At 44.0% G+C, this 129,374-nt stretch overlaps 1 pseudogene; it reads left to right on the top strand.

The window, feature by feature from the left end:
- The first annotated feature begins 8,714 nt into the window (after positions 1 to 8,714).
- LOC117528768 lies at positions 8,715 to 72,755 on the top strand (annotated as a pseudogene).
- The last annotated feature ends 56,619 nt before the right edge of the window (positions 72,756 to 129,374 follow it).

Here is a 129,374-nt window from a genome sequence, read left to right as displayed (position 1 = left end):
TCATAAACAAAAATAGCTCAGTGTGCCATACTGTATTTCCATTAAAGTCAGACAAGCTGATTTGGATGAGGCACTGGTGGACTATGTTGTGGAAGATGCACAACCGTTCAAAATAGTGGAAAGCAAAGCCTTCAGGGCTTTACTACAAAGGTTTGACCCAACATATGCCTCCCTCCAGAGGAGAAGACCGGCTCAAATACTGGGCGACACCACATTTTATCCAAATATAGTTTGAGGAATGATAACACAAATCTACATATAGTCTATAATAAAGGCTTTCAGAACCATTATGTGTGCATCTGTAGGGACTATTGATTACATTAACAAAGACACAATAACACATGACTTTTTTATTATTATTTTTCAAGAACAAACCACATCAGTCATGAATTAATGCAAACATTTGTCAGGGCACTCGCTCAAGGTAATTCTCAAAGCAATCCAGCAGATGTCACCCTTCAAACTGTATCAAATTCGTCGAAGCAGTGTGTCGATTTTCAGCCAGTTGTGTTGCAGTGGCTCATTGGTTCACGAGACTTCGAAATTGCCATCACTATGTGTGTGTGTGTGTGTGTGTGTGTGTGTGTGTGTGTGTGTGTGTGTTGGTACCATATCATGAACAAAAGTGGATGGATAACAAAAGTCATGATGGATGATACAGAAATAGTGGATTTTTTAAATAGTTGCACTAAAAGAATAAAACGCCACTTAACTAACTACAGGAGATTTAGTTTTCCATACAATGACAACATTTATTACACAGCTCTATGAGCTTCAGCCTAATATAAGTAATAAAGCTCATGGCAACAACGCCTGGCCCAGTCACACGGCACACGATTCCTGAACGAAGGGAAAAAGTAAAAAACGTTACAATTCGTTGAGAAAAGGTGGAAGAAAGAGCTTTTATCACCGAACAGTCTGCGAAGCAAGAGCGCAAAAGGGACGAAAGAGGAACTTAACAAAACTGAAGCTCATGATCTCGATGAAACGCGCCTGGAGCCACTGCTGGAGCAGTGTGTGTCTGTCTAAGCCACGCCCCCTAGCGCTGGCGTTAACAACGGCGTGTGATCCTTAAGACGGCCAAAAACTCTTCCAGGACGCTTCCGGGAGCTCTTACCGTCTATGTGTAAACAGGGCTGGGACTACCAGCATTTTCTCACTACTCCTTTTTCTACCAGAGGCTGCCAAATGGCAAACTCATTAGGCCACCTTTTCTTATGTACATGCAGCCATTAGAACGGAATGTGCCAGAGTGACAGACAATGCAAGTGTTATAGGCCATGGTGTGGAGGCTGTATTGTGAAACTTTGTTCCACTAATTCAAGAACTATATGCATGCAATCAAATAATCAACAATACGACAAAGATAAATAGTCTCAATAAAACAGTAGTGAGTTTTAAAAAAATGACCAAAAAAATTGACCAAATTTAAGACTTAAAACACAAAACTAAGCTTCAGGAGTTAAATGTATAGGCAGTTTTCTTTTAAAAGGTTGCAGTGATGATGAGCTCTCCGTTACATTTCTTTTATCATTCCATATTTGTACGACACAATATCTGATGGAAAACAGACCATGGTTAGTTTTATAGAAAGGACAGTGAAGATGACTATTCTGTTTCGTGTTTTATGAATAAATCTGTAACTTTAATATGAACAACTTTCTAAATGCTAATGGTAAACAGGGATGGGTGTGAACGATGATGATCCAGGGCCTCCAGGTGGATAAATAGCCAGGTCACAACACATATTTCACTTACTCTGTTGACTGAGAAGCAAAGATTCCAAAGGTTTACAGCGCTCAGCAGGCTTTGGACATGATCCTCAACCATGTCAACCCCTGTGACTCCGATGGAGAAGAAATAACCCTTGTGCTGAGTTCCGACTCTTAAATTTCTTCTGGTAAGATTTCCTATTGTCGTTTGATGATTATGGCTGTTGTGTTTTAGGAAGAGACGCACTGCAAAAAGTACCATCTTAATAAGTTAAAATTGCTCAAAAAATACTATTTTATCTTAATTTGAGTAATTTTGACTTGTCAAGAAAAAAATGTTTGCCAATGGGGTAAGATATTTTGACTTAAAACAAGACAAAATGTCTTGATAAGATGTTTTTACTTAGTTTTTTATGAAAGTTTAAATAAAAAATGTCTTTTTTCAAGTAGCTGAGGGTTGTTTTTTTGTCTAAATTTATGTAAAAATATCTTTACCTATTGGCAGTTTTTCAAAAGTCAAAATTACTTAAAATAAGGTTAAAAAATCTGAACTTGAGCTATTTTGACTAATCAATATGCCACTTTTTGCAGTGTGAAAACAATCCTAAATTAGTACAAAGGAGGCATACGAGGTCTATTAGAAAAGTATCCGACCTTATTATTTTTTTCAAGAACCATATGGATTTGAATCACGTGTGATTACATCAGACATGCTTGAACCCTCGTGGGTATGTGAGAGTTTTTTTTCACGCCTGTCGGTTACGTCATTCGCCTGTGGGCAGTCTTTGAGTGAGGAGTGGCCCACCCTCTCGTCGATTTTTTCATTGTTTAGGAATGGCTCAGAGACTGCTGCTTTGTTTGATCAAAATTTTTTCAAAACTGTAAGGCACAACTGAGTGGACACCATTTGATAAATTCAGCTGGTTTTTGGTGAAAATTTTAACGGCTGATGAGAGATTTTTGTTATGTGTCGACGCGGGTTGAGGAGCGGACCAGCGTCAGACGGAACCCAGCGCTACAAATAACCAGAAAAGCGGTTCCAAAAACAATATATTTATTTCACCCGCTGCATAAAAAGTGTAAAAACAAAAATAGCGTCCTTCTGGTGGAGTGACTGTTGGCACGCTCTCCAGCGCCCGCAAGGATCAAAGCCCGGCGCTCCTGGACCCACTACCACCGCCAAACACCCCCCAGGTGGACACGACAAACTGACTCTCTGTGAAGCAAAGAAGAGGTGAGGTAAGTCAGCAGTTACAACAATATCTTTCAAAAGACACACGCTATCAGCAACACATTCAGGTCTGTATCTTTTTTAACTTTATGCAAATGAGCAGCTTCTCACAACAGGTGGAGGATCACTTATCCGCACACCACAGCAGTGAGAAGCAAGCTGCACAATTCTCATCACAATTCAAGTATACTGTGTAACAAAACACCAAGTTACTATCAACAATTAGTCAAACACTTAATCACCTTTGATGTGTGCTGACAGCATGTGTCCTCACCCTTCCTTGCTTCATGGGCTCGATGTGTCAAACCCAGGCGCGGTCCTCAGCGTCTCACAAACGAACATCACAAGGTCGAGTTCCCGGCAGTTCTGCTTGAATCACACATGACTTAAATGCAGAACGCCATCCAATTATCTGCTTCAGCTGAAAGTCTTTAAGGTTGCATGTGAACACCAGTCACAGGTGCTACACATGATGTTGATGAGGGTGAGGACTCTTCAGCCAGCACCTTCTCCACAAACAAATCAGTTTCCATGCCACCTGAAGAGCAAAGAAAAGAAAAGAACACCAAAATATCCAGCCACACCCCCCAACACACAACAATTTTGGTCTGGTAGTGTCGCCGTAAGGAAGGCCTACGGCGCCTGATGGTGATCTGCGCTTCGAGGCGGCAGTGTCTCGCCGTTTCAAGTTGAAAACTTCCACATTTCAGGCTCTGTTGACCCAGGAAGTCGTCAGAGAACAGAGAACTTTCAGAAGAAGTTGGCATGAGGAGTTTATTCGGACATTCCATTGTTAACGGACATTTTGTAATGAAAGAACGTGCGGGCAAGAGTCGCATGTCGGGCCAGACCCGACCGCGGGGGGTCGCAACAGGAAAAACACCTCCGTTGGAAACCTTAACGGACAAGTTGGAACATGCCCAAGCTGGTTAAACAATTTCTCAGTTACTCACTTGTTGAAAGCCATCAAAGCCGCCCTGAATTTTACAAATGGTTTTCAACACGGAGGTATTTTTCCTGTCGCGCGCACACAGATTCGCAGAGTCGCTCACGGAAACGACTTGGCGAATTTTGCGCGCACGTCTTCATTAAAAAATGTCCCTTAAACAGTGGAATGTCGCATAAAGTCCTCATGCCGGCCTCTTCTGAATTCTCTCTGTTCTCTCACGACCGTCCTGGGTGAATTAAGCCTTAAATTAGATTGTTTTCAGCTCGAAACAGGCCGACGACGGCGCCTGGAAGCGCTGCGCGACATCCCGCTCCGTGGGAAGTCCTTACCAGTGACAGAAACACCCCATAACCTCTCATCAGCCGTTAAACTTTTCACCGAAAACCAGCTTAATTTCTCGAATAGTGTCCACTCGGATATTCCTCAGAGGTCCAGAAAAACTTTTGATAAAACAACACGCCGTCTCGAGCGGCGTGTGAAACAAAGGATTCAGCCGAGAGTGCTGGACCACATCTCACGCAAGGCCTGCACACAGGGAAATGACGGGACCGACACGCGTGAAAAAAAGTCACGCAGGCGCACGAGGGTTCAAGCATGATTGGTGTAATCGTCACATCATTCAAATCCATATAGTTAAAAAAAAATAAAGGTGTCGTTTCTTATCTAATAGACCTCGTACTAGATATGTTTTTGGAATTATAATCAAATAATAATCTTTGTGTCAATTTCACATTATTTCACACATTTATCTAATCAAATTTCAAACATATGATCACCCTGTAGAATGGGAGAGCTTCGCCACCTCCAGAAAAGAGAGGTCGCATGGAGATACACAAGTGGCTGAAGAGATGGCAAAAGATGGCACAGTATGGCATGAAGAACAGATCGGAAGGCCTCTGCATCACAGCCCAGTTGAATGTCAGCCACAGATGGAGAGCCAACTGCTTTGGCCAGAAGAAGGTGTTGAGCCGCTTACAGAGTTTTCTCTGTTTCATAACTCTGGAAATGCTTCGGACATTCAGGAGTGGATGTCCAGCATGCACACCAGACACAGCATGGAAGCTGGATCATGGCCCTCCCTGCAACCTTAATGGGTACCTTGCAATCCTCATGACTGCGAGGGACTGTCCGCCTTCCGCGGTGCATGACAGGACTGGTCAGCAAACACGGGGAGTGCCCTGATCAGCAAGATTATGGCTCAAAACCGCTTCCAGGACATCATGCGGCCACCTACGCTTCGATGACAAGGACACACGCAAGGTGAACGAGTTGCAGTGAACGTCTCTGACGTTTGGTGGTCTTTTGTTGCCAACTGCATCACTTTCTTACAACCCAGGAAGGCACATCACCATAGAGAGCAACTTTTTCCAACTAAGACTCGTTGCTGTTTCCGCAGTACATAGCAACAAAAACCTGACAAGTTTGGCATAAAGATCTGGGTGGCAGTGACCTGAAATCCAAGTATGTAAGCAACACATCCCATATCTTGGCAAAGACCCCAGTCATACCATGGGGGAAAAACTATCGGAAAATGTGGTAGGAAGCTTATGGAACCATTTATAGATATTCATAGATAATTCAATCAATCACTCAATTTTTTTATATAGCGCCAAAATCACAACAAACAGTTGCCCCAAGGTGCTTTATATTGTTAATTATGTAAAACCCCAACGGTCAAAACGACCCCCTGTGAGCAAGCACTTGGCTACAGTGGGAAGGAAAAACTCTCTTTTAACAGGAAGAAACCTCCAGCAGAACCAGGCTCAGGGAGGGGCAGTCTTCTGCTGGGACTGGTGGGGCTGAGAGAGAGAACCAGGAAAAAGACGTGCTGTGGGAAGAGAGCAGAGATCATCATAATGATTAAATGCAGAGTGGTGCATACAGAAGCAAAAAGAGAAAGAAACACTCAGTGCATCATGGGAACCTCTCAGCAGTCTAAGTCTATAGCAACATAACTAAGGGATGGTTCAGGGTCACCTGATCCAGCCCTAACTATAAGCTTTAGCAAAAAGGAAAGTTTTAAGCCTAATCTTAAAAGTAGAGAGGGTGGTGTGTCTCCCTGATCTGAATGGAGCTGGTTCCACAGGAGAGGAGCCTGAAAGCTGAAGGCTCTGCCTCCCATTCTACTCTTAAAAACCCTAGGAACTACAAGTAAGCCTGCAGTCTGAGAGCGAAGCGCTCTATGGGGTGATATGGTACTACGAGGTCCCCTAAGATAAAATGGGACCTGATTATTCAAAACCTTATAAGTAAGAAGAAGAATTTTAAATTCTATTCTAGAATTAACAGGAAGGCAATGAAGAGAGGCCAATATGGGTGAGGTATGCTCTCTCCTTCTAGTCCCCATCAGTACTCTAGCTGCAGCATTTTGAATTAACTGAAGGCTTTTCAGGGAACTTTTAGGACAACCTGATAATAATGAATTACAATAGTCCAGCCTAGAGGAAAAAATGCATTAATTCGTTTTTCAGCATCACTCTGAGACAAGACCTTTCTAATTTTAGAGATAGTGCGCAAATGCAAAAAAGCAGTCTTACATATTTGCTTAATATGCGCTTTGAATGACATATCCTGATCAAAAATGACTCCAAGATTTCTCACAGTATTACTAGAGGTCAGGGTAATGCCATCCAGATAGGATCTGGTTAGACACCATGTTTCTAAGATTTGTGGGGCCAAGTACAATAACTTTAGTATTATCTGAATTTAAAGCAGGAAATTAGAGGTCATCCATGTCTTATGTCTGTAAGACATTCTACAGTTTAACTAATTGGTGTGTGTCCTCTGGCTTCATGGATAGATAAAGCTGGGTATCATCTGCGTAACAATGAAAATTTAAGCAATGCTTTCTAATAATACTGCCTAAGGGAAGCATGTATAAAGTGAATAAAATTGGTCCTAGCACAGAACCTTGTGGAACTCCATAATTAACCTTAGTCTGTGAAGAAGACTCCCCATTTACATGAACAATTGTAATCTATTAGATAAATATGATTCAAACCACTGCAGCGCAGTGCCTTTAATACCTATGGCATGCTCTAATCTCTGTAATAAAATTTTATGGTCAACAGTATCAAAAGCAGCACTGAGGTCTAACAGGACAAGCACAGAGATGAGTCCACTGTCTGAGGCCCTAAGAAGATCATTTGTAACCTTCACTAATGCTGTTTCTGTACTATGATGAATTCTAAAACCTGACTGAAACTCTTCAAATAGACCATTCCTCTGCAGATGATCAGTTAGCTGTTTTACAATTACCCTTTCAAGAATTTTTGAGAGAAAGGAAGGTTGGAGATTGGCCTATAATTAGCTAAGATAGCTGGGTCCAGTGATGGCTTTTTAAGTAATGGTTTAATTACTGCCACCTTAAAAGCCTATGGTACATAGCCAACTAATAAAGATAGATTGATCATTAATTAATGGTAGGGCTTCCTTGAGCAGCCTGGTAGGAATGGGGTCAAATAGACATCTTGATGGTTTGGAGGAAGTAACTAATGAAAATAACTCAGACAGAACAATCGGAGAGAAAGAGTCTAACCAAATACCAGCATTACTGAAAGCAGCCAAAGATAACGATATGTCTTTGGGATGGTTATGAGTAATTTTTTCTCTAATAGTTAAAATTTATTTGCAAAGAAAGTCATTAAGTCATTACTAGTTAAAGTTAAAGGAATACTCGGCTCAATAGAGCTCTGACTCTGTCAGCCTGGCTACAGTGCTGAAAAGAAACCTGGGGTTGTTCTTATTTTCTTCAATTAGTGATGAGTAGTAAGATGTCCTAGCTTTACGGAGGGCTTTTTTAATAGAGCAACAGACTCTTTTCCAGGCTAAGTGAAGATCTTCACCGTGAACTTCCCAGATTCTGCCAAAAAGACTTTGGACTGCGAGGAATTCAGCACACAGGTGTTTTCAACCTCTGGTGCCACACTGACCACCAGAGCAACAGACTCTTTTTCCAGGCTAAGTGAAGATCTTCTATATTAGTGAGATGCCATTTCCTCTCCAACTTACGGGTTATCTGCTTTAAGCTACGACTTTGTGAGTTATACCACAGAGTCAGGCACTTTTGATTTAAGGCTCTATTTTTCAGAGGAGCTACAGCATCCAAAGTTGTGATCAATGAGGATGTAAAACTATTGACGAGATACTCTATCTCACTCACAGAGTTTAGGTAGCTACTCTGCACTGTGTTGGTGCAGAGTAGAAGTCAGAAGTGCCTGACTCCGTGGTATAACTCACAAACTCACAGCTTAAAGCAGATAACCCGTAAGTTGGAGAGGAATGGCGTCTCACTAGCCTGGAAAAAGTCTCTTGCTCTGGTGGTCATTGTGGCACCAGAGGTTGAAAACACCTGTGTGCTGAATTCCTCGCGGTCCAAAGTCTTTTTGGCAGAATCTGGAAGTTCACGGCGAATCTTGTTTACTGTGCCAAGGAGGGTGGTCTTCCGGCTGAGCAGTCGTTGTGCTAATGACAATGAGGTAAAAAATATTGTCTGTGGTAATGGTTCTTCCTTTGTCCATAAATCAAATCAAATCAATTTTATTTATATAGCGTCAAATCACAACAAACAGTTGCCCCAAGGTGCTTCATATTGTAAGGCAAAAGCCATACAATAATTACAGAAAAACCCCAACGGTCAAAACGACCTCCTGTGAGCAAGCACTTGGCGACAGTGGGAAAGAAAAACTCCCTCGCCCAAACGAAGAAAGACTGTCTGCATCCTCAGTAGCATGCACAGTGTGGTGGAGACGGGGGATACCCCCAAAAAAAAAAACCTAACACAGTCACCGACTACAACAGCCTGAAATGCGGTGTGGATGTCATGGACCAGAGGGTGCGAAAGTACACTGTACGTTCAGGAACACGGCGTTGGCCAGTCGCTGTGTTTTACAACCTGATTGACATTGCACCACTGAATGCACATGTGCTTTATCAGGCATGTACTGGGATCAAAGAGAGACGGGTGGACTTCTTGGTGAAGCTTGCAAGAGAGCTTGCACAGTCTCACATGGCAGCCAAGGAGGTGGATAAGGAAAACCTTCAGCAGCAACCACCCACACCTGACACAGGGAAAAGGGCATTGTGCCAGGTTAAGTGTTGCTGCAAGAATAACCATGCCACTAAATGTTGTGTTTATTGTAACAAGTTCACGTGTGGCAAATGCAGAAAGGAGATGTTGTGGCAGTGCCAGGTGTGTTCAGACAATCTGTAAGCAATACATTTCAGCAAGAATGCAAACATAAACAGTGTCTACCTTTTACTATTACTGTTCCGTATCTTTACCCGTTTGTGCCCAGATTGTTGCCAGTAGTTGTTGCCTACCATTATTTAATGCTTCAATCTTAAATATGATCAATCTATCTTTGTTAGTTGGTTATGTACCACAGGCCTTTAAGGTGGCAGTAATTAAACCATTACTTAAAAAGCCATCACTTGACCCAGCTATCTTAGCTAATTATAGGCCAATCTCCAACCTTCCTTTTCTCTCAAGATTCTTGAGAGGGTAGTTGTAAAACAGCTAACTGATCACCTGCAGAGGAATGGTCTATTTGAAGAGTTTCAGTCAGGTTTTAGAATTCATCATAGTACAGAAACAGCATTAGTGAAGGTTACAAATGATCTTCTTATGGCTTCGGACAGTGGACTTATCTCTGTGCTTGTTCTGTTGGACCTCAGTGCTGCTTTTGATACTGTTGACCATAAAATTTTATTACAGAGATTAGAGCATGTCATAGGTATTAAAGGCACTGCGCTGCGGTGGTTTGAATCATATTTGGTCTAATAGATTACAGTTTGTTCATGTAAATGGGGAATCTTCTTCACAGACTAAAGTTAATTATGGAGTTCCACAAGGTTCTGTGCTAGGACCAATTTTTATTCACTTTATACATGCTTCCCTTAGGCAGTGTTATTAGACGGTATTGCTTAAATTTTCATTGTTACGCAGATGATACCCAGCTTTATCTATCCATGAAGCCAGAGGATTCGCACCAATTAGCTAAACTGCAGGATTGTCTTACAGACATAAAGACATGATGACCTCTAATTTCAGAATGCTGCAGCTAGAGTACTGAACTGACGGGGACTAGCAGGAGAGAGCATATCTCACCCGTGTTGGCCTCTCTTCATTGGCTTCCTGTTAATTCTAGAACAGAATTAAAATTCTTCTTCGTACTTATAAGGGTTTGAATAATCAGGGCCCATCTTATCTTAGGGACCTCGTAGTACCATATTACCCATTAGAGCGCTTCGCTCTCAGACTGCGGGCTTACTTGTAGTTCCTAGGGTTTGTAAGAGTAGAATGGGAGGCAGAGCCTTCAGCTTTCAGGCTCCTCTCCTGTGGAACCAGCTCCCAATTCAGATCAGGGAGACAGATACCCTCTCTACTTTTAAGATTAGGCTTAAAACTTTCCTTTTCGCTAAGGCTTATAGTTAGGGCTGGATCGGGTGACCCTGGACCATCCCTTGGTTATGCTGCTTTAGACGTAGATTGTGGGGGGGTTCCCATGATGCACTGTTTCTTTCTCTTTTTGCTCCATATGCATCACTCTGCATTTAATCATTAGTGATCGATCTCTGCCCCCCTTCACGGCATGTCTTTTTCCTGGTTTTTTCCCTCAGCCCCAACCAGTCTCAGCAGAAGACTGCCCCTCCCTGAGCCTGGTTCTGCTGGAGGTTTCTTCCTGTTAAAAGGGAGTTTTTCCTTCCCACTGTGGCCAAGTGCTTGCTCATAGGGGGTCGTTTTGACCATTGGGGTTTTTTATAATTATTGTATGGCCTTGCCTTACAATATGGAGCGCCTTGGGGCAACTGTTTGTTGTGATTTGGCGCTATATAAGAAAAAAGTTGATTGATTGATTGATAGTCACACAGCTTGTCACTAGGTCAAATGCCACCTAGTAATGATAGAAATAATAATAATATAGAAATAACAAAATAATATTAGCCATAATAACTATTGACGTAATAGTGGTACAAATATAATTCCAAATGCTATGGATATGTCTTCATGGTCAAAGAATCTGATAATGTTGACAAAATTAATGTAGAAATTTTAGTTTGAGGTGTAAATCACAATATGGGGGGAAACCTCATATTGTAAGGCAAGGTAAGGCCTTGCCTTACAATATAAGGCGCCTTGGGGCAACTGTTTGTTGTGATTTGGCGCTATATAAATAAAATTGATTTGATTTGAAACAAGCTGCTTAGCAGAAGTCTACGCTCTCCGAGTGCTTTTCTGGTTCCAATTTTTTTATACTCAAAACCTCAACAAACAGAACCTCTAAACATATATGGTCCAGATCTACCACACCAGACACGACCCAAGGTGTAGACATTGGACAGTTGGTCGGAGCTATCTCTCCCCTGTGCAAATCTTTGAAGATTTGCATCCACCATGTCTTCAGCCAGAAGGGGCAGGAAGCACATGATGTCATCATGCAATAGGAAGCACTTGGAAACATAAAAAAAAAAAAAAAAAAAAAAAATCAAAACCTTTCTTTTAGTTGTCTACTAGCATATAAGTTGCATTAGTACCATTGAGATGGTACTCTGGCATTCCTGTCCATCTCCCTAGCCCCCGCTGAGTAGTGTCTTTAGAGTTACTTGTTACAAATGTAACGGTCTCATTTACATAACACTGGTGACAAGCTGGGCTATTCACAGCTGCCATTTGGCAGGACTCTGGTACGTACATATCAATGCAAGGAAATGAACAAGCTTGATTTCCATTGATGCTAAAATTTAAAATTACTAGGTAAATTAGCCGTGTAGAGTAAATAGCAGTAAAAGAGGTGGCAATTAGGGTCAGTGTGAGGGACCATATGTTAATGTAAGATATATTTATTATTTCAATGATTAAATCTTTAGAGTAAAATCCTACTAAGAAGGGAAAACCCATGAGGGCAAGGCTTCCAATGGTAAGGCAGGAAGATGTTGTGGGCAGAAGGTTGTGTAGTCCTCCTATTTTGCAGATGTTCGCCCAAAAGGAGAACCGGAGAGAGGTCACAGGACCCCCCCAAACTGACAACAGAAAAGCCTGCGCGGTTGTGCCACCATCAAAGGGCAAAAACACGGTCAAGAGACAAATCCCGCGATCCCTCTGGATCCCAGATGGAGTAAAAACAGGGGCCGAGCAACCCATAAGGGTCCAAGGCAGAGTCAGGACAGAGGCCGGGTGACCCACCAGGGTCCCCAGGGGAGAGGTTGTGTGGTAGCTGTATGGCCGGCAAAAACTGGACAGGAACCTAACGGGCTGGGCTTCAGGCTTATAACGGGTCAAGGGTGAGCCATGAGGGTGGCAATGAGGAAGACCGGACCAAGCTGCAGTCACTCGGTCTGCCGTATAACCCATCGGGGTCCGTGGCAGGAGCCAGGAGACAGCCGTGTAGTCAGAAAGGTCTAATGCCATGTCAGGAGGGCGGCCATGAGGCCTATGAAGGTGCACAGAAACATTAGGGAGCCAGCTGTGAGGCAGAGGAAGGAGCCCCGAAGAGTCAGGGGGACATCCCGGGGGTGGCCGAGAGCTGTGGTCGGGTCAGAGGGAGGACATGGGACAGATGCTTGGCGGGAACTCCCAAAACAACAAACCCTCCCCTGTGACTGTTTACAATGGTGGAGTGCATCAGGATAAGTTATCTGAACTAAAGGGTGGAGGGAAGTGTGAAGTCGCTGAAGGACATGGCTTACCACTAGGGGAACCAAATGAAACAGGAAATTAACCAGCAAAAACAGTCATCCCAATAACGTCACCGAGAGGAAGACAACCTGATGTAGGACATTGAGAACAACCCTTGAATAATACCAGAACATAAAATGCAGGATAACCAACAAAATAAACTTGGAGGGCAAATAGATAAACCTACAATAGGGCTACATAAAGTGCTAGCAAAGGTAGAAAGAAGTCGCTTAAGCAAAGAACATAAAAAATAAAGAAACCACTGAAATGAACCACAGAAACCAAATAAACTAACAAAAGAGCCATTTGAAAAAGCCAACTGCTTGAAAGCATACACAAAACAAAAGAAACCACTGAAATGAACCATAGAAACCAAATAAACTAACAAAAGAGCCATTTGGGAAAGCCAGCTGCTTGAAAGAATACACAAAACAAAAGAACCAACAAAACAAACTCAGTGACCAATCAAAACAGATGACTTAATACAGGAGCGGGGAGAGATATTAACCAAACAGCAGAGTTCTGGATAGGCAGCTACCATATCAGATTTGTCTTGCAGGAGCTGGTCCAGTGCAGACAGAACTCGCTGTTGGTGCTGCCGTCCTGGACTGTCTTGAATTTTAAAAAAGAAAGAGGCAGTGACCTGGAGTGCCGTCTCCTCCGTATCATCATCATCATCAATGTCAGTCCAGTCGGACTCATGGTCAGAGTTTGGTGGACTGAAAGGCAGGTACAGCTCAGGTTGTCACACCCAGACAGGAAGGCTCCCAGAGCAAATAAATTGTCTAAATCTTCCAGGTCAGGGAAGAAGTCATAAAGCCAGCAACTGGCTTCTACTAAGTTCCAGGCTTGGTCCAAAAAAATCAAATTTCTTTCTTGGGGTGTGGCATGAATGGAAACAATTGAAGAAAAAATTTTCAGAAAAAATGTCTTTGATGAGGACAAGATCTGAGTTCGGGGCAGCCAGCTTTGAGTCTGCTGTGTCCATATTGGCCAGTTTGTTCTGTCAGGCTTCGTTAAGCTTACAGGCACTGAGTGACTGGATACAATTGCAGGACTCACAGACACAAGCACTGGAGTAAGAAAAGGCTTTATCTTGTAAACAGGCTTAGGTTTGATACACTGGTGGACAGTCAGTGAAGCAGAGGTACAGGCAGGTCAAGACAATGGCGTAGTCCAAGGCAGGCAGGGTTCGGTGGCACAGAGAGACAAAGCAATCAGAGCAGAGGCAAAAACTAGGTCACAAAAATGAGGCAAGGTCATACACAGCTGGTCAGAACAAAAAACAAAACTAGAGCAAGGTTACTGAGGCTGGAACAAGGGCTGAAACACAGGGTGACAAGCACAATGAACTGGCAGAGAACAGAGAAAAATGCAAGGCTTAAATAACAGGGTGTGATTAGGAACAGGAAAACAGGTGTGTGAGAAAGTTCAGGAAGGCGACAAAGCTGAGACAAGCAGGATCAACAGAGTGCAATAAAATAAAGACTAAGCGGCATGGAAGAAAGAGACAAAGATGAAGCAAACAGGTGCAAGAGAGTGCAGAAAAGTAAACACTAAGCAGACAGAAAGAAAGTGGAAGGTGAGTCCAAAACATAATGCAAGAAAATCAACACCTGAAAGGAGCAAAGAAACAAAATCAAGACAACAAAGGTGAGAACTGAAGGTTCAACAAGAGAAATAAAGGCTGGGGCTGAAACTAAAACAACTAACATGTGGCAAAAGCATAACAGAAACTAAGCTAAGTAAGGACTAAGCTGTAGAGAATGGCTACTGCAACTAGTGCAAAGCTATACTGAGCTTATGTGATCATGTATCGTCTGTCGTGCGGCGTCATACGTCGTCGTACATCCTTATACATTAGCAGGGTGGTATGTTTCAAAATGGAAAGAGGTACAGGACTCATTTCAGGCCTGTAGGGATCTTTAACAGGCCTCTACCTCTGAGACATAAATTTTGGTCACTGTGATCTTCCTAGCATGAAAGCTGTAGAGAGTAGTTCATTAAAAATATTCATGAAACATTTGTGCATATCTAGGAAGTTTGCCAACCAGGTATTTACAATGTTTTCAGTTAAAAAATATGGTGATAATCATCTTAATACCAATAACATAGAATAATAATGATAACAATAACAGCAATAATAATAATAATAATGGTTATGGCCATAAAAACAAAATTGATTTCTTGTAATTAATAAAAAATCATTTCTTTCCGTTCAAACACTGTTGTTATTTTAGAGTGTAAATATGTTAGAGTGCATGAGTAGCATCTTTCCTTTGCCCTATGCTTGCAAACAGCTATATTGCATAGGTATATTGATATTCACAATGAGTTAGACAATATTTTGTCACTTTCCCTATATTAATGCTTTTTCTAAGAGTGTAAGCACACTGAAGCATCCCTACTTAGCCTTAATGTTGTGTGGGCCACCCGAAGAGGAGGTACTGCTGGCCTACGCCAGAGGGCGCCCTGCCTGTAGTCGGGTTTCAGGCACCAGAGGGCGCAGTTACTACCCAGGAGCCAGGACTGACAGCTGTCAGTAATCATCACCACTACACCATAAAAGCCTGGAGGAGACACCACATCTCTGCCAAGATATCAGTTTACCACACAGGTAATAATCTCAGCCATGTTTGTGCCGAACGCACGTACCTTGTCTGTTCTGACCCTTTTGCAGGAGTACCTGGAACTCTACTCGCAGCTGGAGCTGGGTTTGTGGACGGTGGAGGAGTGACGACCTTCACTCCTTGCTCCACTTACGATAAGTAGTAGTTCAGGCTCTGCCATTGAATTGTTCCTGAGTTGGAGGTGGAGGTGTCCCCTCCAAGTGGATAAGAACTGTGAGTTTGCTGACTGCTTACTGGGTGTCCACACACCCACCATTAACCTGTTTTTGTTCCTGCCAGCAGTACCGGATCTGACAGCTGAAGCAGAGGCCACCTGGGGACTCGGGACTTGGTGGCTTCAGTGTACTGCAGGTCTTCATTGGCGGCGGAACCTTGTGGGCCCCGGCTCTTCTCTGGCTAGGCGTCTCCTACCCTCGGGCCTGCCCACACGTCACCAATTGTATTTTGTGATTGACTGTCTAAAAGCAGTATTCGACCTGTTGTGCACATTTGCCACAATAAATTGTATTTATTGGATTATCTATTGACCGTTCATTTGCGCCCCCTGTTGTGGGTCAGTGCATTACACTTTCCCCAACAGGATATCTCGGCCAACGTCATGGATCCTGAGGGGCACAACCCACCCGTTGAATGGTCAATGGAGACGCAAGGTGCACAGGCTTCTGCAGGAGGAATTATGGGTGAGTTGCAGCAATTTTTGGCCACCTTCACTGCTCGGTTGGATTTGGTAACCGAGTAGAATGTACTACTCAATCGTAGGATGGAGGCTCTTACCGCACAGGTGGAAGCGCGTGCACAGGGTGCGGCTGCCGCTCCTCCTCCTGCTGACCTGTTGCAGAACAGGGACCCTCCAGTGGTCATTCAACGGACTCCCCTCCCCCCATCCCCTGAAGCATACATAAGTCCCCCGGAGCCGTACGGAGGCTGTGTTGAGACGTGCGCGGACTTCTTAATGCAGTGCTCACTTGTCTTCACTCAGCGTCCAGTAATGTACGCGTCAGACTCCAGCAAGGTGGCTTATGTTGTCAATTTGCTTCGAGGTGAGGCACGCGCCTGGGCTATGGCGCTTTGGGAGCAGAATTCGCGGCTCCTAACGACTTACACTGGGTTCGTACGGGAATTCAGACAAGTGTTTGATCACCCTAATCGAGGCGAATCTGCTTCCACGCTGCTGCTGTCCATTCGGCAGGGGCGACGGAGCGCCGCGGAGTATGCAGTCGACTTCCGTGTCGCGGCCACGAGGGCCAGCTGGAATACGGTAGCGCTCCGCGCCGCCTTCGTAAATGGACTGTCTTCGGTCCTGAAGGAGCACCTGGTGGGTAGAGATGAGCCGCGGGATTTAGACGGGCTTATTGATTTAGTTATACGTTTAGACAACCGATTGGAAGAACGTCGACGGGAGCGAGACGAAGGACGTGGCCGGGCATGCGCCGTCCCTCTCCCTTCCCAGTCCGAAGCAGCCCCGCCTTCCCCACGCTCCAGAGCCAGAGTGCGCCGTGTGACGACAGCTCCCCCTGCTGACAAAGCTATGGACACGAGCAGGGCCAAAATAAAATTAGAAAACAGACAGAGGAGGCTGGCCCGCGGAGAGTGCTTTTTCTGCGGCTCCAACGAGCATTTGCAGAAACAATGCCCCAAGCGGTTAAACACCAACGCTCGCCCTTAGGGACTGGGCTTAGGGTGGGCCATAACACACACACGCCGGGTAATGCACGTAAATCCGCATGAATCCCAGTTGTGATCCTCTGTGGGGATTTAACCCTTCAAGCCCCAGCACTAATCGACACGGGATCAGAAGGGAATCTGCTAGATAGCAGATGGGCTAAAGAAGTAGGGCTCCCTCTAGTGGCTCTTCCTTCACCAGTGAGGGTACGGGCAATAGATGGCACTCTTCTTCCACTAATCACACACCAGACACAGCCCGTAACACTGGTTGTGTCTGGGAATCACAGGGAGCAGAATGTGTTTTTTGTAACACCTTCTACCCCCAGAGTTATTTTGGGCTATCCATGGATTAGTAAGCACAATCCCCGGATCGATTGGCCATCTGGGGTTGTGGCTCAATGGAGCGAAACCTGCCACAGGGAGTGTTTACGGTCCTTGGTTCCACCCGGTGTGACTGCTAAAGAGGAGGTTCGAGTCCCTCCCAATCTCACGGCGGTGCCAGTTGAGTACCACGATCTTGCTGACGTTTTCAGCAAAGATCTGGCACTCACGCTTCCCCCGCATAGACCGTACGATTGTGCCATTGATTTAATCCTGGGCACTGAGTATCCCTCCAGCAAACTGTACAACCTCTCACGCCCCAAGCAAGAATCGATGGAGACCTACATCCGGGACTCTTTAGCTGCCGGGTTGATCTGGAACTCGTCCTCCCCGTTAGGTGCTGGTTTCTTTTTTGTGGGCAAGAAGGACGGTGGACTCTGTCCATGCATTGATTTTAGAGGGCTGAACAAGATCACGGTTCGCAACCGATACCCGTTGCCCCTGTTGGATTCAGTGTTCACGCCCCTGTATGGAGCCAAAATATTTACTAAATTGGATCTTGGGAATGCGTATCACCTGGTTCGGATCCGGAAGGGAGACGAATGGAAGACGGCATTTAACACCCCGTTAGGTCACTTTGAGTACCTGGTCATGCCGTTCGGCCTCACTAACACCCCCGCAACGTTCCAAGCATTAGTAAATGACGTCTTGCGGGACTTCCTGCATCGGTTCGTCTTCGTATACCTAGACGATATCCTCATCTTCTCCCCGGATCCTGAGACCCATGTTAAGCATGTACGTCAGGTCCTGCAGCAGTTGTTGGAGAACCGGCTGTTTGTGAAGGGCGAGAAGTGCGAGTTCCACCATACTTCTTTGTCCTTCCTGGGGTTCATAATCTCCTCCAACTCCGTCGCCCCGATCCGGCCAAGGTAGTGGCGGTGAGAGATTGGCCCCAACCGGCAAGACATAGGAAGCTGCAACAGTTCCTCGGCTTCGCTAATTTCTGTCGGAGGTTTATAAAGGGCTATAGTCAGGTTGTTGGTCCCCTTACAGCCCTGACCTCCCCAAAAGTTCCCTTCACCAGGTCGGATCAGTGCGAAGCCGCGTTTAGGGAGTTGAAACGCCGGTTCTCTACTGCGCCAGTTCTGGTGCAGCCTGATCCTAGCCACCAGTTTGTTGTGGAAGTAGATGCCTCTGACTCAGGGATAGGAGCCGTGCTGTCCCAGAGTGGGGAGTCCGATAAGGTTCTCCACCCCTGTGCCTTTTTCTCCCGCAGGTTGACCCCAGCAGAGCGGAATTATGACGTCGGCAATCGGGAGCTCCTGGCGGTGAAGGAGGCCCTGGAGGAGTGGAGACACTTGTTGGAGTGAGCTGTGGTTCCATTTACGGTTTTCACCGACCATCGGAACCTGGAGTATATCCGGACCGCTAAGCGTCTGAACCCCAGGCAAGCCCATTGGTCTCTTTTTTTTGGACGTTTTGACTTCAGGATCACCTATCGCCCCGGGACTAAGAACCAGCGGTCAGACGCACTGTCCCGGGTGCATGAAGAAGAAGTCAAAGTGGAGCTGTCGGATCCACCAGAAAACATCATCCCGGAGTCCACTATCGTCGCCACACTGACGTGGGACGTGGAGAACATCATCAGGGAGGCCCTGACACGTCACCCGGACCCCGGCGGTGGACCACCTAACCATTTGTACGTCCCACCAGATGCTAGGACTGCAGTTTTGGACTTCTGTCATGGTTCTAAGCTCACCTGCCATCCAGGGGTGCGAAGGACCGTGGCAGTTGTTCGGCAGCGGTTCTGGTGGGAGTCTTTGGAAGCCGATGTCCGGGAGTATGTCCGGGCCTGTACCATCTGTGCCAGGGGCAAGGCAGTCCAACAACTGGAGAAGGGACTCCTCCAGCCGCTGCCAGTGCCTCATCGCCCCTGGTCCCACATCGGCCTGGACTTCGTCATGGGTCTCCCTGCGTCCCAGGGAATGACAACCATCCTGACGATAGTGGACCGGTTCTCCAAGGCAGCCCACTTCGTGGCCCTCCCGAAGCTCCCGACGGCCCAGGAGACTGCAGATCTCCTGGTCCACCACGTCATACGTCTGCATGGTATCCCTGCAAACATCGTCTCGAATCGTGGTCCCCAGTTCTCCTCGCAAGTCTGGAGGAGTTTCTGTAGGGAACTGGGGACCACCGTGAGCCTTTCGTCCAGGTACCACCCAGACCAACGCACAAGCAGAGCAGGCTAATCAAGAGCTGGAACAGGCCCTACGGTGTTTGACCTCCACGCACCCGACGGCCTGGAGTCAACATCTGGCCTGGATCGAGTACACGCATAACAGTCAGGTTTCATCAGCAACCGGCCTCTCCCCATTTGAAGCATGTTTGGGGTACCAGCCCCCATTGTTTCCGGCTGTGGAGGGAGAGGTCGGGGTTCCCTCGGTCCAGGCCCACCTCAGGAGGTGCCGTCAGGTGTGGCGTACAGCCCGCTCTGCCCTGCTGAAAGCCCAGACGAGGGCGAAGAGCCATGCAGACCGCCGACGCGCCCCGGCCCCAGACTATCAGCCCGGGCAGGAGGTCTGGCTTTCAACCAAGAACATTCCTCTCAACACGGAGTCACCAAAACTCATGGACATATACATCGGACCCTTCAAGATCACTAAAGTCATCAGTCCAGCTGCAGTGAAGCTGAAACTCCCAGCTTCACTGCGGATTCAACCCGTGTTTCATGTCTCCAAATTGAAGCCATACCACACCTCGGACCTCTGCACCCCCGGACCGGCACCGCCTCCTGCCTGCATCATCGACGGTGAGCCTACGTGGACAGTCCGCAGGCTCTTGGATGTTCGCCGGAGGGGTCGGGTTCTCCAGTATGTGGTGGACTGGGAAGGTTACTGACCTGAAGAATGCTCTTGGGTGAAAAGGAGCTTCATCCTGGATCCGGCCCTCCTGGCCGAGTTCTACCAGCGACACCCCGACAAGCCTGGTCGGACGCCAGGAGGTGCCCGTTGGGGGGGGGGGGTCCTGTTGTGTGGGCTGCCCGAAGAGGAGGTACTGCTGGCCTACGCCAGAGGGCGCCCTGCCTGTAGTCGGGTTTCAGGCACCAGAGGGCGCAGTCACTACCCAGGAGCCAGGACTGACAGCTGTCGGTAATCATCACCACTACACCATAAAAGCCTGGAGGAGACACCACATCTCTGCCAAGATATCAGTTTACCACACAGGTAATACTCTCAGCCGTGTTTGTGCCGAACGCACGTACCTTGTCTGTTCTGACCCTTTTGCAGGAGTACCTGGAACTCTACTCGCAGCTGGAGCTGGGTTTGTGGACGGTGGAGGAGTGACGACCTTCACTCCTCGCTCCACTTACGATAAGTAGTAGTTCAGGCTCTGCCGTTGAATTGTTCCTGAGTTGGAGGTGGAGGTGTCCCCTCCAAGTGGATAAGAACTGTGAGTTTGCTGACTGCTTACTGGGTGTCCACACACCCACCATTAACCTGTTTTTGTTCCTGCCAGCAGTACCAGATCTGACAGCTGAAGCAGAGGCCACCTGGGGACTCGGGACTTGGCGGCTTCGGTGTACTGCAGGTCTTCGTTGGCGGCGGAACCTTGTGGGCTCCGGCTCTTCTCTGGATAGGCGTCTCCTACCCTCGGGCCTGCCCACATGTCACGAATTGTATTTTGTGATTGACTGTCTAAAAGCAGTATTCGACCTGTTGTGCACATTTGCCACAATAAATTGTATTTATTGGATTATCTATTGACCGTTCATTTGCGCCCCCTGTTGTGGGTCCGTGCATTACACTTTCCCCAACATTTAATACATTTTTCATAACCTTCAAGTTCATATTATGAACTTAAAAAGACATTTGGATAAGAGTTTGTCATGAATTATATGCTGTAGAAGGCTGAAAATGGTTATTCTCTTAAACCCAAGTTTTTAGAGTTTAGGCGTTTATGGATTCAATGTCTCTCAATCTTATCTACTTCAGGACACTATAAAATACCTCTGATAAAGTTTTGGCGCTTTTGTATAAAAGTGCATGATTCCCCTAAAATTTGTCCCTTAGCCGCCGGACTATACGGAAAAATATTGTTTGTTTGAAATACTGTAAAAAAAAAAAGAAAAAAAAAGTATTATTTTAATAATTTTCTTCATAGCTTGATGATTTCATTAAAAAAATGTGATGTTTACACAGCAAAACATATTTATTCTCCTGACTGATGTGGCACTAACATGTATAACGTATTAAATTGCAGTTATAAAAACTTTATCCCCATTTTCTTGTTACACTGAGGCTTGTGAACAGTTTGTAGTTTCTAAACCGTTTTTCCAAACTACTTTGTTGATGGAAGCCGTAATGCGGTTCACTCGATGTATTCCTATGCCAGCCTTTCACTGGTGTCCGACGGGATGACCGCCGCAGCAACAGCCAGGTAATGGCATTCTCCCATCATGCACCTTGGTTTCTCCCATCATGCTTCTTGTGTACTTCCTGTCTGCGGTGATGAAAGTGTATTTCCGGTTTGCGGTCATGGCAGAAACTGAGTCAGATGAACTATGAATTCACTGATGCTTGTCTGTCAACATCCTTGCTTTGCTTGGCGGTAGGGTTGTCACGATTAGGAATTTCTGGAGATGATTAATTGTCAGACAAATAATTGTGATATGACGAATATATTGTCTATTTTTTTCCCTTTTTTTCCTTCTTTATATTCTACTATCATAGTATAATTAGCTTTAATGATACACATTCTGTGCTGTACTGCACACTTTAATGAATAAGAGCAATTTAATGATGTTTTGAACATCAAGAAATAGACAGTCAAAAAGACATTAGTATCTTCTCCATTCCTTAAGAGGATTTATTGTGATCAATCTGCTGCAACAGGGCAAGCATTGAAGCAACCTCTCATTCATCAAGAGCCAGTTGACAGGATGCACCAGCTGCTGTTGGACCGGCTGGCAATTGTGCTGGTGTGGTCTTTACAAGTTCGTCGTATTAATGTGGGTGGTGGGTAGGACAGTCACAATTATTACAATATTCACCAGTTGCTATTATTTTTCATATTCGCAAATATTTTTCATAATTGTGATTACTGTGAATTATTTATTTTATCAGCAAAGTTGCATAAAATGACTCGGAATCTGACGTCATCATGCAGCAGCAGCCGCACGCTGCCTCACTCACTCTGTTTCCTCTCGTCTTGGTCGGATGGTTAGCGAGGCTCAGATAATAACATGGAGTGTGAGGAGGTTCTGGTTCCAAAGCCACGTACCACTGTGGATGCATTTCGGTTTTGTAGGGCTGGCTCGACTAGTCATGACTACGTCGGCGATTGTAATTTAGTAGTCGACGAGTCGTTTATTTTATTTAAGTCTTTGATTTTTCTCTCAATTCATAGTTTTAGGCAGTGAGCCGTCCTGCCGTCATTTGGACGTTCAAATTTTGAATAAGATGGCAGATTAAAACAGCAGCCGTCTTGTTCAAAGCCTTTTAAAATGCGCAGTTTACCGAAGGAGCTGTGTGTGTGGGTGTGTGCACGCGCGGAGTCAACTTGCTGCAGACTGAGGGAGGGAGATTCCTGAACGGAGGCACGAGACGTTACGTTCTGCTGTGAAGCATCACGTGAGACAGCAAGCACGGAGCAGAGAGAGAAGATTTTAACCCGAGTGATCATGTATATAAAAAACCAAACCGTGGAGCTGCCTTTACTCTCTGTACTTTCGCTACACGTGCGGTTCTGACGGCACCATCCTGTTCACACCATGTGCGCGTCGTATACTGAATTTATGAGATCATGAGATGAAATACATGGTCAAATATCCTTAAAAACATCCTTAAAAAATGAGAATATATAAATGAACTGAGCAAAAATTACAGAAAAGCTGTGCAGTGATGTTCAGAGGCACAGATCACAAAAAGCTGAACTTTAACAGCTGTTATTTTCCAGTGGTATGTATTTGTTCAGTCTTGAGCTTAATGTAGTGTTTAAAGACAAAACGTGACTGATGAGAAAAAAAAAGGATGACTTAATCACACTAAAAATGAACTGGAGTCAGAATAAAAATACAAGCTGCTGATTTCTGTTACAGCATTTTTCAAAGTTATTAAGCTGTAGCTATATGTTTTTAATTATTTCACAGTGAGTTGCCTCTTATTGTATTCTGATTTATTTATACAAAAAAATATGGGGAGTCTAATCAGCCTGCATTGTTCTGTAAAGTGTTTATCAGTTTTCCTGCACATGTCCAGGTATTTTTTCCTTCTTTATAAGAGTTTGATGTTTGCGTTTCCTCCACAAAGTTTTAAAACACAATAAAATGTTCACACTTTTCTTTATAGCAGTTCTGTAATTTCAGAAATGCAACAGAAACAACCACAAATCAGAAAAAGTTGGGACTATATGTAAAATGAAGATAAAAATAAAAATGTTGCACTATTCCCGGTTTCTCCACTCATAGAAGCCAAACGTTCTCCCAGAGTTATATAATCATACTGCGATAGTAGAATATAAAGAAGGGAAAAAAGAAAAAAAAAAACAGACAATATGATTGTCAATCGCAATTATTTGCCTGACAAATCGTTTCCAGAAATTTCTAATTGTGACAGCCCTAGTGGTGGGTCTGTAGATGTTGTTTCAAGTTTGTTGTGTTAACGCTTTTGACTAGGGATGGGTATGATAAGGTTTTATCGAATCGATGCCATTATCAATTCCGCTTATCGATCCGATTCCTTATCAATTCCCTTATCAATACATCTTGTGAATTTTCTGTGTACTAAAAGTATGCTTTAGAGGTTTTCTATGTCAACATGTTAAATTGGTCACTGTATCTTTGATCTCTGGACATAAAAAAAAATAAAAAAATCTGTAGTTTTTAATCAAAAGCATTTCCTTTCAGACATTTTGGCATAAATGTCTCTCCATACCTCTGAGACGAGCTCAGCTGGCTGCTGCACGTCAGCGCAGGATGTTTCATTTTGGGAGAAAAAAATGTTTTGATCGATTGCAATTTGTTTGTATTACAACGTTTGGAAAGAGGTGTCATTTGATTTAAACGGTGTTTCACTTTGAAGTTATTAATTCCGACTGGACTCGTTTTGCCTTGAATCGGCAGAGAGCCGCACAGCGTTTGGAGCTGTGTGAACAGAACGGAGAACGAGTCTCATTCCTTTCTCACAATAAGACAGGAGTCCCAGTTAGTAACTTTAATCTGCACAAAGTGACTCATGATTGACATATTCAGGGATGAAAGTGGTAAAAAACAAAAAAAGCTGAAACCCAAAATTACCCCCAAAATCACCCGCACAAAAATGTTTGAATTCTAGAAGCTCTGAAATGCAATCTGGGACTATTCCAGACAATAAACTGCAGTGAGTGCAGCATCCATTTTGGTGAAAAAAAAAACAAAAAAACTTATTCAAATTCATTCCAGTAGTATTCTTTTCTTACTGATTCATATTGATTTATTCTGCCTAACAGAAACCTGGTTACAGCAGGATGAATATGTTAGTTTAAATGAGTCAACACCCCCGAGTCACACTAACTGTCAGAATGCTCGTAGCACGGGCCGGGGTGGAGGATTAGCAGCAATCTTCCATTCCAGCTTATTAATTAATCCAAAACCCAGACAGAGCTTTAATTCATTTGAAAGCTTGTCTCTTAGTCTTGTCCATCCAAATTGGAAGTCCCAAAAACCAGTTTTATTTGTTATTATCTATCGTCCACCTGGTCGTTACTGTGAGTTTCTCTGTGAATTTTCAGACCTTTTGTCTGACTTAGTGCTTAGCTCAGATAAGATAATTATAGTGGGCGATTTTAACATCCACACAGATGCTGAGAATGACAGCCTCAACACTGCATTTAATCTATTATTAGACTCTATTGGCTTTGCTCAAAAAGTAAATGAGTCCACCCACCACTTTAATCATATCTTAGATCTTGTTCTGACTTATGGTATGGAAATAGAAGACTTAACAGTATTCCCTGATAACTCCCTTCTGTCTGATCATTTCTTAATAACATTTACATTTACTCTGATGGACTACCCAGCAGTGGGGAATAAGTTTCATTACACTAGAAGTCTTTCAGAAAGCGCTGTAACTAGGTTTAAGGATATGATTCCTTCTTTATGTTCTCTAATGCCATATACCAACACAGTGCAGAGTAGCTACCTAAACTCTGTAAGGGAGATAGAGTATCTCGTCAATAGTTTTACATCCTCATTGAAGACAACTTTGGATGCTGTAGCTCCTCTGAAAAAGAGAGCTTTAAATCAGAAGTGTCTGACTCCGTGGTATAACTCACAAACTCGTAGCTTAAAGCAGATAACCCGTAAGTTGGAGAGGAAATGGCGTCTCACTAATTTAGAAGATCTTCACTTAGCCTGGAAAAAGAGTCTGTTGCTCTATAAAAAAGCCCTTCGTAAAGCTAGGACATCTTTCTACTCATCACTAATTGAAGAAAATAAGAACAACCCCAGGTTTCTTTTCAGCACTGTAGCCAGGCTGACAAAGAGTCAGAGCTCTATTGAGCTGAGTATTCCATTAACTTTAACTAGTAATGACTTCATGACTTTCTTTGCTAACAAAATTTTAACTATTAGAGAAAAAATTACTCATAACCATCCCAAAGACGTATCGTTATCTTTGGCTGCTTTCAGTGATGCCGGTATTTGGTTAGACTCTTTCTCTCCGATTGTTCTGTCTGAGTTATTCTCATTAGTTACTTCATCCAAACCATCAACATGTTTATTAGACCCCATTCCTACCAGGCTGCTCAAGGAAGCCCTACCATTATTTAATGCTTCGATCTTAAATATGATCAATCTATCTTTGTTAGTTGGCTATGTACCACAGGCTTTTAAGGTGGCAGTAATTAAACCATTACTTAAAAAGCCATCACTTGACCCAGCTATCTTAGCTAATTATAGGCCAATCTCCAACCTTCCTTTTCTCTCAAAAATTCTTGAAAGGGTAGTTGTAAAACAGCTAACTGATCATCTGCAGAGGAATGGTCTATTTGAAGAGTTTCAGTCAGGTTTTAGAATTCATCATAGTACAGAAACAGCATTAGTGAAGGTTACAAATGATCTTCTTATGGCCTCGGACAGTGGACTCATCTCTGTGCTTGTTCTGTTAGATCTCAGTGCTGCTTTTGATACTGTTGACCATAAAATTTTATTACAGAGATTAGAGCATGCCATAGGTATTAAAGGCACTGCGCTGCGGTGGTTTGAATCATATTTGTCTAATAGATTACAATTTGTTCATGTAAATGGGGAATCTTCTTCACAGACTAAAGTTAATTATGGAGTTCCACAAGGTTCTGTGCTAGGACCAATTTTATTCACTTTATACATGCTTCCCTTAGGCAGTATTATTAGACGGTATTGCTTAAATTTTCATTGTTACGCAGATGATACCCAGCTTTATCTATCCATGAAGCCAGAGGACACACACCAATTAGCTAAACTGCAGGATTGTCTTACAGACATAAAGACATGGATGACCTCTAATTTCCTGCTTTTAAACTCAGATAAAACTGAAGTTATTGTACTTGGCCCCACAAATCTTAGAAACATGGTGTCTAACCAGATCCTTACTCTGGATGGCATTACCCTGACCTCTAGTAATACTGTGAGAAATCTTGGAGTCATTTTTGATCAGGATATGTCATTCAAAGTGCATATTAAACAAATATGTAGGACTGCTTTTTTGCATTTACGCAATATCTCTAAAATCAGAAAGGTCTTGTCTCAGAGTGATGCTGAAAAACTAATTCATGCATTTATTTCCTCTAGGCTGGACTATTGTAATTCATTATTATCAGGTTGTCCTAAAAGTTCCCTAAAAAGCCTTCAGTTAATTCAAAATGCTGCAGCTAGAGTACTGACGGGGACTAGAAGGAGAGAGCATATCTCACCCATATTGGCCTCTCTTCATTGGCTTCCTGTTAATTCTAGAATAGAATTTAAAATTCTTCTTCTTACTTATAAGGTTTTGAATAATCAGGTCCCATCTTATCTTAGGGACCTCGTAGTACCATATTACCCCAATAGAGCGCTTCGCTCTCAGACTGCAGGCTTACTTGTAGTTCCTAGGGTTTGTAAGAGTAGAATGGGAGGCAGAGCCTTCAGCTTTCAGGCTCCTCTCCTGTGGAACCAGCTCCCAATTCAGATCAGGGAGACAGACACCCTCTCTACTTTTAAGATTAGGCTTAAAACTTTCCTTTTTGCTAAAGCTTATAGTTAGGGCTGGATCAGGTGACCCTGAACCATCCCTTAGTTATGCTGCTATAGACGTAGACTGCTGGGGGGTTCCCATGATGCACTGTTTCTTTTTCTTTTTGCTCTGTATGCACCACTCTGCATTTAATCATTAGTGATCGATCTCTGCTCCCCTCCACAGCATGTCTTTTTCCTGGTTCTCTCCCTCAGCCCCAACCAGTCCCAGCAGAAGACTGCCCCTCCCTGAGCCTGGTTCTGCTGGAGGTTTCTTCCTGTTAAAAGGGAGTTTTTCCTTCCCACTGTAGCCAAGTGCTTGCTCACAGGGGGTCGTTTTGACCGTTGGGGTTTTACATAATTATTGTATGGCCTTGCCTTACAATATAAAGCGCCTTGGGGCAACTGTTTGTTGTGATTTGGCGCTATATAAAAAAAATTGATTGATTGATTGATTGATTACTAGAATGCAGCAGTCCACAGTGGCTGCAGCCAAACTGTGCACTCTGATTTCTCTGTGTGTTGATATTATGGAGCAGAAATTACACAACTACTCTGTGCGTGCAGGAACACAGAGACGGCCCTATGGCTGTGTTTTGCAATCTGTTGGACATGGCTGCCACAAATGCACGTTTTATACACAGCATGTACAGGATCAATTAACACAGTGAACTTAAATTCACACAAATGTAAAATCAGTTTTTTGTTTTCTTTTTTTTTTACTGTGAAAACCACAAAACCACCTATATACAAAATAATCAGGTGTCAAAATAAGATTTAGAATGTAAAAATAAACTGTATGTTGTGTGGGCCGCCAGAAGAGGAGGTACTGCTGGCCCACCACCAGAGGGCGCCCTGCCTGAAGTGTGGGCTTCAGGCACGAGAGGGCACTGCCGCCTCCAGGAACAAGCCGTGGTGACAGCTGTCACCCATCAACCATGACAGCTGTCACTGATCATCTACTCCACATCTGGAATAAAGGCAGGAAGACACCTCCACCACATTGCCGAGATATCATCTTCATCAAGAGGTAATATCCTCAGCCTTTGTGGTAATTTTCTAAATCTATCTATTGTGAGTGTTTGCAGGAGTACCGGTCCTTAGTTTGTGGAGGCTGTGCAGGACGGCACTCTTTTCCTCTGAGGGATCGCTACAACACGTATTGAGTGAGAGGTGGAGGTGGAATTCCCACCATAATTGTTCTGGGTGCACACACACCCACACTTGACTGTTTTTGTTTTCTGCCAGCAGTACCAGATCCGACACGCCGAGACGGTGGCCACCTGGGGACTTCGGGACTTGGCGGCTCCAGTATCCCTCGGGTTCGGTGGCGGTGGAAATCGTGTGGTTCCGGTTCGTCTCCAGACGGGCGTCTCCTATCGTCGAGCCTGCCCACACGACACCTTTATTAATTGACTTGTGTACATTCTGTAATCTGCAGTGTTTGGTTGTGACATTCACAACAGTAAAGTGTTCTAATTTAACTCCTTCCATTGTCCGTTCACGCCCCTTGTTGTGGGTCCGTGTCACTACACTTTCCCAACAGGATATCTCGGCCAGCGTCATGGACTCCGAGGGGCGTCACCCGGCTGTTGAACGACCAATGGGAGAGCAGGGAGCGCAGGCGTCTGCAGGAGGCGTGATTGGTGAGCTACAGCACATTCTCACCGCCTTTACGGCTCGGTTGGATCAAATGACCGAGCAAAACATCCTCCTGAACCGCAGGGTGGAGGCTCTCTCCGCGCAAGTGGCGGCGAGCGCTCAGGGCGCTGCTGCAGCTCCTCCTCCTGCCAACCCTGTGCAGGATATGAACGTTCCTGTGGTGGTTCAACAACCCCTCCCACCATCCCCTGAAGCATACATAAGCCCTCCAGAGCCGTACGGAGGTTGTGTGGAGACGTGCGCGGACTTTCTCATGCAGTGTTCGCTCGTCTTCGCACAACGTCCCGTCATGTACGCATCAGACGCTAGCAAAATAGCTTATGTGATTACTCTGCTTCGGGGAGAGGCACGCGCTTGGGCTACGGCGCTTTGGGAGCAAAATTCACGGCTCCTTCACACGTACACTGGGTTTGTGAGGGAGTTCAGAACAGTGTTTGATCACCCTAACAGGGGAGAGACCGCTTCAACTGTGCTGCTGTCGATGAGACAGGGACGCCAGAGCGCAGCCGCTTATGCAGTCGACTTCCGCATCGCGGCTGCGAGGTCCGACTGGAATAACGCTGCGCTCCGCGTCGCCTTTGTAAACGGACTGTCGTCGGTCCTGAAGGAGCACCTGGTGGCCAAGGATGAACCGCGGGAATTAGATGGGCTTATCGATCTTGTTATACGGTTAGACAATCGGTTGGAGGAATGCCGTCGGGAACGAGACGAAGGGCGTGGCCGGGCGCGCGCCGTCCCTCTTTGAAAGCCTGAGGAAAATTGGCTGTTCAAGACATTGTTCAGAAGAACAGCGTAGTTTAATTAAAAAGTTGATTGGAGAGGGGAAAACTTATATGCAGGTGCAAAAATGTATAGGCTGTTCATCTACAATGACCTCCATTGCTTTGAAATGGACAAAAAAAAAGAGACGCGTGGATGAAAATGGAAAACAACCATCAAAATGGATAGAATAACCAGAATGGCAAAGGCTCACCCATTGATCAGCTCCAGGATGATCAAAGACAGTCTGGAGTTATCTGTAAGTGCTGTGACAGTTAGAAGACGCCTGTGTGAAGCTAATTTATTTGCAAGAATCCCCTGCAAAGTCCCTCTGTTAAATAAAAGACGTGCAGAAGAGGTTACAATTTGCCAAAGAACACATCAACTGGCCTAAAGAGAAATGGAGGAATATTTTGTGGACTGATGAGAGTAAAATTGTTCTTTTTGGGTCCAAGGGCCGCAGACAGTTTGTGAGACGACCCCCAAACTCTGAATTCAAGCCACAGTTCAGTGAAGACAGTGAAGCATGGTGGTGCAAGCATCATGATATGGGCATGTTTCTCCTACTATGGTGTTGGGCCTATATATTGCATACCAAGTATCATGGATCAGTTTGGATATGTCAAAATACTTGAAGAGGTCATGTTGCCTTATGGTGAAATGGGTGTTTCACCCTTGAAATGGGTGTTTCAACAAGACAATGACCCCAGTTACACTAGTAAATGAGCAAAATCTTGGTTCCAAACCAACAAAATTAATGCCTCGCAGATGTGAAGAAATCATGGAAACCTGTGGTTATACAACTAAATACTAGTGTAGAGGCAGGATTTTTGAACTATCAAGTGTCCCCCATCTGAACTGTTAAAAATGGATTTCATTTGAGCTAATAAATGCCCCATTAGTCTCTCAGACTGTCAAGTACCTTCCAACCTGGTAGCAGAGCTGGCTGGTGCCCAAGAAATATATTAATCATAACTCTCTAGTAATGACAATGAAGCAGTAATGAGCCCTCATGCAAGGTGCAGCCGGTAGAAAGTGATGTTTTTAAAAAAGACAGTTGTTAATCTATCAAAACATAATGGTGGAAGCTGTCATATAGGAATAATTAGCTCTACACCTGCTTAGGGTGAACTAAAGGTTGCTTCCATTAGAAAACCATGTTTGGAGAATGAAATAAAATATCGAAGGACGAGCGATGCCCGCGGGTTTCCTATAAAAGATGAGCGCAGTTGGAACATATTCAGTCTTTCTAGAGGACTCAGTTTATGCAAGTATTCTGCTCTGCTGAACACTTGAATAAACTTAACTGTGTGCATTTTGTCCTGTCCAAGGCTGAGTTTTTCTAAGTGTTGTGTCCCTTCTCTTGCAAACCACCTGCAGTCATTTTTGTGTTATCCAAGAAGGTATTCTGAGACGAACAGAGAGAAGGATCACGACATAAACTGGCGAGCCAGAGCCAGGAGGGACCAGAGGTGTCACGGCGACCTGGGTCGGCCTGGACCAACCTTCCAGAACATAAAATAAGAAAGTGATCACAACAAAAAGGTAAGCAGAAACCTTTTATAAAATCTGCATGCTCTGGAGGAAGGGGTCTGGATTCCGCCCAAGTCACAGGTGAAATTTTTGTAATTGTAATTGCCTCTTACCCAGAAGAACCTGGAATAGAGAATTGATAAGAAACCAAAAAAAGAAGATAAGAAGAGGAAGAGAAGAGAGAAGAGAGTGGAAGAGAGTGTCTGAGTGAGTGAAGTGTTAGGAATGTCATGAACTCTGGTGCAGATAGCGTGCGTGAGACTAACCTGGACGCTTGGGAACAATTGATGTTAAATTTGTCAATAACATGCTGGCTGATAGCATGCGCTGTGTTTTTACGGGGGTTAATTTGGTTAGCAGTACATGCTGAGAATAAGTAAAAAGAAGTAAAAGGTAACATAAGTGTATTTATAAAAAAAAGAGACTGAAGCAGAAAAAGTAGTGCGGAAGGCACGATATACGCTTGTAAAGCGCGGGAGAATTAATTAATGAGGAAAAAGAATAGTGCAGAGAGGCACAGCATACGCTCATGGAGCACGATAGACACAGAGGAAAGATAAATACTGTAAGCTTGGGAGGGAGCTTGTTAAAGGAAATAATATATCAATCAATCAATCAATCAACTTTTTTCTTATATAGCGCCAAATCACAACAAACAGTTGCCCCAAGGCGCTCCACATTGCAAGGCAAGGCCATACAATAATTATGAAAAACCCCAACGGTCAAAACGACCCCCTATGAGCAAGCACTTGGCCACAGTGGGAAGGAAAAACTCCCTTTTAACAGGAAGAAACCTCCAGCAGAACCAGGCTCAGGGAGGGGCAGTCTTCTGCTGGGACTGGTTGGGGCTGAGGGAGAGAACCAGGAAAAAGAGATCGATCACTAATGATTAAATGCAGAGTGATGCATACGGAGCAAAAAGAGAAAGAAACAGTGCATCATGGGAACCCCCCCACAGTCTACGTCTAAAGCAACATAACCAAGGGATGGTCCAGGGTCACCTGATCCAGCCCTAACTATAAGCCTTAGCGAAAAGGAAAGTTTTAAGCCTAATCTTAAAAGTAGAGAGGGTATCTGTCTCCCTGATCTGAATTGGGAGCTGGTTCCACAGGAGAGGAGCTTGAAAGCTGAAGGCTCTGCCTCCCTTTCTACTCTTACAAACCCTAGGAACTACAAGTAAGCCCGCAGTCTGAGAGCGAAGCGCTCTAATGGGGTAATATGGTACTACGAGGTCCCTAAGATAAGATGGGACCTGATTATTCAAAACCTTATAAGTAAGAAGAAGAATTTTAAATTCTATTCTAGCATTAACAGGAAGCCAATGAAGGGAGGCCAACACGGGTGAGATATGCTCTCTCCTGCTAGTCCCCGTCAGTACTCTAGCTGCAGCATTCTGAACCAACTGAAGGCTTTTTAGGGAACTTTTAGGACAACCTGATAATAATGAATTACAATAGTCCAGCCTAGAGGAAATAAATGCATGAATTAGTTTTTCAGCATCACTCTGAGACAAGACCTTTCTGATTTTAGAGATATTGCGTAAATGCAAAAAGGCAGTCCTACATATTTGTTTAATATGCGCTTTGAATGACATATCCTGATCAAAAATAACTCCAAGATTTCTCACAGTATTACTAGAGATCAGGGAAATGCCATCCAGAGTAACGATCTGGTTAGACACCATGCTTCTAAGATTTGTGGGGCCAAGTACAATAACTTCAGTTTTATCTGAGTTTAAAAGCAGGAAATTAGAGGTCATCCATGTCTTTATGTCTGTAAGACAATCCTGCAGTTTAGCTAATTGGTGTGTATCCTCTGGCTTCATGGATAGATAAAGCTGGGTATCATCTGCGTAACAATGAAAATTTAAGCAATACCGTCTAATAATACTGCCCAAGGGAAGCATGTATAAAGTGAATAAAATTGGTCCTAGCACAAACATATATCAGATGCTGGCAGCGAATGAGTGCTGTCTAAGTGAAGGAGAGATACTCAGACATAACGCATTGATGTTAGAAGCGACAAAGAAGTTGTCTGAGGCCACGGAGTAAAGGGGTGACAGAGGTCAAGACAAAGACGTATAGGGATTTGTTTTAATAATTTTTGTGTAAAAAGATTTGGAGTTGATGTGTGATAGTTCATGGGAGAGTGGCGAGAATAAGCTGGGTGTTACAAACTTGCTGGGAATGCTTAAATAAGTTGTAAACCAGCTGACATATAAGATTAATGTGAGTGTGCGAAAAGGTTGAGGCATTTAAACTCAACGTGATGGATTGGGTGTGCTTAACAGACAAAGATGAAAACGAGAAATAGGCTGCAAGGCGGGTGCAGTGGTACGGCATAAAATAGACGAGAAAAGAGAGGGATAGTAATAAAAAGATATAAAGGCAGATATTATTTCAAAGAAAGGAAGACTAAGCATTAAAAAGTAAACAAACATAGCAGGAAATAACGTGAGAGTAGACAGTTAGATATTATAAAAGAGAAGAAAGTCAGGAGTGCAAACACATTAGGAGGTGTTTGGTAATACTAATAAAATAATTAAAATAAATAAAATTGATTAAATCTAAAGAATTAAAACTGTAAAAGGATTAAAGAAATAAAATTGATGTTAAAATAAAAGAGAATATAGTAAAAGGTTGACAGACTGATCAATGCCTGGGGCAGTCATTGATGGGAGACTTAAGTGACGATGAAACAATACTCCCTGAACATTACTCAACTGACCAGGGAATTAGGACACATTTTTGGCTGGAGAGGACATATTACGATAATACAGGTGTAGAGCATTGGCAGGGCGAACAACAGATTAATCAGAAATTATGGCAAATAACTAGAATAGTCAACTTAAAACAGAAGAAAGAACAATTCCCTCTAATTAATTGGGAGCTGCTGATAAGACGACTGTGGCATCAAGGCTTAGCCCTGTGGTTGGAACTGTGTTGTGCTGATCCTAATAAAGAAATTAGTATACCATTAAATCAGTTAATAACACTGCCAAACGATCCAGGTGAAGAACTATTTCCTAGGTTGACTCTGACTGTGGTCCCAAGGAAGGTTCAGTGGGGAAACAGGTAAATTTGCATATTTGGTTAAAGAAAAAGAAGACAGAAAATATAGGTGGAAATTTAATCTATTTAAGAATTTAAAATACAAAACTGGTGTTACTGTTGGGAAAGTGTAGTTACACGGACCCACAACAGGGGGTGTAAATGAACGGACAATGGATAAGCCAAAATATAACAATTTAATGTTGCGAATTGTGCACAACGGAATACAGACAAATGCAGTTTGATAATGACAGTCAATTATACAAAAAGTGACGTGTGGGCAGGCTCGAGGATAGAAGACATCTGTCCAGAGAAGAGCCGCGTCCCCACATGGCTTCCACTGCCAACGGATCTGAAGAACACCAGAGCCGCCAAGTCCTGGGTCCCCAGGTGGCCACCGTCTCCAGCTGTCAGACCTGGTACTGCTGGCAGGAAGCAGAGACAGTTAATGGTGGGTGTGTGGATACACAGGGGGCGTAAATGAACGGACAATGGATAAGCCAAAATATAACAATTTAATGTTGTGAATTGTGCACAACGAGCATACAGACAATCTCAGAATATAATTACAGTCAAATTACAGAGGTGACGTGTGGGCAGGCTCGAGGATAGAAGACGTCTGTCCTGAGAAGAGCCGGAATACAGACAAATGCAGTTTGATAATGACAGTCAATTATACAAAAAGTGACAGTTAATGGTGGGTGTGTGGATACACACCCAGTAAATCCTCAGACACTGGTACAGTCGCTTCTCTCACTGACCGCCAACCCAGCTGAAAGTGCACCACAGGACAATGGCTGCAAACAGATCAGACATAAGTCACAGTTCAAATACAGCAGAAAATATTACCTAAGCGGTAAATGATATCTCTGCAGCAAGGTGGAGTTGCTGCCCGGCTTTTATGGTGCTGGTGATGATGAGTGACAGCTGGTGCTGTTGATGAGTGACAACTGTCACTCCCGGTTGCTCCGGCGCCCTCTTGTGCCTGAAGCCCGCACTTCAGGCAGGGTGCCCTCTGGTGGTGGGCCAGCAGTACCTCCTCTTCAGCGGCCCACACAACAGTTACAGCAGGCAAACTATTAGTCTGGATCAGGACAGCCAGAACACCATAGGAACACCTCACATAGTGTTTGCCAGGGTTATATGGGTAACGCTCAAGGCCAAGGTCGGGGAATTACCCCGCTAGACTTAGTACTAAGAAAGTATCCGGGAAAACGCATTAAGGCCAACCGATGTATGAGAAAGTGGCATAAGAGGTCACATGGGGACAGGCAATGGCCATTGGAGGGATCATTTGATCCAGTTATGTGCGAAGCAGTTGCTGTAGAAATACAGAAAAAAGAAATTAAAGATCAGCAGAAAAACATGAATAATAACAAAAAACGAGCTGAAGAAAAAGAAGTGTTGGCCCTGTTTAAACAAGAAGCACAAAAGCTACAACAGAGAAAAGAGAAGGTGGCAGAGGAAAAATCCAAAGAGACCAAAGCCAGCGCACCGAGCTGGGAAGCAGAGCCACCCCCATATAAACGTCATGAGAGGGGGAAAACAACTGGACAATTTGTACTAGGCACTCTTGAAGAGGACCAGGGCATGGATGTAGAGGGCAAGTTCACATTGACACTAAGGACCCGAGAGCCACAAGGAGACAGGTCCTCAACCTGTCAAATGGATCCCATGAGGCCTCAGAGTCCAAGGAGGAGCGGCACCCCACCCCGGCCAACAGAGGAGGCAAAATAAGACAGTGAAACTGAGCTGACGAGGAAGAAGAGAAAGAGTCGACACCTCCACCTGCGTCCAGAGGCCGACTGAAAACCATCCCCTCCCACCATAAGTCAGCTGACTGGACACTCTCAGGCCATAAGGCCTCCGAGGAGTGGTACAAGAGGTTTAGTGACACACTGGATCTGGCCAGAAAAGACAATGAAGAACTAGCTGAACAACTTCGGCTAGCGGAGGAAAGAAGACAAAAATACAGGGACGCCGAGGAAAGAAGGAAATTACAGCAGTCAACACCCAATCAAGGGAACCACACCAAAGAGTCACCCACCCAGAGGATTTCTGGAGAGGTCACCATTGAGAGTGCAAGAGAGGCCCGACTCAGGCAAAGACAACAACATACAGCCAAAGAAATAACAGCTCTGGAACAGGACATAACTGGCTTGCTGGGTCGCCTGGGGGCCGTCAGTAGCACTCGATCCAGCAGAAATTATGGAGCCCCCACAGGGGTAGAGGAGGAGGAAGACTTTATGTGCCCATTGGTAGTTAGAAATGGTCATCATGTGTACACCCCATGGAGTTGGACAGACATGGTGGGGCTGGCCAACAGACTGCCAGACGTCACCCAAGAGCCCCCAAGGAGCAACTGGACCCAATGGAAACAACGCTCCTGCGGGGGGAGCCTCAGCACCAGTGGAGCATCACCATCACTACCATAATACCGGCACACCCGGAAATGGGCCCACCTACATTCATTGGGTGGAGAGGAGAACCACGGAACTTCAGGGTCCCAGAGGAGGGTGGTGGAGAGGACCTTGCCAAAATCCATTTGGAAACAGATTCCAAAACTTGGCTCCCAGGAACAGTCAAGCAGGACCACCTACAGGACCAACACCCCCAAGAGGGAATCAACCTCCCAATGAGTGTTGGAGCTGTGGACAATCCAGACATCAAATGAGAGACTGTCCAAGCCGACCTTGGGTCGGACCCTCCGCCTATTGGCAATAGGGGGGCCTAGAGAAGCCGGAGGGGGAAACTGTGGCATTGGATATTTCTGTGATACCAAAGGAGGAGCCAACCGTCACTGTTAATATTCAAAACAGAGATTTCCCTTTTATGGTGGATACAGGGGCAACATACTCTTGCATAGGGAAAATGGGCGCTCATCTCCCCCTCTCTGGGTCTGCAATTAAGACCATCGGCTTCTCTGGGAAAACCCAAATAATACCTTTTACATGCCCACTTCCTGTAACTGTTGCAGGGAAAACAATTGAAACACCACTGTTATACTCACAAAATACACCTGTGAACTTGTTGGGAAGAGACATTCTATGCAAACTACAAACCAAGATAGTGTCTACCCATCAAGGACTGCAAATACACTTTCCTGACGAAGCACTTACCAATGTTATGGTTCTTATGGACATGGAAGATAAGGTCCGAACCTTACAACCCATGGTGTACTGGCTGAGGTTACAACCAGAAAACTCAAATCTCCAACTGGAGTGGGAAAAGTGGAAGCCCTGGGCAGAACAACACTATGCAGCAGTACATCCAACCAATTTACCTCTGCATGTCACCTTGATGTTCGATGCCAAACAAGAACACACTGACTATGCATGCTACTGGGACACATTGATGAATCAACGGCTGTTTCACATAACCACCACAGAAATCTATTTAGGCCCCCAAGGGGCCGCAGCCTCTGTCAAGCTGACTTCAGCTGAGCAGCAATGGTACCAAGTGTCAAATGCCGCACCTCATGTGACCCTTTTGGTTTCAGATAAGTACGAATCTAATGACCTAGGCCCAATGGTAAAGATAGCTTTAGAAGTCAGAGAATGGCAAAACATAGAAAATCGACAGGTACATCTCTCAAAAGACAAGCAGATTATACGAATTAACCTAAATGTAAATGATGAGGCTATAGCTCAAAAAATGGAGCTCAATCCTAGACCTGAGACACACACAGTGTTATCGGCCCAACAAGAGAAACTGTTAGAGCAAATACCACCAGTGGTGTGGTTCAAAAGCAAAACAGATGTAGGACTGGTAAAAACAGCCCTACCCATAAAAATAAAAGTAAAACCAGGAGCAAAACTGCCTCACCAAAAACAGTATCCATTAAAGCCTCAGGCTATTGAGGGCATAAAACCAGTAATCAAGGGACTAATGGCAGCAGGAGTTTTAGTAAAAACTAAGAGCCCGTGTAATACTCCCATCTATCCTATCCCTAAAAACAATACCAAAGAGTACCGGCTGGTACATGATCTGTGTCCTATCAACGCAATAGTAGAAATGGATGCACCTGTGGTTCCTGATCCACATACTATACTATCAAGCATCCCTGCTGGAGCAAAATGGTACACAGTAATCGATTTGTGTTCAGCCTATTTCAGTGTACCCGTGCACCCAGATTCACAACACTTGCTTGCATTCAATCAATCAATCAATCAATCAATTTTTTTATATAGCGCCAAATCACAACAAACAGTTGCCCCAAGGCGCTTTATATTGTAAGGCAAGGCCATACAATAATTATGTTGTTGTCCCACATTTCTGGGACAACAACTAACGTATACACGTCTGCCTCAGGGACTGAACCTGTCCCCAGCTATCTTTAACAAAGCCCTGGCTGAAGATTTACAGCACCTTGACATACCCAGCACATTGGTGCAATATATGGATGATCTCCTCATTGCATCAGAGACCCAAGAACAATGTGAAATGGATTCATTAACTGTATTGCATGCTTTGGCGGATGGAGGTCACAAAGTAAGTAAGGACAAACTGCAGTTCTGCCAACAACAAGTAGAATACTTGGGGAGACACTTGTGTGGGACCACGCGATGTATAGCCCCAAGCCAAGTGGAGGCTGTAATCAAGGCTCCCAAACCACAAACAGTGGGACAAATGCTTTCATTCCTTGGGATGGCAGGTTACAGTCGGCCGTGGATTTGTGACTATGCTATAAAAACCGCACCTTTGCGTGCTATGATCAGAGCTGTGGGTCAAACAAACAATGCAGCCCTCCTTACCTGGACAGATGAGGCAACTGGAGCTTTTGAGGCCCTAAAGACAGACATGCAAACTGCTCCAGCATTAGGCAACCCTGATTATGGAAAACCTTTCCATTTGTATGTTACTGAAAAAGCTGGTTATGCCTGCGCTGTATTAATGCAAGACACAAATGAAGGAAAACAACCATTGGCCTATTACAGTACAAAGCTTGACAACATTGAAACAGGACTTCCACCATGCTATCAGGGTCTAGCAGCAGCATGGGCTCATTTACTTTTTGAGCAAAGCCAATTGAGTCTAATAATAGATTAAATGCAGTGTTGAGGCTGTCATTCTCAGCATCTATGTGGATGTTAAAACTAGAGCACAATAGTTGCTAATTAGAGCTATTGTTTAGTCACTAGCCTATAGCAGTCTGCCTCTCAGTAGGAGGGGTCTGGTTAGGTTTAAAACTCCAGCTTTTGTTGGCTTCTGTTTTATTCTTCTCTACAAGAGTCAGACAGAAGTCAGACTTCCAGAGCAAGAATTTTAGCTGAGGAAGCTTCTGCGATTTGAAGCGAAACGTCCTCGCGTCAAGCAACCCAGTCCAGTCGATGATTCAAGCTTCTCTACTAGGGGACCAGACACAGCTTTCAGTTTCTTCTTCTTTGTTGTCTAACATGGTGAAGTTGCAGGTGCAAGTGTCCGGAGGAACTGTAATCCTGGTTCAGATAAAAATTGGAAAAGATGCTGTGTACAGTTACAATATTGTAGTACTATGAAATAAAAAAACAGCCAACTGACATCACAACACAGCAGGTCCCCATAAATGTTCCTCCACATTGCAGCTTTTGACACTCTACAGAACCTTCTTGGGTCCTTCTTAGCTTCCGGATTAGTTTGCGTTCTTGCACCTGAAATCCTTCAGTCGCTTCAGCCTCATCTCCTTGTTGCGGTGCAGTGCACGTTCCCACACCGGTGTCAGCTGTTTCACGGTCGACTTTGGTGCAGGAGCTGAGGTTCCCACATCGATCACTCGTCTTTCCCTGAGATCTGCCAGGCCGATGCTGAGGTGGACACATAGCCACGCGGGATGAAGAGTTTGCAAATGGATTTCTTTTTCTTTCAGCACTCTTCTTATTGGGGTGTAGGCTTTTCTTTTGGCCAAAGTGTCGCTCTTATATCTGTTCAAAGAAGATGAGTCCCCCGCTGTGCTGGATCTTTTTTACTTCAGGCGGACCGAAGCATGAGGTCTTGAGTTTTGAACTCAAGGAAACAGATTATTACCGATTTGGTGCTGGTGCCCTGCAGAGTTGTGGGCCTGAGCGAGTGGTGGCATCAGTGTATTCTGAGCGTTGTGTTGGGGAGAGCGAGTTCAGTTTCTGTAAATCCCTCCATGAAACTTGTGATGTTGTCTCCTTCTGCTCCTTCTAGTATTCTGTGGACGCGGATGTTATTTCTCCATGAACACGCCTCAAGATCTGTGAGTTGTCTGGAGCCGCTCCTGTAGTTAAATTCAGCACTGAACGTCTCCATGTTGGAAACTCTGTTTGGTCTCCACAAGCGTCTGATTCATCTCCTCTCTGAAGTCAGAAAGTTCTCTCTTAATTTCCCCTGTGTCTGCGTTGACATCTTTTCTCACGTCAGAGCTCTTTTATTTCAGTAGTGATGCTAATTTTCATAGCCTCTAGGCTAACATGCTGGGTTAGCATGTTAGCATCTGCGCTATCTTTGCTTTCACATGAGTATTTGTTCTCCTCATTATCTCCAGCCTCTCTATTAATTTTACAGGTTTCTCATAATTTTAAAGTAAAATTTAACGGGGGAGTCAGACCCGCTGGGAGGTGGTGATTTATGCAGCCTCTTGCCTCACCGCCATACCTAAAGTCAGTCACATTCTACCTTTAAAACTGTTTGGTGATTCAGAACTCGACTCAAAGAATCCTGTCTGGGTCGTGGATATATGATGCAATAATTCCATTGCTAGTTTCCCTGCACTGGCTTTCTGTCCTCTTGAGGGCTAATTTCCAGGTTTTATTTCTGACATGTAAAATACTGATTGCTTATTGGCTGAGTGTTCCCGGGGTGAAAAAGAAGTCAGCAGGTTGTAGAACCTTTGCCCACACTGTTTCAGTTTTATGGAGCGGTTAACATTAGACAAAAAAAAAAAAAAATAAATCAATTTTCAAATCAAGTCATAAAATGTCTTTTTTGTTGTTGTTTTTCTTTAATTTCTTTCTTTGTTTTTCATTTTATTTTGCCTCAATTTCCTGTGGTATTTTGGCTCCTGAACCACACACCAGGTTCCATTTTGAGTTTTAGTTGTCCCTGGAGTGGCCTGGAGGGGGGGTCATAAACTCTCTCTCCTGCTTCATGCTTTTCTTTTTGTTTTGAATTCTTATGTAAACTGTGTTTTATTGTGAAGCTGATTTTGGTCAGTTGAATCATTCTTCTCCATCCTTGTGCAGTTGACGGTGCGTTTGGTGCCCAGTTCCAAACGTTGGCAGGAGATCAGTGCTCGTCGGATGGAGATCATCCAGACTCTGATAGAGGTGGAGCTTCAGGATGTCATGGACTACATCTTCTGTCTGGATGTTGACTCAAAGTTCCGCGGGCGCTGGGGCACAGAGTCGCTGGGTGATCTTGTTGCCATCATTCATCCAGGTGTGTGTAAACATGCGTGATGTCACCACTGCTGTTTGTTCATACGAGTAAAGTTCTGATGATTTTATTGAGGAGGTTGTCCTTGGATCAGTTTAAAGTTTGGGCCCAGAATCTGATCCTGGTCCTCAGGTCGACGTCCTAAAGTTTGGTAATTATGTTCTGATGTTGGAGAAAAGAACTCCTGTGTTTTTCTCTGATAATCTCTTCTGTAAAGGTGAATGCAGTGAGACCACTTACTGAACTGGTCTGAGGGAATCCACAGACACCCAAGCACCTTTGAAATGGGACGATCTAATCACCATATTTATGATGTAAATTGCTGACTGTTGCAGTCTGAGAAGTGTGCAGCCTCTGAATTGCCTACATACTGAGAGTGGCGACAACTAGCAATTTGATGCCATATTGTTTCCTCTTTCAATCCATTACACAATGTATTTACTGTGTTTATGTATTGCAGGTCCACATTCACACCTGTCTTATGGAAAAAACATGTTTCAGAGGTCCATGACTCTGTTTAATTAATGATCATTTTAGGCTAAACAAGAGTTTGAGCACAAAACTCCACTACTTATTGTTGCAAATTAACACTAGTGGTTAATTTTACCTCAAATAAATCTGGGGGGGGGGGGGGGGGGGGCACCGCCTCTGACTGATTTTATAACAATATTATGTCAATATTTTTAGGATCAGTCAACAGGTAATATTAAATCAGTCTCTTATCTTCCAGTCAGAAGTTCTACAGGTCAAGATCTGACACTACCACTCTGGCTCTCACTGCGGTATTGTATCACTTCCTGTTCCGGAGCACAGCGGTGTTTTTCTGTATCTGTTAGCTGTTTAATCTGCGCAGTTAGATTGATCTAGTTATCTAGATTACGATTTGTTTCCCAGTGTAATCTTTACGTGCCTTAACTAAAGCACTCCTTCTGCTGAATCACCTCTAAATTATTTACACATTATTCACTTTGCGTGTTTTTAGGAATCCGCTAGCTTAGCGTAGCTACTAGCTCTTAGCCGATTTAGCATGGCGGCTTCTCCTGTCTCTCCCGCACTTTTCTGCTCTGGGTGTGAAATGTTTAGTTATTCCTCGGCCTCCTTTAGCAGTAACGGTACTTGTAATAAGTGTAGCTTATTCGTAGCTTTGGAGGCCAGGCTGGGCGAATTGGAGACTCGGCTCCGCACCGTGGAAAATTCTACAGCTAGCCAGGCCCCTGTAGTCGGTGCGGACCAAGGTAGCTTAGCCGCCGTTAGTTACCCCCTGGCAGATCCCGAGCAGCCGGGAAAGCAGGCCAACTGGGTGACTGTGAGGAGGAAGCGTAGCCCTAAACAGAAGCCCCGTGTACACCGCCAACCCGTTCACATCTCTAACCGTTTTTCCCCACTCGACGACACACCCGCCGAGGATCAAACTCTGGTTATTGGCGACTCTGTTTTGCGAAATGTGAAGTTAGCAACACCAGCAACCATAGTCAATTGTCTTCCGGGGGCCAGAGCAGGCGACATTGAAGGAAATTTGAAACTGCTGGCTAAGGCTAAGCGTAAATTTGGTAAGATTGTAATTCACGTCGGCAGTAATGACACCCGGTTACGCCAATCGGAGGTCACTAAAATTAACATTAAATCGGTGTGTAACTTTGCAAAAACAATGTCGGACTCTGTAGTTTTCTCTGGGCCCCTCCCCAATCAGACCGGGAGTGACATGTTTAGCCGCATGTTCTCCTTGAATTGCTGGCTGTCTGAGTGGTGTCCAAAAAATGAGGTGGGCTTCATAGATAATTGGCAAAGCTTCTGGGGAAAACCTGGTCTTGTTAGGAGAGACGGCATCCATCCCACTTTGGATGGAGCAGCTCTCATTTCTAGAAATCTGGCCAATTTTCTGAAATCCTCCAAACCGTGACTATCCAGGGTTGGGACCAGGAAGCAGAGTTGTAGTCTTACACACCTCTCTGCAGCTTCTCTCCCCCTGCCATCCCCTCATTACCCCATCCCAGTAGAGATGGTGCCTGCTCCCAGACTACCAATAACCAGCAAAAATCTATTTAAGCATAAAAATTCAAAAAGAAAAAATAATATAGCACCTTCAACTGCACCACAGACTAAAACAGTTAAATGTGGTCTATTAAACATTATGTCTCTCTCTTCTAAGTCCCTGTTGGTAAATGATATAATAATTGATCAACATATTGATTTATTCTGCCTTACAGAAACCTGGTTACAGCAGGATGAATATGTTAGTTTAAATGAGTCAACACACCCGAGTCACACTAACTGTCAGAATGCTCGTAGCACGGGCCGGGGCGGAGGATTAGCAGCAATCTTCCATTCCAGCTTATTAATTAATCAAAAACCCAGACAGAGCTTTAATTCATTTGAAAGCTTGACTCTTAGTGTTGTCCATCCAAATTGGAAGTCCCAAAAACCAGTTTTATTTGTTTTTATCTATCATCCACCTGGTCGTTACTGTGAGTTTCTCTGTGAATTTTCAGACCTTTTGTCTGACTTAGTGCTTAGCTCAGATAAGATAATTATAGTGGGCGATTTTAACATCCACACAGATGCTGAGAATGACAGCCTCAACACTGCATTTAATCTATTATTAGACTCTATTGGCTTTGCTCAAAAAGTAAATGAGTCCACCCACCACTTTAATCATATCTTAGATCTTGTTCTGACTTATGGTATGGAAATAGAAGACTTAACAGTATTCCCTGAAAACTCCCTTCTGTCTGATCATTTCTTAATAACATTTACATTTACTCTGATGGACTACCCAGCAGTGGGGAATAAGTTTCATTACACTAGAAGTCTTTCAGAAAGCCCTGTAACTAGGTTTAAGGATATGATTCCTTCTTTATGTTCTCTAATGCCATATACCAACACAGTGCAGAGTAGCTACCTAAACTCTGTAAGTGAGATAGAGTATCTCGTCAATAGTTTTACATCCTCATTGAAGACAACTTTGGATGCTGTAGCTCCTCTAAAAAAGAGAGCTTTAAATCAGAAGTGCCTGACTCCGTGGTATAACTCACAAACTCGTAGCTTAAAGCAGATAACCCGTAAGTTGGAGAGGAAATAGCGTCTCACTAATTTAGAAGATCTTCACTTAGCCTGGAAAAAGAGTCTGTTGCTCTATAAAAAAGCCCTCCGTAAAGCTAGGACATCTTTCTACTCATCACTAATTGAAGAAAATAAGAACAACCCCAGGTTTCTTTTCAGCACTGTAGCCAGGCTGACAAAGAGTCAGAGCTCTATTGAGCTGAGTATTCCATTAACTTTAACTAGTAATGACTTCATGACTTTCTTTGCTAACAAAATTTTAACTATTAGAGAAAAAATTACTCATAACCATCCCAAAGATGTATCGTTATCTTTGGCTGCTTTCACTGATGCCGGTATTTGGTTAGACTCTTTCTCTCAGATTGTTCTGAGTTATTTTCATTAGTTACTTCATCCAAACCATCAACATGTTTATTAGACCCCATTCCTACCAGGCTGCTCAAGGAAGCCCTACCATTATTTAATGCTTCGATCTTAAATATGATCAATCTATCTTTTAGTTGGCTATGTACCACAGGCTTTTAAGGTGGCAGTAATTAAACCATTACTTAAAAAGCCATCACTTGACCCAGCTATCTTAGCTAATTATAGGCCAATCTCCAACCTTCCTTTTCTCTCAAAAATTCTTGAAAGGGTAGCTGTAAAACAGCTAACTGATCATCTGCAGAGGAATGGTCTATTTGAAGAGTTTCAGTCAGGTTTTAGAATTCATCATAGTACAGAAACAGCATTAGTGAAGGTTACAAATGATCTTCTTATGGCCTCGGACAGTGGACTCATCTCTGTGCTTGTTCTGTTAGACCTCAGTGCTGCTTTTGATACTGTTGACCATAAAATTTTATTACAGAGATTAGAGCATGCCATAGGTATTAAAGGCACTGCACTGCGGTGGTTTGAATCATATTTGTCTAATAGATTACAATTTGTTCATGTAAATGGGGAATCTTCTTCACAGACTAAAGTTAATTATGGAGTTCCACAAGGTTCTGTGCTAGGACCAATTTTATTCACTTTATACATGCTTCCCTTAGGCAGTATTATTAGAAAGCATTGCTTAAATTTTCATTTTCACGCAGATGATACCCAGCTTTATCTATCCATGAAGCCAGAGGACACACACCACTTAGCTAAACTGCAGGATTGTCTTACAGACATAAAGACATGGATGACCTCTAATTTCCTGCTTTTAAACTCAGATAAAACTGAAGTTATTGTACTTGGCCCCACAAATCTTAGAAACATGGTGTCTAACCAGATCCTTACTCTGGATGGCATTACCATGACCTCTAGTAATACTGTGAGAAATCTTGGAGTCATTTTTGATTAGGATATGTCATTCAAAGCGCATATTCAATCAATCAATCAATTTTTTTTTTTATATAGCGCCAAATCACAACAAACAGTTGCCCCAAGGCGCTTTATATTGTAAGGCAAGGCCATACAATAATGATGTAAAACCCCAACGGTCAAAACGACCCCCTGTGAGCAAGCACTTGGCTACAGTGGGAAGGAAAAAACTCCCTTTTAACAGGAAGAAACCTCCAGCAGAACCAGGCTCAGGGAGGGGCAGTCTTCTGCTGGGACTGGTTGGGGCTGAGGGAGAGAACCAGGAAAAAGACATGCTGTGGAGGGGAGCAGAGATCGATCACTAATGATTAAATGCAGAGTGGTGCATACAGAGCAAAAAGAGAAAGAAACAGTGCATCATGGGAACCCCCCAGCAGTCTACGTCTATAGCAGCATAACTAAGGGATGGTTCAGGGTCACCTGATCCAGCCCTAACTATAAGCTTTAGCAAAAAGGAAAGTTTTAAGCCTAATCTTAAAAGTAGAGAGGGTGTCTGTCTCCCTGATCTGAATTGGGAGCTGGTTCCACAGGAGAGGAGCCTGAAAGCTGAAGGCTCTGCCTCCCATTCTACTCTTACAAACCCTAGGAACTACAAGTAAGCCTGCAGTCTGAGAGCGAAGCGCTCTATTGGGGTGATATGGTACTACGAGGTCCCTAAGATAAGATGGGACCTGATTATTCAAAACCTTATAAGTAAGAAGAAGAATTTTAAATTCTATTCTAGAATTAACAGGAAGCCAATGAAGAGAGGCCAATATGGGTGAGATATGCTCTCTCCTTCTAGTCCCCGTCAGCACTCTAGCTGCAGCATTTTGAATTAACTGAAGGCTTTTTAGGGAACTTTTAGGACAACCTGATAATAATGAATTACAATAGTCCAGCCTAGAGGAAATAAATGCATGAATTAGTTTTTCAGCATCACTCTGAGACAAGACCTTTCTGATTTTAGAGATATTGCGTAAATGCAAAAAAGCAGTCCTACATATTTGTTTAATATGCGCTTTGAATGACATATCCTGATCAAAAATGACTCCAAGATTTCTCACAGTATTACTAGAGGTCAGGGTAATGCCATCCAGAGTAAGGATCTGGTTAGACACCATGTTTCTAAGATTTGTGGGGCCAAGTACAATAACTTCAGTTTTATCTGAGTTTAAAAGCAGGAAATTAGAGGTCATCCATGTCTTTATGTCTGTAAGACAATCCTGCAGTTTAGCTAATTGGTGTGTGTCGTCTGGCTTCATGGATAGATAAAGCTGGGTATCATCTGCGTAACAATGAAAATTTAAGCAATACCGTCTAATAATACTGCCTAAGGGAAGCATATATAAAGTGAATAAAATTGGTCCTAGCACAGAACCTTGTGGAACTCCATAATTATCTTTAGTCTGTGAAGAAGATTCCCCATTTACATGAACAAATTGTAATCTATTAGACAAATATGATTCAAACCACCGCAGCGCAGTGCCTTTAATACCTATGGCATGCTCTAATCTCTGTAATAAAATTTTATGGTCAACAGTATCAAAAGCAGCACTGAGGTCTAACAGAACAAGCACAGAGATGAGTCCACTGTCCGAGGCCATAAGAAGATCATTTGTAACCTTCACTAATGCTGTTCTGTACTATGATGAATTCTAAAACCTGACTGAAACTCTTCAAATAGACCATTCCTCTGCAGATGATCAGTTAGCTGTTTTACAACTACCCTTTCAAGAATTTTTGAGAGAAAAGGAAGGTTGGAGATTGGCCTATAATTAGCTAAGATAGCTGGGTCAAGTGATGGCTTTTTAAGTAATGGTTTAATTACTGCCACCTTAAAAGCCTGTGGTACATAGCCAACTAACAAAGATAGATTGATCATATTTAAGATCGAAGCATTAAATAATGGTAGGGCTTCCTTGAGCAGCCTGGTAGGAATGGGGTCTAATAAACATGTTGATGGTTTGGATGAAGTAACTAATGAAAATAACTCAGACAGAACAATCGGAGAGAAAGAGTCTAACCAAATACCGGCATCACTGAAAGCAGCCAAAGATAACGATACGTCTTTGAGATGGTTATGAGTAATTTTTTCTCTAATAGTTAAAATTTTGTTAGCAAAGAAAGTCATGAACTCATTACTAGTTAAAGTTAATGGAATACTCAGCTCAATAGAGCTCTGACTCTTTGTCAGCCTGGCTACAGTGCTGAAAAGAAACCTGGGGTTGTTCTTATTTTCTTCAATTAGTGATGAGTAGAAAGATGTCCTAGCTTTACGGAGGGCTTTTTTATAGAGCAACAGACTCTTTTTCCAGGCTAAGTGAAGATCTTCTAAATTAGTGAGACGCCATTTCCTCTCCAACTTACGGGTTATCTGCTTTAAGCTACGAGTTTGAGAGTTATACCATGGAGTCAGACACTTCTGATTTAAAGCTCTCTTTTTCAGAGGAGCTACAGCATCCAAAGCTGTCTTCAATGAGGATGTAAAACTATTGACGAGATACTCTATCTCCCTTACAGAGTTTAGGTAGCTATTCTGCACTGTGTTGTTATATGGCATTAGAGAACATAAAGAAGGAATCATATCCTTAAACCTAGTTACAGCGCTTTCTGAAAGACTTCTAGTGTAATGAAACTTATTCCCTACTGCTGGGTAGTCCATCAGAGTAAATGTAAATGTTATTAAAAAATGATCAGACAGAAGGGAGTTTTCAGGGAATACTGTTAAGTCTTCTATTTCCATACCATAAGTCAGAACAAGATCTAAGATATGATTAAAGTGGTGGGTGGACTCATTTACTTTTTGAGCAAAGCCAATAGAGTCTAATAATAGATTAAATGCAGTGTTGAGGCTGTCATTCTCAGCATCTGTGTGGATGTTAAAATCGCCCACTATAATTATCTTATCTGAGCTAAGCACTAAGTCAGACAAAAGGTCTGAAAATTCACAGAGAAACTCACAGTAACGACCAGGTGGACGATAGATAATAACAAATAAAACTGGTTTTTGGGACTTCCAATTTGGATGGACAAGACTAAGAGACAAGCTTTCAAATGAATTAAAGCTCTGTCTGGGTTTTTGATTAATTAATAAGCTGGAATGGAAGATTGCTGCTAATCCACCGCCCCGGCCCGTGCTACGAGCATTCTGACAGTTAGTGTGACTCGGGGGTGTTGACTCATTTAAACTAACATATTCATCCTGCTGTAACCAGGTTTCTGTTAGGCAGAATAAATCAATATGTTGATCAATTATTATATCATTTACCAACAGGGACTTAGAAGAGAGAGACCTAATGTTTAATAGACCACATTTAACTGTTTTAGTCTGTGGTGCAGTTGAAGGTGCTATATTATTTTTTCTTTTTGAATTTTTATGCTTAAATAGATTTTTGCTGGTTATTGGTAGTCTGGGAGCAGGCACCGTCTCTACGGGGATGGGGGTAATGAGGGGATGGCAGGGGGAGTGAAGCTGCAGAGAGGTGTGTAAGACTACAACTCTGCTTCCTGGTCCCAACCCTGGATAGTCACGGTTTGGAGGATTTAAGAAAATTAGCCAGATTTCTAGAAATGAGAGCTGCTCCATCCAAAGTGGGATGGATGCCGTCTCTCCTAACAAGACCAGGTTTTCCCCAGAAGCTTTGCCAATTATCTATGAAGCCCACCTCATTTTTTGGACACCACTCAGACAGCCAGCAATTCAAGGAGAACATGCGGCTAAACATGTCACTCCCGGTCTGATTGGGGAGGGGCCCAGAGAAAACTACAGAGTCCGACATTGTTTTTGCAAAGTTACACACCGATTTAATGTTAATTTTAGTGACCTCCGATTGGCGTAACCGGGTGTCATTACTGCCGACGTGAATTACAATCTTACCAAATTTACGCTTAGCCTTAACCAGCAGTTTCAAATTTCCTTCAATGTCGCCTGCTCTGGCCCCCGGAAGACAATTGACTATGGTTGCTGGTGTCGCTAACTTCACATTTCTCAAAACAGAGTCGCCAATAACCAGAGTTTGATCCTCGGCGGGTGTGTCGTCGAGTGGGGAAAAACGGTTAGAAATGTGAACGGGTTGGCGGTGTACACGGGGCTTCTGTTTAGGGCTACGCTTCCTCCTCACAGTCACCCAGTCAGCCTGCTTTCCCGGCTGCTCGGGATCTGCCAGGGGGGAACTAACGGCGGCTAAGCTACCTTGGTCCGCACCGACTACAGGGGCCTGGCTAGCTGTAGAATTTTCCACGGTGCGGAGCCGAGTCTCCAATTCGCCCAGCCTGGCCTCCAAAGCTACGAATAAGCTACACTTATTACAAGTACCATTACTGCTAAAGGAGGCCGAGGAATAACTAAACATTTCACACCCAGAGCAGAAAAGTGCGGGAGAGACAGGAGAAGCCGCCATGCTAAATCGGCTAAGAGCTAGTAGCTACGCTAAGCTAGCGGATTCCTAAAAACACGCAAAGTGAATAATGTGTAAATAATTTAGAGGTGATTCAGCAGAAGGAGTGCTTTAGTTAAGGCACGTAAAGATTACACTGGGAAACAAATCGTAATCTAGATAACTAGATCAATCTAACTGCGCAGATTAAACAAATCTATATTAAACAAATATGTAGGACTGCTTTTTTGCATTTACGCAATATCTCTAAAATCAGAAAGGTCTTGTCTCAGAGTGATGCTGAAAAACTAATTCATGCATTTATTTCCTCTAGGCTGGACTATTGTAATTCATTATTATCAGGTTGTCCTAAAAGTTCCCTAAAAAGCCTTCAGTTAATTCAAAATGCTGCAGCTAGAGTACTGACGGGGACTAGAAGGAGAGAGCATATCTCACCCATATTGGCCTCTCTTCATTGGCTTCCTGTTAATTCTAGAATAGAATTTAAAATTCTTCTTCTTACTTATAAGGTTTTGAATAATCAGGTCCCATCTTATCTTAGGGACCTCGTAGTACCATATCACCCCAATAGAGCGCTTCGATCTAAGATTGCAGGCTTACTTGTAGTTCCTAGGGTTTGTAAGAGTAGAATGGGAGGCAGAGCCTTCAGCTTTCAGGCTCCTCTCCTGTGGAACCAGCTCCCAATTCAGATCAGGGAGACAGACACCCTCTCTACTTTTAAGATTAGGCTTAAAACTTTCCTTTTTGCTAAAGCTTATAGTTAGGGCTGGATCAGGTGACCCTGAACCATCTCTTAGTTATGCTGCTATAGACGTAGACTGCTGGGGGGTTCCCATGATGCACTGTTTCTTTCTCTTTTTGCTCTGTATGCACCACTCTGCATTTAATCATTAGTGATCGATCTCTGCTCCCCTCCACAGCATGTCTTTTTCCTGGTTCTCTCCCTCAGCCCCAACCAGTCCCAGCAGAAGACTGCCCCTCCCTGAGCCTGGTTCTGCTGGAGGTTTCTTCCTGTTAAAAGGGAGTTTTTCCTTCCCACTGTAGCCAAGTGCTTGCTCACAGGGGGTCGTTTTGACCGTTGGGGTTTTACATAATTATTGTATGGCCTTGCCTTACAATATAAAGCGCCTTGGGGCAACTGTTTGTTGTGATTTGGCGCTATATAAAAAAATTGATTGATTGATTGATTTATACTTCTGTTCAAGCCACAGAAGACCGCATACGTTCATAACATTTATTTAACTCAGTCAGATGTTAAACAGAACAGATTACAATAATGCAAATTTCGCATTACGCCGGAAGTAAGGGATGCTGTCGAGCTGAAGAAGGAGTCCTACTTATCTTTGTTGGTAGGTGGGACCCCGGAGGCAGCAGACAGGTACCGGCAGGCCAAGCATGCCACAGCCCATGCGGTCGCAGAGGCAAAAACACGGGTCTGGGAGGAGTCCGGGGAGGCCATGGAGGAAGACTATCGTTCGGCCTCGAAGAGATTCTGGCAAACTGTCCGGCTCCTCAGGAGGCGGAAGCTGCTCTCCACCAGCACTGTTTACGGTGCGGGTGGGGAGCTGTTGATCCTGACTGGGGATGTTGTCAGGCAGTGGAAGGAATACTTCGAGGATCTCCTCAATCCCATCCTCACGTCTTCCGAAGAGGAAGCAGAGACTGGGGACTCAGAGGTGGACTCATCCATTACCCAGGCTGAAATCACCGATGTGGTTAGAAAGATCCTCAGTGGCAAGGCTCCTGGGGTGGATGAAATCCATCCTGAGTACCTTAAGTCTCTGGATGTTGTGGGACTGTCTTGGCTGACACGCCTCTGCAATATCGCGTGGCGATCGGGGACAGTGCCTCTGGATTTGCAGACCGGGGTGGTGGTCCCTCTGTTTAAGAAGGGGGACCGGAGAGTGTGTTCCAACTATAGGGGGATCACACTCCTCAGCCTCCCCGGTAAGGTCTATTCCAGAGTACTGGAGAGGAGAATTCGACCGATGGTCGAACCTCGGATTCAGGAGGAGCAGTGTGGTTTTCATCCTGGTCGCGGCACACTGGACCAGCTCTACACGCTCCATCGGGTGCTCGAGGGTTCATGGGAGTTCACCCAACCAGTCCACATGTGTTTTGTGGATCTGGAGAAGGTGTTCGACCATGTCCCTCAGGGCATCCTGTGGGGGGTGCTCCAGGAGTACGGGGTCCGGGGTCCTTTGCTAAGGGCTATCCGGTCCCTGTACGACCGCAGCAGGAGCTTGGTTCGCATTGCCGGTAGTAAGTCAAACCTGTTTCCAGTGCACGTTGGCCTCCGCCAGGGCTGCCCTTTGTTACCGGTTCTTTTCATTATTTTTATGGACAGAATTTCTAGGCGCAGCCAGGGTGTAGAGGGGGTCTGGTTTGGGAACCACAGAATCTCGTCTCTGCTGTTTGCGGACGATGTGGTTCTGTTGGCTTTCGTCAAATCAGGACCTTTAGCATGCACTGGGGCGGTTTGCAGCCGAGTGTGAAACGTCCGGGATGAAAATGTATGGCCTTGCCTTGCAATGTGGAGCGCCTTGGGGCAACTGTTTGTTGTGATTTGGCGCTATACAAGAAAAAAGTTGATTGAGTTGATTGAAAATCAGCACCTCCAAATCCGAGGCCATGGTTCTCGACCGGAAAAAGGTGCTTTGCCCTCTTCAGGTCGGTGAAGTGTCCTTGCCTCAAGTGGAGGAGTTTAAGTATCTCGGGGTCTTGTTCACGAGTGAGGGACAGATGGAGCGTGAGAATGATAGACGGATTGGTACTGCATCTGCAGTGATGCAGTCACTGTATCGGACCGTCGTGGTGAAGAGAGAGCTGAGTAGGGCGGCAAAGCTCTCGATTTTCCGATCGATCTATGTTCCGATCCTCACCTATGGTCATGGGATTTGGCTCATGACTGAAAGAACGAGATCACGAGTACAAGCTGCCGAGATGAGTTTCCTCTGCAGGGTGGCTGGGCGCTCCCTTAGAGATAGGGTGAGGAGCTCGGTCACTCGGGAGGAGCTCGGAGTCGAGCTGCTGCTCCTCCACATCAAAAGGAGTCAGTTGAGGTGGCTCAGGCATCTTTTCCGGATGCCCCCTGGACGCCTCGCTGGAGAGGTGTTCCGGGCATGTCCCATTGGGAGGAGGCCCCGGGGAAGACCCAGGACACGCTGGAGGGACTACATCTCTCGGCTGGCTTGGGAACGCCTTGGGGTTCCCCCAGAGGAGCTGGGGGAGGTGTGTGTGGATCGCAAGGTCTTGGCGGCTTTGCTTGAGCTGCTGCCCCCGTGACCCGACTCTGGATAAAGCGGAAGAAAATGGATGGATGGATGCATGAATTTGGTGCGTTCATCTCTAGTCTGTCAACTAGCGCAGACAACATCTTGATTACTGGTGATTTTTACATTCATATAAATAAGCCCTCTGATCCCCTTGGTAAATCATTAATGGAAATCGTGGATGCGTTGGGATTTCAGCAGTTCATTTATGATTCAACGCATATCAGTGATAATACTCTGAATTTGGTTCTCGCACGTGGCCGTTCTGTCACAAATATCGACATCCTGCCTCTTGCATCGGTGGTCTCTGACCACTCGCTTATTTGGCTTACAATTATGCTGCCACGTTTAGTGGAGCAACAACCTTGCCTATTATTGCAGCAACATATTAAACCTTCAACTTTGACTGAACTCGAAGTAAGACTGCCGGAAATCTTAACTTCAAGTTCGATGAATTTTCAGTCAGTCAGGGCTGTGAAAACTCCGCGGATCCACGGGATTCCGTGGATTTCATCATGTTGAGGGAGGGGTGGGGTGTTAGTGATGTACTCTTTAATCGTGAACATCACTGAGTTTTTAAAATGCTTATCGAAAAGCGTTCTCTTTTTTTTACGACATCGTGTAAGTTTTATAAGTCATGTAGTTTAATTGTTCTGAGTTAATGGATAATTTGGTTTACAATTAAAAGGAAAATCATTCCAGGTCCTACTTCCACGTCATCTTCTGTTATTTCAACATCATCATTGACAGGTCAAATAAAAGGTTGAATGTAGGATCATTTAAATATCCAGTAATTTTGAGATTTGTTCTTCCAGGAGATGCTGAAAAAGTATCATTAGATAAAAATTTAATTCTGGGGCCCCACAGGGCCTGAGACCCTGGCTCCTGGGGGCTGTACCCCCCAGACCCCCTGCAAATTTTCCTCGGATTTCACAATTTTCATTTTACAGCCCTGGTCAGTAGACAGTCTTACAGATAGCCTGAATTTAGTGCTAAAAACCACACTTGATAAGATTGTGCCTCCTCTATTAAGGCCATGCCTTCCCAAGGCAAAGACACATTGGTTACTTGCGTGACCTTAGGCAGAAGGCTAGAGGGTTGGAACGGAAATGGCGTAGTTCCAAACTAGAGGTGTTCCTCCTTGCGTGGCGTGAAGCTATTTTAGATTCTAAGCATGCTTTACTGGCTACGAAGCAGACCTCTTACTCTGAAATGATCAACAAAAACAAGAATAACTCAAAGTTTTTTGTTTGATACTGTGGCATTTCTTATTCGTGGACGACCTGTTGGTCGTTATTTCTTTTCAGCACAGGACTTTCTGGACTATTTCGAAAAGAAAATAGAAGATATTAGGTTGAGTACATCTCAGCATACTTTTGTCCAGTCAGTGCACCAACCTATTGAGGTTAAGTAGAGTAGACACACATACACACACGCCCACAAACCCAACACACAACATGCCTTAGAGTCTACCCTGGGTCTGGGCCAGCTCAGGCATCAGTGCAATAATAGTCATGAAAGAGGAGAGTCTTTACTTGCTTCTTGAAGGTTGAGAGAGATAATTCTAGTCTTGTTGCTTCTGGAAGTTTGTTCCACCACTGAGGGACAGTGACAGAGAACAGTTTTGACTGGGATCGCTTAGAGCAAGCAGGGGGCATGGCTAGGCGGTTTGTGTTGGAGGAGCGCAGATCTCTGGCAGGAACATATGGCCTTAGTATGTCCTTCAGATAAGCTGGGGTCGTTCCTGAGGTGGTTTTGTAGGCAAGGGTTAGGGCCTTGTGCTTGATCCGGGCAGCCACTGGTAGCCAGTGCAACTCGATAAATTTAATAATAATAATAAATTTAATAGTATTTCACTAGGTGTCTTCTAAAAGCACAACTTGTTTATTTGATCCCATACCAACAAAATTGTTTAAGGATCTGTGGCCCATTCTTGGGCCGACTGCTGGAAATTAAATTAAATTAAATCTGTTCCAAATTTCTTTAAATCTGCAGTGTAGAGAAGCTTGAATCTTCGACTGGACTGGGTTGCTTGACGCGAGGACGTTTCGCTTCAAATCGCAGAAGCTTCCTCAGCTAAAATTCTTGCTCTGGTAGTCTGACTTCTGTCTTGACTCTTGTAGAGAAGAATAACAGAAGCCACAGAAGCTGGAGATTTAAACCTAACCAGACCCCTCCTACTGAGAGGCAGACTGCTATAAGATAGTGACTAGGCACTGCGCTGCGGTGGTTTGAATCATATTTGTCTAATAGATTACAATTTGTTCATGTAAATGGGGAATCTTCTTCACAGACTAAAGTTAATTATGGAGTTCCACAAGGTTCTGTGCTAGGACCAATTTTATTCACTTTATACATGCTTCCCTTAGGCAGTATTATTAGACGGTATTGCTTAAATTTTCATTGTTACGCAGATGATACCCAGCTTTATCTATCCATGAAGCCAGAGGACACACACCAATTAGCTAAACTGCAGGATTGTCTTACAGACATAAAGACATGGATGACCTCTAATTTCCTGCTTTTAAACTCAGATAAAACTGAAGTTATTGTACTTGGCCCCACAAATCTTAGAAACATGGTGTCTAACCAGATCCTTACTCTGGATGGCATTACCCTGACCTCTAGTAATACTGTGAGAAATCTTGGAGTCATTTTTGATCAGGATATGTCATTCAAAGTGCATATTAAACAAATATGTAGGACTGCTTTTTTGCATTTACGCAATATCTCTAAAATCAGAAAGGTCTTGTCTCAGAGTGATGCTGAAAAACTAATTCATGCATTTATTTCCTCTAGGCTGGACTATTGTAATTCATTATTATCAGGTTGTCCTAAAAGTTCCCTAAAAAGCCTTCAGTTAATTCAAAATGCTGCAGCTAGAGTACTGACGGGGACTAGAAGGAGAGAGCATATCTCACCCATATTGGCCTCTCTTCATTGGCTTCCTGTTAATTCTAGAATAGAATTTAAAATTCTTCTTCTTACTTATAAGGTTTTGAATAATCAGGTCCCATCTTATCTTAGGGACCTCGTAGTACCATATTACCCCAATAGAGCGCTTCGCTCTCAGACTGCAGGCTTACTTGTAGTTCCTAGGGTTTGTAAGAGTAGAATGGGAGGCAGAGCCTTCAGCTTTCAGGCTCCTCTCCTGTGGAACCAGCTCCCAATTCAGATCAGGGAGACAGACACCCTCTCTACTTTTAAGATTAGGCTTAAAACTTTCCTTTTTGCTAAAGCTTATAGTTAGGGCTGGATCAGGTGACCCTGAACCATCCCTTAGTTATGCTGCTATAGACGTAGACTGCTGGGGGGTTCCCATGATGCACTGTTTCTTTTTCTTTTTGCTCTGTATGCACCACTCTGCATTTAATCATTAGTGATCGATCTCTGCTCCCCTCCACAGCATGTCTTTTTCCTGGTTCTCTCCCTCAGCCCCAACCAGTCCCAGCAGAAGACTGCCCCTCCCTGAGCCTGGTTCTGCTGGAGGTTTCTTCCTGTTAAAAGGGAGTTTTTCCTTCCCACTGTAGCCAAGTGCTTGCTCACAGGGGGTCGTTTTGACCGTTGGGGTTTTACATAATTATTGTATGGCCTTGCCTTACAATATAAAGCGCCTTGGGGCAACTGTTTGTTGTGATTTGGCGCTATATAAAAAAATTGATTGATTGATTGATTAAACAATAGCTCTAATTAGCCCCTATTGTGCTCTAGTTAGCACCCTGCTAATGACAGGGCAGCTGTCCCTCCTAATGATGGGACGGACGCCTCTCCTGACGGCTCACCTGACGACTCTCCTGATGATGTGAATGACTCATTACCATGAACAAAAGACTGAAACTGCTTTGACCTGAGTACCCCATTGTAAACAGGGGACAAAGTGTGTCTCAGACCCCCTCCCTGGTTAAGGCTGGGTTTCAACTGTTTCACATAAAATGTCTCCTTCACTCCTCTCTCAAACCATTTCCTTTCTCTGGCTAAGATTTTAACTTCCTTGTCCTCAAACTTGTGGTTAGTGTCTTTAAGGTGGAGATGAACTGCAGACTGAGGTCCACCAGCGCCCTCTCTGCGGTGCTGGTATAACCTTTTGTGTAACGGCTGCTTAGTCTCACCTATGTAGTGTTCGTTACAGTTTTTCTGACATCTGATAGAATACACTACATTGCTCTTTTTGTAACTAGGGATCCTGTCCTTAGGGTGAACTAATTTCTGTCTCAAGGTGTTAATAGGTTTAAAGTAAACTGGGATTTTGTACTGTCTGAAGATTCTCTGTAGTTTTTTCCCCTACTCCTGCTAAATAAGCGAGAGACACTCCTCTTCTTCTTGGCTCCGTCTCCTGTCTGTCTGGTCTCTTTGTTCTTTGAGGCTTTTGCACTTTATCCAGGGACCATCGTGGGTAATCACATACTATGAGGGCTTTCCGGACATGTTAATGTTCTTTAGCCCTTCCCTCTGTAGTTGTGGCTTCTGTTATTCTTCTCTACAAGAGTCAAGACAGAAGTCAGACTACCAGAACAAGAATTTTAGCTGAGGAAGCTTTTGTGATTTGAAGCGAAACGTCCTCGCGTCAAACAACCTAGTCCAGTTGAAGATTCAAGCTTCTCCAGTATGGAAACCATCTGGACAACTGAGAGCCTTCACAGAAATCTGCAGTGGTTAAACCATTACTCAAGAAATCTAATCTTGATCCTGGTATATTGAAAAATTATAGGCCGATATCAAATCTATCATTCTGCTCTAAAATTCTGGAAAAGGTGGTTTCACAGCAGCTTGTGGACCACCTTACTGCGAATGATCTTTTTGAACCACTGCAGTCTGCTTTTAGAAAACATCACTCCACAGAAACAGCACTTATTAAAGTAGTTAATGATCTTCTGCAAGCAATGGACTCGGATGCCAGTACAGTCTTGGTGTTGTTGGATCTTAGTGCTGCATTTGACACCATTGGTCATCATATTCTACTTGATAGACTAGAAAATTGTTTCGGGATTACTGGAACTGCCCTTGCATGGTTGACGTCCTATTTGTCTGGCTGTTCCCACTGCGTTTTGTGCAATGACACTACCTCTGATTTTAGGCGCATGAAGTTCGGTGTTCTGCAGGGATCTGTTCTGGGTCCCCTGCTGTTTTCCCTGTATATAGCACCCCTTGGGAACATATTGCAGTGTTTTGGGGTTGCTTTTCATTACTATGCTGATGACACTCAGTTGTATATGCCAATAGCTGCTGGCAATCCTGTCCACATAAAATCTCTGGAAGACTGCCTTGCAGCAGTGAGAAGTTGGATGTCTAGTAACTTTCTACTTTTGAACTCTGATAAAACTGAAATGATGATTCTTGGTCCAGCAAGTCATCGGCATCAATTTGATCAGCTAGCGCTTAGCCTAGGTTCATGTGTTATACATCATACTGACAAAGTGAGTAACCTTGGGGTAATTTTTGATCCTACGTTGTCCTTTGACCTCCACATTAGGGACATTACGAGGACTGTTTTCTTCCATCTAATAAATATAGCGAAGATTCATCCCATCCTGTCTATGGCTGATGCTGAGACTCTGATTCATGCTTTTATTTCTTCCAGATTGGATTATTGTAATGCTTTGTTTTCTGGTTTAACGCAGTCCAGCATCAGGGGTCTTCAACTGGTTCAAAATGCTGCTGCCAGACTTTTGACATGAAACAGAAGGTTTGAACCTATTACGCCAGTTCTGGCATCCCTTCACTGGCTTCCAGTCTCTCTGAGATCGGATTTTAAAGTATTATTATTGACCTATAAAATTGTTCATGGACTGGCTCCCCCGCACCTAGCCGGCCTAGTTGAGTCCTACGTGCCGGCTCGGGCTGTGCGTTCACAGGGTGCAGGCCGATTGTGTGTCCCTAGGGTGGAAAAAAAAAGTCAGCGAGTTACAGAGCTTTCTCTTACCGTGCCCCAGCTCGGTGAAATGATCTGCCTGCGCAGATCCGACATCGGACTCTGTGTCTTCTTTTATTATGTTTATTTATTTTATTCCTTTTACTTATGTTTTAATTTTTTCATCTTAATTCATTTTATTCTGCTTTTTAAATATTTGTGAAGTGCCTTGAGGCGACTAGTCGTGATTTGGCGCGATATAAATTGATTTGATTTGAAGTTCAACAGACAATTATGACAGTTGTGTAATATGAAAATTCAGTAAGGTATGACTTAGTTGCAGGAATTTAAGAATGAATTACATCCTAGTCAGCAGGGGATTTATTTTGGTGTTTAACGTGATATTGACAGGGAAGAGAATTAAATAAAGCCACTTCACTCAGATTTTCACAAAACTGCAGCTTACTTTTGCTGATGTGCAGGATGTCTCTCCGAGGTCAGCTGGCAGCCACCTTCTTCCACAGTTGATGACCCGTCCGTCTCAACTGCTCCCTTGATGAACCTTGACAGAGCAACTCTGCCGGTCACCATACAACCGGTTGTAGCTGGTCACCCAGAGTGGTTTTGCAGTCAGAGCTTTGTTGATCTTCTGACGGCGTTTCATATCGCTGCGTGGCTCAGGCTGATCTGGATGGATGGATATGCTTGGATTACACGATCAAAAGTTTTTTTTTTAATTTTTTTCCAACAACAAAAGCAGGAATACAGGTTAAAATACATGGGATTCTTATTTTTTTTTTTTTTTTTTTTTAATTACAACTTTGACGCAACTTAACCTAAGGAATTTGTGTCCATTCCCAATTTGTTCACCGGGGGTCATTCTTGTTCCATGTATCTGATAAACCTGGTTCTATGATTTAATTATAAAACATGAATTTAGTCAATCTGAGGTCAATTGTGGATGGAGAAGCTGCATTGTGGTCCCAAAGTTGAGAGAAGTTCATATGTGGTATGAAATTTTGTTGTTAAGACAGAGTTCTGGGACTTGGGGAAATGTTTGTTCATAGCATCCAACTGTTGGCTTTGTGTGTTTCATGTGGAGGGGTTTTCTGACATCTTTACAAAGAATGCTCTCAGAAGGTTATAAATTTGATTAGTTGTCAGTTTTACTGACCACTCCTTCCTGCATTGGGCTCAGGAAAACATTTCATTGGCACGTTGACAACTTCCAGATCTTGGGAGTAGACCTGGGACTGACTTTTGAAGAAGAGCCTTAGGTTTCATGCACTTTAAAGTTGATCACAGGCTTCTCGCTGCCTGATGTATACACACACACACAAATGCTTACTACAATCGGGGGGGGTGCTATTCCAGCAGTCATAGGGCATGAGGTGGGGTACAACCTGGACAGGATGCCAATCTGTTGCAGGGCCACGTATAGACAAACACACATTCACACCCGCATGCACACCTACAGACAATTTAAAGTTTCCAGTCCACCTAAGCTGCATGTCTTTGGATGTGGGAGGAAGCCGGAGTACCTGGAAAACCTGCAAACTTCACACAGAAAGGCCACTGGTGGGAATCAGTTCAGGTGCCAGCATGCTTTACGTCCTTCACCATCATCCCCAAGAAACTTTAGGACTTAATGACTACAGACTCATCACCCTGATCTCTGGTGAAGACCTTTGGGCACCTTGTCCTCACACACCTCAAGGCCATCTCTGACCCACACCTGGATCCCCTGCAGTTTGCCTACAGAGCCAACAGGCAGGTAGATAACACTGTCAACACATCCTCCAGTATGTGGACTCCCCAGGAACCTACGCCAGGATTCTGTTTGTGGACTTAAGTTCTGCTTTCAATACGATCATCCTGGCCCTGTTGCAGGACAAGCTCTCTCAGCTTGGTGTGCCCAACTCCACCTGCAGGTGGATCACTGACTTCCTGTCCAACAGGAGGCAGCATGTGAAGCTGGAGGGCACGTCTCCAACACAAGGTCCATCAATACCAGATACCTCTAAGGCTGCATTCTTTCCCCTCTACTCCTCTTCCTGTACGCAAACAGCTGCACCTCTAATCACCAGTCTGTAAAGCTCCAAAGTTCATAGATGATACAGCCATCATCAGATTCATCTCTGGAGATGAGTCTACCTATAGACAGGAGATCAACCACCTGGTGTCCTGGTGCAAACACAAAAACCTGGAGTTCAATGCCCTCAAGACAGTGGAGATCGTTGTTGATAGAAAGAACCCAGTCCTGGCCAACCCCATCACCCTGTGTGACTCCAGTCACCATTGTGAAGTCCTTTCATTACCTGGGGATCACCGTCACCCAGGAGATCAAGTGGGAGCTGAATGTCAGCTCTAACCACAAGCGCACAACATAGGATCTACTTTTTGTGGCAGCTGAGGATGTTCAAACTGCCAGAAACAATGATGATGAACTTCTTCACTGACATCACTGAGGCCATCATCTCCTCCTCCATCACTGTCTGGTACACTGCTGCCACTGCTAAGGACAGGAGCACACTGCAGCGTATCATCCACACAGTAGAGAAGGTGATCGACTGCAATCTGCCACCCTTCAGGACCTGTACACCTCCAGGGCCCTGAGGGGAGCAAGAAAAATTGTGGCCATTCCGTCACACCCAGGACACAAGTTTTCTCATCCTACCCTCTGGCAGGCAGCTGAGGTCCATCAGGTCTAAAACCTCCAGACACAAAAACAACTTCTTTCCATCCACAGCTAGACTTATAAATAATGCCAGAGACCCCCATTTACCCTCAGTCACCCACCTCCCACTTCCACAAGGAACAGATTGATCATCCCTGCACTGAAAGGTACTGTACAACTGCATGCCTTTGCACAGCCTCATTCCACTGTTATATTTAACAGTGAAAATAGTTTAGTCTATTTGTCTCCTTTACTTCTTACAGAAGTATTTTTCCTTTTCTTTTTATTGTTGTTTATGCAGAAATAATGAAATCAAATTCCTTATGTGTGAGAACTTGGCAGTAAATTTGATTCTGATCCCATAACCTTCTTGCTGTTAGACAACATAGTGCAGCAGCTAAGAGAATATTTAGAGGGGAATCCTGCAAATGGTGCGAAAAGCATCAAATTCGGCAGAAATAGTCGTCAGACAATCCTCTTTTGAAAAAAACGATTGGCCACTTGAATTTTCAGTTGGCGTTCAGGTAGAGGTCAATTGAAGAATTACACAGGAGTCAAAATTAAAAGATGCTCCAGTCATACTTAAACCTATGCCACATTATTTGCCTGATCATAAAGATTCCAAAAAGGTATAGTTTGGACGGTCTGTAACTGAATTCTATGGAGGTATGGGATAAAAACAGCAAGAATGGTGACAAAGGTCAGTGTCGGTTTGTACAGTGGTCAAAAGTTAAAGTTGCTCCAATTTTGGTAAAAAGTGATGCGAATTACTAGTTGAGTTAACAGTTTTAAAAAGGAACAGCTTGGACCATGTATCATCCTTACTTATCACGTTACGGGGTAACATGTCACGTCATAGAATCCAATAGACGTAAACCTTGTTTGATCTTTACTTTGGAGACCAAGCATTCAACACTGTCAACACTATTCCATTTATTAATCCTATTAGCTCAACCAATAATTTGCATCACTTTTTACCAAAATTGGAGCAACTTTAACTTTTGACCTCTGTACAAAATGAAACTGACCTTTGTCACCATTCTTGCTGTTTTTATCTCGTAACTCCATAGAATTCAGTCACAGATAGTCCAAACGATACCTTTTTGGAATCTTTATGATCAGGCAAATAATGTGAAACATTTTTTCAGTATGATTGGAGCATCTTTTAATTTTGACCTCTGTGTAATTCTTCAACTGAACCCTACCTGACCACCGATTGAAAAGTCAAGCGGCCAATCCGTTTTTGCAAAAGAGGAGTGTCTAAGGAGTATTTCTGCTGAATTTGATGCTTTTATCACCATTTGCATGATTGTTTCAGTTATCTGCTGCACTAACAGTGCTAACTATCCACCGTGCAGCCCCCCCCCCACACACAAATACGTTTTAGACAATTCCATGTTAGTTATGAAGCAAGTTTCTTCTATGAGAAAATTAACAGGTAATTGACTTACATGTACAGCAGAGATGCAGAAGAAATAAACAGTTCTTTATCCTTCTGTCGATGTGCTCAAGTACTGATTGATTTCTCATTGGGGGGATGCTATTAAAAATGAGATCCTGGCCTAATTTAATATTATAGTATTTATTGTTAATGTGTACTGTAAATAACTGTTCATAGTGAGATAACTGAATTCAAAATTCTCTAATTATAAAAGCCTAAGAGATAAGGCCGACACACTATGTATAAGCTTGCATATGAACTTGCCTGACAGAAACGTCAGCTGCACCGCTGGACTGATAGTATTGCACACCGGGCATTTGCCCGCTGGCCTGATGGCCTACTGGCCTGCGGATTTTTTTTTTAAATTTTTTTACGAAGTAAAGGCTTTTCATCTGTGTTTTTTTTTTTTTGTAGCAGCTACGACTCGTCGTCACCTCTTAAAGCGCGGTGATAACAGCACACCTGCACTGAGCTTTACAAAGACATTTTTATGCTTTATCCTCCTTTATTAAGAGCTGAGCTGAGCCGCGCCGTATCTGCACGTTAAAACAGCTGATCCTCTGCGATGCGTCAACAACTAACACTATTTTCCACTCAAATGCACCTAAACTCTCTTTCTGAGGACCACATGATGTGAAAACCCAATAAAACTTTCTGACCTGTAAATCTGGTCATGTTTTCTGCATAAATAAATGTTATCCATTCTTTGTGCTCAAACGCCAAAGCAGGGGCGAATCCAGATGGAATGGGGGCGTGGGGCAAGGATGTCCCCCCCTCATAACACCCCTAGATTAAAGGTCCAGTTTTGAAGCCTTTTTTTTACTACAACTACTAATACTACTTAAAATAATAATAATTTCGATAAGTAAAATGTTTAGAGAAAATTTAAATGTTAGAAAAATGTTAGAAAGAATTTAATAGTTACATTTATTAACAAAGTAGGTTAGAAATTACAAGTTTTACTGTTACAGTGCTGTCAACAGTTAAATATGAGGTCAAGAAAGAGGTCTTTATTTTACTTTGTATAAAACAAGTATATATTTTCACTGAAGTCAAGAAAGGGTGACTATAAAGTGAGGCGGGGACCACTACGGCCATGACGGTAAGTGAAGGTTAACTTCAGCTATTAATTGATGAACAGCAACCTAACTTGTTCATAAATCAGACATCTGTGTGTGAGAGACATTCTGATCTTCTGGTCCGAAGTAAAGTGCTGTCTAACCAGGTCACTCAGATATGAATTAAGGTTGGATATTATTTTTGTTCGTGCTAACTCTGCCAGTCACGTAACCTAACCTAGCAATGTAAGCTGTGCAAATGGTGTGCATGGCTAGCTACCATGCTGTCGCCGCCAGGTTGTTTCTTTATTCTTTATTCTATTTGTGTGACGGTCGTGCGTCGGTCATATGAAGTATGCTGTTTTGCACAGTCTGAGGTGCGGTGGCGTGGTATAACGGCGTCCCTGTCTAAAATGTATTTTCCCAAGTCCTGGCATAATTTCACATACCTAACATTTTACTTTAAATTGAGAGTCATTCTCTAAGTTGATTAGCAACACAAATTGGTAATAAAAGAAATCCTTGATGTTACTTGTAGCTTGTAGTGAAATAGACAACTGTCTCCATCCTGTGGCCTTTTTGTGTATTGCAGTTTCAAAAGTTCAACCTTTGTATCCAGTCATTGGTCCAGTCATCCAGTCATTTCTTGCTTTATGTGATGAATTGTATCACACAAGTAATGATATATTATTTAGAGTACAGCCTACAGTATTTCTATAACAAATGTTTTTATATAATTTCTATTTCTAAATTTAAGTAACAAGGCTGAATGAAATGATGGCTTATTATGTCTAAAAAGTAATGTGACCTACTGTCAATAGATCATACTTTTGATAAGCCTATGATAACTGTATTTCGGGAGAACTTTTCATAATGCTTCTTATAGTGTTAAAATGTATGTCTCCTGGTGCACATTGATTGGTTAAGGGACCAAAAACAAAACAAAACAAAACAAAAAAACACTGTCACAGCAGGCTTTTTTTTCCCCCTTTTTCCCCTTCGATACCTGGTGGTGGCCTGGTCTTGGTTAAAAATGCCCGGCCTGAAAAATTTCCCCAGTCCAGCTCTGGTCAGCTGGATGTTGTTTTGTTTGCTTTACTTTTTCTTTTCTATACCTGCACGAAATACTTACATTTTATATCCATTGTCAGGCCAATTTTTGGATCCATATGCCCAACATCCTGTCATTTTGAAACTTTTTGGGAGAGTAAAATGATACGTCCACCAACTTGCTGCATAGTGCTTTATTTACAATGTGATCAATGTGCGATCACGCTGACTTTGTAAACACCTGGTGGAGACATTGAATGTTGCCCCTCTCTGTATGTAGCCACTCTAGGTCTACTGACATCATTAGCATGTGACATGTTAGCATGGCTGCTACTGAGGGCGTGGCCTGCACTGTCTTCTGTCCACAGGATACTATTACACCGACCGCGGCCACTTCCCCTATGAATGGCGTCCTGAGTCCACGGCCTTCCTGGCGCCTAACGAAGGTGATTTCTACTACTGTGGCGGTGCATTTGGGGGCATTCTGGAGCAGGTTCGCCTCCTCACAAAGACCTGCCGTGCCAACTTTGAGGCTGATACCTTGAAAGGCATTGAGGCAGCTTAGCAGGAAGAAAGTCACCTGAACAGGTATGCAGAAAATCCTGCTTTCTGATTGGCTGAAACATTGAATATTGAAAAATGTTACAGCCGACATTCTGTGTTCACAAAACTGTACATGGGGCGGACGAAAGCTGTACATAAGGCAGATGTCCCCAACAGACAAGTCATCAGAGACCTGTAGGTAACCATAGCAACACAAATGAAGTAAATAACTGGCAAATCAAACAAACTGAAGTGAAAATGAGTCTGGTTGTGGTTCAGTGTAGTTTTTGTTGGCAGACTCAATAACAAAGGTTCCAGTAATTGTTTTGTCACTAAACCAGTCCAAGTCAATTTTCGGATCCGAGTTGTTCAGATTGTTTTTTTTTTTGTGTGTGTGTGTGTGTGTGTGTGTGTGTGTGTGTGTGTGTGTGTGTGTGTGTGTGTGTGTGTGTGTGTGTGTGTGTGTGTGTGTGTGTGTGTTCAGGTACATGTGGATCAACAAACCCACAAAGCTTCTGTCACCAGAGTACCTTTGGCAAGACTTTGCTCCCAGAAGGCGTGAGCTAAAGATCATCCGCTTCTCTGGAGTCGTCAAGAACTACGCTGCAATCCGACCCAACGTCTGAGGGTCCTGAACCATGGAACCGGTCTGCACTCAGCATTTACACTGGCTACTATCCAGTGTTGCCAAAGTAACTTTGAAAAGTTACTTTATATTTTACACTTACTTTATACAGTTACTTAATTAGCAACTGCAGAATGTAACTAATAAAGTAACTTGTAATCTAACATGGTTATTTTTAAGATTGAATACTCAGAAAAGTGGCTATTAGTTACTTTGCTGATTACTCAGTGTTATGAGTAACCACGTTAGATTACTAGTTACCTTATTAGTTACATTATTAGTTGTAAGTTGTTGGCAGCTTCTAATAAAGTAATTGCGTGAAGCTGCTAATGAAGTCAATCAATCAATCAATTTTTTTATATAGCGCCAAATCACAACAAACAGTTGCCCCAAGGCGCTTTATATTGTAAGGCAAGGCCATACAATAATTATGTAAAACCCCAACGGTCAAAACGACCCCCTGTGAGCAAGCACTTGGCTACAGTGGGAAGGAAAAACTCCCTTTTAACAGGAAGAAACCTCCAGCAGAACCAGGCTCAGGGAGGGGCAGTCTTCTGCTTCGACTGGTTGGGGCTGAGGGAGAGAACCAGGAAAAAGACATGCTGTGGAGGGGAGCAGAGATCGATCACTAATGATTAAATGCAGAGTGGTGCATACAGAGCAAAAAGAGAAAGAAACAGTGCATCATGGGAACCCCCCAGCAGTCTACGTCTATAGCAGCATAACTAAGGGATGGTTCAGGGTCACCTGATCCAGCCCTAACTATAAGCTTTAGCAAAAAGGAAAGTTTTAAGCCTAATCTTAAAAGTAGAGAGGGTGTCTGTCTCCCTGATCTGAATTGGGAGCTGGTTCCACAGGAGAGGAGCCTGAAAGCTGAAGGCTCTGCCTCCCATTCTACTCTTACAAACCCTAGGAACTACACGTAAGCCTGCAGTGTGAGAGCGAAGCGCTCTATTGGGGTGATATGGTACTACGAGGTCCCTAAGATAAGATGGGACCTGATTATTCAAAACCTTATAAGTAAGAAGAAGAATTTTAAATTCTATTCTAGAATTAACAGGAAGCCAATGAAGAGAGGCCAATATGGGTGAGATATGCTCTCTCCTTCTAGTCCCCGTCAGTACTCTAGCTGCAGCATTTTGAATTAACTGAAGGCTTTTTAGGGAACTTTTAGGACAACCTGATAATAATGAATTACAATAGTCCAGCCTAGAGGAAATAAATGCATGAATTAGTTTTCAGCATCACTCTGAGACAAGACCTTTCTGATTTTAGAGATATTGCGTAAATGCAAAAAAGCAGTCCTACATATTTGTTTAATATGCACTTTGAATGACATATCCTGATCAAAAATGACTCCAAGATTTCTCACAGTATTACTAGAGGTCAGGGTAATGCCATCCAGAGTAAGGATCTGGTTAGACACCATGTTCTAAGATTTGTGGGGCCAAGTACAATAACTTCAGTTTTATCTGAGTTTAAAAGCAGGAAATTAGAGGTCATCCATGTCTTTATGTCTGTAAGACAATCCTGCAGTTTAGCTAATTGGTGTGTGTCCTCTGGCTTCATGGATAGATAAAGCTGGGTATCATCTGCGTAACAATGAAAATTTAAGCAATACCGTCTAATAATACTGCCTAAGGGAAGCATGTATAAAGTGAATAAAATTGGTCCTAGCACAGAACCTTGTGGAACTCCATAATTAACTTTAGTCTGTGAAGAAGATTCCCCATTTACATGAACAAATTGTAATCTATTAGACAAATATGATTCAAACCACCGCAGCGCAGTGCCTTTAATACCTATGGCATGCTCTAATCTCTGTAATAAAATTTTATGGTCAACAGTATCAAAAGCAGCACTGAGGTCTAACAGAACAAGCACAGAGATGAGTCCACTGTCCGAGGCCATAAGAAGATCATTTGTAACCTTCACTAATGCTGTTTCTGTACTATGATGAATTCTAAAACCTGACTGAAACTCTTCAAATAGACCATTCCTCTGCAGATGATCAGTTAGCTGTTTTACAACTACCCTTTCAAGAATTTTTGAGAGAAAAGGAAGGTTGGAGATTGGCCTATAATTAGCTAAGATAGCTGGGTCAAGTGATGGCTTTTTAAGTAATGGTTTAATTACTGCCACCTTAAAAGCCTGTGGTACATAGCCAACTAACAAAGATAGATTGATCATATTTAAGATCGAAGCATTAAATAATGGTAGGGCTTCCTTGAGCAGCCTGGTAGGAATGGGGTCTAATAAACATGTTGATGGTTTGGATGAAGTAACTAATGAAAATAACTCAGACAGAACAATCGGAGAGAAAGAGTCTAACCAAATACCGGCATCACTGAAAGCAGCCAAAGATAACGATACGTCTTTGGGATGGTTATGAGTAATTTTTTCTGTAATAGTTAAAATTTTGTTAGCAAAGAAAGTCATGAAGTCATTACTAGTTAAAGTTAATGGAATACTCAGCTCAATAGAGCTCTGACTCTTTGTCAGCCTGGCTACAGTGCTGAAAAGAAACCTGGGGTTGTTCTTATTTTCTTCAATTAGTGATGAGTAGAAAGATGTCCTAGCTTTACGGAGGGCTTTTTTTATAGAGCAACAGACTCTTTTTCCAGGCTAAGTGAAGATCTTCTAAATTAGTGAGACGCCATTTCCTCTCCAACTTACGGGTTATCTGCTTTAAGCTACGAGTTTGTGAGTTATACCACAGAGTCAGACACTTCTGATTTAAAGCTCTCTTTTTCAGAGGAGCTACAGCATCCAAAGTTGTCTTCAATGAGGATGTAAAACTATTGAGGAGATACTCTATCTCCCTTACAGAGTTTAGGTAGCTACTCTGCACTGTGTTGGTATATGGCATTAGAGAACATAAAGAAGGAATCATATCCTTAAACCTAGTTACAGCGCTTTCTGAAAGACTTCTAGTGTCAATCAATCAATCAATTTTTTTTTTATATAGCGCCAAATCACAACAAACAGTTGCCCCAAGGCGCTTTATATTGTAAGGCAAGGCCATACAATAATGATGTAAAACCCCAACGGTCAAAACGACCCCCTGTGAGCAAGCACTTGGCTACAGTGGGAAGGAAAAACTCCCTTTTAACAGGAAGAAACCTCCAGCAGAACCAGGCTCAGGGAGGGGCAGTCTTCTGCTTCGACTGGTTGGGGCTGAGGGAGAGAACCAGGAAAAAGACATGCTGTGGAGGGGAGCAGAGATCGATCACTAATGATTAAATGCAGAGTGGTGCATACAGAGCAAAAAGAGAAAGAAACAGTGCATCATGGGAACCCCCCAGCAGTCTACGTCTATAGCAGCATAACTAAGGGATGGTTCAGGGTCACCTGATCCAGCCCTAACTATAAGCTTTAGCAAAAAGGAAAGTTTTAAGCCTAATCTTAAAAGTAGAGAGGGTGTCCTGTCTCCCTGATCTGAATTGGGAGCTGGTTCCACAGGAGAGGAGCCTGAAAGCTGAAGGCTCTGCCTCCCATTCTACTCTTACAAACCCTAGGAACTACAAGTAAGCCTGCAGTCTGAGAGCGAAGCGCTCTATTGGGGTGATATGGTACTACGAGGTCCCTAAGATAAGATGGGACCTGATTATTCAAAACCTTATAAGTAAGAAGAAGAATTTTAAATTCTATTCTAGAATTAACAGGAAGCCAATGAAGAGAGGCCAATATGGGTGAGATATGCTCTCTCCTTCTAGTCCCCGTCAGCACTCTAGCTGCAGCATTTGAATTAACTGAAGGCTTTTTAGGGAACTTTAGGACAACCTGATAATAATGAATTACAATAGTCCAGCCTAGAGGAAATAAATGCATGAATTAGTTTTTCAGCATCACTCTGAGACAAGACCTTTCTGATTTTAGAGATATTGCGTAAATGCAAAAAAGCAGTCCTACATATTTGTTTAATATGTGCTTTGAATGACATATCCTGATCAAAAATGACTCCAAGATTTCTCACAGTATTACTAGAGGTCAGGGTAATGCCATCCACAGTAAGGATCTGGTTAGACACCATGTTTCTAAGATTTGTGGGGCCAAGTACAATAACTTCAGTTTTATCTGAGTTTAAAAGCAGGAAATTAGAGGTCATCCATGTCTTTATGTCTGTAAGACAATCCTGCAGTTTAACTAATTGGTGTGTGTCGTCTGGCTTCATGGATAGATAAAGCTGGGTATCATCTGCGTAACAATGAAAATTTAAGCAATACCGTCTAATAATACTGCCTAAGGGAAGCATATATAAAGTGAATAAAATTGGTCCTAGCACAGAACTTTGTGGAACTCCATAATTAACTTTAGTCTGTGAAGAAGATTCCCCATTTACATGAACAAATTGTAATCTATTAGACAAATATGATTCAAACCACCGCAGCGCAGTGCCTTTAATACCTATGGCATGCTCTAATCTCTGTAATAAAATTTTATGGTCAACAGTATCAAAAGCAGTACTGAGGTCTAACAGAACAAGCACAGAGATGAGTCCACTGTCTGAGGCCATAAGAAGATCATTTGTAACCTTCACTAATGCTGTTTCTGTACTATGATGAATTCTAAAACCTGACTGAAACTCTTCAAATAGACCATTCCTCTGCAGATGATCAGTTAGCTGTTTTACAACTACCCTTTCAAGAATTTGATCATCACTATAATTATCTTATCTGAGCTAAGCACTAAGTCAGACAAAAGGTCTGAAAATTCACAGAGAAACTCACAGTAACGACCAGGTGGACGATAGATAATAACAAATAAAACTGGTTTTTGGGACTTCCAATTTGGATGGACAAGACTAAGAGACAAGCTTTCAAATGAATCAAAGCTCTGTCTGGGTTTTTGATTAATTAATAAGCTGGAATGGAAGATTGCTGTTAACCCTCCGCCTCGGCCCGTGCTACGAGCATTCTGACAGTTAGTGTGACTCGGGGGTGTTGACTCATTTAAACTAACATATTCATCCTGCTGTAACCAGGTTTCTGTAAGGCAGAATAAATCAATATGTTGATCAATTATTATATCATTTACTAACAGGGACTTAGAAGAGAGAGACCTAATGTTTAATAGACCACATTTAACTGTTTTAGTCTGTGGTGCAGTTGAAGGTGCTATATTATTTTTTCTTTTTTAATTTTTATGCTTAAATAGATTTTTGCTGGTTATTGGTGGTCTGGGAGCAGGCACCGTCTCTACGGGGATGGGGTAATGAAGGGATGGCAGGGGGAGAGAAGCTGCAGAGAGGTGTGTAAGACTACAACTCTGCTTCCTGGTCCCAACCCTGGATAGTCACGGTTTGGAGGATTTAAGAAAATTGGCCAGATTTCTAGAAATGAGAGCTGCTCCATCCAAAGTGGGATGGATGCCAATACTTAATGAAGTAACTGTATAATGCAACTAAAAAAGTAACAAAGTAACTTTTCAAAGTTATTTTGGCAACACTGAAACTGTCTGTAGTTTAGATGGTTTTTGGTATCGCTCGTCTCCAGCATCGCCGCAGCACCTGCCACCAAGTGCTTTACCCACAGTGCACCTGTTCCTGAGCATCCAGCTCGAGTTTGAGAGTTTGTTCAGTAAGGAACATGCACAAAACACGTTGGAGTCCTGAGCGACGTTCAGGATCTGACAGGCACAGTTGTCAGGGAGAAATTTTTTAAAGGAATTTTTTTTAGGGATTTTCTTGCGTAAAAACGTTTTTAACTCTGGAAATATTTGATCAATGGTTGAACTCGGTGGTTTGAAGCTCTTACAGCACTTTAGCTGCACAGACGTTGCATCTGTCTCTTATGTGTCGATGGGTCTTGTGACGCTTTAATGAAATCTGACATTGTTTAGCAAGATATATGGGAAATGTCCTCTGATGTTACCACTTTATACATGCTGTTGTCATGTTTTAGCCCTGGACCTGCCCAGAATCTGGTTTTGTCCCCCAGTCTTTGTTTGTTTCCCTCTCTTTGTCCTTCTGTCTGGCCCTGAGTGTTTATTTTCTGTTTCTTCCACTTTAGGCTTGGTTTTATGGTCTGTTACACTTCTGCCACGTTAAGTTTGGTTCTAGTTTAGTCTCTGTTTCTTATTTAGTCATTCTGGGTTATGTAGTTAGGTTTTGAGGATTATCTGTTACTCTTCAGCCACTTATTGAGTTCTATTCTAGTTTAGTCTTCATCCTTTTTCTGGTTATTCAGTCACTCTGTTTTGACCACATTAGTCCCTCAGGTTTATCTGTTACACTTCAGCCACTTGTTGAGTTCCCCTCTAGTTTAGATCCATCCTTTAATTTTCTGTTGTTCTATTTCTGCTTTTTCATTTGTTTTCTGCACGTTTCTGTTTTAGGTATCATTAGTTCTTTATTGTTTCACATTTGTTCTGTCACTCTCCTCTCTTGCTCTGACACGCCCACCTGTCACTCCACTGTCTCGTCCAGCCACGCCTCCTTCCCTGCACCTGCATCTCATCACGCCCTGATTATCCTCTGCTTTTAAACCCCTCATCTTCCACTGTTCACTGCTAATTTGTTGTGCATATTGCCTCATTCCAAGCCTCTTGTTGTTCTGCCATAGTCTGTTTTCTTGCCATGTATGACCTTCGCCTGTTTTGACCTTGCCCTTTGCCTGAGCCAGTTAACCTGCTTCTCTGTGCCTGAACCCCGCTTGTTTTTTGACTCGGTATTTGCTTCCTCCGATACACCTGTTTGCCCGTGCTTGAACTGTGCTTGTTACTGACCACGCCGCTGCCTCACGACCATTTGTACCGGCGCCTGCCTGCTTGTCACTGTTGTGTGGCTGCTGAAGAGGAGGTACTGCTGGCCCACCACCAGAGGGCGCCCTGCCTGAAGTGCGGGCTTCAGGCACGAGAGCACAGCCGCCTCACGTGAGCAGCCGGGAGTGACAGCTGTCTCTCATCACCACCTCATCATCATCTCCATAAAAGCCGGGCAGCAACTCCACCTCCCTGCCAAGATATCTTCAAGCCAAGAAGGTAAACTCTCAGCCGTTTGACTGTGCCGTACGCACGTGATCTTTTTCTCTGAGTTTTTGCAGGAGATCCTGTTGACTGCTTTCAGCTGGGTGTTGGGTTTTGTGGACTGTGGAGGAGTGATGCTCTTCACCCCTCACGCCAAAATGGATAAGTAGCTCTCAGGCTCTGCACAACTGTGTACTGTGTTTGAGGTGGAGGTGTTTTTTCCCACCTGGAGAAGAACTGCTGGTTTTGCTGACTGTTTGCTGGGTGTGTGCTCACACCCACCCTTGATTGTTTCTGCTTCCTGCCAGCAGTACCAGATCCGACAGCCGGAGACGGTGACCACCTGGGGACTCGGAACTTGGCAGCTCCAGTATTCTCCGGGTTCGGTGGCGGTGGAAATCATGTGGGTTCCGGCTCCTCTCTGGACAGACATCTTCTATCCTCGAGCCTGCCCACACGTCACTTTTGTAGATTGACTATATATAAGATTCTGTAATCTGCTGTGTTTGGTTGTGCTTTTCACAACAGTAAGTGTTCTATTTTCGGCTCATTCATTGTCCATTCATTTACGCCCCCTGTTGTGGGTCCGTGTCACTACACTTTCCCAACAGTCACCCTGTGTATCGACCTCAGCCTGTTTTTGATTAAACCTTTTTCTAAATCCCACCTCCGAGCCATGAGTCTGCATTTGTGTCCACCTGCCTGTCGTGCCATGTCCTCACAGTTCCTGACAGCTGTATTTTTGCTTTTTGCACATTTATATTCACTTGCCTTAAATTTATAATAATATAGAAAAAAAAAACTGAGAAAATGTAGAATCCTTAATTCAGAGGCTGATGTACTTTCAGACACATTTTGAACCATCGTGTGTTTAAGAGCAGGAAAAAAATTACACTGTTTTAGGCTTCAGACAACTCCTGGCGTTGCCAGCCGAATGCTACCCACTAAAATCTGTCCCCCGCCTTCACTGTGCATGCGTCATTTCGAAGCGTCAGCAGTAATTCACTGGTTATCACTTTTTTTTTCTGATTAAAACTGCACTCCAGTCATCTGTCTCAGCGACAGATATCTGAAGCTTTTGTACAACAATCATTTCCACATGAATTCAGCATTATTTCATAATAAGAAGGTGGAGAGATCAGAGTGCCACAGCAACACGTCTGAGTCTGACTCTCTGAGTCTGTCCACCCAGTGATCAAAGGGAATAATGTGATTATTAACCATCAGATGACAAAGTAAAATCTCTTAAATCATTCTAAAGTCGGTTTTAAGCAGAAACAAGATGATCGGTGAATCACTCCTGTGAAGGGGGGGATTTTTAAGGTGGACCATTGGGTCGGCAACACCGGAGTCGCGGTTCCTCTTTAAAAGTCATTTGGAAAATATTTATCTCACAAATAGCAGCACAATCTATTGTTGAGGAAGGAGATCAAAATTAACACCCAGGAATCTGCAACTGAAGGTCCAACAGAAACTCTGTCATAACTCAGGAATTGAAGAGACACGAAATGGAAATGCAACATCATCCACCTTTGGAGAGCTGCCTCCAACATCTCGTACACCAGTTGCTACATCTATTTGCACACACCAGTGGCTGAAAGACAGAGTGCCCTGTGAGAGCCCATTCGATCCCTCTCGTGGCAGGTGTCAACCAAATTCCAGGTGACACACACGAACATCTAACACCGCTCACTTGGCATTTAAAAAATGCCAAGCGAGTGTGTGTCGTCTGGCTTCATCTATCCATGAAGCCAGAGGACACACACCAATTAGCTAAACTGCAGGATTGTCTTACAGACATAAAGACATGGATGACCTCTAATATGGGTGAGATATGCTCTCTCCTTCTAGTCCCTGTCAGTACTCTAGCTGCAGCATTTTGAATTAACTGAAGGCTTTTCAGGGAACTTTTAGGACAACCTGATAATAATGAATTACAATAGTCCAGCCTAGAGGAAATAAATGCATGAATTAGTTTTTCAGCATCACTCTGAGACAAGACCTTTCTAATTTTAGAGATATTGCGTAAATGCAAAAAAGCAGTCTTACATATTTGTTTAATATGCGCTTTGAATGACATATCCTGATCAAAAATGACTCCAAGATTTCTCACAGTATTACTAGCGGTCAGGGTAATGCCATCCAGAGTAAGGATCTGGTTAGACACCATGTTTCTAAGATTTGTGGGGCCAAGTACAATAACTTCAGTTTTATCTGAGTTTAAAAGCAGGAAATTAGAGGTCATCCATGTCCTTATGTCTGTAAGACAATCCTGCAGTTTAGCTAATTGGTGTGTGTCCTCTGGCTTCATGGATAGATAAAGCTGGGTATCATCTGCGTAACAATGAAAATTTAAGCAATGCCGTCTAATAATACTGCCCGTATTAATGATGTATGTTTGGTTTCAGTCTGTGAGTTGTATTTTATTTGCTGATGATACAACTGTTTTGTAGAGGGGATAATTTGGAACAGCTCTTGGACATGATGGAGTGGGAACTACAGAATTTCAAATAATGGTTTGAGTCAAACAAATTATCACTTCATCTTGGTAAAACAAAGTGGATTATATTTGGAACTAAACCCAGGAATTTAAGTAGAAATTTATTGTTAAATGCTACTGAAATTGTAACTGAAACAAAATTTGTTGGCATTTTTAATGATGATAAATTAAGCTGGAAAACTCATTGTTAAATTTAAAGTCTCAAAAGCCATCACAAATCTGAATAAAGCACAAGACTTCCTCTAGCAATATTTGTTAATTACGTTACATCATTCATAACTTGTTCCATTTATGACCTATTGCATTGAGGTTTGTGGAAATCCACATAAAACAAATACAAATCCAATATTTTTACTACAAAACAAAAGCTATGAGTTATCAGTAATAAACCATATCATGAGCCAACAAACCCACTATTTGCCTGTGTACATATTTTGAAATTCTGGAACTTGGTTGATTATAGCACGATACAAATCATGTATAAAGTTAATTTTTTTTTTTTTTTAACCTCAACATGTCCAGGAGCTGTTTAAAATGAGGTAGTCCAGCTATAATTTGAGAGGAACATTATTATTTGATAAATTAAAAGACAGCTCATATCCGTTTATGTTTCTGCAAATAAACCACAGGCCACTCATGTGAAAGTAAACCCGACCTGATCTGAACTGATCTGGACACCCCTGCGTACAATCCAGTAATAAATACTCATAAGGTACACTTGTAGCATCATCAAGAGCCTCCAAAAAAAAAAAAAAAAAATAAAATAGTGTTTTTTGGTGGGAAACATTTGCTGAGCCACAATGTTCATCTGTAACTTGTCTTTGGTGTTTTTAAACACCACCATATAATTACAATTCAAGCGGATGGTTCGACTGTATTTCGCTTTATGAAATACATTCTGTGTGATCATTATAACACTCATATTCCGATGATGTCTGTACTGGGCAAAAATTCTTACAACTTCAGGATGATCCATTGCTTGAAAGATGAGATCATCCAAAATAACGCTGACCTTCAGGAAAGAGACTTTCATCTTCAAAGGAATTGGGCAGACCTTGTAAAAATTTAATATTTTTATTCTGCTCTGCCTGCTCCCAGACCACCAATAACCAGCAAAAATCTATTTAAGCATAAAAATTCAAAAAGAAAAAATAATATAACGCCTTCTGTTGTGTGGGCCGCTGAAGAGGAGGTACTCCTGGCCCACCACCACCAGAGGGCGCCCTGTCTGGAGTGCGGGCTCCAGGCACCAGAGGGCGCTGCCGCCTCACAGGAGCAGCCGGGGTGACAGCTGTCACTTATCGCCTACGACAGCTGTCACCAATCATCTGATCAGCAGTGGTATATCAGCAAGACGACATCTCCACCTCTTTGCCGAGATATCGCTCTACCTAGGAGGTACAGTACTCAGCCGACTGTGTTGTCTTTTTGACATTAACACTTTGTTACTTTTGTGCGTTAAATAGCAGACATTCTTCCGACGAGAGGTGGAGGTGGTTTTCCCGCCATACGGGTTGCTGGGTGCAAACGCACCCACATTTAACTGTTTTTGTTCCTCGCCAGCAGTACCAGATCCGACACGCGGAGGCAGTGGCCACCTGGGAGTTCGGGACTTGGCGGCTCCAGTATTCCCGGGGTTCGGTGGCGGAGGAAATCGTGCCCACGTGACACATTTTGTGAATTGACTTCTTTGTCTATTGTTGTAATCTGTTGTGTTTGTTGTGCTTATTCACAACAGTAAAGTGTTGTTATTTGACTTCCTCCATTGTCCGTTCATTTGCGCCCCCTGTTGTGGGTCCGTGTTCCTACACTTTCCCAACAGGATATCTCGGCCAGCGTCATGGACTCCGAGGGGCGTCACCCGGCTGTTGAACGACCAATGGGAGAGCAGGGAGCGCAGGCATCTGCAGGAGACGTGATTGGTGAGCTGCAGCACATTCTCACCGCCTTTACGGCTCGGTTGGATCAAATGACTGAGCAAAACATCCTCCTGAACCGCAGGGTGGAGGCTCTCTCTGCACAGATGGCGGCGAGCGCTCAGGGCACTGCTGAAGCTCGACCTCCTGCCGACCCTGTGCAGGATATAAACGTTCCAGTGGTGGTTCAACAACCCCTCCCACCATCCCCTGAAGCATACATAAGCCCTCCTGAGCCGTACGGAGGTTGTGTGGAGACGTGCGCAGATTTTCTTATGCAGTGTTCGCTCGTCTTCCCACAACGTCCCGTCATGTACGCGTCAGATGCTAGTAAAATAGCTTATGTGATTGCTCTGCTTCGGGGTAAAGCACGCGCCTGGGCTACGGCGCTCTGGGAACAGAACTCATGGTTGTTATCACCATACACTGGGGTTGTGGGGGAGTTCAGAACAGTGTTTGATCACCCTAACAGAGGAGAGACCGCTTCAACCGTGCTGCTGTCAATGAGACAGGGACGCGAGACCGCAGCCGCTTATGCAGTCAACTTCCGCATCGCGGCTGCGAGGTCCGGCTGGAATAACGTTGCGCTCCACGCCGCCTTCATAAACGGACTGTCGTTGGTTCTGAAGGAGCAGCTGGTAGCTAAGGAGGAACCACGGGATTTAGATGGGCTTATCGATCTCGTTATACGGTTAGACAATCGGTTGGAGGAACGCCGTCGGGAGCGAGGCGAAGGACGTGGCCGGATACGTGCCGTCCCTCTCCCTTCCGGGTTCGAAAAGGGGCCGCCCTCCCCACGCTCCACAGCCGCAGCGCTTTGTGGGGCAACAGCTCCCCCTGCTGACGTTGTTAGGGAAACGCACAGGGCCAAAATGGGGAGGCTGATCCGTGGAGAGTGTTTTCTCTGCAGCTCAACTGAGCACAAACAGAGAAACTGCCCCAAACGGCCAAAACGACAACACTCGCCCTTAGAGACTGGGCTAAGGGGGGGTCAAAACATTCAAGTGAGACACACACAAATTGCCACACGACTCCCAGTCACAATCCTGAGCGGGGATTTAACCCTTCAAGCCCGAGCACTGGTGGACACGGGGTCAGAAGGGAATCTGCTAGACAGCAGATGGGCAAGGGAGGTAGGGCTCCCTCTGATGGCACTTCCTTCGCCGTTGCAGGTGCGGGCACTAGATGGCACCCTCCTCCCTTTACTCACACACAAGACACAACCAGTAACTCTGGTGGTGTCTGGAAACCACCGGGAGGAGATTGAGTTTTTTGTAACTCCTTCTACCTCCCGCGTGATTTTGGGCATCCCATGGATGTTGAAGCACAATCCCCGGATTGATTGGCCGTCTGGGGTGGTGGTTCAGTGGAGCGAAACCTGCCATCGGGGGTGTTTAGGATCCTCGGTTCCTCCCGGTTCACAGGCTAAGGAGGAGGTCAAAGTCCCTCCCAATCTGACGGCAGTGCCGGTTGAGTACCACGATCTTGCTGACGTCTTCAGTAAGGATCTGGCACTCACCCTTCCCCCGCACCGTCCGTACGATTGTGCCATTGATTTGGTTCCAGGCGCTGAGTTCCCGTCCAGCAGGCTGTACAACCTCTCACGACCTGAGCGCGAATCAATGGAGACCTACATCCGGGACTCATTAGCTGCCGGGCTGATCCGGAACTCCACCTCCCCGATGGGGGCAGGTTTCTTTTTTGTGGGCAAGAAAGATGGCGGACTTCGTCCATGTATTGATTACAGGGGGCTGAATGAGATTACGGTTCGCAACCGATACCCGTTGCCATTGTTAGATTCCGTGTTCACCCCCCTGCATGGAGCCAAAATCTTTACTAAGCTGGATCTTAGAAATGCGTATCACCTGGTTCAGATCCGGAAGGGAGACGAATGGAAGACGGCATTTAACACCCCATTAGGTCACTTTGAGTACCTGGTCATGCCGTTCGGCCTCACCAACGCCCCCGTGACGTTCCAAGCCTTGGTTAACGACATCTTGCGGGACTTCCTGCACCGATTCGTCTTCGTATATCTGGACGATATTCTCATCTTTTCTCTGGATCCTGAGACCCATGTCCAGCATGTACGTCAGGTCCTGCAGCGGTTGTTAGAGAACCGACTGTTTGTGAAGGGCGAGAAGTGCGAGTTTCACCGCACGTCTTTGTCCTTCCTGGGGTTTATCATCTCCTCTAACTCCGTTGCCCCTGATCCGGCCAAGGTTGCGGCGGTGAGAGATTGGCCCCAACCAACAAGCCGTAGGAAGCTGCAACAGTTCCTCGGCTTCGCTAATTTCTATAGGAGGTTCATTAAGGGCTACAGTCAGGTAGTTAGCCCCTGACAGCCCTGACCTCTCCAAAAGTCCCCTTCACCTGGTCGGATCGGTGCGAAGCCGTGTTCAAGGAGTTGAAACGACGGTTCTCTACTGCGCCAGTTTTGGTGCAGCCCGACCCTAGCCACCAGTTCATGGTTGAAGTGGACGCCTCTGACTCAGGGATAGGAGCCGTGCTGTCCCAGAGCGGAGAGACCGATAAGGTACTTCACCCGTGTGCCTACTTTTCACGCAGGTTGACCCCGGCTGAACGGAACTATGACGTCGGCAATCGAGAACTCCTTGCGGTGAAAGAGGCTCTTGAAGAGTGGAGACATCTGTTGGAGGGAACGTCCGTGCCATTCACGGTTTTCACTGACCACCGGAACCTGGAGTATATCAGGACCGCCAAGCGGCTGAACTCCAGGCAAGCCCGCTGGTCACTGTTCTTCGGCCGTTTTGACTTCCGGATCACCTACCGCCCCGGGACCAAAAACCAGAGATCGGATGCCTTGTCACGGGTGCATGAAGACGAAGTCAAAACGGAGTTGTCGGATCCACCGGAACCTATCATCCCGGAGTCCGCTATCATGGCCACCCTCACCTGGGACGTAGAGAAAACCGTCTGGGAGGCCCTGTCACGGAGCCCGGATCCCGGAACTGGGCCGAAGAACAAACTTTACGTCCCACCAGAGGCCAGGGCTGCAGTCCTGGACTTCTGTCACGGCTCCAAGTTCTCCTGTCATCCAGGGGTGCGTAGGACCGTGGCAGTTGTCCGGCAGCGCTTCTGGTGGGCATCCCTGGAGGCCGACGTCCGGGATTATATCCAGGCCTGCACCACCTGCGCCAGGGGCAAGGCTGACCACCGCAGGGCATCGGGACTGCTCCAGCCACTGCCTGTGCCTCATCGCCCCTGGTCCCACATCGGCCTGGATTTTGTCATGGGCCTCCCGCCGTCCCAGGGCAACACCACCATCCTCACGATAGTGGACTGATTCTCCAAGGCGGCCCACTTCGTGGCCCTCCCGAAGCTCCCGACTGCCCAGGAGACAGCGGACCTCCTGGTCCACCACGTCGTCCGGCTGCATGGGATTCCAATAGACATGGTCTCCGACCGCGGTCCCCAGTTCTCCTCGCAAGTCTGGAGGAGCTTCTGCCGGGAACTGGGGGCCACGGTGAGTCTCTCGTCCGGGTATCATCCTCAGACCAACGGGCAAGCAGAATGGGTCAATCAGGAGGTGGAACAGGCCCTGCGCTGCGTGACAGCCGCGCACCCGGCGGCCTGGAGTACCCATTTGGCCTGGATCGAGTATGCCCATAACAGCCAGGTGTCTTCAGCCACCGGCCTCTCCCCTTTTGAGGTGTGTCTGGGGTATCAGCCCCCGTTGTTTCCGGTGGTTGAGGGAGAGGTCAGTGTGCCCTCGGTCCAGGCCCACCTGCGGAAGTGCCGTCGGGTGTGGCGTGCCGCCCGTTCTGCTTTGCTAAAGGCCCGGACGAGGGCAAAAGCCCATGCAGACCGTCGGCGGCCCCCGGCCCCTGCGTATCGCCCAGGGCAGGAGGTGTGGTTGTCCACAAAGGACATTCCCCTGAAAGTGGACTCCCCTAAACTACAGGACCGTTACATCGGTCCCTTCAGAATCCTTAAGGTCATCAGTCCAGCCGCAGTGAGGCTTCAGCTTCCGGCCTCACTGCGGATCCATCCTGTTTTCCATGTGTCCCGGATAAAGCCGCATCACACCTCACCCCTCTGTGCTCCGGGTCCGGCGCCGCCTCCTGCCCGGATCATCGATGGCGAGCCGGCTTGGACTGTGCGCCGGCTCTTGGATGTCCATAGGATGGGCCGGGGCTTCCAGTATTTGGTGGACTGGGAGGGGTACGGACCCGAAGAACGCTCCTGGGTGAAGAGGAGCTTCATCCTGGACCTGGCCCTCCTGGCCGATTTCTACGGCCGCCACCCGGACAAGCCTGGTCGGGCGCCAGGAGGCGCCCGTTGAGGGGGGGGGTCCTGTTGTGTGAGCCGCTGAAGAGTAGGTACTGCTGGCCCACCACCACCAGAGGGCGCCTTGTCTGGAGTGCGGGCTCCAGGCACCAGAGGGCGCTGCCGCCTCACAGGAGCAGCTGGGGTGACAGCTGTCACTTATCGCCTACGACAGCTGTCACCAATCATCTGATCAGCAGTGGTATATCAGCAAGATGACATCTCCACCTCTTTGCCGAGATATCGCTCTACCTAGGAGGTACAGTACTCAGCCGACTGTGTTGTCTTTTTGACATTAACACTTTGTTACTTTTGTAACTTACTCTTCCGACGAGAGGTGGAGGTGGTTTTCCCACCATACGGGTTGCTGGGTGCAAACGCACCCACATTTAACTGTTTTTGTTCCTCGCCAGCAGTACCAGATCCGACACGTGGAGGCAGTGGCCACCTGGGAGTTCGGGACTTGGCGGCTCCAGTATTCCCGGGGTTCGGTGGCGGAGGAAATCGTGTGGTTCCGGTTCTGCTTTGGACAGACGTCTCTTATCTTCGAGCCTGCCCACGTGACACATTTTGTGAATTGACTTCTTTGTCTATTGTTGTAATCTGTTGTGTTTGTTGTGCTTATTCACAACAGTAAAGTGTTGTTATTTGACTTCCTCCATTGTCCGTTCATTTGCGCCCCCTGTTGTGGGTCCGTGTTCCTACACTTTCCCAACACCTTCAACTGCACCACAGACTAAAACAGTTAAATGTGGTCTATTAAACATTAGGTCTCTCTCTTCTAAGTCCCTGTTAGTAAATGATATAATAATTGATCAACATACTGATTTATTCTGCCTTACAGAAACCTGGTTACAGCAGGATGAATATGTTAGTTTAAATGAGTCAACACCCCCGAGTCACACTAACTGCCAGAACGCTCGTAGCACGGGCCGAGGTGGAGGATTAGCAGCAATCTTCCATTCCAGCTTATTAATTAATCAAAAACCCAGACAGAGCTTTAATTCATTTGAAAGCTTGACTGTTAGTCTTGTCCATCCAAATTGGAAGTCCCAAAAACCAGTTTTATTTGTTATTATCTATCGTCCACCTGGTCGTTACTGTGAGTTTCTCTGTGAATTTTCAGACCTTTTGTCTGACTTAGTGCTTAGCTCAGATAAGATAATTATAGTGGGCGATTTTACCATCCACACAGATGCTGAGAATGACAGCCTCAACACTGCATTTAATCTATTGTTAGACTCAATTGGCTTTGCTCAAAATGTAAATGAGTCCACCCACCACTTTAATCATATCTTAGATCTTGTTCTGACTTATGGTATGGAAATTGAAGACTTAACAGTATTCACTGAAAACTCCCTTCTGTCTGATCATTTCTTAATAACATTTACATTTACTCTGATGGACTACCCAGCAGTGGGGAATAAGTTCATTACACTAGAAGTCTTTCAGAAAGCGCTGTAACTAGGTTTAAGGATATGATTCCTTCTTTATGTTCTCTAATGCCATATACCAACACAGTGCAGAGTAGCTACCTAAACTCTGTAAGTGAGATAGAGTATCTTGTCAATAGTTTTACATTCTCATTGAAGACAACTTTGGATGCTGTAGCTCCTCTGAAAAAGAGAGCTTTAAATCAGAAGTGCCTGACTCCGTGGTATAACTCACAAACTCGCAGCTTAAAGCAGATAACCCGTAAGTTGGAGAGGAAATGGTGTCTCACTAATTTAGAAGATCGTCACTTAGCCTGGAAAAAGAGTCTGTTGCTCTATAAAAAAGCCCTCCATAAAGCTAGGACATCTTACTACTCATCACTAATTGAAGAAAATAAGAACAACCCCAGGTTTCTTTTCAGCACTGTAGCCAGGCTGACAAAGAGTCAGAGCTCTATTGAGCCGAGTATTCCTTTAACTTTAACTAGTAATGACTTCATGACTTTCTTTGCTAATAAAATTTTAACTATTAGAGAAAAAATTACTCATAACCATCCCAAAGACGTATCGTTATCTTTGGCTGCTTTCAGTGATGCCGGTATTTGGTTAGACTCTTTCTCTCAGATTGTTCTGAGTTATTTTCATTAGTTACTTCATCCAAACCATCAACATGTCTACTAGACCCTATTCCTACCAGGCTGCTCAAGGAAGCCCTACCATTATTTAATGCTTCGATCTTAAATATGATCAATCTATCTTTATTAGTTGGCTATGTACCACAGGCTTTTAAGGTGGCAGTAATTAAACATTACTTAAAAAGTCATCACTTGACCCAGCTATCTTAGCTAATTATAGGCCAATCTCCAACCTTCCTTTTCTTAAAAAAATCTTGAAAGGGTAGTTGTAAAACAGCTAACTGATCATCTGCAGAGGAATGGTCTATTTGAAGAGTTTCAGTCAGGTTTTAGAATTCATCATAGTACAGAAACAGCATTAGTGAAGGTTACAAATGATCTTCTTATGGCCTCAGACAGTGGACTCATCTCTGTGCTTGTTCTGTTAGACCTCAGTGCTGCTTTTGATACTGTTGACCATAAAATTTTATTACAGAGATTAGAGCATGCCATAGGTATTAAAGGCACTGCGCTGCGATGGTTTGAATCATATTTATCTAATAGATTACAATTTGTTCATGTAAATGGGGAATCTTCTTCACAGACTAAGGTTAATTATGGAGTTCCACAAGGTTCTGTGCTAGGACCAATTTTATTCACTTTATACATGCTTCCCTTAGGCAGTATTATTAGACGGCATTGCTTAAATTTTCATTGTTATGCAGATGATACCCAGCTTTATCTATCCATGAAGCCAGAGGACACACACCAATTAGCTAAACTGCAGGATTGTCTTACAGACATAAAGACATGGATGATGTTGTGAAAGTGTAGGTACACGGACCCACAACAGGGGGCGCAATGAACGGACAATGGAGAAAAGTAAAGAACAAGTTTTACTGTTGTGAAAAAAGCACAACCAATACAACAATTAATAATTTGGAGGTGTAAGCCGAAATCTGCTGGTGTCGTGTGGGCAGGCTCGAAGGTAGGAGACGTCCGTCCCAGTCGAACCGGAACCACCCAGATCTCCTCTGCCACCGAAACCCAGAAGTACTGGAACCGCCAAGTCCCGAATTCCCAGGTGGCCACTGCCTTCGCTCGTCGGATCCGGTACTGCTGGCGGGAAAGAGCACAAACACACAGGTAGGAATGCGACAGCACCCAGTAGATGGAGAGGGGCGAAGCCGCCTCCACCTCTTGTTACAATGAAGCAGGAAAGGTGAGTACTTATCCGAGCAAGTTGCTTTCTGTAATCAGCTGTCCTGAAAAGGTTTAGCAAGGTTTATCAGAATCTTTAATATATGTTTGCAGAGAAGGATTACCTTAAACTCAAGGCGATATCTCGGCACTGAGGTGGAGACGCCGTCCTACTGATATACCTCCGTGCTGAGTGGAACAGCTGTGTCCAGTGATGGGTGACAGCTGTCACCCAGGCTGCTCCCATAAGGTGGCAGCGCCCTCTGGTGCCTGGAGCCCGCACTCCAGGCAGGGCGCCCTCTGGTGGTGGTGGGCCAGCAGTACCTCCTCTTCAGCGGCCCACACAACAGATGACCTCTAATTTCCTGCTTTTAAACTCAGATAAAACTGAAGTTATTGTACTTGGCCCCACAAATCTTAGAAACATGGTGTCTAACCAGATCCTTACTCTGGATGGCATTACCCTGACCTCTAGTAATACTGTGAGAAATCTTGGAGTCATGTTTGATCAGGATATGTCATTCAAAGCGCATATTAAACAAATATGTAGGACTGCTTTTTTGCATTTACGCAATATCTCAAAAATTAGAAAGGTCTTGTCTCAGAGTGATGCTGAAAAACTAATTCATGCATTTATTTCCTCTAGGCTGGACTATTGTAATTCATTATTATCAGGTTGTCCTAAAAGTTCCCTGAAAAGCCTTCAGTTAATTCAAAATGCTGCAGCTAGAGTACTGACGGGGACTAGAAGGAGAGAGCATATCTCACCCATATTGGCCTCTCTTCATTGGCTTCCTGTTAATTCTAGAATAGAATTTAAAATTCTTCTTCTTACTTATAAGGTTTTGAATAATCAGGTCCCATCTTATCTTAGGGACCTCGTAGTACCATATCACCCCAATAGAGCGCTTTGCTCTCAGACTGCAGGCTTACTTGTAGTTCCTAGGGTTTGTAAGAGTAGAATGGGAGGCAGAGCCTTCAGCTTTCAGGCTCCTCTCCTCTGGAACCAGCTCCCAATTCAGATCAGGGAGACAGACACCCTCTCTACTTTTAAGATTAGGCTTAAAACTTTCCTTTTTGCTAAAGCTTATAGTTAGGGCTGGATCAGGTGACCCTGAACCATCCCTTAGTTATGCTGCTATAGACTTAGACTGCTGGGGGGTTCCCATGATGCACTGAGTGTTTCTTTCTCTTTTTGCTCTGTATGCACCACTCTGCATTTAATCATTAGTGACTGATCTCTGCTCCCCTCCACAGCATGTCTTTTTCCTGGTTCTCTCCCTCAGCCCCAACCAGTCCCAGCAGAAGACTGCCCCTCCCTGAGCCTGGTTCTGCTGGAGGTTTCTTCCTGTTAAAAGGGAGTTTTTCCTTCCCACTGTTGCCAAGTGCTTGCTCACAGGGGGTCGTTTTGACCGTTGGGGTTTTTACGTAATTATTGTATGGCTTTTGCCTTACAATATAAAGCGCCTTGGGGCAACTGTTTGTTGTGATTTGGCGCTATATAAATAAAACTGATTGATTCTTCACTCTCAGTTCAGAATACAGAGGCTGGTCAGATGTATAAATCCACACTGTTATCTCATGGCATGATTACAATTTTCCGTTTTCACAAACACAGTTTTTCCTGACCCACTCGGGCCAACAATGAGGCAGGGGGAGGGAGGCTGAATTCTGGGATCGAACTCGACTGAGGCAGAAGAGTGAGAAGTTTCAAAATCCGAAGGTCTTGGTTTCCCCGTCCTTTAAAGCACTGGTGTCACTCGTTAAACACAACAACTCAAAATTGATCACACTTGTGGCCAATGATGTGAGGGAACAGCTATAAGCCAGTTCAGAGAGCACTGGTTTGTGAGGCACAACAATGGATAGAAATCTGAGAGGTGGAGTTCATGTGAGAGGTGGTCGAGGTCGTCAGTGAAGACAAAGAACAGTAATATGTAATTAAATCAAAGCTACTGTGATTGATCATGTTCTTGTCCACAGTATGAGCATGAGGGAGCTGGGATTCACTGTGTCCACCAGAATCCAAAGATTTAGAGGTTTTCTGACATTATAGTATGCAAATGTTGTCAGGAATTACTGTAATACTAAACTATATACTGTACCACAGTATACTGTAAGTAAATACATGTTTCAGTACATCACTGTGCCAATGTACTGTAGTATTGTAATGGAGGGTTAGTCTAACTGTTTGTAGGCCGAGTATTGCATGTATATTTTTGCACTTTATTTTTAGATAGGCTTACTGTATACAAGTGCTAAATGCACAGGTTTTTTTGTTTTGCCACATGCATTTAGCCTACAGTGAACAATAAACATTTAGTTCTACAGCTTCATGTCCTGAGAGTTGTATTTTATATTTTTCTATGTAGTGTTTAGAGACAGCTCAGCAGGGTTTTTAAAGGGTCTGTTTACCAATACGGCAGACACGGACAGTGAAGGCATAGTGAGCGATTATAGCGAAGCTTTAAGTGACATATCAATTGTTTTTGAAGAAGATGAGGAAGTTTCTGATGAAAGGATGCCACGGTGCAAATAATGAGCGGCTCCAAACCGTGTATGTTCCAGCCGTACGCGACAGAAAGAGGATGTGAAGCGCAGCTGTCAGCTGACAACAACAACAACGCTGTCAGATATAAGCTATACATATATGTAGATAAAGATTTGCAATCATTTGCTTTGAATAAAATGTGAAGAATTAGCAATCACCAAAAACTGACTTATAAATGATTAAATATATACAGACTGTACAGAAACTTTATTTTCAGTGATTTTAGAACAAACTCCTGAATTTAAGCACACTGGGCCTCATGTATCAACGTTGCGTACGGCGATATTTGAGCGTATATGGGGTGTACGCCAAAATGGCTGCGCTACTTGGCATTTATCAATGTGGTCGTTGGCGTACAGTGCGCTGAAAATATACACCAGGTCGAGAGGTGGTGTAAATTATACACCAAAATGAACCAGCGCTGGAATCCACACAAAAATGAAGATGATCAACATGATAAACAGTGCCATTATACAAATCAATGCATATGTTACATAAATAACACTTTCTTGATTATACTACATAATAATTAATACAAATCCCGCTTTTGCGGGATTGCCACAGCGCTGACCGCAAAGAAAGCGCTGCTCGCCTTTTTCTCCAGATTTCGAGCCTGGAGCCAGAGCAGCGCTGAGCTTAACTTTATGTGGTGTGATCGTTTTAGACAATGAAATTGATAATTACAACTGTAGTGTTGTCATTCCCTTCGCCCGTGCTGCAATCAGGTTTTGTCGTCTCCATTCGTTTGTTACAATAAAATAAATAAAATACATTTTAAAAATCTGAAAGAAATCTGAAAAATTAGGCGTGTCTTATTAACTGAGCTAGCAAATATCCACATGTCAAGAATTATTGACGTGAAAAGAGAATACAGTGGTCCCTCGCTATAACGCGGTTCACCTTTCGCGGCCTCGCAGTTTCGCAAATTTTTTAGTCCAATTTTGCATGCTTTTTTTTTTTACAGTGCATTGTGGTCTGCGTGTCTGTTGATAAGAATCTTCTTGCCCAGAAGAAAAAAGAGCACCAACAACTACCCATAACTCTGTTCTTCACTCGGAAAAAGACACCTGCAGCGAGGTTTGACTCTGTGGAAAAAGGCGCGGCGTCAGGACAAAGAGGCGCGATCAGAGGATCTGTGAAATACTGGTCAGTCACTATTAATAATTTCTTATGTGTCCAACCTCGTACGTTGATCGTTAAAATTAAATTTGTTAGTTCTACAAGCCATCATAATTATTTATAGGAAAACATTCTGTTTTTATTTCTCAAACAAATGTTTGGGCCTGAAAACAGTTTGGTCTTATTTTTCTACTAAGGTTTGAACTTTGAGAGTGTTTACACATGAGAGAAAAGTGAAAATGTTCATGCCTGATTGAGAAAAGTGTATAAAGTGGTTTTACAGGGGTTTTACAGCTTTAAAACGTCTATAATAATTGTAAAAAATAACGCTGTCTACTTCGTGGACTTCGCTTTTTGCAGACTATTTTTAGAACGTAACTCCCACGATAAACGAGGGACCACTGTAACACTTTTTTGATTATACTACAAAACAATTAATACGACGGCCGCTTTTGATGCTCTATTGGCACGCGTCGTGATTGGTGGAATTCTTTTTCTTTGCCGTCTTCCTGGCTTCCATGTCATAAAATGAGGGTGTGTCTGAAGCGGAGTCTGAATATTTATGGGCGTGTTCATTATAATTACGATTTTTTTCACCCGCCGCATTTGTCAAGGTCACGTCAGGCGTACGCTGGAACTGGGCAGGTGCGCACTGCTTGATACATGTCACGACAACTTTGGTGTACTTCAAATTTACACCGTAAATTTACGCCACAAGTGCGCAACGTTGATACATGAGGCCCACTGTGCTGCTGAAATAATTTTTTCATACACAAACACACCGTGCCGGGAATAAATGATCATTTATAAGAAAAGGTGATGAGTGAACAAACCATTCTGTGTTTTGTAAGCAGCTTATATCCGAAGCGTTGTTGTTGTCAGCTGACAGCTGCGCTTCACATCCTCTTTCTGTCACGTACATCTGGAACATACACGGTTTGGAGCCACCCATTATTTTCACCGTGGGTTCGTTCATGAGAAGCTTCCTCATCTTCTTCAAATTTAATTAATTTTAATTAGCTTATAATGTGCCATATCACAGCAAAAGCCGTCTCAAGGTACCTTACATAAAACAAGTCAACATAAAATGTAATAATTAAAAATGAATAAAAAAAATTTCAAATACATAAATAAACAGAAGTAAAAGAATAAAACAAATAAAAGCTATTCATAAGAAAGAGAATAAAAATAGGTTTTGAGTCTTGACTTAAAAATGTCCATAGACTCAGACTGCCTCACGGTCGCAGGAAGACTGTTCCACAGGGTGGGTGCACGACATGAAAAGGCTCTTTGACCTGCTGACTTCTTCTTCACCCTGGGAACACAGAGTAGTCCTGCATCAGCAATCGATATGTCACTTAAAGCTTTGCTGTAATCGCTCACTCTGCCTTCGCTGTCCGTGTCTGCCGTATTGGTAAACAGAGCCGTGCCTTGACACATTTACTCGTATGAAGTCACATCCATTGCAGCGAAAAAGTAGGTCAACTCGGAGGCGGGAAATTCAAATTCTCAGATGGGTAACGAAACATCTAAATCCTTGTTCAGTGTAATTTATGGTTAAAAACAAAGATAACATGTGGAAAAAACTTTTTTCATTCTTCAAGAATATGTAAAAACGTCATGGCATGGCAGGGACCCTTTAATTTTGATCGACGTGGGGCACGATTTGACAATATAGTTCAATTTGGAGCACAGATTGAACTGTTTTGAGGTGAAAGTTTGGTTTTGCAAGAGTCTGGGGTTTTGTGAATGGAGCTTGAAAATTGGGTTTTGTGTTCACAGTTTAGAGAAAAGGAGAGCAGCTTTCAAGAAATCTGTCTTAGCAATTGAGAAAAACTGTAACTGAACAATCAAAATCTGTGTACGGTTTGCAACTGAGGAAAAAAGAGAGAAACACAAAACGTGGGGTTGCGTCTTAATGAGAAATAACCTCCCCTGGAATGACCTTATACTAATCCCGGGGCCCTTGTGTACCTAGACTACCTTAAATCTAAAGTAGAACAGCATTTGGCCACTGAAGGCCCCCCACTTCAAAATAAGGAATTGAGACAGTGTAGAATGCAGGTAAAGTGTCTAGGTCATTGCATTAGTGGAGAAGGGAGTACAAAAATGTTTACCAACAGCAACGTAACACTGAATTCAGACAACATTAATGCGTATTTGGTGTACATTTTGCATTATGTATTAATCAAACTGCCTCAATCACTCTCATTTGCAACAATGAGGTGCAAACTGACGCTCTCAATGAACAGACTAAATTTGTTCCGCATCTGATTCATATTGCAGAATTGACCTCCATGACCAGTAAAAAATCAAGGACCGAGACGTCGCCCGGTATGGCGGAGCCGGGGCCCCACCCTGGAGCCAGGCCTGGGGTTGGGGCTCGCGCGTGAGCGCCTGGTGGTCAGGCCTTAGCCCATGGGGCCCGGCCGGGCTCAGCCCGAAAGAGCGACATGGGCCCGCCCTCCTGTGGGTTCACCACCTGCAGAGGGGCCATGGGGTCGGGTGCAGAGAGGATTGGGTGGCGGTCGAGGGTGGGTGGCCCCGCAGCCCGGTCCATGCTCACAGCACCTGGCTGTTGGGACGTGGAATGTCACCTCGCTGGGGGGGGAAGGAGCCTGAGCTTGTGCGGGAGGTTGAGAGATACTGATTAGAGATAGTCGGGCTCACCTCCACGCACAGCTTGGGCTCTGGTACCCAACTCCTGGAGAGGGGCTGGACGCTTCATTTTTCTGGCATTGCCCACGGGGAGAGGCGGAGAGCTGGGGTCGCATTGCTTATTGCTCCCCAGCTCAGTCGCCATGTGTTGGAGTTCACTCCGGTGAACGAGAGGGTCGCGTCCCTACGCCTTCGGGTCAGGGACAGGTCTCTCACCGTTGTCTCAGCCTACGGGTCGAGCAGCAGTGCAGAGTACCTGACCTTCCTGGAGTCCCTGGGAGGGGTACTAGATAGCGCTCCGACTGGGGACTCCATTGTTCTCCTGGGGGATTTCAACGCCCACGTGGGCGGCGACAGTGAGACCTGGAGGGGGTGATCAGGAAGCAAGGGTTCCCCAATCTGAACCCGAGTGGTGTTCAGTTGTTGGACTTCTGTGCTAGTCACAGTTTGTCCAACATGAACACCATGTTCGAGCACAAGGGTGTCCATAAGTGCACGTGGCACCAGGACACCCTGAGCCGAGGTCGATGATCGACTTGTAGTCGTATCATCTGACCTTTGGCCACGTGTCTCGGACACTCGAGTGAAGAGAGGGGCAGAGCTGTTGACCGATCACCACCTGGTGGTGAGTTGAATCTGCTGGGTTTGGAGGAAGCCGGTCAGACCTGGCAGGCCCAAACGTATCGTGAGGGTCTGCTGGGAACGATTGGCGGAACCCTCTGTCAGCGAGGTCTTCAACTCCCACCTCCGGGAGAGCTTCTCCCAGATCCCGGGGGAGGTTGGAGACATGGAGTCTGAGTGGACCATGTTCTCCACCTCCATTGTCGATGCGGCCGCTCGTAGCTGTGGTCACAAGGTCTCTGGTGCCTGTCGTGGCGGCAATCCCCGAACCTGGTGGTGGACACCGGAAGTAAGGGATGCTGTCAAGCTGAAGAAGGAGTCCTACTTATTTTTGTTGGTAGGTGGGACCCCAGAGGCAGCTGACAGGTACCGGCAGGCCAAGTGTGCCGCAGAGGCAAAAACTCGGGTCTGGGAGGAGTTCGGGGAGGCCATGGAGGAGGACTATCGGTCGGCCTCGAAGAGATTCTGGCAAACCGTCCGGCGCCTCAGGAGGTGGAAGCAGCTCTCCACCAGCACTGTTTACGGTGCAGGTGGGGAGCTGATGACCCTGACTGGGGATGTTGTTGGGCGGTGGAAGGAGTACTTCGAGGATCTCCTCAATCCCATTGTCACGTCTTCCGAAGAGGAAGCAGAGACTGGGGACTCAGAGGCGGACTCATCCATTACCCAGGCCGAAGTCACCGAGGTGGTTAGAAAGCTCCTCGGTGGCAAGGCTCCTGGGGTGGATGAAATCCATCCTGAGTACCTTAAGTCTCTGGATGTTATGGGACTGTCTTGGCTGACACACCTCTGCAACATCGTGTGGCGATCGGGGACAGTGCCTCTGGATTGGCAGACCGGGGTGGTGGTCCCTCTGTTTAAGATGGGAGACCGGAGGGTGTGTTCCAACTATAGGGGGATCACACTCCTTAGCCTCTCCGGTAAGGTCTATTCCAGAGTACTGGAGAGGAGAATTCGACCGATGGTCAAACCTCGGATTCAGGAGGAGCAGTGTGGTTTTCGTCCTGGTCACGGCACACTGGACCAGCTCTACATGCTCCATCGGGTGCTCGAGGGTTCATGGGAGTTCGCCCAACCAGTCCATATGTGTTTTGTGGATCTGGAGAAGGCATTCAACCATGTCCCTCAGGGCACCCTGTGTGGAGTGCTCCGGGAGTACGGGGTCCGGGGTCCTTGGCTAAGGGCTATCCGGTCCCTGTACGACCACAGCAGGAGCTTGGTTCGCATTGCCAGTAGTAAGACAAACCTGTTTCCAGTGCACGTTGGCCTCCACCAGGGCTGCCCTTTGTCACCGGTTCTGTTCATTATTTTTATGGACAGAATTTCTAGGCGCAGCCAGGGTGTAGAGGGGGTCTGGTTTGGGAACCACAGAATCTCGTCTCTGCTGTTTGCAGACGATGTTGTTCTGTTGGCTTCATCAAATCAGGACCTTCAGCGTGCACTGGGGCGGTTTGCAGCTGAGTGAGAAGTGTCCGGGATGAAAATCAGCACCTCCAAATCCGAGGACATGGTTCTCGACCGGATAAAGGTGCTTTGCCCTCTTCAGGTCGGTGGAGTGTCTTTGCCTCAAGTGGAGGAGTTTAAGTATCTCAGGGTCTTGTTCACGAGTGAGGGACGGATGGAGCGTGAGATCGATAGACGGATCGGTGCAGCATCTGCAGTGATGCGGTCGCTGTATCGGACCATCGTGGTGAAGAGACAGCTGAGTAGGGGGGCAAAGCTCTCGATTTACTGATCAATCTACGTTCCGATCCTCACCTATGGTCATGAGATTTGTCTCATGACTGAAAGAACGAGATCGCGAGTACAAGCGGCCGAGATGAGTTTCCTCCGTAGGGTGGCTGGGCGCTCCCTTAGAGATAGGGTGAGGAGCTCGGTCACTCGGGAAGAGCTCGGAGTCGAGCCGCTGCTCCTCCAGGTCGAAAGGAGTCAGTTGAGGTGGCTCGGGCATCTTTTCCGGATGCCCCCTGGACGCCTCGCTGGAGAGGTGTTCCGGGCACGTCCCATTGGGAGGAGGCCCCGGGGAAGACCCAGGACATGCTGGAGGGACTACATCTCTCGGCTGGCTTGGAAATGCCTTGGGGTTCCCCGGAGGAGCTGGGGGAGGTGTGTGTAGATTGGGAGGTCTGGGCGGCTTTGCTTGAGCTGCTGCCCCCGCGACCCGACTTCGGATAAAGCGAAAGAACATGGATGGATGGATGGATGGATTTAAACATTGAAAAAGCCTACCTATATTTTGTATTATGTTTTTGCTTATGAAAAGTCACTTCGAACAGGAAACGAATAGGAAACTAGTGCTGGCAGAGGTTTGCACTCTACATGTGCAGTGCTCTAGATTTTGTGTTGTATTTCCTGAACACACACATGGTTCTTGAAATTCTACTTGTTTTTATATCATTTGTTGTGGAGTGACAATTTTGTACATTTTGTTTATTTAAGAAAAAAGGTGCATTTTAGTGACACCTGCAGTTCATTTGGATGACAAACCAGAAGGGAAACAAATTTTAAGTACATAAAATATCTATATAACTCCTGGAAAATATGTTGCACTTGCGATATGTGCTAAATATAGCAATCGAGTCAATCTAAAGCCCCTGTCACACATAGCAAGTATGTGCAGGAACCATTCTGACATGGCAAATATTTTCATAATCCGACGCAGTCGGCAGAAAAAGAGGCGTGGTCAGCTGTGGCCCGAACGCATCCGGACTACCTTGTGCACACCTGCAGGATACAGCCCAAACATATTCAGACAACAGTCAGATGACACAGAGTGCTGTCATGCAGCAAAACAGGACGACCGATGGGGAATCACAAGGCCTCCATAACACTAGAGCACATTAGGGAATGACTGAAAGACTGATAGGGGACGGAACACACATCAGGAGGAGAACCGAGCGGCATGACCCGAGCCCACAGCAGAGGAACAATGAAAGTCGTGCCGCAGCTGTGCGGCAAACAAGTCGGTCAGAACACCAGATGGGGTTCCGTGAGGACCATCATAAGCTATGGAGTGGTCCAGAGGATGAGAGTGGGGTCTGTCAAGGTGCATGGGAGGTTTCGGGGGACAGCTATGGTGTCCATCAAGATCTAAAGGCGAGTAACAGGATCGGTATTGAGAACTATGTTGGGCCACCTAGAAGTCAGTGGGTCGGCCACGAGGCCCATAAAGGTCCACAGGTGAGTGGGGAGGTCAGGCTAGGAATCTACTACAGACTATGGATGAGTCGGGGACAAGTGAGTACAGTGACGCGGGCCGATGGAGAAACAGGGACAGACACGTTACCCAAAATAGCTACACTGAGATGGTGGAGATAGCTGGAAGAAGCAGATTCACATGCAGGGCTGAAAATGGGGGAAATCCGCTTCAGGAGGGGACACACAACATGGGGAAGCCAATGGGACAAATAACCAATTAACAAAACCCCAGTAAACCAATAGGGCAAAAGAGCGGAGGATAAACAGAGGGAAGACGAGGGAAAAAAACAAGCAAAAACAGAACCCAGAGTACAAGAAAACCAAAATAATGGCCTACTGCGAAGATAAACATTCCCAAATGACTCAATATCTGAACAACAAAAACAACTAACAGCGACCAAACATGAGGAAGAGACCTGCCCAATTATAAAAAAAAATACAGCAGACGGAAACCAACAAACCAAAACATTATGAGGGCCATGGAAAACAAACAAATGAACAAAAGAAATGCATGGAGAGCAGAACTTTCCAACAAAAGAATGCAAAAGGTATATAAAAAAAAAAAAACAACTTAGGGGGCCATCAAAAATGGAAAAACTGACAAAAGAGGGGCAAAATGAGTAATGATGTGAGGAAATAATTTGCTTTACCCGAGAACCCCCCCTCCAAAAAAAAAAACAAAAAAACAAAACAAATGAAGCAACCACTGACTTGAAACAATACAAGAATCATGGCAGATAAAAAACAAAAAGGACTACATGGGGCATGAACAGCTTTACAAAAGGATGCAAAAAGTGAAAAAAAAAACCCCAAAACAAAACAAAAAAACAATAATGTAACCTCAGAGGGCACCCAAGCACTGTTGACAGACTGAAAAACAAATCTCTAAACCATTGAGGTGAGGTACCGAACCATTTTAACCAAAAAATACATTTCATGAGGGGGCCAAGAAAATGGAACATATATGTCATCATGTGATGCGCAAACATTTACACATCATACCTGCTACAGACTTATAGTGAAGCAAATAAGTATGATTTCTGGCCAGAATTGTTCACTTGGTGATGCAAGCATCAAATTTGACATGAATATTCTTCATAAATCAGTGCTGGCCACTTGAAAATCCAATGTGGCGGCCAGGTAGGGGTCAATGAAGAATTACACAGGGGTCAAAATCTATAAATGCTCCAATCATATTGAAAAGTATAACACATTATTTGTCTGATCATAAATATTCCAAAAAGTTATAGTTGGACTGTCTATGTCTGACTGTTATGGCGTTACGGGGTAAAAAACAGCAAGAATGGTGACAAAGGTCAGTTTCGGTTTGTACAGGGGTCAAAAGATAAAGTTGCAACAATTTTTGTAAAATGTGATGCAAATTATTGGTTGAGTTAATAGGGTTTTAAAAAGGAATAGTTTGCACCGTGTGTCTCTCTTGGACATTAATGCTCTTTATGAGCCGCTGCTGTCGTCTGGGTCCAGGCTGGGAGGGCCCCGCCCTGCTCTGCCACTTGTGCTCGCGGACGTCCCGCTGCACCTGCTTCGTTTTCCTTGCGCTCCTCTCCGGAGGAGGCGCTTTAGAAGGCACGAAAAGCAGAGTGGTGCGTTGGTGAAATTTAAGTTCTACCTGGCAGCCTTCATTAGAGAGTCTGATCCTCGCCTCCTCTGGGATGGACGATATTTTTGGGCGTGGGAGCGCGCGCTGCGCACGAGAGGCTGCTGGATTCGTCATGTCATTCCTGGACTGTCCTCTCTGATGACCGTTACAGCTGTGCCCGTTTTAGCCGCAGCTTCCTGCTGCAGCCTCTCGCCGGGCTGCGCGAGTTTTTACGCCAGTGCTGTAGTCTGCGTACTCGCAGACACGGTGTTTCACCTGAGCTCCTCCGGCCACTGAAACCCGCTGCGTCACTGGCTGCTGAGGAGCTGAACTTCTGCATGACTTCATTAAAACCTGCTGATCCCACGAGATCCTTAGTTTGGGTCTCATTAACATCAGATCATTGTCTCTGAAGTCACTGCTGGTGAATGACTTAATTGTGGATCATCGCCTGGATATGCTTGGATTATGTGAAACCTGGTTTAAATCCACAGCTGTCCTTCCTCTGAATGAGGCCTGCCCACTGGCATACAGTTTTAGTCACGTTTCACGTGATGTGAGGAAAGGTGGGGGTGTTGCTTTTATTTATAAATCCAGGGCTACTTTAGTAACTGTTGGGGGTCATACATACAATTCATTTGAGCATCTGATTCTCCGTTATGCCCATGATGCTAAGTACTGCCAAGGTCATAAAACTGGAAATCAGCTATGTTATATTGTCACTGTCTAAAGGCCTCCTGGCCCATATTCTGATTTTTTAGATGAATTTGGCACGTTCATCTCTAGTCTTTCAACTAGCGTAGACAACATTTTGATTACTGGTGACTTTAACATTCATATAAATAAGCCCTCTGATCCCCTTGGTAAATCATTTATGGAAATCATGGATGCACTAGGATATTGGCAGTTCATTCATGGTTCAACGCATATCAGTGGTAATACTCTGGATTTGGTTCTTGCACGTGGCCTTGCTGTGGTTCTTGCACATGGCCTTGCTGTCACAAATATTGACATCCTGCCTCTTGCATCAGCGGTCTCTGACCACTCGCTTATTAGGTTTACAATTACGCTGCCGCGTTTAGTGGAGCAATAACCTTGCCTATCATTGCGGCGACGTATTAAACCTTCAACTTTGACTGAATAAAGCAAGACTACCTGAAATCCTAACTTCAAGCTTGATAAATTTTCAGTCGGTAGACAGTCTTGCAGATAGCCTGAATTTAGCGCTAAAAACCACACTTGATAAGACTGCGCCTCCTCTATTAAGGCCATGCCTTCCCAAAGCACAGACACCTTGGTTCAACAGTTATTTGCGTGACCTTAGGCAGAAGGCTAGAGGGTTGGAACGGAAATGGCGTAATTCCAAACTTGAGGTGTTTCACCTTGCGTGGCGTGAAGCTATTTTAGATTATAAGCATGCTTTATTGGCTACGAAGCAGACCTATTACTCTGAATTGATCAACAAAAACAAGCATAACTCAAAGTTTTTGTTTGATACGGTGGCATTTCTTATTCATGGACAGCCACCTGTTGGTCATTCTCCTTTTTCAGCACAGGACTTTCTGGACTATTTCGAAAAGAAAATAGAAGATATTAGGTTGAGCATATCTCAGCATACTTTGGTCCAGTCATTGTATCCAGCTACTGAGCTGGGGACTACCACTGAGGTGCTACCTAGATTCACGGAATTTAATAGTATCTCACAAGGTGTGCTGACGAAACTCGTGATGTCTACTAAAAGCACAACTTGTTTATTTGATCCTATACCAACAAAATTGTTTAAGGATCTTTGGCCCATTTGACCTTTCTGTAAACTCTGGATCTGTTCCAAATTGTTTTAAATCTGCAGTGGTTAAACCACTACTCAAGAAATCTAATCTTGATCCTGGTGTATTGAAAAATTATAGGCCGATATTAAATCTATCATTCTGCTCTAAAATTCTGGCAAAGGTGGTTTCACGGCAGCTTGAGGACTGTCTTACTGAGAATAACCTTTTTGAGCCATCACTCCACAGAAACAGCACTTATTATAGTAGTAAATGATCTTCTGCGAGCAATGGACTCGGATACTACTACAGTATTGGTGTTGCTGGATCTCAGTGCTGCGTTTGACACAGTTGATCATCATATTCTACTTGATAGGCTAGAAAACTGTTTCGGGATTACTGGAACTGCTCTTGCGTGGCTGACGTCTTATCTGGTCGTTCCCACTGTGTTTTGTGCAACGACACTACCTCTGACTTTAGGGGCATGAAGTTCGGGGTTCCGCAGGGATCCGTTCTGGGTCCCCTGCTTTTTTTCCCTGTATATGGCACCCCTTGGGAACATTTTGCGGCGTTTTGGGGTTGCTTTTCATTGCTATGCTGATGACACTCAGTTGTATATGCCGATAGCTGCTGGAAATCCTGTCCACATAAAATCTTTACAGGACTGTCTCGCAGCAGTGAGAAGTTGGATGTCTAGCAACTTTCTCCTTTTCAACTCTGATAAGACTGAAATGATGGTTCTTGGTCCAGCAAGACATCTGCATCAATTTGATCAGCTAGCGCTTAGCCTAGGTTCATGTGTTATACATCATACTGACAAAGTGAGGAAGCTTGGGGTAATTTTTGATCCTACGTTGTCCTTTGACCTCCACATTAGGGACACTACGAGGACTGCTTTCTTTCATCTGCTCTCTTCCACAGCATGTCTTTTTCCTGGTTCTCTCCCTCAGCCCCAACCAGTCCCAGCAGAAGACTGCCCCTCCCTGAGCCTGGTTCTGCTGGAGGTTTCTTCCTGTTAAAAGGGAGTTTTTCCTTCCCACTGTCGCCAAGTGCTTGCTCACAGGGGGTCGTTTTGACCGTTGGGGTTTTTCCGTAATTAATGTATGGCCTTGCCTTACAATATAAAGCGCCTTGGGGCAGCTGTTTGTTGTGATTTGGCGCTATATAAATAAAATTGATTTGATTTGATTTCATCTAAGAAATATAGCAAAGATTTGTCCCATCCTGTCTATGGCTGATGCTGAGACTCTGATTCATGCGTTTGTCTCTTCTAGATTGGACTATTGTAATGCTTTGTTTTCTGGTTTACCACAGTCCAGCGTCAGGGGTCTTCAACTGGTTCAAAATGCTGCTGCCAGACTTCTGACACGAAGCAGAAGGTTATGCCTGTTCTGGAATCCCTTCACTGGCTTCCGGTCTCCTTGAGATCAGATTTTAAGGTGTTACTATTGGCCTATAAAATTGTTTTAAGGACTGGCACCCTCCTATCTGGCCGGCCTGGTTGAGTCCTATGTGCTGGCAAGGGCTCTGTGCTCACAGGGTGCAGGACTATTGTGTGTCCCAAGGGTGAAGAAAAGGTCAGCAGGTTACAGAGCTTTTTATCACCGCACCCCAGCTCTGTGGAATGATCTGCCTGCACTAATACGACAGTCGGACTCTGTGGAGACCTTTAAAGCCAGGTTGAAGACACATCTGTTTTCCCTGTTTTATCATTAGTATATGATTGTGTGTCTTTTTTTATTTGTTTTATTTTACTTCTTTTACCTTTTATGGTAAATTTTTTTTTATTGTGTTTTAATCTTATTTCATTTTATTCTGCTTTTAAATGTTTGTGAAGCGCGTTGAGGCGATTACCAGTGATTTGGCGCTATATAAATTAATAAATAATTATTATTATCAGATTGTTTCAAATGCTGTCAGAAAACGTAAACTGCGGTCAAATCATCATCAGATTACACATGGATCGCTGTCAGATGGGTGTCCCATTTTGACTGCACCCGGAGAATTACGAACATGTGCACACACTCGGGCCATTTTGACCAACTGTGTGGACTTCCGCAGATGGGTGTCAGAATGTTTTGGAAATGAAATTAAACACCTGTCGGATGTGCACCAATTCATAAATCCAACGCCATTCTGCATGAGTCCGGCTATATGTGACGAGGGTATAATGTTATGGTTCGGACGAGCGTGGAGGATGAACCCAAAAGCAGGGAGCAGAAAGTGATGTTAAACTGAGGATTTATTTACAGAGGAATTATATACAAAGGAATAAAGATGTGCAGGGGCGTAGTCTAGCCGGGTGGAGACGAGCCAGCACGGCGGTGGAACCAGGGGATCCGCAGTTACGGTACTGGAGTGGTGGTTTGGAGCCAGGTGGCTGCCACAAGCTGTCGACGAGGCTGGGAATGAGACACAGATGGGTGAGTGCTGAGCCAGTCAATTCCAGAAGTGGTTCACACAGACAATCAGTGATAATTCTCACACCTGGTCCAGAGATGCAGATAATTACATGGAGTGATACAGTACAGATTCTTCAAGTTATGTTTTATCATAAAGTTCACATAGTGCAGCAGATAACTGAAACAATCCTTCACTTGGTGATGCAAGCATCAGATTTGACATGAATGTTCTTCATAAATCAGTGTTTGAGGAAAACGTGCTGGCCACTTGAAAATCCAATATGGCGGCCCGGTAGGGGTCAATGAAGCATTGCACAGGGGTCAAAATCTAAAAATGCTCCAATCATATTGAAAGCTATACCACATTATGTGTCTGGTCACAAAGATTGCAAAAAGGTATAGTTTGGATGATCTATGACTGAATGTTCTGGAGTTATGGGGTAAAAACAGCAAGAATGGTGACAAAAGTCAATTTCAGTTTATCCATCCATCCAACTTCTACCGCTTAGTCCAATTAAGGGTCGCGGGGGGCTGGAGCCTATCCCAGCAGTCATAGGGCGTGAGGCGGGGTACACCCAGGACAGGACGCCAGTCTGTCGCAGGGCCACAAATAGACAAACAAACAGACACACCCACATGCACACCTAAGGACAATTTTAAAGATTCCAATCTACCTAACCTGCATGTCTTTGGATGTGGGAGGAAACCGGAGCACCCGGAGGAAACCCACACAAACACGGGGAGAACATGAAAACTCCACACAGAAAGGCCCATGACCTTCTCGCTGTGAGGCAACAGTGCTAACCACTAAGCCACCGTGCTGCCCCAATTTCAGTTTATACAGGAGTCAAATGTTAAAGTTGCCCCAATTTTGGTATAACGTGGTGCAAATTATTGGTTGAAATAATAGGATTAATAAATGGAATAGTTTTGACTGTGTTGAATGCTTGGTTTGCAAAATAAATGTCAAACAATGTCGATGTCCAATGGATTCTATGGCATGTGACAGATGTTACCCTCTAACATGACAACTGAGCGTGACACACGGTGCAAACTATTCCTTTTTAAAACCCAATTAACTCAACCAATAATTTGCATAATATTTTACAAAAATTGATGCAACTTTATCTTTTGACCCCTATACAAACTGAAACTGACCTTTGTCACCATTCTTGCTGTTTTTACCCCATAACGCCATAACAGTCAGACATAAACAGTCCAAACTATACCTTTTTGGAATATTTATGATCAGACAAATAATGTGTTATACTTTTCAATATAATTGGCTCATTTATAGATTTTGACCCCTGTGTAATTCTTCATTGACCCCTACCTGGCCGACATATTGGATTTTCAAGTGGCCAGCACTTTTTTCTCAAACACTGATTTATGAGGAATATTCATGTCAAATTTGATGCTTGCATCACCAAGTGAACAATTCTGGCCAGAAATCATACTTATCTGCTTCACTAACAGTTCAGTTTGAATCAGTGATAACTGATTGCAGCTGGTCCAAATAAGCAGACGGCCAGAAATCAGTTCAGTTGCTTCTTAGTGTTTGTTATCAGGAAAAGTTCACAGTTCAATTTGTATGATATTCCAAGCAGAGTTCAGTGTGAAGTGGCTCATGTAAGCAAAGGTGAACAAACACTTATGCTGCGTTTACACATAACGACGAGTCATGAATGCCATGAAGTATACATTCTTGGCTGCTGATCACGAATGTGATGATTTGGGGTGTCAGGTGTCCTCAGGAACTGCTGCAACCTGTTACCACACATTACGATTAATGGCACGTGTTGCTGGAGAATTATCAGGAACCATTACGCACGGTCAAGAACAGTGTTCCGCGTTGTTGCGCGCTATTGCGCGCTATTGCGCATAACAGCACATCGTTAAGTTCGGTCACATTGTAAACGAGGTGAATTGTTTCCACACACACACCCATATTCATCCAACCGAATTCAGATCGCTCCAGTTTTTCAGAAGAACTTTGTGACTGCATGCGTAGTTGGGCTCTGTGTCATGGAGTGGCGCAGAGGAGGACGAGGACAGAACCAGATGTGCGGCTTCATGCGGCTCTCGTCTCGTTCATTTTCCCAAACATCAGGCACATGCAGCAGGTGGAACACCTGCAGGAGCGCGCTGAAGAGCACTGAAATGAGACTTTTAGCCGACTTGGTGTCAACAATCAAACTGAATGCGGTGCAGCAGAGTTTAAATGTGCGCACGCTTCTTCCTCCACCGGACTGGAGGAGGTGCAGAGATGTCTGACTGCACGTGAGTCTCCTCTTGCTCCTCTGGTTGCTCAGACTCGTTCTCCCGCTCATCGGTTACAACAGCAGGTGGAACACCTGCAGGAGCGTCCTGAGGAGCTTCAGCAGGAACTGTGGAACGACACTTGGAGCCGAGTTTAATTGTGCACACATGACAGAAAACTGATTCGTCGTGGCGCGCAGTGAAATGTGATGCCGCGGTACAAGTTGTGTCAAAACTTGACAGTTTCCGTGTCACTTCGTAATAATGCGTGACAGTTTGGGCTCCAAGAACCATCACAGGAACCACTATGAACGTTGTCACGTTCTATTAAGGATTACTAGTCATCAAGATGGATCAATATGCTCAGTTGCGACCTCCACGACGTGAGACGAAATGAGGGTGGTGTGTGACATTCGTGGAAGATTTTTTTGACAGGCAAAAACATGCTCCACGAATATCAAGAATATCACGCACCAACACGCACTATTAAGAAACCTATTCTGATGCGTTAAGTCACATTAAGAATGTCAGGAATGTGTCACGAATGACAGAAAAATGACATTCGTAACGCATCTTGGTTATGTGTAAACACACCTTTAGCTTGGTTGAAGCAGAGCATCGGCGCTCAGTAACAAGTGGCAGATGAGTCTTGGTAGCAACAGGTTGCGTCAGAGATAAGCTGCGGCTCTTTCAGGCTGGTGTGTGGAAACACAGAGAGAGGAAAAATATCAGCGAGTACAAAGATGTCCAGTCTTACCATGGAAAGCTTGCAGAGTTTCTGGCAAAGCTGGAATGAGGAGCCGGAATTCATATACTGGTGCTGATGAGATGAGTGTCAGGTGTGTCGATCAGCCTGCGGCACGCCACCTGTGCAAGAGAGGGAGAGAGGAGGGAGGTGAGAGGAGCAGCAGCAGGACAGAACAGGCAGCCCACAATGTATAACGGCCCTGTCCCACTGGTGTTTAGGGGGATTTGCGCATGGATTGGCACAAAATTGGCCCATATTCGCCAAACATCCGCAATATCCATGTAACATGCCTGTGTGAGTCGGCCGTCATCCAAACACTCCCGTGATCATCCGCAGAGGCACGCATGTCCGCAGCCAGGATTTTTGAGCTGTTCAAAAATCTGAATGCGGATGACATGTGCCTTACATACTCCATACATACTCAATTCATACACAATACATACTCACTCTATGCGCTGTATATCTGTTGTTAACCGCTGATATCTGCAACTGATGGGCATTTGCAGCTTGACAGCGGACTGGGACAGTGTGTAAAACAGATATACGAGGTCTGTGAGAAAAGTATCCGACCTTATTATTTTTTTCCAAAAACCATATGGATTTGAATCATGTGTGATTGCATCAGACAAGCTTGAACCTTCGTGCGCATGTGTGAGTTTTTTCACGCCTGTCGGTTGCGTCATTCACCTGTGAGCAGGCTTTGTGTGAGCACTGGTCCACCCCTCTCGTTGTTTTTTTATTGCGAATAAATGTCTGAACGATTTGGAGCTTTGCTGCATTAATTCTTTTCCAGAAACTGTGAGAGACCTCCAGGTGGACACCGTTCGAAAAATTAATATGGCTTTCAGGGACGATTTTATGGGGATTAAACAGATTACAGAGTGTTACTGCCGCTTTAAGGATGGCCCACAACTGCTGAGAGCGCGGCGCGCTCCCAGCGCCGATCGACATGCTCAGACCCCGCTGAAACAACCAGATCATTTCCAACGTGAAGGCTTTGTTGATGCGGGAGGTCGTCTGACTTTCACAAAAAGGCAGGAGACGTGGACATCAGCACTTTTTCGGCACATTCCACTGTTACAGGTTTTTTCATGGAAAAAGAAGCGGATGAATGCGCCACTGTGCCGCTCATGGCGCGGGACAAAACCACCTCGGTGTTGGTCTCACAGGACGGCTTTGAGATGGCTTTCAGACGGATTCCGGTTGCTTTCCAGTCGTGTGATTATCCGATTGTGATTGTGCATGAGCTGGACATGCCCCAACATGTCCTGTGAGGCTTCATCACGGCGTTGCTTTGCGCCATGCGGCTCCACCGCGACATGAGGTACTCCTCCGCACGTCTGTCTTAATGTGCCGAAAAAGTGCTGATGTCCACGTCTTTTCACAATTCCTGTGCTAGTCAGATGACATACCGCATCAGGACAGCGTCCAGTTTAGAAATGAACGGCACATTCCACTGTTACAGGAGTTTTTGTCATGGAAAGAGGAGCGGCTCCACCGCCGCGCTCCCAGCAGTTGTGGGCTGTCCTTAAAGCGGCAGTAACACTCCGTAATCTGTTTAATCCCCATAAAATCGTCCCTGAAAGCCATATTAATTTTTTCGAACGGTGTCCATCTGGAGGTCTCTCATAGTTTCTGGAAAAAAATTGATGCAGCAAAGCTCCAAATTGTTCAGATATTTATTCGCAATAAAAAAACGACGAGAGGGGTGGACCAGTGCTCACACAAAGCCTGCTCACAGGCGAATGATGCAACCGACAGGCGTGAAAAAACTCACGCATGCACACGAAGGTTCAAGCTTGGCTGACGCAATCACACATGATTCAAATCCATATGGTTTTTGAAAAAAAATAATAAGGTCGGATACTTTTCTCACAGACCTCGTATATCGTGTCCATCATGTCCACATCACAAACTAAAATATGTTGTAGCGACTGCATACAGATTGGCCACAAATAAAGCGTTTTTATTACATCTGCTTTGCAGCTGATTTGCAGACAATCTGTGAATGCATAACAAACACGTCACATAAACCCAAACTACTATATGTGGCAGAAAGCGACATACCTGTCAGTCAGTGCCGGTCCAGCTGTGTAAATCCACAAAGACATAGCTGCTGCAATCCAGGACTTTTATTTAAAACCAACAAAGGAAGAGTTGCTGTTTAGCCACAACTCACGCTTAAGTCTGTTTTCTGTGACACTCTCAAAAAAAAAAAACACCTTCTCACACCCCGAGCGGCTTCCCCCCTCCCGCTCCCCAAACTCATTAACAGTTAACCCTTTCATGACAAAATGAACAATAACTCTGTGATCAACTTGTCCAAGTCCAGCACTTGCTCCAGAGCCTGTATTGTTGGTGTGAATAGTGATGCCGAAAGGAGCGAGTGAGCTTCTTTTATGACCGCAGATGCCGTGCATGCGCAACACGTGCGCGATGCATTCATAATACACCCGTAATACTGCCGTGATAATCTCAATGTGTCGGATCAGTTTCCTCACTACATGCGTTATATAACCGTGATTGTTCATCATATATTCACTATTTATTATTAATATATCCGTAATTCATACTGGGACATTTGTCATTTTTGGCCATTTTTGTTGGGGACGACAACGAACGCTCCTAATTTGTGTACTCAATTCATGCGCAATTGATCCTCTCCCCAGTGGGACAGGGCCCTAAGACTTAAAAGTGCATGATTTCTAAAACCTTCCATACCTTTTGAACCAGTACATATGGATTTTATTGTAAGGAAAAGTATTTATAGATATAGATTTTTTTCTTCCTTCTTTTCTTTTCTTTTCTCTTTTTTTTTTTTTTTTTTTTTTTTTGGATGGATAGAAATATTTCCAACAAAACATTAATACCAAAAACATTGTACAGTGACAATGGGACATACTTTGTCAAGGCAGTAATAGCTAGTAGAGAAAACAGATTAGCGATAAATTTTAAAGAGCACTGTGCTTATCACCCACAAGGTGCAGGATTAGTGGAAAGACAAAATACAGAGCTCTGATTTTAATCGAACTTGGGGAAAAGACACATGTCAGTCTTTGCTTTAATCCATCCATCCATTTTCTTCTGCTTTATCTGGAGTCGGGTTGCGGGGGCAGCAGCTCAAGCAAAGCTGCCCAAACTCCCGATCCACACACACCTCCCCCAGCTCCTCCGGGGAAACCCCAAGGCGTTCCCAAGCCAGCCGAGAGATGTAGTCCCTCCAGCGTGTCCTGGGTCTTCCCCGGGGCCTCCTCCCAATGGGACGTGCCCGGAACACCTCTCCAGCGAGGCGTCCAGGGGGCATCCGGAAAGATGCCCAAGCCACCTCAACTGACTCCTTTCGACGTGGAGGAGCAGCGGCTTGACTCTGAGCTCCTCCCGAGTGACCGAGCTTCTCACCCTATCTCTAAGGGAGCGCCCAGCCACCCTGCGGACGAAGTAATAAAGCAAAGACCGCAGGGTCTTTGCTTTAATTATTACTTTAATTGTTTCATTGATGTTTACTTTAATTCTGCGCAGACAGGATGCCATTTTGCTTCCTTCATCCATCACTTTTTGTAACTGCTCAACCCATACTTCCCACACTGCAAAAAGCAGGTGCTCAGAAGGTCGAAAACTTTGCTTACTCTCTAAAGCTCTAAAGTTTGCTTACCTCATGCACTTTTTCTGCACTTATTTCTGTTTTGTCACATGGTCGAGGCCATGTGTCAAAAAAGGGGGTTGATGTTCAAAAAGTGTGGTTTGATCAAAAATTCTGGTTTACAACAGGCTTTGTGACCTATGCAACTGATTTTTTGCAAAAATGGTGTTTAATCTGTGCTAATATATAAATCATTATACAGGGAGAAGGGGTGGGATTCAGTAAGTTTCAGCTTCTTTTCACTCCTTTTTGAACTATGTTCAAAATAAATCTTCTTCAGTTCGATTCAATTCAAAACAGTTCAGGGAAAACTACTCCACTGAGGTGCGCATCCTCCTCCTTCTCCCTCCCCCCACCCCTCCTCAAGGTCCTTTTCAACACCTGATGATGGCTTTCATGGAAACAACCCCTGCAGGAGAAGAGAACAACTGCCACAAAAAATATCCTCTGATAATCGCACACTGAAAAACAAATTGGCAAAATGCACTGCTGAAACATGCCTGAACTGGCTAAAATGCTTGCCTCTAGTTCTAATGCAAATGAGAAACAACCTGTCACCCTTTGAACAACTTCTTCACACAGGACTCCATCCCAAGGTGTTGACAGGGGAAGACATTATGTTTGTTGATCATAATCTTATGTACATCAAGCTTTCACAAGTGTTCTGTGTGCAGGTCTGTTGTGAAGGAAGCTCTCCCATTACCAACCACTCCACGGCATCCAGCTCGGTGATTTCGTGATCGTGAAGAATCTAAGGAGGAAGTGCTGGAATGATCATCGATGGATCGGCCTTTTTCAAGTTCAGCTAACAACACACACCGCCATCAAGGTTGCAGAAAGGTCCACATGCAAAAACACAATGGCCACTGTTCCTGATTCCTTCCCCCCCAACAACCTATAAGGACTTGATCAACCCCATCCCATCAATCATGACGCATTATTTTGTATTGATGATGTTTTGCATTTTTTAAACTTGTTTATGATGCGTTATTTGAAACCGGATGACGATGTAATGATGTCAGTGATTTTATCAATGTTTTCTTCTGTAATGTTTTGATTTCTTTTTTTAAGAGTGTGATTGTTTTGTTTTATAATTTTGACTCACTTATGTGATTAAATTTGATCAAAAGGGTGGAATTGTAGTGTCAAAATTATTCATGTAATGTCTTATACATAGATAAAACTTTGCATTCTAAACTCTATTCATTGTCTTTATGTAACGTTGCAGCTTTGCAGCTGCACTGATAAAACTCACTGTCTCTTCTCCAATGCCGAAAACTGTGATAACATTCATTTTCAGCGAGAGTTTTCTTGGGAAACTCAAAGTTGCACTTACTGAAAAATGCTTATGTGTGTTTGCTGTGCCCCCGTCTTTCTCTGAATGTACAAAACAGGTCTCTCAGAAATACTGGGCACACACACATATTCAAAATCCTGCTTTTCAGATTTTTGACTATTACAGTGTATCTTCGAGGCCTCGAATTAAAAGCCTGTTATTTTAATCGGTAACACTTTATATTAACTGCACGCTATAAAGCATTAGTAAAACATTTATAGAGTGTAGGTAAATGCTTAAATAACTACTTGTAAAACATTTACAAAGCATTCGTTTTTACATGTGAAACATTTACAAAGCATTGGTAAGAACATGACTTAATAATTATTAATAATAAAATATGTAATGTATTTATAAAACATTTATAAATGATTTTTTAAATTCTCTATGAACCATTCAAGAAAGGTTGATCATTAATAGTTCATCATTTACAAACATAAAATCAGACACTATTCATTAGTGATTCCTTCTTTATGTTGCCATATACCAACACATTGCAGAGTAGCTACCTAAACTCTGTAAATGAGATAGAGTATCTCGTCAGTAGTTTTACATCCTCATTGAAGACAACTTTGGATGCTGTAGCTCCTCTGAAAAAGAGAGCTTTAAATCAGAAGTGCCTGACTTCGTGGTATAACTCACAAACTTGCAGCTTAAAGCAGATAACCCGTAAGTTGGAGAGGAAATGGCGTCTCACTAATTTAGAAGATCTTCACTTAGCCTGGAAAAAGAGTCTGTTGCTCTATAAAAAAAAAGCCCTCCGTAAAGCTAGGACATCTTACTACTCATCACTAATTGAAGAAAATAAGAACAACCCCAGGTTTCTTTTCAGCACTGTAGCCAGGCTGACAAAGAGTCAGAGCTCTATTGAGCCGAGTATTCCTTTAACTTTAACTAGTAATGACTTCATGACTTTACTTAAAAAGCCATCACTTGACCCAGCTATCTTAGCTAATTATAGGCCAATCTCCAACCTTCCTTTTCTCTCAAAAATTCTTGAAAGGGTAGTTGTAAAACAGCTAACTGATCATCTGCAGAGGAATGGTCTATTTGAAGAGTTTCAGTCAGGTTTTAGAATTCATCATAGTACAGAAACAGCATTAGTGAAGGTTACAAATGATCTTCTTATGGCCTCGGACAGTGGACTCATCTCTGTGCTTGTTCTGTTAGACCTCAGTGTTCCTTTTGATACTGTTGACCATAAAATTTTATTACAGAGATTAGAGCATGCCATAGGTATTAAAGGCACTGCGCTGCGGTGGTTTGAATCATATTTGTCTAATAGATTACAATTTGTTCATGTAAATGGGGAATCTTCTTCACAGACTAAAGTTAATTATGGAGTTCCACAAGGTTCTGTGCTAGGACCAATTTTATTCACTTTATACATGCTTCCCTTAGGCAGTATTATTAGACGGTATTGCTTAAATTTTCATTGTTACGCAGATGATACCCAGCTTTATCTATCCATGAAGCCAGAGGACACACACCAATTAGCTAAACTGCAGGATTGTCTTACAGACATAAAGACATGGATGACCTCTAATTTCCTGCTTTTAAACTCAGATAAAACTGAAGTTATTGTACTTGGCCCCACAAATCTTAGAAACATGGTGTCTAACCAGATCCTTACTCTGGATGGCATTACCCTGACCTCTAGTAATATGGCAGATGTTGGCTCTCTGTTGGGACTGTTTACACAGAGACTGCTACCTGCTGCTTTGGACTTTGAACTAACAGTCTTTTTCAAGACTTTTTTACCTTTTTACTTTTTTTACTTTTTTACTGTGCTCCAACGCCTAAGGAAGACCTCTAACGGTCAAAACATTGCGACGGAGCACTTTTATCAGCTAACTTTCATCAGCGTTGGCAAGCTAACTAGCTTGCTAACGCTTTCGTTTTTATTTTATTTTTTTAAAATTTTTTTTTATTTTTTTTAGCACTGTTGTCGTGCATTACCTGTGCTGCTCCACAGCGTGTTTAGTCGATTTTTATTTTATTTTAGCACCATTGTCGTGCGTTCGCTGTTGTTGTGCGTTACCTGTGCTGCTTCATGGCCTGTTTGGTGCCTTGATTGGGGCACTCCTTCTGCTGAATCACCTCTAAATTATTTACACATTATTCACTTTGTGTGTTTTTAGGAATCAGCTAGGTTGCGTAGCTACTAGCTCTTAGCCGATTTAGCATGGCGGCTTCTCCTGTCTCACCCGCACTTTTCTGCTCTGGGTGTGAAATGTTTAGTTATTCCTCGGCCTCCTTTAGCAATAACGGTACTTGTAATAAGTGCAGCTTATTCGTAGCTTTGGAGGCCAGGCTGGGCGAATTGGAGACTCGGCTCCGCACCATGGAAAATTCTACAGCTAGCCAGGCCCCTGTAGTCGGTGCGGACCAAGGTAGCTTAGCCGCCGTTAGTTCCCCCCTGGCAGATCCCGGGCAGTCGGGAAAGCAGGCCGACTGGGTGACTGTGAGGAGGAAGCGTAGCCCTAAACAGAAGCCCTGTGTACACCGTCAACCCGTTCACATCTCTAACCGTTTTTCCCCACTCGACGATACACTCGCCGAGGATCAAACTCTGGTTATTGGCGACTCTGTTTTGAGAAATGTGAAGTTAGCGACACCAGCAACCATAGTCAATTGTCTTCCGGGGGCCAGAGCAGGCGACATCGAAGGACATTTGAAATTGCTGGCTAACGCTAAGCGTAAATTTGGTAAGATTGTAATTCACGTCGGCAGTAATGACACTCGGTTACGCCAATCGGAGGTCACTAAAATTAACATTAAATCGGTGTGTAACTTTGCAAAAACAATGTCGGACTCTGTAGTTTTCTCTGGGCCCCTCCCCAATCAGACCGGGAGTGACATGTTTAGCCGCATGTTCTTGAATTGCTGGCTGTCTGAGTGGTGTCCAAAAAATGAGGTGGGCTTCATTGATAATTGGCAAAGCTTCTGGGGAAAACCTGGTTTTGTTAGGAGAGACGGCATCCATCCCACTTTGGATGGAGCAGCTCTCATTTCTAGAAATCTGGCCAATTTTCTTGGATCCTCCAAACTGTGACTGTCCAGCGTTGGGACCAGGAGGCAGACCTGTGGTCTTATACACCTCTCTGCAGCTTCTCTCCCCCTGCCGTCCCCTCGTTGCCCCGTCCCCGTGGAGACGGTGCCTGCTCCCAGACCACCAATAATCAGCAAAAATCTATTTAAGCATAAAAATTCAAAAAGAAAAAATAATATAGCACCTTCAATTGCACCACAGACTAAAACAGTTAAATGTGGTCTATTAAACATTAGGTCTCTCTCTTCTAAGTCCCTGTTGGTAAATGATATAATAATTGATCAACGTATTGATTTATTCTGCCTAACAGAAACCTGGTTACAGCAGGATGAATATGTTAGTTTAAATGAGTCAACACCCCCGAGTCACACTAACTGTCAGAATGCTCGTAGCACGGGCCGGGGCGGAGGATTAGCAGCAATCTTCCATTCCAGCTTATTAATTAATCAAAACCTAGACAGAGCTTTAATTCATTTGAAAGCTTGTCTCTTAGTCTTGTCCATCCAAATTGGAAGTCTCAAAAACCAGTTTTATTTGTTATTATCTATCGTCCACCTGGTCGTTACTGTGAGTTTCTCTGTGAATTTTCAGACATTTTGTCTGACTTAGTGCTTAGCTCAGATAAGATATTTATAGTGGGCGATTTTAACATCCACACAGATGCTGAGAATGACAGCCTCAACACTGTATTTAATCTATTATTAGACTCTATTGGCTTTGCTCAAAAAGTAAATGAGTCCACCCACCACTTTAATCATATCTTAGATCTTGTTCTGACTTATGGTATGGAAATAGAAGACTTAACAGTATTCCCTGAAAACTCCCTTCTGTCTGATCATTTTTTAATAACATTTACATTTACCCTGATGGACTACCCTGCAGTGGGGAATAAGTTTCATTACACTAGAAGTCTTTCAGAAAGCGCTGTAACTAGGTTTAAGGATATGATTCCTTCTTTATGTTCTCTAATGTCATATACCAACACAGAGCAGAGTAGCTACCTAAACTCTGTAAGGGAGTTAGAGTATCTCGTCAATAGTTTTACATCCTCATTGAAGACAACCTTGGATGCTGTAGCTCCTCTGAAAAAGAGAGCTTTAAATCAGAAGTGTCTGACTCCGTGGTATAACTCACAAACTCGTATCTTAAAGCAGATAACCCGTAAGTTGGAGAGGAAATGGCGTCTCACTAATTTAGAAGATCTTCACTTAGCCTGGAAAAAGAGTTTGTTGCTCTATAAAAAAGCCCTCTGTAAAGCTAGGACATCTTTCTACTCATCACTAATTGAAGAAAATAAGAACAACCCCAGGTTTCTTTTCAGCACTGTAGCCAGGCTGACAAAGAGTCAGAGCTCTATTGAGCTGAGTATTCCATTAACTTTAACTAGTAATGACTTCATGACTTTCTTTGCTAACAAAATTTTGACTATTAGAGAAAAAATTACTCATAACCATCCCAAAGATGTATTGTTATCTTTGGCTGCTTTCAGTGATGCCGGTATTTGGTTAGACTCTTTCTCTCCGATTGTTCTGTCTGAGTTATTTTCATTAGTTATTTCATCCAAACCATCAACATGTTTATTAGACCCCATTCCTGCCAGGCTGCTCAAGGAAGTCCTACCATTATTCAATGCTTCAATCTTAAATATGATCAATCTATCTTTGTTAGTTGGTTATGTACCACAGGCCTTTAAGGTGGCAGTAATTAAACCATTACTTAAAAAGCCATCACTTGACCCAGCTATCTTAGCTAATTATAGGCCAATCTCCAACCTTCCTTTTCTCTCAAAGATTCTTGAGAGGGTAGTTGTAAAACAGCTAACTGATCACCTGCAGAGGAATGGTCTATTTGAAGAGTTTCAGTCAGGTTTTAGAATTCATCATAGTACAGAAACAGCATTAGTGAAGGTTACAAATGATCTTCTTATGGCTTCGGACAGTGGACTTATCTCTGTGCTTGTTTTGTTGGACCTCAGTGCTGCTTTTGATACTGTTGACCATAAAATTTTATTACAGAGATTAGAGCATGTCATAGGTATTAAAGGCACTGCGCTGCGGTGGTTTGAATCATATTTGTCTAATAGATTACAGTTTGTTCATGTAAATGGAGAATCTTCTTCACAGACTAAAGTTAATTATGGAGTTCCACAAGGTTCTGTGCTTTGGACCAATTTTATTCACTTTATACATGCTTCCCTTAGGCAGTATTATTAGACGGTATTGCTTAAATTTTTATTGTTACGCAGATGATACCCAGCTTTATCTATCCATGAAGCCAGAGGATACACACCAATTAGTTAAACTGCAGGATTGTCTTACAGACATAAAGACATGGATGACCTCTAATTTCCTGCTTTTAAACTCAGATAAAACTGAAGTTATTGTACTTGGCCCCACAAATCTTAGAAGCATGGTGTCTAACCAGATCGTTACTCTGGATGGCATTTCCCTGATCTCTAGTAATACTGTGAGAAATCTTGGAGTCATTTTTGATCAGGATATGTCATTCAAAGCGCATATTAAACAAATATGTAGGACTGCCTTTTTTGCATTTACGCAATATCTCTAAAATCAGAAAGGTCTTGTCTCAGAGTGATGCTGAAAAACTAATTCATGCATTTATTTCCTCTAGGCTGGACTATTGTAATTCATTATTATCAGGTTGTCCTAAAAGTTCCCTAAAAAGCCTTCAGTTGGTTCAGAATGCTGCAGCTAGAGTACTGACGGGGACTAGCAGGAGAGAGCATATCTCACCCGTGTTGGCCTCTCTTCATTGGCTTCCTGTTAATTCTAGAATAGAATTTAAAATTCTTCTTCTTACTTATAAGGTTTTGAATAATCAGGTCCCATCTTATCTTAGGGACCTCGTAGTACCATATTACCCCATTAGAGCGCTTCACTCTCAGACTGCAGGCTTACTTGTAGTTCCTAGGGTTTGTAAGAGTAGAATGGGAGGCAGAGCCTTCAGCTTTCAGGCTCCTCTCCTGTGGAACCAGCTCCCAATTCAGATCATCGAGACAGATACCCTCTCTACTTTTAAGATTAGGCTTAAAACTTTCCTTTTCGCTAAGGCTTATAGTTAGGGCTGGATCAGGTGACCCTGGACCATCCCTTGGTTATGCTGCTTTAGACGTAGACTGTGGGGGGGTTCCCATGATGCACTGTTTCTTTCTCTTTTTGCTTCGTATGCATCACTCTGCATTTAATCATTAGTGATCGATCTCTGCCCCCCTTCACAGCATGTCTTTTTCCTGGTTCTTTCCCTCAGCCCCAACCAGTCCCAGCAGAAGACTGCCCCTCCCTGAGCCTGGTTCTGCTGGAGGTTTCTTCCTGTTAAAAGGGAGTTTTTCCTTCCCACTGTAGCCAAGTGCTTGCTCATAGGGGGTCGTTTTGACCGTTGGGGTTTTTCATAATTATTGTATGGCCTTGCCTTACAATATAGAGCGCCTTGGGGCAACTGTTTGTTGTGATTTGGCGCTATATAAGAAAAAAAGTTGTTGTTGTTGTTGTAGTAATACTGTGAGAAATCTTGGAGTCATTTTTGATCAGGATATGTCATTCAAAGCGCATATTAAACAAACATGTAGGACTGCTTTTTTGCATTTACGCAATATCTCTAAAATCAGAAAGGTCTTGTCTCAGAGTGATGCTGAAAAACTAATTCATGCATTTATTTCCTCTAGGCTGGACTATTGTAATTCATTATTATCAGGTTGTCCTAAAAGTTCCCTAAAAAGCCTTCAGTTAATTCAAAATGCTGCAGCTAGAGTACTGACAGGGACTAGAAGGAGAGAGCATATCTCACCCATATTGGCCTCTCTTCATTGGCTTCCTGTTAATTCTAGAATAGAATTTAAAATTCCTTCTTCTTACTTATAAGGTTTTGAATAATCAGGTCCCATCTTATCTTAGGGACCTCGTAGTACCATATCACCCCAATAGAGCGCTTCGCTCTCAGACTGCAGGCTTACTTGTAGTTCCTAGGGTTTGTAAGAGTAGAATGGGAGGCAGAGCCTTCAGCTTTCAGGCTCCTCTCCTGTGGAACCAGCTCCCAATTCAGATCAGGGAGACAGACACCCTCTCTACTTTTAAGATTAGGCTTAAAACTTTCCTTTTGCTAAAGCTTATAGTTAGGGCTGGATCAGGTGACCCTGAACCATCCCTTAGTTATGCTGCTATAGACGTAGACTGCTGGGGGGTTCCCATGATGCACTGTTTTTTTCTCTTTTTTGCTCTGTATGCACCACTCTGCATTTAATCATTAGTGATCGATCTCTGCTCCCCTCCACAGCATGTCTTTTTCCTGGTTCTCTCCCTCAGCCCCAACCAGTCCCAGCAGAAGACTGCCCCTCCCTGAGCCTGGTTCTGCTGGAGGTTTCTTCCTGTTAAAAGGGAGTTTTTCCTTCCCACTGTAGCCAAGTGCTTGCTCACAGGGGGTCGTTTTGACCGTTGGGGTTTTACATAATTATTGTATGGCCTTGCCTTACAATATAAAGCGCCTTGGGGCAACTGTTTGTTGTGATTTGGCGCTATATAAAAAATTGATTGATTGATTGATTGACTTTCTTTGCTAATAAAATTTTAACTATTAGAGAAAAAATAAATTACTCATAACCATCCCAAAGACATATCGTTATCTTTGGCTGCTTTCAGTGATGCCGGTATTTGGTTAGACTCTTTCTCTCCGATTGTTCTGTCTGAGTTATTTTCATTAGTTACTTCATCCAAACCATCAACATGTCTATTAGACCCCATTCCTACCAGGCTGCTCAGGAAGCCCTACCATTATTTAATGCTTCGATCTTAAATATGATCAGTCTATCTTTATTAGTTGGCTATGTACCACAGGCTTTAAGGTGGCAGTAATTAAACCATTACTTAAAAAGCCATCACTTGACCCAGCTATCTTAGCTAATTATAGGCCAATATCCAACCTTCCTTTTCTCTCAAAAATTCTTGAAAGGGTAGTTGTAAAACAGCTAACTGATCATCTGCAGAGGAATGGTCTATTTGAAGAGTTTCAGTCAGGGTTTAGAATTCATCATAGTACAGAAACAGCATTAGTGAAGGTTACAAATGATCTTCTTATGGCCTCAGACAGTGGACTCATCTCTGTGCTTGTTCTGTTAGACCTCAGGCTGCTTTTGATACTGTTGACCATAAAATTTTATTACAGAGATTAGAGCATGCCATAGGTATTAAAGGCACTGCGCTGCGATGGTTTGAATCATATTTATCTAATAGATTACAATTTGTTCATGTAAATGGGGAATCTTCTTCACAGACTAAGGTTAATTATGGAGTTCCACAAGGTTCTGTGCTAGGACCAATTTTATTCACTTTATACATGCTTCCCTTAGGCAGTATTATTAGACGGCATTGCTTAAATTTTCCTTGTTACACAGATGATACCCAGCTTTATCTATCCATGAAGCCAGAGGACACACACCAATTAGTTAAACTGCAGGAATGTCTTTCAGACATAAAGACATGGATGACCTCTAATTTCCTGATTTTAAATTCAGATAAAACTTTGTACTTGTACTGTATTGTACTTGGCCCCACAAATCTTAGAAACATGGTGTCTAACCAGATCCTTACTCTGGATGGCATTACCCTGACCTCCAGTAATACTGTGAGAAATCTTGGAGTCATTTTTGATCAGGATATGTCCTTCAATGCGTATATTAAGCAAATATGTAGGACTGCTTTTTTGCATTTGTGCAATATCTCTAAAATTAGAAAGGTCTTGTCTCAGAGTGATGCTGAAAAGATAATTCATGCATTTATTTCTTCTAGGCTGGACTATTGTAATTAACTATTATCAGGTTGTCCTAAAAGTTCCCTGAAAAGTACTGACAGGGACTAGAAGGAGAGAGCATATTTCACCCATATTGGCTTCTCTTCATTGGCTCCCTGTTAATTCCAGAATAGAATTTAAAATTCTGCTTCTTACGTGCAATGATTTGAATAATCAGGTCCCTTCTTATCTTAGGGACCTCATAGTACCATATCACCCCAAAGAGTGCTTCGCTCTCAGACTGCAGGCTCACTTGTAGTTCCTATTGTTGTAAGAGTAGAATGGGAGGCAGAGCCTTCAGCTTTCAGGCTCTTCTCCTGTGGAACCAGCTCCGGATTAGGGAGACAGACACCCTCTCTACTTTTAAGATTAATCTTAAAACTTTCCTTTTTGAAAAAGCTTATAGTTAGGGCTGGATGAGGTGACCCTGACCATCCCTTAGTTATGCTGCTATAGACTTGGACTGCTGGGGGGTGTCCCATGATGCACCCAGTGTTTCTTTTTATTCACCTCTTTTTGCTCTGTATGCACCACTCTGCTTTTAATCATTGGTGATTGATCTCTGCTGTCTTCCACAGCATGTCTTTTTCCTGATTCTCTCCCCTCAGCACCAACCAGTCCCAGCAGAAGACTGCCCGTCCCTGAGCCTGGTTCTGCTGGAGGTTTCTTCCTGTTAAAAGGGAGTTTTCCTTCCCTCTGTTGCCAAGTGCTTGCTCATAGGGGGTCGTTTGACCGTTGGGGGTTTCTGTAATTATTGTATGGCTTTTGCCTTACAATATAAAGCGCCTTGGGGCGACTGTTTGTTGTGATTTGGCGCTATATAAATTAAATTGATTTGATTTGATTTGATTTAATTCTTCGTCTTCCTTTTTAGCTCTCTCAAATACTGTACCTCCGGTTAAGTAGGTCCTCATATTGACCTTTTTCCCCAGTGCGTTTTTATTTTTATTATTAATACTATTTTGTTAAATAAATAAATAAATAAATAATAATAATAATAATTATTATTATTTATTAGTCCTTATTTTTATTTTATTTTATTCAATTTCTTAATTTTGATGTTTAGCACCCAGTCGTTTCAAGGAATAAAACGTATTGTTTTTCAAACCAAATAAGATGTGATTTTAGTTACCATGGCCAACAAATGGCTGCAACACCAAGTGCAAGTGACACTATATCGCCGTCAGATGGCAGCAGCTCACACAATTTTTTTCAACAAAGTAAATGGTGAGGACGATTTCTTACGGCACTTCCTGTTTCTGTTCTCATTGTTGACATGCGTCTGAGGAGAAAGATTAAAATGAAAAACTGCTTTGAATGTTGTGCGTTGGGGGGGGGCGTGGCTGGATGTTTTGGTGTTCTTTTCTTTGCTCTCCAGGTGGCATGAGGGCTGATTTGTCTGTGAAGAAGGTGCTGGCTGAAGAGTCTTCACCCTCATCAACATCATGGAAAGCACCTGTGCTTGGTGCTCACGTGCAACCTGGACGACTTGCAGCTGAAGCAGATAATTGGATGGCGTTCTGCATTTAAGTCATGTGTGATTCAAGCAGAACTGCCGGGAACTCGACCTTGTGACGTTCGTTTGTGAGACGCTGAGGACCGCGCCTGGGTTTGACACATCGAGCCCGTGAAGCAGGGAGGGGTGAGGACACATGCTGTCAGCACACACGAAGGTAATTAAGTGTTTAGGTACTTGTTGATAGTAACTTGGTGTTTTGTTACACAGTATACTGGAATTGTAAAGAGAATTGCGCAGTTTGCTTCTCACTGCTGTGGCGTGAAGGATAAGTGATCCTCCACTTGTTGTGAGAAGCTGCTCATTTGCATAAAGTAAAAGAAAGGACACTGACCTGAGTGTGTTGCTGGCAGCGTGTGTTTATTGGAAGATATAGTTGTATCTGTTGACTTACCTCACCGTCTCTTTGCTTCACAGAGAATCAGTTTGTCGTGTCCACCTGGGGGGGTGTTTGGCGGTGGTAGGAAGTCCAGGAGTGCCGGCTTTAATCCTTGCGGGCGCTGGAGAGCGAGCCACGAATCACTCCACCAGAGGGACGTTGTTTTTTATGTTTTTACACTTTAAACACAGGTGTATAATAAATAGTTTTTGTTTGGAACCGCTTTCTGGTTATTTTTAGCGCTGGGTCCTGTCTGACGCAGGTTCGCTCCTCAATCCGCATCGACACATAACAGAAGTTCCCGGCCATTCCATAATGGACCCAGCGGCAGAGGCGGTTCCTTTTGCCGAAAAGATTCAAGAACACTTGGAGAAAATATGGGAGCAATTACAGCACCTCGCAAATCAAATTAAACAAACAGACGCCCGTGTTACGGAGCTTGCAGCTCAAGCCGTTCCGCTTCCTGCAGCGCCAGCTGCGGCGTCATCGATACCAAGGCAGATAACTCTGTCACCCAAAGATTCGGTGTTTGAACCGATCATTTGTCATCCTGAGCCTTTTGCGGGAGACGTCGAAGCTTGTGCTTCGTTTCTGATGCAATGTTCTCTGGTTTTTGCTCAGCGACCGGCTTCCTTCTCTTCTGATGGAAGTCGTGTTTCGTATGTGACAAATTTGCTCCGAGGTGACGCCTTAGCTTGGGTCCACAGCGTTGTGGAGTAACAACTCGCCATTGTTAGGGTCCTTTAAGGATTTCTCCCGGAGTTCCGACTGGTTTTTGACCATTCGGTGAAAACGAATACCGTTGCTCAACGGTTGCTGAAGTCTCAGGCAGGGGAGGCGGAGTGCGGCGGAGTATTCCGTGGACTTCCGGATTTTTTCTGCTCAATCAGGTTGGAATGCCGCAGCATTACGGGGCGTGTTTGTAGATTGGGTTAAATGAGTCATTAAAAGACGAGCTGGCGGTCCGTGATGACCAAACGATTTAGACGAGCTAATATCGTTGGTGACCTCGTCTAGATGATCGGATGAAGGAGCGTGGACGCGAGAGAGGACGCCCATCAGAGCAGTTTTTTTTTGTCTCGGGGCTTTCCCCGACACAAAGCTGGGCCGCCTCTTCTTCGCCCCACTGAGGCTCCTCCGACGGGAACCTCCGCTCCTCCTATTGACGAGCCATGCAGCTCGGACGAGTCGAGATTCCTGTATTGCCCCGACACGTAAGCGTCAAGAGAAATAACGGTGACGTAACTCCAAGTGTTCTTGGACAGGCAACAGAACCCACATAAAAAAAAAAAAAAAAAAAAAAAAAAAATTTTTAGCACACGTAAATGTTTGGTTTCTTTAATCAGGGGTTATACTTGTTTGGGGAGGTAGGGGCGTATCTGGTGGAGTGATAGGCGGTCAGAAGCCCGCCTGGGCTCACTTACCTGTCAATTGTGTATGTGTTTTTAGGTATTTCCTGTTTGGGGTTGTGGGTCATTTTGTTTTGTTGTTTTTATTTCTCTACATTCCTAACCCCAACCTCACTTGCCCTTAGACCGCTTGTCTTGTGGGTTTGTGGGGTGGTGCAGGTTGGTCACGCTGAGCATTCTCAGAAGACCTCTGCACCCTAGGGGGGGGGGTGTTAGAGGCGTTCTTTTTGGTTTGGTTAGGGCCCGGTTCCACTCCAGCCTCGGTGAGCCTTTGGACCGATTGTCATGGGTGGTTGCCGGGGTGTGGTGCAGCGGAGACATGCCTCAGTCGGAGGGGTGGGCCGATCTGTTGCTGTTTGCCATTTCGGTAGTTCCACCCCTCCCGAGTGGCTGGGGTATGGTCGAGTTGGGGCACCGGACGTATTTCCGGTTCTCCGCTGCGCTTTGGGGTTGGAGCTGGGTTAGTTTTTACCTGTTCCCTTCTCCGGCTTACTATTTTGAGAAGCTGCTCATTTGCATAAAGTAAAAGAAAAAACACTGACCTGAGTGTGTTGCTGGCAGCGTGTGTTTATTGGAAGATATAGTTGTATCTGTTGACTTCCTCCCGTCTCTTTGCTTCACAGAGAATCAGTTTGTCGTGTCACCTGGGGGTGTTTGGGCGGTGGTAGGAAGTCCAGGAGCGCCGGCTTTAATCCTTGCGGGCGCTGGAGAGCGAGCCACGAATCACTCCACCAGAGGGACGTGTTTTTTATGTTTTTACACTTTAAACACAAAGGTGTATAATAAATAGTTTTGTTTGGAACCGCTTTCTGGTTATTTTTAGCGCTGGGTCCTGTCTGACGCAGGTTCGTTCCTCAATCCGCGTCGACACATAACATTGAACCGCTTTTCGGACTGTATGGTCTAATGTTGCTTAGTCCATAAGCAACATTACTCCATGGACTAATGTTATATGGACTAATATGGACTAATGTTGCTTACCTCAGCCACATGGGGTGTGCAGGCAGTACATTTTGAGTGCCGGTCCCAAGCCCGGATAAATAAGGAGGGTTGCATCAGGAAGGGCATCCAGCGTAAAACAAGCCAACCCAACTATGCAGACTTAGAATCGAATTTCCATACCGGATCGGTCGCGGCCTGGGTTAACAATGTCTGCCACCAGTGCTGTTGCCCAACAGGGTGCCGGTGGAAATTGGGCTATTGCTGGGCGAAGACGACGAAGAAGAGGAGGAGAACGTTTCCACAAACAGCGGGAGAAAAACAAAACTAGAAGGGTGGAAATGAGAGTAGGGACTTTGAATGTTGGTAGTATGACTGGTAAAGGGAGAGAGCTGGCTGATATGATGGAGAGGAGAAAGGTAGACATATTGTGTGTGCAAGAGACCAAGTGGATTGGAAGTAAGAGCAGGAGAATCGGCGGTGGGTACAAGTTGTACCATGGTGAGGACAGGAAGAGAAATGGTGTTGGGGTCATTTTAAAGGAAGAGTATGTTAAAAGTGTGTTGGAGGTTAAGCAAGTGTCTGACAGGGTGATGAGTGTGAAGTTGGAAATTGAAGGGGTGATGATGAATATCATCAGTGCATATGCCCCACAGGTAGGTTGTGAGATGAAGGAGAAAGAAGATTTCTGGAGTGTGTAGATGAGGTGGTGGAGAGTGTGCCCAAGCATGAAAGAGTGGTGATAGGAGCGGACTTCAATGGCCATGTTGGTGAAGGGAACAGAGGTGATGAAGAAGTAATGGGTAGATATGGTATTAAGGATAGGAATGGGGAAGGACAGATGGTAGTTGATTTTGCATAAAGGATGGAAATGGCTGTGGTGAATACATACTTTAAGAAAAGGGAGGAGCACAGGGTAACATATAAGAGTGGAGGAAGGTGCACACAGGTGGACTACATTCTTTATAGGAGATGCAAGCTAAAAGAAATCAGAGACTGTAAGGTGGTGGCAGGAGAGAGTGTTGTTAGACAGCATAGGATGGTTGTTTGTAGGATGAATTTAGAGGTAAAGAAGAAGAAGACAGTGAAAGCTCAACAAAGGATCAGATGGTGGAAGCTGAAGGAGGAAGACTGTTGTGTGAAATTTAGCAAGCAGGTGAGAGAAGAACTGGTTGGAGGGGAAGCAATTTTGGACAACTGGAAAAGTACGTACGTAAGTAAGTATGACATCTGGACAGTGGAAGGAAGACAAGGAGACTTGGTGGTGGAATGAAGAGGTCCAGGAAAGCATAAGGAGAAAGAGTTTGGCGAAAAAGTTTTGGGATAGTCGTAGAGATGAAGAAAGTAGACGGGAGTACAAGGAGATGCGGTGTAAGGTGAAAAGAGAAGTGGCAAAAGTGAAGGAAAAGGCATATTGTGAGCTGTACAAGAAGTTGAATAGTAAGGAAGGAGAAAAGGACTTGTATCGATTGGCCAGACAAAGGGACAGAGCTGGAAAGGATGTGCAGCAGGTTAGGGTGGTAAAAGATGCAGATGGTAATGTGCTGACAAGTGAGGAGTGTGTGCTGAGAAGGTGGAGGGAATATTTTGAAGAGCTGATGAATAAAGAAAATGAGCGAGAGGAAAGGCTGGATGATGTGTACAAGGAAGTACAAGAGATTAATAAGGAAGAAGTGAGGGCTGTACAAGAGATTAATAAGGAAGAAGGTGAGGGCTGCTATGAAGAGGATGAAGAGTGAAAGGCAGTTGGTCCAGATGACATTCCAGTGGAGGCATGGAAATGTCTAGGAGAGATGGCAGTAGAGTTTCTAACCAGATTGTTTAATAAAATCTTGGAAAGTGAGAGGATGCCTGAGGAGTGGAGACGAAGTGTGCTGGTTCCTATTTTCAAGAACAAGGGTGATGTGCAGAGCTGCAGTAACTACAGAGGCATAAAGTTGATCAGCCACAGCATGAAGTTATGGGAAAGAGTAGTAGAAGCTAGGCTTAGAAAACAGGTGAAGATCTGTGAGCAGCGATATGGTTTCATGCCGAGAAAGAGCACTACAGATGCAATGTTTGCTCTGAGAATACTGTTGGAGAAGTACAGAGAAGGCCAGAAAGAGTTACACTGTGTGTTTGTGGACTTAGAAAAAGTTTATGATAGGGTGCCAAGAGAAGAGCTGTGGTATTGTATGAGGAAGTCTGGAGTGGCAGAGAAGTATGTTAGGGTAGTGCAGGACATGTACAAGAATAGTGTGACAGCGGTGAGATGCGCAGTCGGAATGACAGACTCATTCAAGGTGGAGGTGGGATTACACCAAGGATCAGCTCTGAGTCCTTTCTTGTTTGCAGTGGTTATGGACAGGTTGACGGATGAGATCAGACAGGAGTCCCCATGGACTATGATGTTTTGCTGATGACACTGGTGATCTGTAGTGAGAGTAGAGAGCAAGTTGAGTCTAGTCTGGAGAGGTGGAGATATGCTTTGGAGAGAAGGGGAATGAAAGTCAGTAGAAGCAAGACTGAGTACATGTGTGTGAATGGGAGGGAGCCCAGTGGAATAGTGCAGTTACAAGAAGTAGAAGTGGTGAAAGTAGATGAGTTTAAATATTTGGGGTCAACTGTTCAAAGTAATGGAGAGTGTGGTAGAGAGGTGAAGAAGAGAGTGCAGGCAGGGTGGAGTGGGTGAGAAAGGTGGCAGGAGTGATTTGCGACCGAAGAATATCAGCAAGAGTGAAGGGGAAAGTTACAAGACAGTAGTGAGACCAGCTATGTTGTACGGCTTAGAGACGGTGGCACTAACAAAAAGACAGGAGGCGGAGCTGGAGGTGGCAGAGCTGAAGATGTTGAGATTCTCTTTGGGAGTAACAAGAATGGACAAGATTAGGAATGAACATATCAGAGGGACAGCTCAGGTGGGACGGTTTGGAGACAAAGTCAGAGAGGCGAGATTGAGATGGTTTGGACATGTGCAGAGGAGGGACCCAGGGTATATAGGGAGAAGGATGCTGAGGATGGAACTACCAGGCAGGAGGAGAAGAGGGAGGCCAAAGAGGAGGTTTATGGATGTGTTGAAGGAGGACATGCAGGTGGTTGGTGTGACAGAGGAAGATACAGAGGACAGGGTGAGATGGAAACGATTGATCTGCTGTGGCGACCCCTAACGGGAACAGCCGAAAGACAAAGAAGAAGAAGAATGGACTAATGTTGCTTAATCACTGGCGTTCTCACGCACACTTCCAGCGGACGCTTCACCGAAACCAATGGTTAATCGGCTACGCGCGTAAGTGTTAGCGAACGCTAGGCTAAAGCTGTATTTGCTAATCGTTGTCATACCAAATCTAACTGCTTGACATATTTTAAGGTTGCAAATCATCAAGCGGACACTTTCTTTCTGTCCGAGAGGCTATCCGCTTGATCGATGTGAATTTATATCGTCAGATGTAAAACCTTGTTAGTTTTTTAATACCAGTTAGCCGATTAGCCACTATCCCTTAGCAGCTAATGGTGACCCGTTCTGAACCCATGTTTAGCTATCGGATAGCTACTAATGGCGGCGCAATTACTTGCAAATCGACACCACCTCCCAACCAAACACCACTAACATTTCACGACGAATGAACCTGCACTCCTTGTCTAATACCGCCGTACCAATTCCTCAAAACAAAATATGCGTTGATAAGCATTTATAAATGGATACATGAAAGTGAACTGGTCAACTGTTGGTAACTGTGTATCATGTATAAATAGCATCTACAAATGAGTTATAATGCAAATTTAAGCATCACTTCAGTTAAGCTTACACCAAATACTTTGCTAACAGCTTGAAAAGGCTTTATAATAGCATTTTTAAGTTTACTAATGTGTTGATAAGCATTTATAAATGGACATAAAAGTGAATTGGTCAACTGTTTGAGATTGTGATATTACAAAGGATATTACAAATGCTTAACTAATGCTCAGTTAAGGCTTATTCATACGTTGAAAGAAGAATTGGTACATAGATAAAATTGCATACGTACTTATAGTGATGGAGAAAGAGACTTTAGCTTTGTACATTATTAACGAAATGATACATAAAGTGTTGAGGAACAAGGATAAGTAGTTAATGCAGTCTTTACAGATGTTATAACTGATACATTGAGCATCAACTAATGGTTTATTAATGCTTAGTAAAGGCTTCATTTGTGAGAAAAAAATGTAAAGACAATAAAAATATGATTGTAAAGTATTTTATCACTAATGAAGTGTCTGATTTTTCATTTGTAAATGATGAACTATTAATGATCAACTTAAATGGTTTATAGAGAATTTCAAAATAATTTATAAATGTTTTATAAAGACATTACATATTTTTTTATTAATAATTATTAAGCCATCTCTTATGTTCTTACCAATGAGTAGCTAATAAAAAAGAATGCTTTTACTTACACTTTATAAATGCTTTACTAATGTTTTATTCACCTTATTCAGCCCCACCCACATTTACAGCAGAGGCATTTCCGTTTTGGATTAGAACTTCCGGTGAGCAGTGTTTTCAATACAGAACAACGGAAGATATTACAAAAACCTTTTTGAAAAGCTCAAAGAGATCGACTCTGGCTCACCCACGGGTCATAACAGAGTGGGAAGATGACATGAAAAAGTGGTCCTCGATTATTTTTAACTACTTTGGCTGTCACTCGGCGTGGACAGTTTCGCTATGAGGAACTACGAGCTCTGCACTGCACAGCGCCGCTGAAGCGCGTATAAAAGCACAATCAAGTTAAAAATACTACCCCGACAATAGTATCACCATAATGCCAAGATTGTTGTGAAAGTGTAGTGACACGGACCCACAACAGGGGGCGCAAATGAACGGACAATAGATGAGCCAAAAGGTAACAATTTAATGTTGTGAAACGTGCACAACGAGCATACAGACAATCTCAGAATATAATTACAGTCAAATTACAAAGGTGACGTGTGGGCAGGCTCGAGGATAGAAGACGTCTGTCCTGAGAAGAGCCGGAACCACACGATTTCCGCCCCCACAGAACCTGGTGATACTGGAGCCGCCAAGTCCCGAATTCCCAGGTGATCACCGTCCCCGACTGTCGGATCTGGTACTGCTGGTGAAGAACTAGACAGTCAAGTGTGGGTGTGTGTACACCCAGTAACAACAGCGGTGGGAATGCCACCTCCACCTCTCACTCAATATGTTGCAGAGTACCGCAGTGATTCCTCAGGGGAAAAGAGTGCCGTCCTGCACTCACTCAGCCTCCACAGAAAAAGGAACCGGTACTCCTGCAAACACTCACAATATACAGATATATTGCAAAAGACACAAACGGCTGAGGATATTACCTCCAATGAAGTACGATATCTCGGCGATGAGGTGGAGATGACGTCTGGGTTTTATGGAGTGCGATGATGTAGAATGTGTGACAGCTGTCAGGAATTAATGAGTGACAGCTGTCACTCCCGGCTGTGTCCGTGCGGCAGCGCCCTCATCGTGCCTGAAGCCCGCACTTCAGGCAGGGCGCCCTTTGGTGGTGGGCCAGCAGTACATCCTCTTCTGGCAGCCCACACAACAAAGATTACGTAACATTAATATACATATGGTGTTATTTCATGTAGTGTTTGGTTGTATCAAACGCCAGAAAATGAGTAAATAAGATAGCAGCTACTGCTACAAACAGCTTACCTGTTTGTCTCACTAGCATCCCCCATGGCTTCTTCAACGGAGCTTTATAGTCCGACCATTTCTCTGGGTAAAAATCCAGTGGTGTGGGTTTTTTTTCTCCACAAAATAAAAAGAACAGACAGGGACGTCTGGGTGGATTTTTCAAATTCAGCGCCTTTAGCCAGCACCGGAGATCCTCATATTTCAATGGAGGAGGGAACAAGTTAAATGCTGGTCCACAGCTCTCAGATCTCTGCTTTCCATGTTCAAAACATCATTCTGAAAGTGATAGTTTCCTCTTCTTCCAGTTGTTGTGGCACTAACGAACTGAACAATTAATGCTGCTCATGTTCGGACACTTCTATTGTACTGTGTTCCCACGGAGATAATCATTGACACAGTGACAAACCGGAAGTTGCTTAACAAAAAAATAATTTTATTCACTTTATACATGTTTCCCTTAGGCAGTATTATTAGACAGCATTGCTTAAATTTTCATTGTTACGCAGATGATACCCAGCTTTATCTATCCATGAAGCCAGAGGACACACACCAATTAGCTAAACTGCAGGATTGTCTTACAGACATAAAGACATGGATGACCTCTAATTTCCTGCTTTTAAACTCAGATAAAACTGAAGTTATTGTACTTGGCTCCACAAATCTTAGAAACATGGTGTCTAACCAGATCCTTACTCTGGATGGCATTACCCTGACCTCTAGTAATA

The sequence above is a fragment of the Thalassophryne amazonica genome, chromosome 16 (genome assembly GCF_902500255.1).
Source record: "Thalassophryne amazonica chromosome 16, fThaAma1.1, whole genome shotgun sequence".
Classification (NCBI taxonomy): Eukaryota; Metazoa; Chordata; class Actinopteri; order Batrachoidiformes; family Batrachoididae; genus Thalassophryne; species Thalassophryne amazonica.
The sequence above is the reverse complement of the archived record's forward strand: the minus strand, read 5'-3'. Positions and strand labels throughout refer to the sequence as shown.